General features: G+C 49.4%; 3 protein-coding genes across 7 annotated transcripts; all 3 read right to left on the reverse strand.

Annotated features, from left to right (window-relative positions):
• Positions 1-20053: 20053 nt before the first annotated feature.
• TBXT (T-box transcription factor T) lies at positions 20054-28761 on the reverse strand. Of its 3 annotated transcripts, XM_084774674.1 has the most exons (9): positions 28311-28761; positions 27749-27850; positions 27586-27625; positions 26799-26933; positions 25924-25985; positions 25754-25815; positions 24193-24369; positions 22789-22918; positions 20054-20722 (listed from the first exon to the last, which is right to left on the reverse strand). In XM_084774674.1, the coding sequence occupies exons 1-9, from the start codon at positions 28514-28516 to the stop codon at positions 20452-20454; spliced, it is 1185 nt and encodes a 394-aa protein (XP_084630800.1). In that variant the 5' UTR covers positions 28517-28761; the 3' UTR covers positions 20054-20451. The 3 variants fall into 3 exon arrangements, with proteins under 3 accessions (XP_084630800.1, XP_084630799.1, XP_084630798.1); XM_084774673.1 differs by having other exon boundaries at positions 24193-24366; positions 27586-27850; XM_084774672.1 differs by having other exon boundaries at positions 27586-27850.
• Positions 28762-34840: 6079 nt separating this feature from the next.
• Positions 34841-94242, reverse strand: LOC311595275 (uncharacterized protein). Its single transcript, XM_084777848.1, is given in 13 exon segments — positions 34841-37687; positions 38242-38398; positions 42115-42311; positions 43172-43232; positions 47037-47143; positions 48186-48269; positions 65232-65329; positions 67311-67449; positions 69081-69158; positions 79832-79909; positions 79912-79945; positions 92395-92495; positions 94222-94242. Coding segments are annotated over 11 exon segments (1095 nt in total). The 5' UTR covers position 79945; positions 92395-92495; positions 94222-94242; the 3' UTR covers positions 34841-37624.
• A 9156-nt stretch (positions 94243-103398) lies between these two features.
• Positions 103399-109473, reverse strand: PRR18 (proline rich 18). 3 transcript variants are annotated; one of them, XM_084777804.1, is made up of 3 exons: positions 109222-109473; positions 106954-107230; positions 103399-106642 (listed from the first exon to the last, which is right to left on the reverse strand). In XM_084777804.1, exons 2-3 carry the CDS (start codon positions 107136-107138, stop codon positions 105724-105726), a joined length of 1104 nt encoding a protein of 367 aa, XP_084633930.1. In that variant the 5' UTR covers positions 107139-107230; positions 109222-109473; the 3' UTR covers positions 103399-105723. The 3 variants fall into 3 exon arrangements, with proteins under 3 accessions (XP_084633930.1, XP_084633931.1, XP_084633932.1); XM_084777805.1 differs by lacking the exon at positions 109222-109473 and adding an exon at positions 107772-107818; XM_084777806.1 differs by lacking the exon at positions 109222-109473 and having other exon boundaries at positions 106758-107063.
• Between the last annotated feature and the right edge of the window lie 3732 nt (positions 109474-113205).

Here is a 113205-nt window from a genome sequence, read left to right on the forward strand (position 1 = left end):
AACACTTCAGACATATACCTTTAAATGGACATTGTTCCTGCTCCCTGCCAGGTGGCGCTGCAACTGTTCCCCGCTGGCTGAGCATCTCAGCTGTCTACAGCCCTCAGCGCTTAGTGCTGCCTCCAGCTCCACCACACACACACACACACACACACACACACACACACACACAGTCTGCCTTGCTTCCTCTTTGGCACCACAGGGACTTTTTATTTTTTTTCTCCTGCATGAGAATTTTGTCTGTGTATCTAAGTGACTTGGAATTATATTTGCACTCCCAGCTGGATTTGATCCATGCTCTGGAGATCAGAACAATCTCTTAGGCAGGTCAAATTTTTAAAATCCAGAGAATTGAGTATTCTTCAGGAAAACTACCTAGAAACTCAGTTATTTCCAAAGTTCAGCAGTGATGTGTGCAAGGCTTTCAGGGTTTTTATTTTTGTTTTTATAAGATATTCTTTTTGTTTTTCTTTTTGGTTTGTTTCTTGGTTTTTCGAAACAGGGTTTCTCTGTGTAGCCTTCGCTGTCCTAGACTCGCTTTGTAGACCAGGCTGGCCTCGAACTTGCAGCAATCCACCTGCCTCTGCCTCCCGAGTGCTGGGATTAAAGGCGTGTGCCACCACGCCTGGCCTGTTTTTGTTTAAGAAAATGCTTTCGTGTGTACCTTTCAGTGGGTTTGTGCTAACAGTGTGCCGTCCCCTATCCGCCTGCCAATAAAAAGCCAAACATCCAGGCAAAACACAGAGTGTGCTGCAAAGTAAACGCAAGCCAGCAGACTGTGACGGGGAAAGTGTTGGAGGAATTACGTGCAATCGAATGACCTTTCTGCTTATTCTTACCAAGGATTCTAAGACAAGAAAATGATGAAAGAATAGATATTTTCAGCAAACTGTGCTGGGGCAGATAGAGACTTGTTGCTTAAAGGACATTGAATCCTTTCCTCACAGCACACAAAAATCAACCGAAGCAGACACCTCCACAATCAGCGTATAAAAGCTCCAGCCTTTTTTTTTTTAAGATTTATTTATTATTTTGTATACAACGCTCTGTCTGCATGTATATCTATAGGCCAGAAGAGGGCATCATATCATGTTATAGATGGTTGTGAGCCACCATGTGGTTGCTGGGAATTGAACTCATGACCTCCAGAAGAGCAGTCAGTACTCTTAACCTCTGAGCCATCTCTCCAGCCCAAAAGCTCCAACCTCTTCAGGGAAACAAATCCTCACGTCATGAGCAAGGGTTTCTTAAGACACACATTAAGAAGCACAAGTAACAAATGGGTAAAACAACCAGGTACTGAGCTGCTCAGTTGATGAAGATGCTTGCCCTACAAGTATGGTGGTCAAGTCCTGTCCCTGGAACCCACATGAAGGTGGGAGGAAAGAACAGATGGCAAAAAGTTACCCTCTGACCTCCACACTCACACTGCGGCTCATGTGCACACACAGTGATAATCAGTTTTGTTAAGAGCTGGAGAGATGGCTCAGTGGGTAAGAGTACTGGCTACTCTTCCAGAGGTCCTGGGTGGGACCCATATGCTGCCTCACAACTATCTGTAACTCCAGTCCCAGGGAATCTGACACCTTCCAGCCGCCACCAGCACCAGGTACCACAACTGACATACATGTAGGGCCACATAAAAATTGCTGATATGGGAGGAGAGCACCCACACATACAATTTTTTTTTTTAAAGCTTCAGCCAGGCCTGGTGGCGCACACCTTTAATCTCAGCACTCGGGAGGCAGAGGCAGGTGTATCTCTGTGAGTTCGAGCCCAGCCGGGTCTACAAAGTGAGTACAGGATAGCCAAGGCTACACAGAGAGACCCTGTCTCGAAAAACATAATAATAATAATAATAATAATAATAAGAAGAAGAAGAAGAAGAAGAAGAAGAAGAAGAAGAAGAAGAAGTTGTAAAGAAGAAAAGAAGAAATTACAAACATCAAAAGAAAACACCAGGACCAGTGAGAGGGCTCGGCTGGTAAATGCAGCCTGAGGTTAACCTCCTTTGAAAGGGAGAATCAACTTTACCAAGTTGTCTTCTGACCTACAGACACACACACACACACACACACACACACACACACACACACACACATTTTTAATTTTTTTAAATAAATGACCAAAAAAAAAAGAAAAATAATAAACTATAAAATCAGAGAAACATTTGCGAATCATATGCCTGATGAGGCATTTGTATCCAGAATATACAAAATGCCCTAACAATTCAACAATAAAAGGACAACCAGGTTTTCAAGTTAGCAAAAGATTTGAATGGGCATCCATTTCTCCACAGATAATATAGAAATAGCCAATAAGGGCCCAGAGAGACATCAGCTTCACCGGCCAATAGGGCAACACGATCAAAACCATAGCGCTGTGCCCCCATGTGTACTGGTTAAGGAGAAGGAGAAAGAGTTCTGGCTGGGGGTGTGCATGAACCAAAGGCCTCGTGCACTGGTGATCGGACTGGGAAACGGTGCAGAGCTTAGAAAAGGTATCAGCAGTTCTTCTAAAGAGTAAATAGAGTCACTGTTTGGCTCAGGAACTCTACTCCTTGAAATACATCCAAGAAAAGGGAAAATACACATTCCCATGAAATTCTACACAAATGTTTACAGGGGCACTGTTTGTCAAGCACCCAAAGTAGAAATGGCTCAAATCTCCACCCAAGGCTAGTTGGAGAGAAACAACGTATCCATGCAGTGAACGTTCAGAACTAAGACCTGATGGCACTCTGATACTTACACAATTTGAGCGGGTTTTGGAAACCTCAAATGAGAGGCCAGTGGCAAGAGCCCACATAGTGGATGATTCTGTTGAGGAGAAGCTTTAGTTTGGTGTCCTACTGCTGTGATAAGCACCGGGACTAAAAGAAACGTGGGGAGGAAAAGATTACAGCTTACAGTTGTAGTTTTTCATGAAAGGAAGCCAAGGCAGGAAACCGGAGGCAGGAACTGAAGGCAGGAACCTGGAGGCAGGAACCGCAGCAGAGATTACAGAGCAGCACTGCTTGATGACCTACTCCCAGTGGCTTGCTGAGCCTGCTTCCTTATGTACCCCAGGGCCATCTCCCCAAGCATGGCACCACCTGCGGTGGGCTAGGCCGGTCTTTACCAATTAGCAATCAAGAAAATGTTCCACAGACTTGTCTGCAGGCAACAAGATAAAGGCCTTTTCTCAACCAAGGTTGTTCTTCCTATTTACTCTAGCTAGTTGTGTAAAGTTGACAGGCACGCGCGCACACACACACACACACACACACACACACACACACACCGCTCATTAGGTCAGCCATAGAGAGAAAATGAACCTGTGTACTGAAGGGTTGGGGGAGGGACAAATGCAGAGGGACTACAATGAAGCAAAACAGACTCCATGTTACTTTGTATGTATGTTTTGTTCTAGTCAGGTAGATTTTCTTTTTTTCTACTTTATTTTGGTTTTTATTTCTTTTGTTGTTGTTGTTGTTTTTCCATTTTTGCTTTTTTGAAAGGGAAATAAGAGAAGGAACAGAAAGTTGAGTGGGTAGAAAGGTGGGGAGGATCAGGGAGGAGTCAGGGGAAGGGAAAATATACGATCAAAATATATTATATAATCACCTAACATGGTGGCACACGCCTTTAATCCCAGTACTCCGGAGACAGAGGAAGACGGATCGCTATGAGTTCCAGACCAGCCTGGTCTACAAAGTAAGTCCAGAACAGTAAAGGTTACACAGAGAAATCCTGTCTCAAAAAAAAAAAGAAAAAAGAAAAAGAAAAGAAAAAGAAAGAAAGAAAAGAAAAACCAAGCCAAACAAAAAAAGCCTTAAATCTAAATATATATAATGTATATGATGATTCTTTCTAGATATATATTATATAAATAGCATAAATAGAAGTTTAGCTTTCATGATATATTATTTTTAATTATGTTGCTTAATTTTTTTAATTGTTAATAATTTCTGAATAACACATTTCAAACTTGAGGGGGGGAAAAGGAATTGGCAGATCTGTGTTAATATAAAATGATCTGCAAACAAACTGTTAACCCGCAGAATTTGCACACAGTCTATGATTTAGTCTGGTCCTGTGAACTTCCGGGTGCATTTCTCTCAGGCAAAGCTGGGGAAAGTTTCTTTGTTACTCTTGCAACATTGTTCAGTCTAAGATGATTATAAGACTAAATAGCCAATGTAGCAGAGAGAGATTCGTGCTGTGAAAATGTGGGCGTCTGAATGGGCACGTTCATCTAAGTAGGGAGGAGAGGGGAGCTCCTGGGGTCTCTGTGGAGGACACAGGCAGCTCTTAAATTATCAGAGGTGGGAACGACTCTCCGGGTTTCATTTTCACCCTGTCAAGTGCTCATTACATGACTCTTTGAAAGTGTTGCTCAGAGCCATTTTTATAAAGATGGTTGAAAGGGAAGCCTATGGAAAAGAAGGTACCAGAATCAGGACGAGCCCTCATGCCTGTGTAGGTCTGCCTGCATCTGCCCTGAGCTCCCAGGGGCCGGCTGTGGTTTTGAAGAGGCGTCCAGAATCTTCCTAAGTCAGTTTCTTCCTCAGAGGCTCCTGACCCACCTTGTGGCTGAGCTCTGCCTGCTGAGCTGTTCCAACACTAGAAGGGGAAGAAATCAGGTGGGGCCCCCAGGGTGGGATCCCCCAAGGACCGCTTGTCACATGACTAGATTGCTCTTGATTCATGAAGACCCCATCTGCCATTCAAGAAGGGGCAGGGGACCCTCACTCTGGCTCCGTACATGTTGCAATGTTTTTTTCTCAATACCAGTGATGATGCGTGGGCTCCTTGGGAACAGTAGCCAGTCCGTAGCAACCATGCCCCCTTTACCCTAGACACCTGTGACTGCCCTGTAGAGACTGTTACTTTCTTTTGTGTCAGACTGTGTGTGAGGTAGACAGAAATACTTGGTGGTTCCTTTACCTGGTCAGCAAAGGCTAGTGTGTCCTGAGCCAAAGCCATGAAGCAGCTGTGGGTCCAGAGCTGCCGATTGCCAGGCCACCTCTGGATTCTTTGAAACCTGAAGGGAAACCCTGCTAGTTGGACCCCACTGGGTGCAGGGAGCACAGCCTCTTCCGTATGCTGATGTCAAAGATCCGATGAGATGCCCAGAAGGCAAAATTCATAGCAATAGTCATTTTTTTTCTTTTTAAAAATTTATTTCTTCATTTATATATTCACTTTACATCCCAATTGTAGTCCCTCCTTCCTCCCCTTTAGGTATCGCCCTCCCATCCTCTTCCCCCTACCCACCCTCCTCTTGTCCTTGGAAAAAGGGACACCCCCCCCCATAATAACCCATCCCAGCACATCAAGTCGCATGGGGACTGAGCCTCATCCGCTGAGGCCAGGCAAGGCAGCCCCACTAGGGCGAAGTGATGGAAAGCAAGCTACGTAGACAACGTCATAGAAAGCACCTGTGCCACTTACTATGGGACCCACATGATGGTCAAACTGCCCCCAGAAGCCTGGAGACCTGCGACAGTGTAGGCTACAGGGAGACTGTGAGGATGTCTCTAGCTGAGCCTCCTAACAGTGGGGGTCACAAGACTGAGGAGGCCACCTTCCAGCCAGACAGGACCTATAGTGGTGGGAGGGGAACACCAATCCATCTACAAAACCTTCAAACCAAAATCTGCCCTGCCTACAAGATGTGCAGAGATAGAATAGAGACTGAGGGGACACCCAACTAATGTCTGGCCCAGCCTGAGACCCGCGCCATGGGAGAGAGCCAAGCCCAGGCACCATTAAGGATACTCCGCTATGTTTGCAATAGCCATTTAGGAGACTGAGCAAAAGGAACACGGAGCTGTCTCCAGGCAAACCTTGGTCTAAGCCAGACATGGCCTCTGGCCTCTCAAGGACCTTCTCCTTACCTTGCTGACGGCCCACTTCCCTCAGCTCTCAGGTCATCAGCTTGAGTTGTCTCCTTATCCCTCCTGGCCACTTTCTTCCTGTTTCCAGCCTATAGACCAAAGCTTCTCAGGCTTTCACGCCAATTCCTCCTTTGAGCACAGTCTGGAAGTCTGTCCACCCCATCCCATCCCAGATTTCCCCTGGGGAGATGGTTCCATGGGTAAAGTGCTCCCACCCAAAATGAGAGCCCGAGCTCAGATTCCGAAAGCCCACATAGAGAGCTGGGTGGGGCACGATGGCGCATACCTGTAAGTCCAGCTCTAGAAGGTTCTACATGCCTGTGCTCAAGTATCCAAGTTGGGGGGAAAGTAGTCTCCAAGGCCTCTGGGGTGGTTACTTGGCAGGTGCCTTTGAAAGTTGTCCGTACTACAGCCACAGGACCCAGAACACGCGTGCCCGATCTCATCTGATATTCACCCACTGGCCTCGACACTGGCATCCAAGTGAAGGCCGGTCCTGTGACATTTTCTCTGTGACATTCCCCAGCATGGGATTGTGCCTCCACCTGCCTGCAGCTGTGGCAGACCTGGAGCTAGTGTGAGCGAGCGCTAGGGGCCAGAGGTCACGGCGAGAACCAGAGTAAGACCCTGGCATAGACCAAGGTGTGCCAGGTCCCTCAGCTCACACACTCCTAAATGGCTGTTGCTTTGAGTCTTGCCCTCTAGACATCTCATTGGATCTTTGACATCATCATCCAAAAGACGCTGTGCTCCCTACACCCCACTTGGCTTACCATCCTATGGAGCCCAAGCAGCTTCCTGGCAGGAGCCGACTCCTGAGGGGTTTCCCTTAGCTTTAAGGACCTCCCAGTGTCTCTTCCTCTCCCTCCTTCCTTATGTTTCCCCCTTAGCAGAAACCCTTCCTGGACTGTAGGGTTCCGGGAACAAGGCACGAAGGGACACTTCGACATAATCCCACCAGAGTCCCTGAGGAGAACAGCAGAGAGGAAGGTCACTGGGCATAGCTGCCCAGGCTTCGGGCGGCTGGGGGCATCGCCATAGGCAGTACTGAAGGTACCTGGGGCGGGGTGGTGAGGGAGACCTCTGAGGGTCAGCAGGGAACCTGCAAAGCAAGGGAGGGGTGTCTGGGGCAGGTGGACCTGACTCATCAACAAGAGTAACACCCCTTACTGTCTGATCCAAGCTAGGGTTTTTTTCTGCTTATGTGGACAACATTCCACCTCGTCCCTCGGGTAAGGACTTCCAGAGATGACCAATGACCACAGTGTGAAAATTAGCACCTTCCCTCGCTGCGACCAGAGCCACTCTCCCCCTGACACCAGCTCTAATTAATCACCTAAGTCTAAAGGGATTGAAAGGCACTGCAGTGGAGAAGCTACACAAAAGGGCTAAGTGCACTTCACGTTGGAGAAGTTCCCCAGCGTCCCCTGTAGGGACAGCGGTGAAGGACAAGGGCACCAGAAACAACGTTTCACCCCTCCATGCTGATCAAAGTTGAAACAGAGAAACCCAGGCACTGCTGGGAGGAGGGATATGTGACACATTCTCGGTGACCTGTGCCAAGACCAGAGGGAGGCAGGAAGGAGATGAAGATGGAAGGCCTCTGCACAAGGGCCCTTTGTGAGGCGGGAGGTCTGTGGCAGGCAGAGCCAGCAGCCCAAAGGAGCTCTGGACATATATGAAGAGCTCAGGCGCAGATGGGGGATCTAGACCGCATGTCCCACTTCTCAGCTGACACTGCTTATGCATTGTGCATGAGCAGCCATCACCTCTGAGATGTTTTTCTCATTGGCAAAATGAGAAAAGGAATAAATCATGTGCATATATGATATGCACATTACATTTGTGCATCTGAGTATGGCTGTCAAAGACCATGAATGTCATATGTGCCAATATATTGCATATATGTATAAATATGAATGTTAATACATGTGTGTACGTTCTATCAATGTACCTGCGTATATTGTATATGCACATCTAGATATATATTTATATTACACATGACATATATATGTAAATGAACATGCACTATGTGTATAGAATTGTATATAGACGAATATTTAAATGTAGACTGCAAAAAATGAATACATATGCATTAATTATATGAACATGTACATGTGGATATATGAATGTGTATATTAATATGATATACGTATTAATGTGAATGAAGTGTGTTTACATAAGTGAATCTGTGCACAGTGACTGTCACATGACCACTTCCTCATACCCTGCTCCATCTGGACCAAGGCCCCACAATCACCCACAGCTCTTCAGACAGTCAAGTCTTTTTTTTTCCCCACTCCTCCCTGAGAGAGACCTGACGGGGCTGTACCATCCCTTGATGGGCACACAAACCTCTGTAGGAAATAGGAACGCCCAAGTACCTGACTATTTAAGCCTGGCCTTGCTGCCACCTCCCCCAGAGCAGCCCACCACTGGCCCTCCTACCCCACACAACCCTGCTCACTCACCCTCCCACTGGTCTCTGCTCTGCTCTGTACTTGCCTCCACCCACCACTCCCTAAAGTCCTTACATTTAAACTCTCACAGCTGTATTGATATATACATCACTGTGCTGGCAGGTTTTATGTCAACTTGACACAAGCTAAAGTCATCTGAGGGGAGGGAACCTCAATTTAGAAAATGCCTCCACAAGATCAGGATATAGGCAAGCCTGTAGGGCATTTTCTTAATTAGTGATTGATGGGGGAGGGCCCAGCCCATTGTAGTGGTGCCATCTTTGAGCTGGTGGTCCTGGGTTCTATAAGAAAGCAGGCTGAGCAAGCCATAAGGAACAAGCCAGTAAGCTGCACCCTCCATGGCCTCTGCATCAGCTCCCGCCTCCAGGCTCCTGCGCTGTTTGAGTTCCTGCCCTGACTTCCTTCAAGAAGAAACAGTGGTGTAGAAAGGTAAGCAGAACAAACCCTTTCCTCCCCAGGTTGCTTTGCTTCTGGTGTTTCAACACAGCCATGGAAACACGTGTGTCATGGAACATATGTGTGCTACTGTTTCTGGAAAATAAAACTCCCATTTCTCTTGGGTGGATGACTGTCTTTGTTTGGGCTTCTATCCGTGTGACAAAACACCATGACTAAAAGCAACTTGGGAAAGAAAGGGATGCAGTCTATCATTAAGGAAGTCAAGGCTGGAACCCAGAGAAGCAGAGGACCTGCAGGAACATGCTTACTAGCCTTCTCCCCATGGCTTACTGGTGCATGCCATCCAGGACCACCTGCCCAAGGCCAACACTGCCCACAGTGGGCTGGGCCCTCCCACACCAACCATTAACCAAGAAAATGCTCCACAGGATTGCCCATGGAACAATCTTATGGAGGATCCTTTTCTCAAATGACACTGGCTTGTGTCAAGTAGACAAAAGAAGTTGACTAACGAGGACATTTGAGCCCTTACCAACTTGACACACAAGCGCATTGCTGTTAAGCCATAACTTTTCCTATCCTGTTCATCCCAATATTTCATATTAATGTTAATATCACAGTGTAAAACATTCCATGTTGGGAGCACAGAGGTCCTTGTACTCCCAGATAGCACAAGGAAAACCAGGAACATTAGACAACACAGAGTTGTCACTTTAGAGGAAAATGTGTAACCTGTTTTTCACCCAGAAAGCTGGGAGTGTAGGTGGCTAACAGCCTAGTTGATCCTTGCTGTGTCTGTAGGACCAGGCCGTACCAAGCTCCCACAACCAGGGCCATAGGTGGCGTACAGCCCAGATTATAACGCTATCCATATGACCCAGACCACACCAGATCCTCCCCTGAGCCCTTCAGATAACGTGTAACCTTTCTCTAGACCCCCATCTTCGTAGATGAGGTGACATGTACTTTGAGAAGAGTTCAGATGTAATTATGCCTCCTTGTGCTCAGGGCGTGGGAAACTTTTCCCCCAAACTGTACTGCACTTAAATATGCCCACAATAAACTGCCCAGTGTCAGACTCTCCAAGTTTGAACGAGGACTGACTACTGAGTTGTGTTGAATCCAATTTCCTTCTTGCCTCACACGGATCAGTCTCTGCTGACCCTGGTGGTCACAGAGACTCCCATAATTCCAAATCTTAAAAGTTCCACAAATTCAAACCATTTAAAAGTTCAGTCTCTTAGCCGGGCATGGTGGCACACACTTTTAATCTCAGCCGTCAGGAGGCAGAGGCAGGTGGATCGCTGTGAGTTCGAGGCCAGTCTGGTCTCCAAAGCGAGTCCAGGACAGTCAAGGCTACACAAAGAAACCTTATCTCAAAAACACAAACAAACAAAGTTCAGTCTCTTTAAAGCATCCAAAATCTCTTTCAAAGTTCAAAGTCTTTCTAAACTCCAAAGTCTCTCAAACTTGGGCTCCTGTAAAATCAAAGCACTAAGTTAACTGCTTTCCTATTCCAAGAGGGCAAAACCAGGACACAGTCATATTCAAATCCTAGAAAAGCCAAAATTCAACATTGTAAAAAGATCAGTGTGGGGCTGGAGAGATGGCTCAGTGGTTAAGAGCACTGTCTGCTCTTCCAGAGGTCCTGAGTTCAATTCCCAGCAACCACATGGTGGCTAACAACCATCTATAATGAGATCTGGTGCTCTCTTCTGATGTACATGCAAGCAGAACACTGCATATGTAATAAATAAATCTTTAAAAAAAAAAAAGATCAGTGCTTATGGCGGGGCATGGTGGTGCATGCCTTTAATCTCAGCACTTGGGAGGCTGTGAGTTCGAGGCCAACCTTGTCTACAAAAGCAAGTCCAAGATAGCCAGAGCTAGAGAGAAACTCTGTCTCAGAAAAAAAAAAAAGAAAAAGTTCAATGCTTGAGGTTTGGGACCCATTCACAACCCCCTGTGCTCTAAAGTGGCGCGTTTCTCCACCTCTGCCATTTGCAGCACACACAACTTGTCCTACGGGTGCTGCCTTCAATGGTTGTGTCATTGTGCTGGCATTACCAACACACTGGGGACTCCACTGCAATGCACTTTCACCAACAGCTCTCTCCGGGACTCTCTTCAGGGACTCTAGCCCTGAGGAGTGGTGCCACACCTCAGATGCTCTCTCTAGCCCCTTCATGCCTTCAAAACCAGCACCACCTGTGCAACTCTTACACATTACAACTTTAACTGCCAACAGGAGATGGAACCTTGGCCCCTTCTGGACCACAGCTTCTGGGGGCTGAACAGCATCAATTTCTCAGAAAAGGTTCACTTCACTGATGCTGGCCTCATGTTAGTCATAGCCGGTTCTTCAGTCCCAACTGACCAGAACCACAAATTCTTACTTCAGGATATTGAATGGCCTTTAATTTCCTCTGAAATTCCACAAGTCAGCTCTCAACACTCTTATTTTCCAAGATCCCACAGAAAAACCCACTAACCCCTGACTACTCAGTAGTTTCTCCATCTCAAAGCTCAGAAATCACCATAAGCCCCCCAAACCATGATCAAGTCTGTCGCAGCACTGCCCCCACAACCTGGTACCAACTTTTAAGACTTTTTACTGATTCTTTACGAGTTTCACATTGCTTGTCCCACACCTACTCATCTCCCTGTCCCCTCATGTATCCCCTTCACCCCTGGGGCTGGCTCACCTGCACACCACCACCACCAGGGCCAACTCGCCCAGGAGAGGTGCAGGGTCCATTCCAATTTTTCTCTGAACTGTGGTTTGTATTGCTGTGATAAAAACAACTTGGGGAGACAAGTCTGCTGGGGGCATTTTCTTCATTGACATTTCCTCTTCTCAAATGACTAACTTGGGTCAATAGAAAAAAAATAAAACAATGAGGACAATATCTAAGAGTAGACAAAACAAGCCATGAGGTAGATAGCTCTTAATATTCTTCAAAACCATCTAGTACTTTCTAAAATATATATAGGCAGCTGCTGTCCCCATTTTGTGCCATCATTCAGACTCACTTTTCTTTTTAACTATTAGAAATTCTACTTTGCACTCGTTGTTTCTTTTCATTAGCCTAAATCTCTGGTTTATTTCATCAGTAATATTTTACAACAGGTTGTACAAATAAAGCAAATTCCACAGTTAGGTGATGTTGATTGTGCTGTATCTGTCAGGTAAAATAGTAGCAGGTTAAATGGATTGGAGCTTAATTTTCTCGAATCTGAACTAGATAGCTTTAAGGCATGTTTGGGAAACTCTGTCCTTCTATTTCCCTTCCCTAGCATCCTTGTCATATGGCTCTGCCCATAGCAACAATGGCCCTGCAGACATGGCTCCGCCCATAGCAACAATGGCTCAGCGGGTAAGGTGCTTGTTGGACAAGTGTGAGGAGCTCAGTTCAAATACCCACAAAAAGCTGAGCATGACAGCATGTTTGCAATCCCAGCACTTCTGTCCCAGAGTCCACTTGAAACTTAACATGGCAACATGTAGAGAGAATCTCTTATGTACTGCATGGAAGCATCACCTGTCAATAAAAAGCCGATGGCCTATTAGCTGAGGCAGGAAATAGGAGGTGGGAGTTCCGGCAGAGAGAGATGAACTCAGGGATAGAGTCGGAGGGGGAGATTTGCTCGTGCTCTGAGGAAGACGGACACGACTTAAGAAAACGAGGAGAGGTAGCAGGGTAAAATAAGTTATCAATAGTCAGGGTTCAAGCCAAAGCCTATGGCCTAGGCATTTACTCAAAATAATAAAGTCTCAGAGCCGGTATTTCGGGAACTGGGTTTGGGGTGGAAAAGCCCGTAGTTACAGAATCGTGTTTGCAGTGCCAGCACTCCTGGGCCAAGACTGGCCTGAAACCGAACACGGTAGTATTACTTGCCATCCCAGCACCCTACGGAACGATGGAAGGTAAAGACAAGAAGATTAAGGGCCAGTTGGCCTGATGTTTGCAACAGTTAGTAGCAAGAGACCCTGTCTCAAACAAGGGAAAAGGGGAGACCATCTGACATTGTCCTCTGATCTCCTCACACATGCCATGGCAAACACATGGCTGAATCCCACACATCAACACCCCACAGATATATGATCCTTACCCACACATAAAGACTTAAAATAATAAGAAAACACACTGGGATAATCATCAGTCCATCCAAGTCACACAGGAAGAAAACAGAAGGACAGAGGGTGGGAGGGAGGCTGCCCAAGATACAACTGGTATCTCAGGCAAGGTTTAGGGAAAGTCCCAGCAAAGTAAAATAGGCAGAGTAATTATGTAAACAATTAAGAGTGCGTGGTGGTGCACGCCTTTAATCCCAGCACTCAGGTGGCAGAGGCAGGCAGATCTCTGTGAGTTTGAGGCCAGGCTGGTCTACAAAGCGAGTTCATGACAGCCAAGGCTACACAGAGAAACCCTGTCTCAAAAAACCGAAACCGAAACCAAATAAAACAAAACAAAAGCAACAATAACAACAAACCATTAAAAAAAAAGAAAAACAAAAAACAAAACAAAGAAATGAAAACTGAAGAGGCTGAGCCACACAAACTAGATTAAACAGATTATAGCAGATAATTCCAAACAGAGAGCCAAGAAACCAAAGCAGCCTTTCAAATGAAATAAACTAGCTTCAGAGATCTTTGGTTTGAAAGTGTGCCCTTGAGTTTGAAAAGTCCACTGTAAATGCTGAAAATTTGACACAATGACCCATGAGATACTGCAAAGTATCTGTAAAGAATAAAAAACTTTTGGCTGAACAAAAATGCTACCTTATCTGTAAGAAGTTCCTTCCTGTACCCAAAGTAAAGACCAAGGGCACTCCCTGCTGTGCTTCAGGGAACAAAGTCTACAGATGCCCCACCAAAGAACAGGCTCTGCTTGGACACAAACTTTTATACCCAGCCAAACTGTCAATGTACAAAGCGATAGCAACCAAATCCCAGCAGGTTACTTTGTCCATATAGAAAAGTGTTGTTTTTTAAAAGTATCTGTATTACCTGTAGGCCCGGCTAGTAATCAATTAAGATATAGACACTTGTTATATTTTAAAATAGCCTTAGTTAACCTGGGGCAGGGCAGATATCAGTCCTCTAAACTAACTCCCATAGTGGGGCAGGCCTGGGATCCCTGCCTCAACCCCATGCTGTCTGTTTTATAATAACTTCTATCAAGTTACCTCCCATCAATAACCCCAAATACTTGCTAATGTTCTTCATCTGGGCTGGATTCTCCATTCATACTGCTGGCCATGTGCTTCTCCTCCAGCTAAGCCATGACAGCTTTCCTCTCTTCACTTCAGGTCTCTCTCCTTTTTCTCCTTTCTCGTGGCAGTCTTTCTTCTTCCCAGAATTCCTCTCTCCTAGCCCCACCTATCTCCTCTGCCCTGCCCAGGTGGGATGGCTTTTATTAAGCAAAAGGTGGTCAGAGACAGCAAGCAGTAATTAACATCAAAATACATCAGACCATCCCCCCAAAATAAAAGTTAACTATAAAATTCAAATGGAGATGCAAAAGGCCAGAATCACACCGATGATAAAAGGTAGATGATGTATGTTCTACAGTGTCCATGCGGAGAATAAAACCATCCTTACCGAAGCTAAGTGGCCTGTGAAAATCTTAATAATAAATGAACTGCTGAAATAAAATACAAATGCCCACTGTATCAGAAGTGTATATATTTCATAGAAAAATAACAAACATGGATCAATTTAGCGAAAAATACATTTTATATAAGAAAAAAAAGATGGAAACTAACATATAAAATCCTAACAAAATAGAGAATTATCCTCCATGCAAAATCTATAAGGCAAATAAAAAAAATCAAATGGCAGAAGAGCTATTCTGAAGATATCAGAGGGTTACAAGGTTTAGGTAAGAGAAGAGAGGAAGGTAAATGTCTGTCATGGAAAGACATTGTGTAAGAAAACTGTATGCGCTATGCAGGGATGCTGGCCACAGACAGAGCACACATGTGCCCCAGTTGTCCTTATCCACAATGGTGCAGAAGTGAGGCAAGGCACATAGAGCAATTCTCTGCAACCTAGACCACAGCCCGACATATTTCTTGCAAAATGTTCACACATGGAGTAGACATCTTTCCAAAGTCCCACACTGGAATCACTCAAAGTAGGTGATTACTGGCCAGATAGTAAAATTTAAAATTACAATTTCAGCTTTCCATGAGTGTTTATGATGTTTGTAATGGAAGCTTTGTTCACTGCAATTCCCCTTTGCTTTTTAATGGTCTCGATAAAGTAGTACTCTTGGAAAAATACAAAGCTAAGTTATTCCCAATTATAATATACTTTAAGTGTGCTTTCTTTAATCACATCTCAATATATTAGATGACAATATTCAAACTAAATTATGAGCATTTCAGTCCACAAAAATGCTGGCCTTAAGACATCTGCTTGAAAGTGTACATACTACTCAAAACCTTCTCCCAACACAAAGTGAAAGATTTTGATCTGTAAACTGGCCACACAAATATCAGTTTGTAGCCTCTGTAAGAGACACTTTACAAAGCCATCAATACAAGTCACTGTTCAAGCCGCATTTAATTATCCAGTCAGATATAAATCAAAAACTGCTACCACTGCTGCACCATTCCAGCAGAAGGCCATCTCCTGTTTCCCGTTCTGTGTTCCATCAATCACTCAGACACAGGAATTTTCCTCAGTGCCCTCCAAACTGTGTCTTCCATGAGGACAGTCTCCTACCTAGATGAGGAATGCCACACATTTTCCACACTCAGCCTCTAAGTACAGAGCACACAGAACCAGCCTGGGGGGGAGGGGGGGACCTGCCTCATCCTAGACCTGGCCAGGAGCCAGGGACAGACCACAGAGTGTGTCACTGCAATTGCCAGCCCCACAGTGCTCACAGTGCACAGAGGGACCTTTATCTCTGTTTGGGACACTTCCTCACCCCTGCAGTACAGACCAACAAAGACCAAGAAAATTTTAGTCTTTGACAGAAAAGTACCATGGCCACAAATTAGACAAAAATAAATAAGTAAATAAAATCTCAAGTGTTTTACTTTCTAAGTGAATTTGGCTAGAAGAAGGTAAAATCTGGGCTGGAAAATAAATTTCCTGGGACCAAGATGATTAAAGAAACCTGTCTCTACTCTTCACGTTAAAAATAAAACAAACAAACAAAAAAAAACCAAACTTTTCAAGTCATGTTATTTGGCTTCTAACACATCAGCAAACAAGAGGGAAAACAAGGTAGAGACTTTTCTCTCAAGATAAGACATCAAGGCAATTTTTAAAAAGGATTGAGAACGAAGCCACCATCTACAGAAGGAACGAAGAGGTCATCACTATGGTGGTGGGGTCACAAGCAGCCAGGCAGACATGAGACAGACCACAAGCCTAACTCCACCCACCCTGGCTGCTCTGCCTCCTGGAGAAGCCTCCGGGATTTGTACTTAGCTCATCCGGCCTCCTGCAACTTCTTTGAGTTTGCTTGTGATGAATCCCACAAAGATAAGCAACCTAGGACTGTGGTTCCCATATGTACACTAATATAAATACATAGGGATGCACACAGGTATCCACAGGCATGCACATGCACTTGCACACACATGCAGACATGCCATGCACACACACACACACACACACACACACACACACACATTATTACCAACTATTATGAGTGGGGTCTAAGACTTAATTATAGGCTCACGTCTTAAATGCTTGTCCCCCAATGAGCAGTGACATGTCGTTTGGGAAGACTTTGTGACACAGGGTCTAGCTGCCAAGAACAGACCGTTATGGCTGAATTGATGGTTGAAGGCACACTTCACCTTGCACTCTCACCTGCCTTCTGCCTCACACCCCTGCCAGCTTGTCCTGAAACCACATGCTCAGAAACCACAATCCAAAATAAGCCTTTTCTCTCTTGGCTAACTTCTGTCAGACATTTTGTGACAGCAACAAGAAAAGTAACTAATACAGTACAGTGTTGCTGTGACAAGCCTGACGCTGCTGTCTGTAGGCCTCCGGAGTTCTGTGAACCTTTGGCAGCTGCTTCAGGGAAAAACGGGGAAGGCTTGGGGAAGATTTGGGAAGTGCAGGCTGGAACAGCCCTGGAATGCCAAACGCAAAGGCTAATGGGAAATCCATTTCAGATGCAACAAGACTGGATTGCAAGCTGTACTACTGGCTGGTCACATGACGTCCTGTGTCCGTGTCTGAAAAGAAAGGCTGAATTCAAAATAATGGATTACTTTGTGGTGGAGTAATTTAGTCTGGGCGCAGTTACTGCAGGCTGTTCATAGTGAGAATCAAGAGGGAGAAAGATGAGGCAAATGGGCATTATCAGGACTTAAGAAAGGTGGTTATAACTGTTAAAGAGATTAATTAAAGCCTGGAGAGGAGCAGCTCCAATCCAAAGCCTCAGGGTATAAAAATGCAAGTTCATCTGAAAGCAGAGTATCTTGGGGGAGGGGGAGTCCAGAGCACCTTGAGGAATGGTTTGGGGGTTCAGCCATCAAAATTCAGAGGCCACTGTAGCTTTGACAAAAAGCAACTCATCTGTTTCTGGAGCTGTAGGCAGCATGTGCTTAGGAAGAGTGCGCTTGGCTACGAGGCTCTGTAAAAACCTTTCATCAGAGAAAGCGGTCTATCAGATGAAGCCTCTCCCCTAGTCCCGGTGCAGAGAAGACACACCCAGCCCCGACCCAGCACTAACCTCCCTACATTTGCTTTCATTTGTATTCATCTATGCACATGATTAAACATTGTTAATTTGTTTTCCTTTTCTTTAGAATCAAATTTGGGGAGTAGAAAAGAGGGTTCCGTGGTTAGGCGCACTTGCTGCTCCTGGGGACCGCGCAGGGTTAGTTTGCAGCACCATCGTGAGTCTCAGCCTTTTCTGGGCAGCTCAGCTTGTCTGGGTATCTGTCTTTCAGCTGGCTTGGCTGGGCTGAGAGTCCGTGCAGTATCTTATCCCAAGATTCCATCAACAGAGCTGGGCTTTACAGTTGTCCCGGTGTCAAAATCCTACAACACACCTGGCCTTCTGCAAAACCTCTCCAAAACCTCTCCTGTTTCTCACGCGTGTGCTAAATACTTTCTGTCACATGTGAAGAAACTGAAGTTTGGAAATAAAAAGCTAAGTTCCTCAGGTCTCTACCTCGTGAGGAGAATGAACACAGCGTCCCTCCCTCAGTCACAGAGGCTCCCGACCAAGTCAATCGCAGCCTAAAACACTCAGCAGAAATTTCCAGAAACAAATCATTTATAAGGTTTAAATTTTACACTGTTTTGAGTAATGTGTTTAAAATCTTGCACCGGGGGCTGGAGAGACAGTGCAGTGCTTAGAGCTCTGGCTGCTTGTCCAGAGGACTGGATTCAGATCCCAGCCCACAACATCTGTAATTCCAGTGCCAGATGGAACTGTGGCCTCTGTGGGTGCTGTTCACATATGGGTTACAGACATATATGCAGGCAAAATGCTCATACTCTCAGGGTTACCTGCCACAGCTGGTGACTAATCTTTACTCAGTCGACAGCAGAGCATTTAGTCTGGGTGCAGTTAGTGCAGGCTGCTTTTATAGACATGTTTATAATGAGAACCAAGAAGGCGCAGGCTAAATGTAGTGGTGGTGACGCTATAACACTGTAATAACTGCTCAACTTTGTTATTATTTTTGTTCATCTCTTTGCTGTGCCTAATTTATAAATTATGTTCTAATACTTGGACGGATGGTTGGGGGAGTGGGGGGGTAGACAGATGGGTAGGGGGGTGGGTAGATTGGTGGGCAGATGGATGGATGGATGGGCAGATGGATGGATGGATGAATGGATGGTTGGGGGAAACTATATACACTTGCCCTACCCATGACTTCTGTCACCTAACAAATATTACATCATGTCTTCATAGATGAAGAAAGATTGTTGAATTCAAATCCGGGATCTTTCCATTTTATGGCCCCTTCTGTTCCCATTTCATCACCAGAAACATGGGATTAAAAATACTACTTATCTCACTTGAGATCTGAACAGGTTTATACAATTAAGCAGGGAGCTGTCCACTGCTGTGCATAGAACCTGCCCCACTGACACAAAGCTCATCCCAGAAGGGATACAGGTTTGGTCTCCTCAGCCTCAATAGCCGGGTAAAGACACAGACACCTCCGGGACAGTGACATTCCTGGGAATGTGTGCTGAGAACTGAATCTACATCCTCTGGGGGGAAAAAAAACAAACCACAGTCCCATCCACATAGGCAGGGGCATGACCACAGGGTGGGAGTCACTCCAGGGTGGCACCTGCTCCTACCTAATCTTCAAGTGTCCCTCAGCCCGTGCCCACCATCTTAGCACCTCTTCTGGTGAGGACGCACAGTCAAACAATAGAGTCCATTTTGTTTCCCAGTTCTACCTGTGGGTTAGTTCTGAAAATACCAACAGGTGTCAAGTAATCTGGTCCCAGGTGGGGAGTTCTGCAGACAGAGCGTAAAATGGCCCTCTCCAAAAATGGGGCATAAATCACACCAAATGTGCAGTCATTCACAGGTAAATCAAGAAGCAGCCACTTCCCCTCCTCCACACTCTTGTCTGAAGGCGGCAGTGCTGAGGGGCTGTCCCTGACCCTCACACCTCAGCCTCTTCCTCCTTCACAGTGAATGAACATAGTCGTTCTTCAAGCAGGACTCCTGCTTTTTGCTGACCGAGCTGGCCATCTGTAGCTTTAAGAAATCAGGGGTTTAGGGTAAACCAAAACCAGGGTCACACTATGGATTCTACCACTAGATGGGAGAAATTACCCCCAGGCCCCTGCAGCACCTCCCCGCTGATGGGAAAGAGCCACCTGATTGCAAGAGCCACCAGCAGACAGGTTCCTATGGCAACTACACTTAGCATTAATCAACTTTATCAACTCATTTGATGACTTCCCTTGCATCAGGTGGCTGGCCTGTATTTTAACGACATTAGAATGTTTCAATTCTGCCATGCACATTCATCTATGATTCAATATTATTTAAACTTACATCATTTAAGATTGCATAGGTACGCAAAATGCATACCTTCCCCGTTTTCTGCAACCAATTTAGCTACAACATTAAAGTTCATAGCAGACACAAATGCACCTCAGGGAGAAAGCCTTTCCCAGAAGGAGACCCAAACACAGGACCTGCAGGGACCACATGATGCACACTGTCTTTATTGTACAGGAAGCGCTTCCTGCGGATTGTCTTTGGCTACCTTGTCAACAGCAAAGTATCACACAGTTGACTTTGCAAGGCAAAAAAAAAAAAAAAAAGGCTACACGTGCTTAAAGCAGACATCCTCCAGAGGGCAGAGCAGTGTCCAGTTCAGCTACAATCCTCTGGCTATGGGTTTTTTTTCTCTGTCCTCAAAGTTAACTACTCTCTAAAGGGGCATTAGAAGTATGTGCCTTGTGTCTTACTAAAGTAGGACCAGGGGTGGGAGAATTCCAGTATCTCAAAATCACCTGTATGTTGTAGAAGAGACTGATACAATGTGTCGGACCCTAGCAAAGGACTCTGACTGCCAATCAGGACACTGGGCCATGGCCTCATCTCTGTCCCTGGCTTCCCATGTCCGATGCACATCACTACGGCAGGTTGCCGTGTTGTGCCTGGTAGAAGATCCAGTCAACGCTGGCTGCCACCGCGAGTCTTAGCGCATGGAGTAGAGTTCCATTCACATGGACGGAGGTGACACAGGCGTCCACGAGGCTATGAGGAGACTTTGGGCCGTGTCGTACTGGCTGTCAGAAATGTCTGTGACTGTAGCAGCCCCTTCGTACATCGGGGAGCCAGAGGACGTGGAGGCTGAGACGGTGTGCGTCAGGGGTGCGTAATGTGCAGGGGAGCCTCGAAAGAACTGGGCTCCTAGCCCATTGGTCACCCCGGTTGTCTGGGAGCCTGGGGTGATGGTGCCATTGCTCACAGACCATAGGCTGGGATACTGGCTGAAATAAAGAGAACAGATGTCAGGGGTTTGGGAAGAGGCTCTACGTGGGGAGGGGGAAGGAGGGGAGGGGGAGGGGGGAAGAGGGGGGGAGAGGACAAGTACTCAGAACCTTGTTGGCAATAATTGCATCACATGGCTTTGCAGACCAGTTTTTCTGCTACTACCACATGTACAGAAGCTACTATCTTAAGAAACAACAAACAGGAAGTAGACCCAAAGCAAGGTGTCCTGCTAAGAGGAGCTCTTGGCACTAACTCTGTGCTCACTGCCATACAGAATCTGCCCTGAGCACCAAGGCTTGGCACAGTGTGACCCCAAGCCTGGCACAGCAATCCTCACATACACGGAAGAAAGGGCCCCTCCAAAGGAATGGTGAGGTTACTGGTTAGGAACCTAATTTTGAGGGTTGCTGGCCCAGGCTCATCCAGGGGACAGGGGTTAGCAGTGGCAACATGGGACAGCACGCAGAAGCTTGCCCCATGACTGTTCTTCAGGCTGTCCTGGCCTATGAAATGAGGGTGCTGAAATGAGCATTAAACCTTCTGCCCTGAACCCTAGAATCCATTAAACTATGCTAAAATTTTGTTGGGGGAAAACCTTCCTTAGAGTTCTTCGATAAACATGTGATGTGATCCGATGTAAGACTATTAACACGTTATCCCCTATGCCTGCCGCAATTTGCACTTGAGAGTAAGCTCGGGTAAACTAAGGTGGACTCGTGGCCAGCACTCGAGCCCGCAGGTCATCTGGTTTCTTAAGCAATGTCCTCAGGCTCATTGACAAGTTTGCCCACTCAGGTGCATTTGCCTTAAGAACAGATTATAAGCGAATTTAGTAACACCTGTCTATAAACCCAACAACTCAGGAAGCTGAGGCAGGAGTATCAAGGCCTTGAGCTCTGGAGTATGTAGTGAGTTCAAAGCCAGCTGGAACCCCTACATTAAAATTAAAAAAAAAAAAAAAGCAAAACTCTAGACACCTGGGCAGTGGTGGTACATGCCTTTAAACCAGCACTCGGGAGGCAGAGGCAGGTGGATCTGTGAGTCCAAGGCCAGTCTGGTCTACAGAGAGAGTTCCAGGACAGCCAGGGCCACACAGAGAAACCTCATCTCAAAACAAAAGGAAACAACTAAATTCTCATTAGTAAAGAGCTGTCTCCTACATTAAAACCAATAGGACTTAGGTAACAGTTTCATGTTCTAGACCTGTGGGTTGTGACCCCTTTGGATGTTGCATATCAAATATCCCACATGTCAGATATTTTATTACAATTCACAACAGTAGCAAAATCACAGTTATGAAGAAGCAACAAAATAATTTTATGGTTGGGGATCACCACAACCTAAGGAACTGTACTAAAGGTTGAGAGCCACTGGTTTAGCCCTTTGAGGCCCAGGATGCTTGACGGCAGCCTCACTCCCGTGTGACTTAACAGCTCATCATCATCATGCTGTCCCAGCATTGATGTCTTGGGGTCCCTTTGCTTGCTGGAGAATGTGCACTGGCATCTAGCTTTGCTGTCCTTTGCTGTTAGGTCAGTACTGTAGAGGATTAAGAAGCCAGAAGGGACTGTATCACCACCAGCCTTGCTGAGTGTGGTTAAACCTTCCTATTACATAACTTGCTGGTCAGTCAAGCAGGCTCCATCCTTAACCTGGTTCACATCACAATACTAAGGACTCCTATTCCTCTGTCCACAGAAAATGCAAGACATGAACACCCCTGGCTGAATAAAGGTTCTGCAACGTCACTCTGAACCACACAACCCCTTCAGCCTGAGGCAGACTGAAGCTGAGATAGTATCCTTTTATATACGGGGAAACAGAGGCGTAAATAAATTAGAGGACTGTCCATCACAGCACAGGTCAAGAGCCGAGGAAGGCTGAACCTTATTAGCATCAGGGACCAGGTGTCCCCGGTCCCATCCAGTCTAGTTTAATTATGAACACAAACCCTACAGGGGTAGGATACACAGGTGGGTAGAATAAGGGGGTAAGTGAATAGAAATGGAACCAGCAGAGAGCACAGGAGGGCTCGCCTCACTCCCCATACATACGTACATACCCAGAGGCAGTAGGCGGGCTGGTGTTATGACCCATGGGCAGCATACTGGTGTGGGCAGGTACTCCGAGGCTAGACCAGTTGTCATGGGACTGCAGCATGGACAAGCAGGCAGATGAGTTGTCGCTGTAGGCTGAAGGATGTAGAAAGGAGAGTTAGCCAACAGGTCTTCCGAAAGGAATAAAATGCAACAATGATACTAATAGCCAGCCCAACCCAACACCGCAAACAAAGACTGCGTGGCTGGCTATGTGGCAGCTTTTAGAGGCACAGAGTAGCCACTACCACCGAGGAAGTCAGCAGGGCACTACTTACTGTCAGAATTAATTATTCAAAATCATATCCCAGTTAACCTAAGGTAGGGGATGTCCTACAGACACTGGTATTACTTACCGCTTTATTTTTGTGGTATCTATCTATTTATTTGTTATTTTGTGGCACTGGGGGTCAGATTCCAAGCCTCTCAAATGCTAGGCAAGTAGGTGCTGACCCACTGGATGACAATACCCTAGAATACTTAATTTTTTAAAAAGCCATTTTAGCTCACCTCTTCCATAAAGGCCATCCCATAAGGGTTGGATGGGCTATGGAAACCATGGCTTCACCAATTTAAAAATATGATCTCCCACAGAGCATGGTGGTGCATGTCTGTAATCCCAGCACTCTGGGAGGTAGAGGCAGGTAGATCTATGTGAGTTCGAGGCCAGCTTGGTCTACACAGAGAGTCCAGGACAGCCAGGGCTGCACAGAGAAAGCCTGTCTTGAAAGGAAAAACAAAAAACAAAAACCCCTCCACACCTCAGAGCCTCATCTCTGGTTGAACAGCCCTCAGGGGCTGCTGCCTTTCATTCCGAATCAGCTGTAATTGCCTAATTGTTTTATAGTACTCTTGAGCCATTTTCCCCTCCCTTTGGAGCTGAGGAAGGTCTGTCTGAGCAGACTAGTGTGAATCTGCCAGAGGTCTCTGGCTGTCCTGGGACTGAAATCAGAGAAATAAGTCAGGTTGTTTAGAGGGCCACACTCTGGCTTCTGGGTCCAAGGTGGGCCTGAAATGCGCCTGGTTTGTCCGGCGACACTGACGACGCTGAGGGCCTGGGTTCTACACCCGGAGACTCTTTGGCCTGGCCAGTAATGCCTGGATAATCCAATATGGCTACTTTGGAGAGGTTCCTGGACCATCTAAAACCACAGCTCCATTCTGGGGATCAAACTATGGATCGGTAGAAAGGCTGTCATTTTTTTAAAGCCTGGATCATGTTCCGAGGCACAGAAATACTAAAGGCCTCCAGAGGGACCTCTGGTTAAACCACCACCTTGACCAAGTCTCTTCAGCAGCCACAAGGAGGTGGGTTCCCTATCTTGCACCCCCATACCCCACCCACCACCACCCTCAGCCCATGAACCTACTTGGAGAGTTGTTTCGCTGAGCATACGGGCTGGGATAGGGCGATGACCGGTGGTTCCTCAGAGCCGGGTACCTCTCACAGCCATGCGTGGAGGGGAGAGAGAGCGAGCCTCCAAACTGAGGGTGGGAGCTGGCAGGTTGACAGAGGGTGCCAGCACCAGGAACAAGCCACCCCCCTGCTGTGAGAAAAGCATGCTGGGTAACTGACCCTTGCATGAGACTCAGGACTGTCCCTGGTTCTAACCCCCCGAGACTCTGGGATCAAAAGAGTACAATGTCCACCTTCAGTGCAACCTAATCTCAGAGTGTCCACACTATAAACCTGGGATGCCCAGCACGCTTGAGTGGGCTCAGCTGAGTCCGCAGCCCTGAATTATAGCATCAGACCTGGGACCGCCACCAGCCTTTATGGAACTTCTGTTCTGCAGTCAGGTGGCAGGAAAAACATGGCAAACAGATGTAGTGTTAAGATAAGGAACACAGTGGGCCGCATGCAGGACCCAGACTGCTCAGGGCTGCTTCTCCTTGACTGATGAGGCCACTAGAGATGCTCCTGCCTCAGAAATAGCTGGTAGGGCCACTTCCTATTTGGTCCCTTCTGTTTTGACTCCCCAAGGCCTGCCGACAGTCTTGCCTCTCCTCCTAGACAGATCTAGCCCCTGAAACTAATTTTTTTTCTCCTCCTTTTTAAGAACTTTTTTTTTTGTAATTAGCAAAAGGGGCGGGCCTTCCATGGGACAATAACTACTGTGCTTCCAACCAAGACGGTTCTTCAGACAAGACTTGAGAAACAGTGTGTCCACACCGCCCCGCGTGGCCCCATCACAACAGTCCATCTCTTGCCCACTTCTTGCTGGTCTGCACTCAAGTGACTTCCCATGAGCCACAGCAGGGGACCTGTTCGTTAAATTCATTTGTCAAATTTGTTTAGAAGATGGTGTTAAAATACCAGTGTAGAGTAGCTGGTCCTGGTTTAAGGACAGAGTGGTCTAGGATGGTCTGGCGGCCATCCAAGTAGCCTACAAGACCCTTCTACCCTCAGCAGTGACTTCCTCGGTATTTGCAGGCCCCTCCTTGAGAACAGGAGTGAGGCCAGGCCTTTCCTCTCCCCTAAATGTGCCTGCATAGATCTGTACCCCCCACTCTGGCTAGGAGAACTCACTCCCAAAGGAGTTTTAAAAGAAGTAGCCACCTTACAAGAGGACTGAGCACAAAGGGTGCTCATATCTGCCTCTACAGACAGCCGTTCAGTTTTCATCCACTAACTAACAAAAGTGGAAGCCATCTCCAAGGGGAAGGGATGAGCCGAACGCTCCTCAGACACAAGTCCAAACTCCTAGGAGTCCACTCCACCCCTGGCTGCTGCAGGACAAAACAAACAAACCAAGAGCTCTTTTGGCCCCACCCGTGTCCAAAGCCCAGGATGGTTAGGCAGCTGCCAAAGCACAAGGCAACCCCCACTATTCCCAGAAGCCCAAAGCTTCCCAGTGGGTTCTGGTTTTATCAGTCTAGACCTGAAACAAGCCAGAGGGATGCGGAGAATGAGGGTGCAACAAACCGTACATTGGGAGTAGCCTGGCTGCTGGCAGTCCCCAGGTTCTTCCATTGCATCTTTGTGGTCGTTTCTGCCAAAAAGTATTCAGAATGGTCAAAAAGAGAAGAGCCTGGAGACAGTGGGCAGCCTTCTTTCTACATGGTCCTTTGCTTCAGGCATGAGGTTAGAATTCTCTCACCTTTCTTTGGCATCAAGGAAGGCTTTAGCAAACGGGTTGTATTTAATTTTAAGGGCTGTGATCTGAAAAATAAGAAAGAGTACTTACTAGCACAGTGCTAGCTACCAGAGGATTAGACGGGAGGAAATTGAGACGTATCATAAGCTTATCAGCCCAGGGATCAGGATGCTGAGGCAGGAGGACAGCTGTGAATTTAAGGATAGCCAGGACCACATAGCAAGACCCTGTATCAAATGGGGGGTGGGGGGGTGGGGGGGTGGTCTTGCCAAAGATAGAAAAAAGAAATTGAGAAAGAACAGAACCAAGTTAAAATATTCAAATTGAATCAGTCCTTTCTTTGTTTTTTCTATCTGAAAGCACTGAGCAGTTGCAAAGAAAAACAATTTCTGAGTGAAATTCCCAATAAATTAAGTCTATACTATGTCTGTAGACCACAACATTCTGACATAGTGTGGGGCTCTTAAGGCCAACAGGGCTAGCCTGGCTGCATTTCTGTATGTGAGAGAGATTATGAATTAGAATTAAGGCCCCGGACAGCCTTTGCCAAGACTTCACACTGCTGAGGTCAGGAACTGCCCCCCTACCCTATCCAGGAGATTTTAAAAGCGCGAGGTTGTGGTTGGTGAATCTTTCAAGCATGTTGTAGATGTTTATTATTTTAGGCCATTTTTTGAGACAAACAGCAAAATGCTTGAAAGAGTATTTTAAATTTTTCCCTCTTAGCCACAGAAGTGGTAAGTCTGAAGGAAAACGCATTGCTCTGTATCCAGCACAGTGACTTTACCTCCCCCTCCCCAGCCTATGCATGGGAGGGCACACTGAGAGGACCCCCCCATCCCCCACCCACCCCACCCCTCTACCCTCCTAAGCCTCACCTCCTCATTCTGGTAGGCAGTCACAGCTATGAACTGGGTCTCCGGAAAGCAGTGGCTGGTGATCATGCGTTGTGGGCCCCCAACTCTCACAATGTGAATCCGAGGCTCATATTTATGCAAGGAGTTCAACATGATCTGCAGGAGGTTAAGAGGCAAAGCTGGAGACCTGAGCCTACCTTCATAACCACAGCATCCGCGGGAAACTGCTCTGTGAGAAAAGGATGGAGCTACAGAAAGTCTCCACGAAACTGCCTGCAGTATGAAGGGCATGCATAGTGTTTGTCAGCCTTTTACACATCTGCGCCCCACAGCTGGTCTGGAACTGGGACATGAGGTGCTGTGCACCTTTGAACCCTGTCAGAGTAAGGCCACAGACAACTTTAAATGACCAGCTTGATAGCAACTTGGAGTGAGCTTTCTAGGAAGACACCCCAGTTAAAGCCCTTTGAGAAGTATGCGATGTACACGTTTGTGCAGACTTCCCGCCTTGACCCCAACCTGACTGAGAATTCATAACCAAAGCTCACCTAAGGCGAGCAGTTTCCCAAGCGCCTGCACCAAGCCTTCAGCGGCGACTGAGGACTCCTAGTTCCCTCCTCCAGACCTTGGTGTGACCCTTATCAGCTTAATATAAACAGTACTAAAGATTTAATTGGGGACGACTGTAGTGGCTTCTGTGGCGCTGACAGAGGCTGAAGAAGTCTTTCTAGGCTCCCAGCTGGGAGATGAAGGCCTCTGCCCTCCCGACTGGGGCCCAGCGGCTGACTCCTGCACCACCCCCCCTTACCTGCCCACCTCCGTTGAGCTTGTTGGTGAGTTTGACTTTGCTGAAAGAGACAGGCGCCTTCATCCAGTGGGCCCCGAAGTTGGGTGAGTCTGGGTGGATGTAGACGCAGCTGGGCGCCTGAGGCTCTGGCTTGCCCCCAGGCACCCACTCCCCATTTACGTACTTCCAGCGGTGGTTGTCAGCCGCCACGAAGTCCAGTAGGAAGGAGTACATGGCATTGGGATCCAGACCGGACACATTCACCTTCAGCACCGGGAACATCCTCCTGAAAAAGGCAGGGCACGGCAGGAGGACCCATCCGTCGGAGAGAGAGGAAGCCTGGCCCAAAGTGTTTCTTACCAGCCAAAGAGGAGGCCCTGCAACCAACCGTTCTGAAACGCTTCTTTGCCTGAGCTTCCTCCGTCTGGAACCAAATCATCTCCCTACTAAACCCACGGTGTCTCTTGAGATAGTCGAGGGGGTAACCTGGCCAAGGGTTTTCGGCGCCGCCGCAGGCAAACCTGGCCACACCAGTGTCACCTAGAACCCTAGAGTTCGAATACCTTCTCCCCAGGTCTCATCGGGCAAAATTCCCGAGAAAGGAGGAAAAGAGGGTTAGGAATTCTCTGGGGACTGTTAACAGCGCCGCGGGAAGAAACCGGACGAGGACCCTTTGGGAAGAAAAGGTGCTTCAGCCCAGGGGCACTCCCCAGGCCCCAGGCTGCAGGGTAGCAGCACGCACCTACCTGCCGTTCTTGGTCACAATCATCTCGTTAGTTAGCTCCTTGAAGCGTAGCCACAGCTCGCTCTCCTCCAGGCCCACTCGCAGTTCGCGTTCGGTGGGGTCACCCTTCTCGCTCCCCGCCTGCAGCTCGCTCTCCACGGCGCTGAGCAGGTGGTCCACTCGGTATTGCAGGCTCTTCCCTGCGCTCTCTGTGCCCGGGGAGCTCATCCTCCACCCACCCTCTCCACCGCCCCGAGTCTTGACTCCCTACCAACAGCCACCCTCACTTCTCTGGCCACTGCTTTTCCAAGAAAACGGGTCACTCGGCGGAGCCCAAAGACCACACCTGGGTCCCAGCACATTCGCCAAAGGGGGATCAGGGCCGGGATGTGGGGAGAAAGGGGCGGGGAGAGGGATAGAGGAGAGAGGCTGGGGAGCCGTGGTTCCACTTGAACTCCCGTAAGGCGCTACAAGAGTAAGTCTCTGGGGGAGAGAAAATGGGTCCCCTCCCCATAAATACAGCCGAGGTGGCCTCGCAGGGGGCGCGGCGGATTGGGCGGGACACCCTTTGAAGTACCGAGTCTCTGCCCATTGGCGGTGCGCGGCCATATCAGACTGGCCGGGCGTGCCGGAGGCTGGGGGCCAACAATGGGCTCCTGCGCGAGCTTCCTGTAAGGAAAGCGTCCAGGACAGTCCCGACACCCCCGCCCTCCCCCAAATGTTTGCACCTCCATCAAAGCGGCGGGGCGGACCCTGGGAGGGGGAGGGGGAGGAGCAGGGCCGCAGCACCCAGGCCCGCCGCTCCCTGAGCAAACTGCTCAACTCTTCACTCCCGCCGTCACTCCGCGCTCTCCAAGCGCTCCCCGGCGGCTTCTGCCGCTGTGCCTCGCGGACTGTCCACGCTGCGCGCACCTGAAAGGGACTACGGCGGATCGGCGTCTCTCGGGTCTCCCTGACCTGTCCGAAGCCTCAGTCTCCCGAGGTGCAACAGTTTCGGGACATGTCCCCTCATCCCGTGGACTGCCACTAACTTCCCACCTCGGCGTCCAGGTTTCTTTCCCACGAGCATCACCTGCGTGGAGAGGGAAGCTCAAAGCGGATCTATCCAGAGAGGGAAACAGACGAGCAGATAGTGACCCTAGTAGAAAGTGTCCTCGCGTCCCACATAAAAACTGGACTTTGGTGGCAGTGGCTGCGCCTGCACGGAGTGTGGCCAGGGGGTTCCCGGGATTGTTGGAACGCACGCTGGGTGCGTTTCCTCACCCGCCTCACCAAGCGGTGTGGGCAGCAGTTGGTTTATTACCTCTCTCGGTGAGAACCTCTGCCGGAGAGCGAGGGGAAGGTGACAAAGAGCAGGAAATAGTTCAATGGGGTCTCTTTAAACAATAACATTCCTCTAAAACGGGAGCCCAGGAAGCGAGAAGGAAGCCAGAGCTCGAGACCAGCTCTTTAATGAGGGCCTGGGTTCCAGCCTCTGTTTCCCCGTTTTCCACCCGCGCATCCCTTCCCGAAGCTCATTGGAAGAGGCCCCCCTGCTTCAGGTGGAACTCTCACTTCTGAGAGTGCCCCCTGGGAAGTCTTTGGGGTTGGAGTTGTCTGTCCATGGAGCAAGCCAGGCCCCGGCTCCGGATTCTACGTGCCTACTACTTCTGGGAGAGAGGGTTTTCTGGAGCCAAGCGCGGGGGAAGGTTCTCCGGAGTGGGACGGGGACGTGTCCTGGACTGCTTTCCTCTGCCCTTTCCAACTGGCTATTGGGTTTCTCGTTTGCTCTTTTGTAGTCTAGGATATAAAGAAGTCTGGGGCTGACCTGAGGGGGACGCTTCCTTCTGCAGAGACACCAAAAGGCCCTCATTTGCGCCCAACCCCAACCCTCCTGCAACGCCCACCAGCCCGCTTGTGTTGTGGGTTTACCGGAGCATGCCCGAAAAAGTCCAACTTTTCTCCCTCGGAGACGTTTAGGCCTGAAACTCCGTGGCATTTGAAATAAAGGGTCTATGTGGAGGGGACATGGAGACCTAGGGACAGTGGGTTCGAAAGTGGATGAAGGTGTCTAACCTACTGCGGCGTGAGGGCGGAGCTGGACCTAGGAATGCGGTTGCTCAAGGATAGATTGTCCCCATCATCCAGGAAGCTCCTGGAGGATCATTCTGGCACAGTTCTCCAAACAGGAGGACGCAAATAAATAATTCTACTTCTTCTGCCATTGGCAGTGAAATCCCCACGTGCCACATCGCGTCAAAGAGTGGAGCTGCATGCCTGGCTTGGGGCTGGATGCCACTCCTCAAAGACTTAGCTGGTTTGCCGCTACCCTCTTCTGTGGTTGATTTCTGATCTTTGTCCCCAGAAACTCGGCCACAGCCTTTTCAAGGAAGGCTGCGGTGCATGACAGTTTACAGCCAAGAACTTCCTCCAAGCCAGCTGTAAAGAATTCCCAGTTAATAACCTGTGCTTTTTTGGGAGAGGCGAGAGGAGAGAGGCAAGAGGCGTGGCCTTGGCACTACTCGCTGCTTCTCTCTCAGGTTGGCCCGTCCTGGGGAAAACTCAACCATCCCAGAAAAAGCAGAGAGGCTTCATGCCTGGGCCTCTGCACCGTCAACCTTCCCACCAAGAACAAACAAAGGAAAAGGCCCAGGAACCATAAATGTATGCCCATGGCAATTCCCAGAGGGGCAGTTTCCCTAGTCTCACCCCTTCTCAGACAACAAAGCCCCCCTGTTCTTCCGAGCTGGTACTGGAAGAGAGGAGCCATCCTAGGTCCTGACCTCCCACTCAGGAGTCTTCTGTCTTCATAGAACAAGAGAAAAACAAAACAAAATAAAAGCATTTCTTTTCTGATGCTGGGAATAATGCGTATCTGCGTTGCAGAACACAGGTGCATGAGCCCTAATCTCCAGGGTAACAACCTAGCCCTTCTCCACTTCCTGTTTTCCCCAAGCTGACCAAGCAGACACAGCATCCCCAAATCCTAGGTTAGTGCTGAGACAGCTTCAATGAAAACAATTCTGTCACCAAACAATGAAAGAAAAGGTGGCTCTGGTGAGTGCTCTTAAAATGGCAGAGTTCTTTAGACTGTTTAATATTGAGCTTTTTATTTATTTAAAAGGTCATCAGGTTATTTTCCATGGCTGTGGTTTTATGGAAAATATTAAAAACTTTTTCTTTTATTTTTTGGTTTTTCAAGACAGGCTTTCTCAGTATAGCCTTGGCTGTCCTGGATCACTTTGTAGACCAGGATGGCCTCGAACTCACCGCAATCCTCCTGCCTCAGCCTCCTGAGTACTGGGATTAAAGGCGCTGTCACCACGTTCAAGAATAAAAACTTTCAAGAATAAAAACTTTTAAAATGAACCAGCGGGGCTCCTCTGTCACCAGGCTCTTGAGGTTCAGAGCTGCAAGCAGCAGGGAGATGGTCTCCTCAGGCCCAGTCCTGTCCTAGCTGTCTTCAGGAGCCATGAGCCAGTGTTCTGGAACAGGAGTTGGCACAGTGAAAACAAATAAACCAGCAACATTTCCCCTAAACCTCCCTGCTCTTCGAATCCACGGCTAAGAAGGGGAATCTGTGGCCGCTGGTTGGGTACCTTCTGGGTACCTGGAGTGTCTTCATCCTCCACACCTCAGCCTCTCACAGGTCTCTTCAGCGGAAAGCTCTCAAGCCTCACTCTTGTCTTCTGTCATCATCTGCCTGGGAATGACAGACAGACGGACTGTTTTCTGTTGCTCCTGCTTCTCTCAGGAGCTGTTTCATCTCGGGTCTTTCTGCATGTATTGACTGGTGTGTGAAGTGTTTGCACCACACCAGCCTGTCAATTTGTCTCTATGTCACTCCTGGGTTTTACAGCCTCCCATGCGGATTTTATTCCTCTGCAGTCCCTTTGAGTTTCTGGCAGTCCCAGCTCCCCCTGAAACTCAGCCATGCTATTTACCCCACCCTCTTCTATGGCAGCCTTTTGCTCCCTCGGGCTGTGTGTTTGCTAGAGGCCACCAGGTTCTGCCTTACACTCCAGCCTGACAGGCCTGGTAGCTATTTTCAGGTGACCAATGTGGGTTATTTCTTTTCAGTCTTGGGCTAGTCTCCTGCTCTCCCCGATTAACCCTTTTTTGGGGATCCCATGCTATTTCTCCTTGCTCTGAGCAACCTGGGCTACATTGGAGATAAATGGATCTCTGCACAGACAACTCCACACAGAATCAGTTTCTCATCTCTCATCTCCCTGAACTCAGGGACGGGGTCATGGAATGCAGACCTCGCCGTGTCCAGGAGCACAGGCCACCTCCTTAGAACCCACCCACATGTGGTGTTTTGACTACAACCCACACCCACTTGGCAGCCCTGCACTTTCTAAAGACTGGTGCCAGGGAACTACAGGCATTTTTCCCTGGTAAGAGCAAGCTGAGTGTGCCTTCCCAGAGGAAGCAGAGACAGGGGGAGGCAGGCTCAGAATTACCCCAGAAATCATTAAAGGGGCTCAATCATTTAGGGAGTGGTTGCATACAGGTAATTGTACTGGGGTTTTTCTCTTTGGGGAGCCCTGTTTGGCAAAGCCCACCCCTAGCAGAAGAGCCTGGACAACACAGGTGGAAGCACACTGGCCAGCTCTAAGTCTCTGATTCAGGAAAGACCTGACATTACACCCAAACCTTAAGGGGACAGGAGCCACACGTCACTGCAGGCTCGGAACAGTCACCTAGGAAAGCAGAGAGACATGAGGGTATAGGAGGGTATGCTAAGCTCCTTGAGACCCTGGGCCATGACTGCGGGCTTCTCTAGGTCCAGGGGGCCACTGAACCCTTAAGGTTGAAGTGGGGTTCAGAACCTGTGGAGAATCCCAGTGCCTGAGAAAGCAGGGACCCCAGAGGAAAACACCAAACTGCGGCAGAGCCGAATTTAAATGACAATAAGGACTCTCAGTAGTGGGGAGAGAATCCTGAAGGGGAGGTCAGAGGTCAGAGCTGCAGATATTTTTGGCGAGACACTTCAGAGCTGATGAAGAGGAAGCTGAGGGGTGCACCCAAAGGAGGACTGTGGGGGGTTGGGTGCTTAGTCCACTTCTTATACTGGGGAGGTTTGGTGGTCCTGGTAGGAGGAATTTGCAGTCCCACAAAATTCCTGGAAGAGAAGAGCCCTGATTTAGAGGCTTTTTATAGCAATTATTTCCAGGGTTTTTAGAGACAAAGATGATAACTATGGAGAATGATGCAGCTGTGAGAATTTCCCAGGGGTGAGCAGTGTGTGTGGGGAGGACGGGCGGGATAAGAAACCCCAAGGCAGTTTCCAGGAGGAGTAGGTGTGAGAGAGGAGGCTGTGCCCACCTGCTGACAGCTAGCCAGCAGGAAAGGCCCCAGGGAGCTTCCATACAGGAAACAGGACGGTTAAGATAGGTCTTCCCACATATCAAGGGAAAGACAGATTTTTTTTTTTTTTTTTTTAATGAAGAGGTGGTCTCTTAACACACTTCTGAGAACAGATTCAGAAACTGGCTCCCAACACCAGACTCCACCAAGCTGAATAGCCCAGAGAGGAAAGCCCACTTGGAAGTCAGAATCAGAGCTGGAGAGATGGTTCAGAGGTTAAGAACACTGCTTTTCCAGAGGTCCTGACTTCAATCCCAGAAACCACATCGTGGTTCACAACCATCTATAGTAAGATCTGGTGCCCTCTTCTGGTCTGCAGGTGTACATGTAGTCAGAGCACTGTATACATAATAAGTAAATAAATCTTAAAACAAACAAACAAACAAACAAGCCAGGCGCGGTAGTGCACGCCTTTAACCCCAGCACTCGGGAGGCAGAGGCAGGCGGGATCGCTGTGAGTTCGAGGCCAGCCTGGTCTACAAAGCGAGTCCAGGACAGCCAAGGCTACACAGAGAAACCTTGTCTCAAAAAAACCAAAACCAAACAAATAAAAGAGGAAGTCAGAATTAGCACGTTCTCTAGCTTCCAGACACCAGTCTCACCTCAGAATACAAGCACACCTATTGTATGCAGGGAATCGTGTACACATCATTTGGAGGGCTGACACCCCCCACTTCCATCCCCAAGTTATAGTATATAAATGCAGGTTTGTTGGGAGCAACTTGGGGCGGGGGGGGGCGGTGTGTGTGCGGGGGAAGAGAGGTGCATACACAGAGAGAGAAGCGAGAAGGGGGAACCAAAATGTCTGGACTATATAGTTAAGAACCTCTGGGAGAGGGGAAGCCCCAGCCCTGAGCTAGGGAATCAGGAAGAGGTCAGGGTACGCCAGCTGCGCCCTGCAGCAGGTAGGGCCCTAACAACCCCAACCACAGAACCTTATTCACAATATGACCTGAACAGAATCTTCATCTCCGTCATCCGCATAACCCTCAACTCTCTTGTCTTTCAGGCTCCCACAGAGTAGCGGTGGCTCTGAATCATCAATGGCTTTTCTAGCCCAAAGTTCAAATGCCACCACAATCTTCCCCCCACCCACACAGTCAGGTCTGTCCCAACACCCCACTCTTTGTACCAGTTTCTACCTAGTTAGAACTTCTATTGATGTGATGAAACAGCAGGGCAAAAACCAAGTTGGGGAGAAACAGTTTATTTCACTTAACAACTTGTGTGTAAGTCATCCAGGGAAGTCAGGGGAGGAACTTAGGGCAGAAGCCTGGAGGTGGGACCTGGAGCAGACGCCATGGAGGAATGTGGCTTAGTGGCTTGCTCCTGCGTGACTTTCTCAGCCAGCTTATTTACACAGTCCAGGAATGCCAGCCCAGAAGAGGCACCACCCTCCTACATCAATTATTAATCAAGAAAACATCCTAAAGGCATCTCATATAGAAGCATTTCCTCTTAGGTGACTCTAACACGTCAGTCAAGTTTACAAAACACTAGCAGTGTATAGTTCAAAAGAGAGTATCAGCGGGAAAATCTGCCTTTTTTCTTAACACATTTTTTTATTTTTACATTTTATGTTTAATTATGTGTGAAAGGATTTGAGTGGTAGGGGGTACTCCCCTCTTGGCCCCAAATTAGACACAGGCCACACCCAAACACCAGTTTCCCACACAAAGTAACCCTTTATTAAGCCAAAGAAACCAGGAGGCTAAATCTGAATCTGGCAGAAACAGTAGCAAATAGCCCTGCACCTCACCACCGCCATCTTACACAGTGTAAACGCTACAGGAGAACTTAGCTGTGTTTAATTGTTACAAACATTTCTTCTATGAGTAAGCAGAGTTGTTGTTGTTGTGTGTTTTGTTTTTGTTTTATGAGACAGGGTTTCTCTGTGTAGCCCTGGCTGTCCTGGACTTGCTTTGTAGACCATGCTGGCCTTGAACTCACAGAGATCTGCCACCTGCCTCTGACTCCTAAGTGTGCCAACATGCCTGGATAGCAGGGGTTGGTTTTTTTGTTTTTGTTTTTTTAAGATTTAACTTTTTAAAATCTCTCTTTCCCCTTCCCTCTCCCTTCTTCCCTCCCTCCCTTCCTGTCTGTCTCTGTCTGTCTGTCTGTCTGTCTGTCTCTCTCTCTCTCTCTCTCTCTCTCTCTGTGTGTGTGTGTGTGTGTGTGTGTGTGTGTGTGTGTGTGTGTGTGTGTGACTGGCCAGACATGCCCTGTCTCCTGGTGCTGGAGATTCAGGTGGTTGAAAACTGGGGACTCTGTAGGTTCTAGGAACCAGACTTGAGTCCTCTGCAAGAGCAAGTGTACCCGGAGGCACTGAGCCTCCCTGCAGCCTCCACTAGCTCCTTGTGACTCTACTGAGTCTCCTGCCTCAGTCTCAGGAGGCCAAGAGGAGAAGACAGCCCCACATTCGGAGCAGGTGGCTGGCTTGGAATTGGCCATGCAGACCAGGGAGAAAGAATGTTAATAGAAAAAAGGGGACCTGTTTAGACGTAGCTTCTTGAGCCAATTCCACTCTGTGTTGTCAGGGTACCATCAGTCCAGCCCAATAGCCAACACCAAACAACACATGGATCCATAGAGGTGGCAGGATCCAGCAGAAACCGCAAGGCTCCCCCGAATCACCACGTGGAAGCGGCCAGAATCAGCCAGAGTACCCCAAGAAGTTCTCTGGAACGTTTCTCTCAGCAAAGCGAAGACCAGTGAAGCAGTCCGCGGTGTAGCAACATGAAGAGCCTTGTCCCCAGGCTTCATTTTATAATTCCTTCCCACTGTCATGCACCCTCATGTGTCTGTGCCCAGAAAAATACCACATGACCTCTCACAAGGTAGCTTTCTGCATAATACCACGTAACACAACCGAGTCTTCAAAACACCCAGAAACTTTCACTTCACAGTATTATTATTGTTGTTGCTATTATTATTATTATTATTATTATTATTATTATTATTATTATTATTATTATCATTACTACTACTACTACTACTTACAGTGCTGGGTATTGAACCCAGGGACTTGAGCTCACAGGTCAAGCCCTCTTCCACTGGGCCACATCCCCAGCTGATGCTGTCACTTTTCCTAATGTTTGTGATTCTTTAGGGTCCCTAAGTCTGAGGGTTGGTTGATATTTTCCACCCGCTCTGGAAATCCGTTCCTCATGGGTACGGTGCCTCCCACAGCTTCCCCACCATCGCTGGCCGGCACTTTGTCTCTCAGCTACACATCTGATCAGGTCTTTGGCCTAGCTAGTTCACGCACCCTGTCTTCAGGTACGCCTAACCCAACCGCCCGTCTGATACGGCTTCCACTAACTGTGGTTGTGTTGTGTTTTGTTTTTACCTCATAAAGCTCATTTCATTTCATCAAACATCCTTGATCATGCCCATGCCTCCTTACCCTTACTCATAATTTGAAATATTTTTTAAAAATAATTTTTATTTGTTTGTTTGTTTTTTTGGTTTTTCGAGACAGGATTTCTCTGTGTAGCCTTGGCCGTCCTGGACTCACTTTGTAGACCAGGCTGGCCTCGAACTCTCAGCGATCCGCCTACCTCCGCCTCCCGAGTACTGGGATTAAAGGCGTGCGCCACCATGCCCGGCTTAAAAATAATTTTTAAGACACAAAACAAGCGCATTTTATTTAAGATGCTGCAAAGAGGGCACCAGGCAGAGAGACCAGAACTGAAGAGGCACCAGCTGAAGCCTTGTTTTTAAATCTGCTCAGCCTGTGCACCATGCCCACTGTGCTGCTCGTGTTTGACCATCTCCTTCATCTGAACACACGGTTCTAGGTTCCGCATGATGACGTCACTCCGAGTGAGAGAGTGATTGCTGCTCCATGCCGCTATGCCAGGTGCCTCATGTGAGGTATGCACAGCTCTTCTGGATGCCAACCTCACTGCTTATCGTAATGCTGAACTAAAGAAAAAGGAATTTGTCATTTCCTGTTTGGATTTTTTTTTTTTCATCTAGTAGTCACAGAAAATCTTTTTCTTCATCCACATAGTTTACCCAGTATCGACTTGGTGTCTTAACCTCCTACAATGAATAAAAGAAAAAAATAACATACTTATATGAACTCTTTCCTTGTTTGTAAGATAGATAAGCTCTGAGGGCTGTACTATACACTAACTTTCTTTCTTTCTTTTTTTCCCCAAGACAGGTTTCTCTGTGTAGCCTTGGTTGTCCTAGACTCACTTTGTAGACCAGACTGGCCTTGAACTCACAGAGATCCATCTGCCTCTGCTTCTCTGAGTGCTGGGATTACAGGTGTGCACCACCACGTCTGGCTATGCACTAACTTTCTTAACACTCACTCACACGTGGTTGTTTGCTCCAACTCACCAGGAAATTAGAAGGCTTTTCGTTCCTCTCTGGTGTCCACCGTTATCCCAACACCTCCCATCCTTCAGCTCTGGGCCGCTGGCCCTTCTAACCCCCAGCCGGGAAGTCCTCAGAAATCTCACACCTGCTGGCATCCTGCTCTGCCACACCTTCCATCCTTCCCTCATCTCCTGCTCTCAACTGTCCTTTGATGTCATGGAGAACCACACCCTCCACCCAGCACAGGCAGAGAGAAAACAGGAGCCTACCACCACTGGATGGGTCTGGATCACATGTTCCAGGGTTAGGGGTACTGCAGATCTGAGGCCTATGGTCACCCCAGTGGGAGCAGGCTTGGTCCTCAAATGGTCTGTGGTCATCCGGGCAGGAGCAAGTGTGCCCCTCACATGCTCTGAAAGCTTGCTGCTAAAGAGAGGAGAGATTCTCTGACAGACGGCATTCAGACTGTTTTCTACACACAAACATAAAATGGAGTTATACCATCAGTGCAGATTCTTCCCTGCAAATAAAAGGGGTTTTTTTTCTTTCACTTCATCCATCTTTATGAAATTAACCTTTTGTGGATCACAGTCTTCTTCAATGTAATTTATTTTGTTAATGTAATGTGTATGGCTGCTTGGCATGTGTACCTTATGGATACAGTGCCCGTATAGGCCAGAAGAGGGCGCTGGATCCTTGAGAACTGGTTATAAGCAGTTCAGAGCTGCCCTGCGGGTGCCAGGAATTGAACCTGGGTCCAAGAGCAACCGAGGATGCTATGGTGCCGTATCAACAGTATGGTGTCGATATTGTTAAATATCTATATCTATACAGGTATAGATAAATAGATGATAGATGACAGGTAGATAGATGATAGATGACAGATAGATAGATTATAGATGACAGATAGATTATAGATGATAGATAGATAGATAGATAGATAGATGGATGAGATATGGAGAGAGAGGGAGAGAAAGAGTCCTCTCTCCAAGGCAATGTTATCCATAATCATACATGGTGTATTTTAGGGGAATTTCATCTCCCTGAGGTAACGAGGCATAAACATCTCACTCCCACAACTGGGCTCCAAACACTACTTCCTGGTGAGTAGCATATATATCAGCCATGGACACTCTAGCCTCTTCCTGAATGACTTGAATCCTCGAGGATATTTCAGCACAAGCTGGAAGTGACCATGAACAAAACCACAGGACCAGTCTCTTATGATTCTGAAACAAATTAGATCAAGTTTGTCTTGGTACCCTGTATTCAACACCACTGTCTTGGCAGATGCCTTCAGAACCAAAGATGCTAAGACCACGCCTGTTTCCAGACCCTTGTTCCAATCCTCAACAATGGTCCTTATCGGAGAAATGGAAGCAAACGGAAAATAGCCAGGGCATGTGTGCGCAAGTGTGCAAGTGTCTGTGTGTGAAAGAGTGTGTGCATGTGCACATCTGTGTGTGTGTGTCTGTGTTTGTGTATGTGTGCATATGCACATCTGTGTGTTTGTGTGTGTATGTGTGAAACTGTGTACTCATGTGCACATCTCTGTGTGTCTGTGTGCATTTCTGCATGTGTCTGTGTGTGCCTGGAGAGAGAGTGTGCGTGTGTGTGTCTGTGTGTGTGTGTGAATGCATGTCTGTATTTGTATGTGTCTGTCTGTTATATGTTTGTTTGAGTGTGCGTCTGTGTGAATGTCTGTTTATGTGTTATATATCTGTGTGTGTGTGTGTGTGTGTGTGTGTGTGTGTGTGTATGTGTAATTATCAGGTGTCATTAAACTTGCATGAAAATCCCAAAGAAATAAGAGAATGTCCCCTGCTGGTTGGGTTGACTTAAACTTAATGTCACTTTGTGCAGGTGGCACCCCAGGGTCCCCTGGGGAAGGATACTAGAGGAGGATTGCTAGCAAATTCAGGCCGCTGAGTCAAATGGCTCTGGGCCTGCCTGGCCTCAGCTGCAGTGCTGCAAAAGAACCCACAAGAATGGCATCTGTGTCACTTGGAGGACAGAAATCCGGGTGGCTCTAGAATGGGGAGGAGCGCTGGGCCTCACCCATCAGTTCCCGCTTGGTGCCAGGGCCTTGGCAGCATTTGTGGTACTCCTGAAATCACCTGGCCAGGATGATGCATTCATTTATTTTTGAGATTTATTTTATGTGTGTGAATGTTTTGCCAGCATGTATGTGTACCACATGGGTGCTTCGTGGCCCCAGGGGTCAGAAGAGGCCATCTGACGCTCTGGGGCAGGAGATACGGATAACTGTGAGTGTTGGGAGTTGAACTTGGTTCATCTGCAAGAGAGTTAGTGCTCGTAACCATCTGTCTGGTCCCACCAAGCTGCTTCTTAAGGATAAGAGGGCACATGATGGCTTCACTCTAGGGTGTGAGGTGCTTTGCTAAAATGTCTGTTCTCTACGCTGCACTCAGTCTAGAAAGCATTCCAGACAGAAAAGCAGACGTTTATTATCAAATCGCCACAGCACCGGAGGGAAGACTCTGGTGGATGCCCCTGCTTTACCAAGCCTCACCAAGCTGGAGGGCAGCCAGAGTGGCTGTCCACAGAACCACACCGTGTGGCATCAGAGGGCATCAGGGGCCAGGCTGAGAGCCAACTTCTTGTTAGAGGCAGACTCACACAACACAGGAAGCCTTTGGTGAGGCCGTACTCACTCAGTGATTAACCATAAGCCTGAGGTTCCTTGTGGCTTGCCGTCTTACACAAGTGCTCACACCTAGGGAGGACCTAACGGGACAAGCACGGAGTTAGTGCTAACCGGGCATGAGCCGTGAGGACAAGCTGACCGCCTGCACATTTCTCCCTCATGAGATTATTGGGTGTGGACTGGTCACGAGCCACAGCTGATACATGAGTGGACAGAACATTTACAGGGCCGGTGTCACAGGTGAGTATGGAGAACGCCTCGTTCACACCCCTGAACTGAGACTTCCAACAGCTCAAGGAGCAGGGCTCACCACGCACAGAGCAACAAAACACACTGAGCTTCGTTGAGATGAGCCCACCTGCCATGCCAGTCAGCCTCACGCTGGAGAGCAGAGATGTGCAGCAGAGAGACTGCAGGCTTGGGGTATAGCTCAGTGGTACAGCATTTGTCTGACATGTGCAAGATTCTAGGTTCAAGGCAGGCACGGTGGCACATATCTTTAATTCCAGCACCCGGGTAGGCAGAGGCAGGTGGAGGGAGCTCTGTGCGTTCCAGGCCAGCATAGTCTACAAAGGCAGTTCAGGACAGCCAAGGAGACATAAAGAAACCCTGTCTCTAGTCAAACCCAAGCAAACAAAATCCTAGGTTCAACACCTAACACTTCTAATTAACTAGGTTTTTTTTTTTTCAAGATGAGTGTGTCCCTATGTAGCCCTAACTGTCCTAGAACTCAATCTGTAGACCAAGATGACCTTAATAAAACTAACTAAAAGAATACCACGGGGAGGGGGGAAGGGGGTACTGGAGAGATGGCTCAGTGGTTAAGAGCACTGGCTGCTCTTCTAGAGGTCCTGAGTTCAATTCCCAGCACCCACATGGTGGCTCACAACCATCTGTATTATGACCTGATGTCCTCTTCTGGTGTACATGAAGACAGTGTACTCATATACATAATAAATAAATAATTTAAAAAAAAGAGTATCACAGAGTGTCTCACATGAGAGGAGGGTGGCAAGCAGAAGATGACAGGTCACACACTCTGACTCAGGGGTCAGAAGCCTGTAATGGAGTTTGGAGGCAGCAGGGAGAGGCAGCTGCCTCAGCCAGGGGCCCTGAGAGGCTAGCAGAGCCCCAAGATGGGAACCTGCTGGTGAAATCTGTTACCTACTTCTTGTTTCTCAACCACTGTGTAAAGTATAGATCTGTTGGTCACTCATTTGCTTTGGGCAAGTTTCTCATTTCTGACCCATTTTTTCACATTTAGTGTGTGTATGTGTGTGTGTGTGTGTGTGTGTGTGTGTGTGTGTGTGTGTGTGTGTGTGTGTGTGTGTAAGTTAGTGGACACCTTGTGGGAGTTGGTTCTCTTCTTCCACCATGTGCATCCCAGGGATCTCTGGTCACCAGGCTTGGCAACAAGCCCCCCTGCCCACTGAGCCATATCCCTGGCCCTGTTGTCATTGCTCTGATAACTCACATGCCACTCAGGGTCCCTTGGTGTCTTCCTGTCTTCAGGCACCAACTTGTCTGTGGACTTCCTGGGCTCTGGCACTTCAGGAACTGGAGGGCAGGTGGCACTCGAGGTTGCTGGTCAGGGGCCAGGGGGTCCCCCATTCCTGTTTCTCTGGGTGGAACATCTGCCTGTGCCTGTCCACTTGGGACCATGTAATCCACCTTCCAAAGGAAAGACACGTTCATTTTACTGTTGTCATTCAGAACATGAGAAATGGGTTTTAAAGCAGAATTGGAGAGTGGCAAGTAATGAGCATTAAGATATATATTCATATTTTTTTCAAGACATGGTTTCTCCGTGTTAGCCTAGACTTTCCTGGACTTGCTTTATAGACCAGGCTGGCCTCGGACTCACAGCAATCCGCCTGCCTCTGCCTCCCAAGTGCTAGGATTAAAGGCATGCGCTACCACCGCCCGCCTTATATTTATATTTTAAATGTTTCACTGCCTAGTATATGGCATTTTAGAAAGTCATACCTTATCACCAACCACCACCCCTTGACCAGGCTGGCCTCAAACTCACATCAATTCATCTGCCTCTGCCTCCCTGAGTGCTGGGGTTACAAGCATGTGCTACCATGCCCGGCTTCTTTGTCCTATTCTTAAGGTGGGCTGGGTAATTTTCGTAAGACAGAGTCCTCAGGTAGCCCAGGCTGGCCTCAAACTCACTGTGTAGCTAGGGATGACTCTGAACTCTTGATGTCCCTGCTAAGATTACAGGTACGTGCCACCATGCCGTGCCACCATGCCATGATGCTGCGGGTTGAGCACAAGGTTTCCTGCATGCTAGGCAAGCACTCTATTAACTCAGCTCTATCTCCAGCCCTAGCGTAAGAGTTCACCTCACTACGACTCAATAGACCTTTCTGTCCCTGGCCACCACTTCACAGAGACCCTGACTTGAATGGCAGCCAGGAGAAAGTGTCCATCCCATCCCAGGTCCCTCTGCACCTCCCAAATCTATGTCCAAGGAGGATGGACGGGTGCATTTGGTGCTGCCCCTGGGCCCACGGAACACTGACCAGGCCTCCAGCTCCGCGCTTGGTGTGCATGTCTGCAAAGCGGCCGTCTCTCTCCAGCAGTCTGCCCGGGTGGCACCAAACAGAGAAAAGCAAACACAGAGGAAGCTGTCAGGCTCAGCACCCCTTGAGTACACACAGGCTACAGTCACAAGCCCTTCATGTCCTTGGGCTGGAGTCGTCCTGCAGGAGGCCACAGTGATGGGACAGCTCTCAAGCAGCCCTGCCCTGATGCTGGGCAAGTGGCCTGAGCTTCAGAGAAGGCTCTTACTGGGTGTTAAAAATGAATTCTGGCATTAAAATGGGCCTGGAGGGAAGGCTCCTAGAGCAGGCTTGGGGGGAGAGAGTGCCATCTGAGGAGTGCTGTCTGAGGGATGGTTGACTGTACTCTCTGATGGGCCCTCCTAGCTCCTCTGGGCCTGGTTTCAGCTTTGCAGAGAGTGACATGGGCTGTCTGCTATTATGAAGATGTTCTCTCTCTCTCTCTCTCTCTCTCTCTCTCTCTCTCTCTCTCTCTCTCTCTCTCTCATACACACACACACTTCTGATCATGAAGGAAAGGTATGCCTGGCACTCAGTGTCCCTCACCTGTGTGCTTTGAGCATTTGGGACACTGTGTGTGTGTGTGTGTGTGTGTGTGTGTGTGTGTGTGTGTGTTTATATGCATGCATATGTGTGTGTATACATCTGTATACATATGCATGGTAGAGAATTTTTCTTTTTTTTCTTTCTTTTTTTTGTTTTTTGTTTGTTTATTTGTTTGTTTTCAAGACAGGGTCTCTCTGTGTAGCCTTGGCTGTCCTGGACTCCCTTTGTAGACCAGGCTGGCCTTGAACTCACTGAGATCCGCCTGGCTCTGCCTCCCGAGTGCTGGAATTACAAGCGTGCACCACTGCATCTGGCTAAGAATTTCTTTAATATCTCTGGCTAGCCCCAGAAACCAGGGGACCCTGACTAAAGCTTGGCTTTGTCCCAGATTAATCATTCTGTTGTGTGGACTCAGGAGCATCCCTCTATTAGCAGTTCCCCTGGGCCTCTTACTGTGTTCTCACACCAGCTCTGTGACAATATAGGGCTACTGAACTGAGGCGATTTGTCTGTCTGTTTGCCTTTTAAGACAAGGTCTCACTCTATGGCCCCAGCTGGCCTAGTACTAACTATGTAGACCAAGCTGGCCTCAAACTCACAGAGCTCTGCTGCTTTCTGCCTCTGTGGGATTAAAGGTGTGTGTGGTGTCCTGCCAGGTCCTGGGGCTGTTTTTGAGGTAACAGGCTCTAGAACCAATAAATCCTATGGCCGAGGAGTGGGGCCTTAGACTAGGCCTATGAATGCTTGCTGTTGCCTCCCGGGCTGCTCTCGGTGTGCCACAACACCTGAGGCAGTGAAGTGGGCCACCCACGCCCAAGGGACTCAGCTGAGCTCACGGCACAGCTGGGGTTCTCGGGGCCAATCTGTAGGGTCACCAGGGAGCAAGCCAGCCCGGGCTGGATTCTGCTGAGCTGGGACAGGACAAGTGACATTTGTCTTTGTACACAGGATACAGCAAACACCAAGGTAGAAGCAAACAGTCTTTTATCAGTTGGGAACAGCTGTTTGACAAACTGCTTTCCTTGGGGAAGGTCAGCCTGTGGGAGGATGCGCTAATTAGGGCCCTGGGGCCTTCTTTGAGGAAACCCCAGCTGGAGGATGCAGCTTAAGGAAGGAGTTCCATACGCGCCCCCAGCGCTCCGGGTGCACCAGGGGTGGGTCCGACAAGGCTGTCACACAAGACCGCCTAGAGACCAAAGCCAGCCTCAGAAGGTGGCCATCTCCCATTTCCGGGAGAGCAGGCCAGGGAGGGAAGGACAGATGCAATGCATCGGGACAAGGCAGGCCACGCTCAAAGTAAAGCCATGACAGGCAGCGGACAGCGACTTCCTAGAAGGCTTTTTCCCTCAGTGGGGTACCGTGAGTCACCCCTATTCTCAGGAATTCCCCAATCTTTATGTCCCTATGTGCTCAGTGTAAGAAAATATAGACCATAGTGCTAACTTCAGACGGAAAGAAACGGAGGATTTGTGTGTGTGTGTGTGTGTGTGAAAACTTAGGCTTCTGTCTTTTTAAACCTAAAACTTGAAGATTTGTTACTTACCAAAGTAATAAAAGTAATTTACACTGCCAGGGTGTGTGAAGTAAATCCTGCACAGGGCTGTGCTGTGCATCGGCCCGCGCCCTTGAAAGGCCTTCTACCTGTTGTACAGTGAGCCTTAAGTTGAATATCAGTCCTGAAGTGGCTGCCTGTCCTAGGGCCCTTGTGTGAGGGGGAAAAAAACGAGGACCAGCTGATCGGCTTTACCACCAGGACCGGCTGTGTTTCCGTGATTATGCGGATTGGCTTTAAAAAAAGAGTATGTTGAAGGCGCTGAAAGACGGTCGGAGGGAAAGGACGGCAGTGGGCGGAGCCTGATCCCAAGCGCTGGGGCTCACACCGAGGGAGCTTTACGGGTGGGCCCGGTTGCATTCCGGGCCCAGACAGGCAGCCACTGCCGTTCCCCCCTCCCCACCCCTTTATTCCAGCTGATTAAAGGAGACCAGAGAACAACTTACCTTAAATTGCAACAACAAAGGCTCGCCTCCTCTATTGAATCAAAACAACTGGGCTGCCCGATTCAAATGCTAATAGCGGGGCCAGAATTAGTCCCTAAATGAGGGAAACACTCCCCCTCAACACCACCCACCCCACAAATGACAGGCAAGCCGCTTCTTTGCCACCCGAATCTGTAGACTTCTCCCAGGTGGATGCTCAGTTAAAAGCTTCGTGGGAAACACCCTAGTGACGGGAAAGCAGATTTCCCAGAGGAGAAGGGGAGGGGAAGCCTCCATCCGCACAAGCCTCTGACTGGAAAAGAACTTGGTCTCCTGTAGGGCCACCTCCCACGCTGCAAACCCAGAGCATTTAACAGATTGGATGAGTCTTTGAACGCCTTGAGGAAGAAGACCACATCCCTAATTCCCCCCAGTTTCTGATGACCTTTCATCTGTGAACTCTGAATGAATCCACAGATGAGTTCTCAGCTCTCTAGAACCCAAGCACCCTGTCTGTCCTGGATGCCTGCTCTGCCTGCACGCCCCATCTTGAGCTCACAGGGCAGGCCACAGTCAGCCTCAGGCGGTCCAAGTTCAACTCCTCTGTGGCGACCTCAGGCCAGGTCCTAGACCCACACACGGAGGTTCACTGTGTGACTGGTCAGTTTGTGGGGAGCGAGGGCAGTGCCCACATCTCCAGGCTGTTGTAGGAGAGTACCTACAACAGGAGCCAAGGCTGTCTCTGCCATCGGTGCAGTGTGTTTGTGGGCTTTTCCCCCATGCCACTCAGCACCGTGGTCACTAGGGAGTGGTGCACAGGGGCCATGCTGGTGCACAGCAAAGTCTGCTTCCATCCTACTAGGAAGTGCTCATTGCTGAGTGGAGGCCCCAATCCCAGGCCTGGGGAGATGATGAGCACCCCCCCCTTCACACCTCACATCTGCTTTTTCCTTCCCATAATCCTTCCCAGCCTCCTCGGAGCCCTCAACCCTGTCTTACACTACACAAGGCCTGAAGGCTGTTTAGTAGTAACAATTCCTTAGTGTCTATGTTAAAAAAAAAAAAAAAGTTAAAGTGTCTGTGAGGAGACATCAGCTCAGTGAGCCTACCTTGGGGGGGCGGTGAGCAGCGAGGGAGGGGGGAGGGAGGGGATGGAAGGGGAGGGGAGGGGAGGGAAAAATAAAACCTAAGAATGCAGGTTTACATCGTAACTTAGCCTTTGGGAAGCTGAGACAGTGGGATTTTGAGTTTGGCCTTCAGAGTGAAGCCCAAAGACCCTGTCTCAGAGGCAAGGTGACCTTACCTTCTGGAGAATTCCATGTTTGCAAGGGAGGTGGAATACATCCGATTCAACCGACTAAGATAGATCTTGCCTCGGGAATCCGTCTTTGTCTTACACATAGTCTTGTTCTGTAAGACGCACTCCATTGTGAACACATCTTTTATGCTCACAACCCACCTTGTAGCTAGAATCCCTCAAGCGTGGGGACACATGCCCCTCTGTACCACTCCGCTACAGAATGTCGCAGACTGGGAAGCATGGCACATGCAGCTGCCTGCAGTAACACCCACTCTGTCTTGTTCTGGTTTATAGTGGCTGTGTGCATGGCTATCTCCCCTCGCCTGCCTCCTCAGCCTCGCCTTCTGCAGGTGTGATGTCAGAGCTTCCTTGGTACTAACACAACGGACAGCATCAAGAACTAGAAGGCTGGAGGGCTGAGAGAGCCCGCACCATGCTAACACTCGGAAGAGCGATAGTTAATGGTAGTAGCCAGTGCACTCTTTAGGATACTATTTTAAAAACCTAAATATACTGTTCTGAATTGTACCCCTCTTTAAAAATAAAAAACTAGGAAAAGTATATTTATCTAAATATTTGCTTTTTTTTTTCAATGCTGGGCGTCAAACCCAGGGTTTCAGACATTGAGCTACATCCCCATGCCAGAAATTGCTTAAATGGGGCTGGAGAGATGGCTCAGTGGTTAAGAGCACTGGCAGCTCTTCCAGAGGTCCTGATTTAAATTCCCAGCAACCACATGGTGGCTCACAACCATCTATAATGAGGTCTGGTGCCCTCTTCTGGCGGGCAAGTGTACATGCAGGCAAAGCATTCATACACATTAAATAGAAATTTAAAGAAAGAAAGAAAAATAATTGCTTAAACAACAAAAATTATATACAACTAAATTGCAAAGGACAGACTGCTGGGTGGGAGGATGGTCCACAAGAGGACGCTAGAGCTAGAAATGATAAGAGCGTGAAGCTGAGAGGAAGGAAGGGTGGAGGGCTTGGCTCAGCTGGGGAGAGCAGCCCCCATGCCTGGGGAAAGAAACTTTTTTTTACATTTACTCAGTCCTCGCTGAGACCTCGCCCACTTGTTAGGGCCAAAGTTGTTCTAAAGATCCTGACAGGGTCACCCAAGCCAAGATGAGGCAGAGTTCCACACGCTCACCTCCTGGGGGCCTCGCTGCAAGCTCCGGGCGGCTTCCCGTTGTTGGCACCTTTTCCTCCATTCCGTGAGTCGAGAGAGCAGACTCTTGGAAGAAAGCAAGAGAAGTCTTTTACAAAGTGTCCTCCTACAAGCCCTGCCCATCAAGACAGGCTGCCGTCCTCTGGACCCCTCCACCTCTGTCACCTCAGGAGGGTGAGGTGGCTAGGCCCCCGCCTCAGGCTGGAGAGAGACCAGCGGTCAGGAACATCAGGAAGGAAGTGAGATGAAGGGGGTGAGAAATGAGCGATGGAGGGAGAGACTCCGTGTGTCAGGGCGGAGGCTAGGAATGACAGGAGCAACAGGACAGGGCTGAGCACATTTAAATACTTTCATGTGTCTTGGATTAGCTCATTTCTCTTTTTTCTTTCTTTCTTTCTTTCTTTTCTTTTTTCTTTTATTTTTTTTTTCTTTTCTTTTCTTTTTTTGGATTTTTCAAGACAGGTTTCTCTGTGTGGTCCTAGCTGTCCTGGACTCACTCTACAGACCAGGCTGGCCTCGAACTCACAGCGATCTGCCTGCCTCTGCCTCCCAAGTGCTGGGATTAAAGATGTACACCACTACCCCTGGCTAGTGGGTAAATAGCTCATTTCACCTGCAGAAGAAAGACTGCTTATCAAATTTATGGGTAAACACAATTCATACCAAGAATCCAAACAAGAGCTGGGGGGATGGCTCATCGGGTTAAGGAGCTACCTGCTTCAGGCTCAGGGCCTTAGTTGTGTTTGGGGGTCCACATGTCGGGGGTGCATATCTGTAATTCCCAGCATGCCTCAGGAAATAGTAGGTGGAGACAGGAAGACAGCTGTGGTCCACAAAACCTGGAGCACACAGCACAAGGGAGAAAGGCAAGACCTGACAGCTTCCCCCTTCCTCCACTTGCACTCTGTGGCAAGTGCACAAGTGTGCACGTGGTTGCACACACACACACACACACACACACACACACACACACAGGGACTGGGGCGCTTAGTGACTACACAACCCGTCAGGTACGCACACTATCCTCACAGGTTCCTAAGGTTAGCAGAACCCCAGAGGCAAATTCTGTTGTTTTGTTTCAAGCTCTTGCCCTCCAGCCCTGCACTCTCTCTCCTCTCTCTCCCTCCCTCTCTCCCTCCCTCTCTCCCTCCCTCTCTCCCTCCCTCTCTCTCCTCCCAACCTAACTGCCCCTCTTCTGGGACATTTCATGATAAAAATAACAAAAAAAACCCTAAACTTCTGGAATTCTTTTATAAACAGAAAAACACTGCAAACAGAGTGGAAAGAAAAGACGTTCAGCCAGAGACTAAAAATCCAGCTATGAAATTAAGAGGAGAAATTCAACATCACAATTTTCAGTTCCCTTTGTTACCACCCAGCCTTCTGAGTTCAGGGAGGCCAAACACCAGAAAGCTGGTGGGAAGCAGACAAGAAGAAAGCCCTGCTGTATCTTCAGCGTTTACACTTTGAATTCAGGCTGGTCTCTGCACACCAGGCCTGTACATTCAGAGCACATCAGTGTCCCTGGCTGGCGTCCTTCTCTAGAACCTCCCGTCAAGTGTTCCCGTGTTCCCAGAGCTCCTGTGACTCCAAAAGCCATTCAGTACCGTGTCAAACCTTGAGGACATACTTTGGGGACGGAAATGCACCCTTCCTTGTAAAGTTTAGCTGGCAGTTGCTCTCAGCATAATACCTGGGACACCCGGGAGAAGAGGAAAAGGAAGTGGTCAAAGTCATGCTTTTTTGCAAACTTCAAAGGTCGCCCCTCCCCCCTCTTTACATTTTACTGTCTGGGGAGCTAACTAGTCTGCAGCTGTCGGCAGAGACTGTGTCCCTGTGTCAAACCTGCCTCCTCCTGGGCCCATAAAACTACAGCAGGGAAGTGGGTACAGGTGTGGAAGGAGAGAAAAGGAGCAGCCCAGTGATCTGTCCCCAAAGTCTCTGGGAGCTGCTGAAGGCAGACTAAGTACCAGGACAAGGAGGCTGGCGAGATACCATGAGCACATCACACACCTGTGCTGGCTTCAACCTTGTCCCACAGCTGGAATGAACTGATAATTAATTGATTTTACATATATGAATACTCTATCTGGAGGTCACCTGCAGGCCAGAAGAGGGCATCAGATCCCAGTATAGATGATTGTGAGCCACCATGTGGTTGCTGGGAATTGAACCCAAGACCTCTGGTACCACTGAACCATCTCTCCAGCACTCTTCAAGGGTTTAAGTTGGTTTTTATTGGGCAGGTTAAGAAATAAACTTGGCCAGGCATGGTGGCACATACCTGTAATCCCAGCTCTCAGGGGAGGCAGAGGTGAACCTGAGGCCAGCCTGGTCTACAAATCAAGTTCACGACAGCCAAGGCTATACAGAGAAACCCTGTCTCGAAAATAAATAAATGAGCTGGGCACAGTGGCTCACGCCATTAACCCCAGCACTCGGGAGGCAGATGCAGGAGGATCTCGGTGAGTTCGAGGCCAGCCTGGTCTACAAAGTGAATCCAGGACAGCCAAGGCTACATAGATAAACCCTGTCTTGAAAAACCTAAAAATAAATAAATAAATTTACTACTGTATAAATTTTATTATTAACATGCCACCACTACCCACCAATTTTTAATTTTTTTTATTTTAGAATTTCACATTAATACAGAGTATTGCATCATTTCCGCCCCACCTTCTCCTCCCTCCTTTAACTTTTCTCCCCAGCTGTCGCCTGATGGCTTCTTTTTTTTTTGCCTGATGACTTCTTATTCCATAATTATTATTGTTTCACACACACACACACACACACACACACACACCCTGAGCTTGCTTTGTTTTGCTTGTATGTACATGTGATAAACATGCTGCTTCTGTGTAGATGGTGACAAGCTGAGCTCTGGCCCGCATGCTCATCCTATAGCTGAGGCTTTCTTTATCTGGTGAGCTATTAACTCCTTCGCTGTCTGTGTCATCAGCCATGTGACATTTTTCTTAACGAAGAAATCAGTGTCTGTTGACCATTTTACCCAAGGCTCGGTTTTGAGGTTTTTTGGGGGGAGGGGGTGGTTCCAGACAGGGTTTTCCTGTGAAGCCTTGGCTGTCCTGGACTTGCTTTTTAGTCAAGGCTGGCCTTGAACTCACAGTGATCCGCCTGCCTCTGTCTCCCCAAAGGTCCATGGTTTCTAACTGTAGGGACCCACAAGGCCAATTTTCCTTGAGGAGAAGCCACATTACAGCTGAAACTGAAGACATGCCCATCTGACACTATTATTCAATCACACCGCAGGGCTTCAACAGACTTTTTTTTTTTTCCAACAGACTTTCAATTGCATCACTATCTGCTGCCCCGTGCGTACTCAGAAGCCTACGCAGCAGCTTTTCATCACTCGGGGACAATCAGCCATTGGAACTTGGAGAATTTTTCCTTTGTACATTTTACATTAGCTTGAAGCACACTGGAAGAGAGTGGAAAGTCACGCATTTTTGTGAAATTGAGGAAAAAGCTATCAGCCTCTTTATTTACGCAAAAGCAGAGAAATCTAAAAGGAAAGAAAATCAACCAAGGAACTTACTTGGGGCTCCTCCTGGTTTTATTGACCATTTACTCACTGAATACAAACAAAATGAAAACATGGTTTCCTGAGAGAGAGCAGAATACCGGAAGTCCCTAAAAGCCTCAGTCCCATTTGGCTTCTGCGGCCATTAGGTGCCATTTGTACTACGAAGGACCATGGCACATCTCAGAGCCCTGGGATCCTACGGGACCAGCATGGAAGTGCACAGGATGACAGGCCAGCAGGGTCTGGGTCTGGGCATTTTGTCTGCTACAATTAGGAGACTGCCTGTAAAACCCCCAGTGGCAGCTGTGAGGGTCAGGGAAGCAGACAGCTGGTTCCAAATCTGAGTGCAAGCTGATCTTAAAGTGACAACTGCACCCAATCTTCACAAAGCTGCCCTTCCCCATCCCTTGGCACAGAAATTACTGGAACAAACCTTTATAGGCCCAGTGAGTTACGTTGAGTTGCAAGGTTTGAGGAGAGATGTACGCACAGACAGACAGACATTGCTAAATAGATTTGAGGGCCAAAAAGGCTAATACAGGCTTTCTGGTTCTGTGAATCTTGGATGGGGGCGGGGTGGGGTGGGGTGAAGGGAAGATAACGATATTCAGAAGCATAAATGGAACCCTCTCTTCTTCTCTAAGCGGTTCTGGGGAGTGAACCCGGGGCCTCAGACATTCTGGGTGGGTGCTAAGTTGCATCTTTCTGCTTAAACCCCGAGTGAATTGGTGCGCCTGCTGCTGACCAGCCTGGCTGCTGAGCTTGCAGCCTTGAATCAGCAGCTCTGCGCAAGGCCAGCTATGGCCCTCCAACCAGCGCTTTCCACCCGACTCACGTAGGGAAAGATCACAACCACGCATTGTTCAACGTCCTACGGAACCCTCCTTTAAAGATAGGACAGAAGCAGCTGTGACATCATCTGACAACCTGGAGAAGGATCCCTGCAAAGTGCTCTCCTGCCATTGTTTTATTCCCAATTCCAAACCAGACGCGGTTTTGTATATAGCGCGGCTTTATTTTAAGTCAAAACAAGTTGCAGAACTACTAACAGGAAGTGCTCGGTGTGGACTTCCTGGAACATAATGTGTTTAGTTAGACAGAGTAGAGCTGTGAGGCTGAGACCCTCTAAAGGCCAGTCAGACATCGGGAAACTGAAATGAGGAGCAACAGGGTTTGCCAAGGTCTGCAAGAAATAACCGGGAGAATGAAGATCGAGTGATGGTTTTTCTTTCCTTCGATTCCCATTCTTCTGGGCTTCACAGACACAAACACTACGAGTTTAGTGACCTGTGGCCCGTGCTTGGTAAAAGTCGGTTTTATGTAACTGTCATCAGAGCAAAGGAAGAAATGAAGGCAGACGGAGAAGTTGAAGTGCTGAAGCCCAGGAGGCCACGTTGAGTAGCTGTCCGTTTACCAATGCATCTGTGAGGGACACCGCACGCTTGGCAGAGACGTAAGCCAGCCACATGCCTGCGCTTAGTCCCCTCTGAGCTGTGAGTGAATGTGGCTGGAGGAGAGGAGCCAGCATGCTGAGGCCAGGGAGAGGTAAAGCCGATGGCCATGGCCTTGGTAGCGCCTTCTCAGTAACCGTCTCTGAGATGCATATGGTGGGGACCAGCATGTTCTGCCCTGGAGACATTTTAAGTCTAATCAGATGATATGGGCTTAGGATGAAAAGATGTGTGTGCAGAAAGGAGGCACACATGCAGACATGGTGTACATGTGAAGTTTATCCTATGCACACCCGCAGACACAGTATATATGTGAAGTTTATCCTATGCACGCATGCAGACATGGCATATATGTGAAATTTATCCTATGCATGCATGAGACATGGTATACATGTGAAGTTTATCCTATGCACACATGAGACATGATATGTATGTGAAGTGAAAGGCATCATCACGGGAAGTGTTTTAGCATCTATCTCCTCAGTCTTTGTGGAGATGTAGCAAGTGCTCAATACCAAGCCCTTCCCTACACACAGGATGTGTCAGGATGTGTGAGGAACAGCAAGGGGCCACATGGCGGGCCAGAGAGAGTAAGGAGTGGAGTGTGAGGTCTGAGCAGTGGAGGTGATACTCTCAAAGGGACAGCCAGCAGCAGGTGATGCAGTGCTGGCACATGGATGGCATGGCAAAGGGACCCCACTCTTCACACGACACTAGGCTTGCTTAGGCTCTCTTCACCTCACACCACACGGAAGTCCACTCAGCTCCGTTCCTAACAAAGGGCACACACACACACACACACACACACACACACACACACACACACACCAGTGTGTGCACACATGTGCTGGGCCTGGTGGGGGCAGACAGTGAGAGCCCAACCACACCACACTCTGCCTCCCCTCCACTGTCCCACAAGCTGGTCTTGGGCCAACAGTGTGCTCTCCTGAGTGGCCTGGGACCCAGCTTTTCTCATATACAGTGGAGAGCACCTCCCGCTGTCTGTGAGAGGCTGGGAACAGAACTTCTCCCGCCAGCATCCAGCCTCTGCCCTGTTGGCATAACAACACTCTTGTGGACAGTGTAGAGTTTACCCTTGCTCATTCAGATGCTGATTTCTCTACCCCAACATCTGGTTTCAATCCAGACACTGCATTGTGATGTTTCTTCTAAGTATCTCCTGTCTCAAGTTTGTGAAAACATGTCACCATTTCTTCTCTGCGTTGCCAATAAAAGCCAACTACCCAGTGCTAAGCAATAACAGCGAATAGGGTGGGACATCCTGGTCCAGTGAGGGAAGTAGAAAGAACAGAAAGGAGAGGAAGGATGCAAGTGGGAGGCCTGGGGAAACACCAGGAGGAATGAGCCAGACTGAGGAGATGAGTAAAAAGCAAGTATAAAGTGGGAAATCTGAATAAGAGGAAACCACATTCGCTGGAGGTTTAGGATGGAGCATTCATTGCACAGCATTGTGTTCTAGGCTAATTAAATATATCACAGTCTCTCTGTGTAGTTATTTGGGTGTAAAGCTGGTTAAGGAGTAACCACTGACTGATTTACTGAAAGTATAAATCAATATTAAATATTAATAACCATTTTACACTGCCCTGAGGAGTCAAAGAGGAAGACTAAAAAGAGAGGCCTCTGTTGGCAAAATGCTATCACCTTGAAACTGAGAGAAAGACACATTGTGGTGTTTACAAGCCAAGGCTAAACAAAACTGGCGGGAGCTATGCACAGGTCATGGAGGTGGTCTCTCAGGCCAGGCCCAGAAAGTCGTGTGTATGTGTGTGTGTGTGTGTGTGTGTGTGTGTGTGTGTGTGTGTGTGTCTGTGTGTCTGTGTATGTGTCTGTGTGTGTTGTGTGTGTGTGTGTGTCTGTGTGTGTATGTGTGTGTGTGTGTCTCTGTGTGTATATCCTTCCATTGAGATGAGACATCCAAGGACCCCTGAACCTAGGCAATCCTGTGACTTACAAATGTAAAATGATGTCCTGGGATGACCAAACCCAGGCTTGGTCAGCTAGCTCATGCTACTGCCTAGAAGATGACCACTAGACACAGCAGCTGAGGTGTGACTACCTTATGGGGTGAGGTAGAGAGTGGAGTGAAAGAAGGTAGAAGAGGAGGAGGTTGAAAAACAGCTAAAAGAGGGAGGGAAGAGACAGACACCGCAGCTGATGGCTGAGAGGAGTCAGCCCACAGCTGAAAGCACCGCCTGGTTGAGCCCTAGAGGCCAGGAAAAGCCAGTCCAGCATTTGGCTTTTGCACACTGGGTCTGCCGCAGCAGGGGTGTGCAACCCTCTGCACTCCTGAAAAGGGTTCTTTATCAGGTATCATGGTCAGAGTAGACAGTACAGCTAAAAAGAAAGTGTCGGCATGGTGACGAACGCCTGTAATCCCAGTGCTCAGAGAGGCAGAGGCAGGCTGATCTCTGTGAGTGTGAGGCCAGCCTGGTCTACAAAGCAAGCTTAGTACAGCCAAGGCTACACAGAGAAACCCTGACTTAAAAAAACAAAATTAATTAATTAATTAATTCCCTATAACCACATAAAAAGCTGGGTACAACAGTGCATGCCTATGAGCCTAGCACTGGCGAAGGAGGTCTAGGATAATCCCTGGGCTCACTACTGGCCAGTCCAGCCCCATCAGAGATTCTATCTTAAAAAAAAAAATAAGATGGAAGGGCCGGGCAGTGGTAGTACACGCCTTAATATCAGCACTTGGGAGGCAGAGGCAGTGGATCGCTGTGAGTTCGAGGCCAGCCTGGTCTACAAAGTTATCCGGGATAGCCAAGGCTACACAGAGAAACCACGTCTTGAAAAACCAAAAAACCAAACCAAACAAACAAAAAGTAAGATGGAGAAAGTGATCCAGGAGGTGGTGACGGCGTGGTTCCTCTATGGCCTGACTGTGCTGCGGTGGTTGCTAAGAAGACCAAAGTAAAGCTGTTCTGGAGGAGTCTGAGGTGCAGGCGGAGGGCTGCAGCAAAGAACGCACACACATTGCACATACGAAGAGCTGCTGGTCAGCCTGAACCCCATCGCCGGCCCCTGGCTTCCCACCACCTGACGGCAAGTCTGCATGTGCGTCAAGAAGGCCTGGAAGCAGACGCCTCTAGGAGTGAAGGAGGTTCGGAAATTTGTCAACAAGGGCAAGAAAGGCGACACGCATGTTGACGATTGACGTGTACTGCCATCTTCCAACTATGTGCGAGGGCCAGAACTTGCCCTATGTCTATGTCCCCTGTAAGGCGGACGTAGGTGCAGCTCCAGGCTCCAAGCGACCCGCTTGCGGGATCATGGCAAAGCCCCATGGAGAACATCAGGCCAATGACAAGCACCTGGAGGAGACGCAGAGCCCGCTCCTCAGTGAGAGATTGGGCTGCGACCCACACCTGTTCCAGGAGCTGCTGGGCCGGCTGCAGGCTGCCCACCCTAACAGCATCCAACAGCTGCTCTCGGAGGTAGAGCCAGCATCTTTGCCATCTCCTGCTGAGCTTAGGTGAAGACGGCTCCAAGAATGCGGGGTAGAAGTAAAATGCTAAGGCGAAAAAAACAAAACACACAAAAAAACAAAAAAACAAGATGGAGAGCTACTTGGAAGCCTCCTGGCCCTCACAGGCTTGCACATACCCTCACAAAGCCAAACCAAACTAAGCCCCCAAAGCTTCTATCCTTGAACTTTTTCTAACCGCTTTACTTTCTGTTTCGGTCACTTCCCTCCCTGTTTTCCTGGTCCCCTAATTCAGATCTCACCTCTGCTTCTGGGCAAAGTGCCCCATTAATGCCCGTTCTGAGCTACACACCCGCTGGGCGGCAGGGGGAGGAGGGAGAGCGGGGAGGGGGTGGTGGGTGGAGGGGAAGGGAAAAGCACAGCACAACACAGCGCCTGCAGAACCAGCCTGGTCACCTGAGAAACCGCAGTGCACATCGCAGGCGCACTGGGACTTCGCAGGCCCATCTACAGGGGATTTGGGACTAAGAAATGTATGAGGTTTGGGGGATGGGCGCCTGCTGGAGGTAGCCCCTCCGTGCAATTGCTGTGAAAGGTGGGACTTGTCAAGAGGTAAATGGACCACAAGGCTCTGCCCTCAGGAGTAAGCTAGTATTCTCACGGAAGTGGGTTACTGATAGAAAGATTATTATGCGCACATGGGCTCCTGAGTCCTTCCCTCCATCCCTCCCTTTCACCATCTCTTTGTCTTTCACCTTCCTCCATGGGATGGTGGTGCATCAAGAGGTTCCTCCCCAGATGCAAGGCCCCTTGACCTTGAACCTCCAAGCCTTCAGAAGTGTGAGAAATGGGCTTCAGCCATTCCATTACCGCAGCACAAGGTGGACTGGCTCTGGGTGGCTAATACGCATGGGGCCAAGTCGCCCTCAGCTTTCCACACTAGGCCACCAGGGCCTTCAGTATTTCTTCTTGTGGCCACAGGCCACACACATTCTGTATGATCCCACAGACTTAGCTTCAGCACCACAAAGCAGCTAGGTCTCAAGTGAGTCTGGGGGGCGGGGCGGTGATTGGCATATTTGTTCAGTGACAGAGTATCTGGTTAGAAAAGGTGAGGGCCTGGGTTCCCGTCCCAGCATTGGGAACCAAAGCTAGCAGCATTGCTGACTCTCGCAGAGACTGCTGTGGTGGGCCACAGCCACAGGCCCAGCTTAGGAGGCTGAGGCAAGAAGGCCAGCCTGGGAAAGACTATCTAGTGAGACCCTTGTCTCAAAACCCAGTCCAACAATCGGATTCGTCCCAAGAATGTCCCATTGCCCCTAGGTTCCAGGACAGAGAAAATCCACCAGGGAACAGTATTTCAAGGGGAGGCAGTCTGCCGTGTGTCATGTCTATGACAAGGCAGCTGTGACAGAGAAGTCCTGACAGGTGCCACAGGGGGGCTGCTGTATAAAACACAGAAGCCAGGCAGTCTGTCCGAAACAGATCCAGGGTGGAGCTCCTAATTCAATACAGATGTCTGAACACCTGAGCTGAGCTGGTGCCTAGCCCCTGGTTCTCAAGCTAGGGTCTACGCCAGAAGTCCCTGGAGGATTGGCCCAAGACAGAGTTTGAGATTCAGGAAGTGACGAAGGCCTGGGGATTTGCATTCTGACAAACCCCAGGGTCACTGATCCAGGATCACTCAGCCATGTATCAAGCGCTGCCTCTCTAGCATCGGTGGGTTTTAGGGCTACTGCCCCAACTGTGTAAACAGCGACCCCCTGTGAGAGGGTCACCTGCTCGAGGACAGGTACGTGGGAGAAAAGTCCTAGGTGCTGACCTGCACTTGGTCATCAGCGAAGCTGACAGGAGCTTCAGCTTGCTGCAAAGTTACCATCTATGCCCTCTTATACCATCAGACTGACTCCTCAGCAGGCAAAGGCTAACCTCCATCTGCTAATCGCAAGGTCGCTGGGTGCCCACTGTTTGAAAGCAAAGCAATACCAAGGAGGTGACAGTGACCACTTAGCAGGTGAGCCGTATTTGGCTTTGGAGCAGAGGGGCCGCTTGGCTTGCCCTCCCACCACTGACATCTTGCCTGCTTCCCTGGGCTTGAGTGGAGACACGGCCACCCCACATGGGACAAAGCCTATTGGGAGTCACTCCTGGTCCACACAGTGAGGCCTAAGCGCATCACATCATGGGCACCATGGAAAGCCTAATTCAGAAGGCCATGGCGTGATGCTTACACCTCACTGGGCGCCGACTTCAGGACACACCAACGAGAATCTCGCCTCTAATCGAAACCGCATCGCGTGCCACATGGTTAGATAGTGTCATATGAGCACGCACGCCTGCTCCCTAGCACATACACACAAGTTGTGAAGGCACGTGACCGTGTCTCCAGGCGCATGTGCGGATCCAAGCTAGGCTGGTGCAGCCCCGTCTTTTTTTCTCTCCTTACCTGGACCATCCTCCACAGCTGCCAGTGCCCTCCCTGGATGGTTCTGCTTGTTGACAAGATGCTAGGGCCATTGCCTTGAATTCATTTTGAATTTAATTTCAGCTGTCGCTTTTTCCTCTTTTCATGTTTAAAAGAATCTTGCCTCATTTCAGTTTTATTTTTTCTCACCTTGCTGTGAACCGTCCCCTCCTCCTGGTGGCCTCCTGAGTCACCATGTGGAGCCCAGATGTGTGTGCCTTGCTCCTTCAGACCAAACAGGAGCTTGGCCTCCCCGTGGGCCAGGCCAGATTAAAGGCGGGGACTTTCTCACAGTTTGGTGCGAGCTGCATCAACCTCTGTATTGAAACTAATTTCAAATTCACCTGACTTTCCTCAGCAGGGGGGGTGAAGAGAAGCACAGCAGAAAGCGATTTGAGGAAGGCCTTTCAGGCTTAAAAGTCACTCTGTCTGATTTACTCCTACGTTTTGACATTGGAGGCTGGAAAGATGGCTCCATGGCTAGGAGTGTTCACTGCTGTTATATAGGACCAAAGGGCAGTTCCCAGCGCTGGCTGTGGCCCCAGCTCCAGGTGACTGACACTCTGTCCTGGCCTTCTCCTCAGGCACCCACATGCACACAAATAACAAAATGTATCCTTAAAAATAAACAAATGCAAGAAGTTTCCTACATGCACTGTCCTACAAATCTGGTGACCCCTAGTTGAGGGGAGATGGCACACAGCTAAGCAGGCCTATGGGCTTTAGACATACGCCACGTTTGGATCCAGGGCCAGTCTGTACCCGGTGGTTACCTGGTGACATGTGTGACCAGATTCTCCCATGATTCTTTTCCTGGCCTCTAAACTGAGTCTGCTAAAAATTTCAGGCACGCCACTGCCCAGGGTGAGAAAGCAGATTAACCAATCAGTGTCTGGTGTATCTCTGGAGCTGTTGTGGGTGGTGGCCTGCCAGGCTGGCCTCTCACTGCCTTCCTTGAGGACCAGGCTTCCAAACGTCGCTTGCCCAGAACGCTGTTCACTTTTCAGTTCATCCTCCAGAGTCTTTTCCCACAGTCCTTTAATTATTACAGGCGGTCCTTTAAATAGCCTCGTTTAAATTCGGAGCTTACAATAACTTTAGTATCCCGTAGGAAGCTGCTGAGTTCAAGTTGGGTGTGATGGTTGCAGGCCTGTCATCCTGGCACTCTCAGATAGCTAAGGCCAGGAGTTAGAAACCATGGAGTGGAGCAATGACTCGCCTTTAAAGTCAGTTGCTGTTTTAGCATACAGGACCCCCTTAGGTTCCCAGGACCCACTCACGGGTGTTTGTGTATCCGTTTCCAGAGGATCCGATGCCATCTTCTAGCCTCTACAGGCACTGCATGTACCTTGTGTCTACACTCATGCAGGCAAAACACTCAACACATATAGAATTTAAAAAATAAATCTAAAAAACTGGTTAATGACTTACATTGCATTAAAAGTACATATCTTGGGCTGGAGAGATGGTTCATCTGTTAATGCACTGATTGCTGTTGGCATATAAGCCACCTGCCTCTAGGTTGCTTAGCAGCCTCTGACGTCATCACTGCCATTGGACCCAGGATAAAAAGGACAAACCTGGCCACCTTGTCTCTCTCTTGCACTCCTCTCTGACCTCACTTGCACTCCCGCTAAGGGCGCTCCCTTCCCTTCCCCACCCTCTCTCTCCCACCGCCTCTCTGTCTCTGTGTCTCTCTACCCTCATGGCCCACTCAGGCCCTAACACTTCTCCCTTTCCTTCCCCCAGATAAATCTCTCCATATCATATCAGTTGCATGGCATATCATTTTTAATCCTAACAATTGCTCTTCCAGAGGACGAGGTTCAATTTCTAGCATCCACATGCCAGCTCATAACTGCCTGTAACTCCAGTTCCAGGGGGACCCAACACCTTCACACAGACACATATGCAGGCAAAACCACCAGTGCACATAAAACAAAAATAAATTATTAAAAACAAATACGTATGGGGGCTGGAGAGATGGCTCAGAGGTTAAGAGCACTGCCTGCTCTTCAAAAGGTCTTGAGTTAAATTCCCAGCAAGCACATGATGGCTCACAACCGTCTGTAAGGAGATATGGTGCCCTCTTCTGGTGTGTAGGTATACATGCAGGCAAAAACACTGTACACATAATAAATAAATCTTAAAAACCATTATTTAAAAAAAAATCACAAAAACAAATACATGCACAACATATCTTATCAGCAAAGCTGCTTTTTGCAGCAGGTGGAGACCTCTACAGAAATCCACAATGCAGTTAGCAACCACCCAGCCCCAGCGGATACATCTGCAACACAAGTCCTACAGCTAAGGCTCCGAGCATCACAGAACAGAAGATGGCGAGACTGCAAGAGCCAGAGGCCCAGGACGTCTGCTGCAAGACCGTGTCTTCTGCATTCGTCAGGGAGGCTGCAGTCATGAAACCTCAACAACATGGCCACCTAAACAAGACCCAAACGATGACAACACCAGTTCATGTGCCAACATAAGTGGGGGAACCTCACAAGGCCTCACCCTACAGCTATAGGTAATCAATAGCTTCCGGGAGAGGGATGGTAGGTCACTTGTCTTCCGCATAATGTGTCTATTTTTTTGTTGCTTCTGGTTTATATTAAGTTATTACACATTCAGAGTTAACAGGAGCCGCAAGAGACCCTTCCCTTCCTGGCAGAACCATGCGCTCACAATGTCAAAGTCAGCCGGGCCAATGGTTCCCCCTCCTCTTTGAGACAGAGTCTCTCTACACAGCCTGGCTCTCCTGGAACTCACGGAGATCCACCTGCCTCTGCCTTCCAAGTGCTGAGATTAAAGGCGTGCGCCAGTTGTCAGCAAGCAAAGGGAACTCCACTCATATTGATCTTAACTTTACTTCCCTGGCCATCTTCCCATGGTCCTCTTTCTGATCTCTGGAGCTACCAGGGATAAAGAAAGAACCAGGCAAGCTGTATATCAGACTATTGCCTTCGCTCCGGTGCCTACGACAGAATACCACAGGCTGAGTTGTTTAAATAGCAGAACCTGTTTTCTCATGGTTCAAGGGGAGGAAGTAAGAGAACAAGGAGCCACCAAGCAGGTCCTAGGGGACAAGCAGGTGGGGACAGGCATCTCCCCGCACTCCCACACACATGTGCTCACATGTAGAGGGGGAGAGCAAGCCCCCCAAGACTCCTCTTACGAGGACACTCATCACGACCTCACCTAAAGCCAATCATCTCCCACACACCTCCAAAGCCCATTGTAGATTGAAGATGAAAAAGATGGCGATTAGACATCTTCGATAGCTGCCTGTTTCTACCACTAATGGAAAAAGACATCCCTCCTGAACTGTAGGTAAGATTTGTTTTGTTTCAAAATTGCTAGAAGGGTCTGGAGTCTCCACTCAAGGGCCCATCTGTCCTCTCCAGCGAATGCTATTGGTAAGTAAATTAAACCATTGGCTGTAAATTAAACTCTCAGCCAAGTTCAGCTGTCTGACAGACTGCGCCCCCACCCCCAACACTGTCTGTGTAGCAAACTGAAAATGAAGTCTTTCTAGCGCCTGTGTGTGAGGCAGTCTTTCACAGGAGCATGGCTCAGCCCTGCTTGCAGGCTGCACAGAGTGGAAAGAATGTGTCTAAATACGTCATCTTCCCCTTGAGCTGAAATGGCTTTCCAGTAGAGAAGTGCAAAACACAACGGGTTAAACTAGTAAGATTATTTGAGCTGGGTATAGTGGCAGGTATCTACAATCCCAGCATTTGGGGAGCTGAGGCAGGAGGATTCCAAGTGTGAGGACAATCTAGGCTAGCTAGCAAGAGCCTATGTCAAAAAGAAAAGAAAAAAAAGAAGTCAAAGCTACTACAGCCACCTGTGGTGGAAGCAAACCTCCTCAGCAGCATTCATTCATTTTTATTACTAGCCTCAGAACAGCTGGTGCCAGGACCTGTTTGTGGTGGGCCCACTTACAAGGACCTTATTTATTTGTTTGTTTGTTTGTTTTGTTTGGGGGGTTGGAGGGTGTTTTTTGTTTTGTTGTTGTTTGGTGTTTGTTTGTTTGTTTTGAAACAGGGTTTCTCTGTGTGGCCCTGGCTGTCCCGGATTCACGCTGTAGACCAGGCTGCCCTTAAACTCTGAGCTCCACCTGCCTCTACCCTGAGTGCTGGGATGAAAGACCACCCTGTGCCACCACCATTTGACCTTACGAAGAAGACTCTTTGTTTGTTTTGTTTTTCAAAACAGGGTTTCTCTGTGTGGCCTTGGCTGTACTGGACTTACAATGTAGACCAGACTGTCCTCGAACTCACAGAGATCCGCCTGCCTCTGGCTCCTGGAGTACTGGGATTACAGGCAGGTGCCACCATGCCAGGCTATGAAGATCTTTTAAGCAAATGTTGTCGTTGTACCTCCAAGAGGAAGCCACTCAGGGAAGCCCCTGCCCAAACCACCTGCTGGGGAGCAAAGTCAAAAGTCAAGCTCGGATTTCCTTCCCTAGGACTGGGCTTCTTCATCGCCATAATGAACTTGTATTCATTAAACTCAGCGAGTAAAACTGAAATAGCATCGGCCCAGGGCACCCCAGACATGCATCAGAGTCCACGCTGAGTCATGAGATCTTTCAGTCTTTAATATGCAAACTGTGGCCCTTTGACTGTACAGAGAGGCTCCTTAGCATCCTATCCCCTCACCTGGAGGGAATGGGGGTGCACAGGGCAGCAGGGTCGGATGGGGATGGAGGCCTGTGGCGGATCAGATCACCAGCCCTATGTCCTCAGCAGAGCTGAGCACTAGACAGAGGCAGGGCAGAGCATCTCACTGAGGCAGCGAGCAGCTGCATGCCCCATCAAAAACACGGTCCCCCTGAGATCACAAGAGGTGTGTGTGTGTGTGTGTGTGTGTGTGTGTGTGTGTGTGTGTGTGTGTGTGTGTGTGTGTGTGTGCTCGTGCAGTGCCCATGGGGGTCAGGTGGTGTCAGATCCCCTGGAGTGAGAGTCACAGGCAACTCTGAGCTCCTTGATGTGGGTGCAGGAGCGGCCTCCTGGAAAAGCAGCAAGTTCTCTTAACCACTGAGTGGCTTTCCATCCCCAACACGGCTTTCTGAATTGCTTGCACTGTGACTTTTCAGAATAAAAAATGAATAATTTCCTTTCACTCCAGTTGGTCATTGTGGTTTGAATGTGACGCGTCCCCCAGAGACTCTCATGCTGCAGGTTGGTCCTCATTCCCCCGCTGCTAGCATCACTGGGAAGGCTGTGGGTCCTCCGAGAAAGTGACGCCTGGCTGTTGGAAGTGTGTTCCCCAGGAATGGGCCTTTGAAGGTTCTTCCCCTGAGTCCAGCTGCTTTCGGCTTCCAGTTCAGGCGCGATAGATGCCACCACACTACATGCTTCCCAGGGGAGAGCACCATGCCCTCTGTGCCGTGGTGGACCGAGTGTCACAATCAGCATGTGCTCTGGTCCATTTCATCCAGTGTTCTGGTCATAGTGATGTAAGCCGGTTATCTTGCCAATCTCCCTCCCTCAGCTGTCTCAGTCGCATGATTCTTCTCCCAAGATGCACCAGGAATCAAGAATGACTTTTTGTTGTATATTCTTCAATTCCTTTCCTTTCTTTTTTTCTTTTTTGTTGTTTGTTTGTTTGTTTGTTTGTTGAGACAGAGTTTCTCTGTGTAGCCTTGGCTGTCCTGGACTTACTTTGTACACCAGGCTGACCTCAAACACAGAGATCTGCCTGCTTCTGCCTCCTGAGTGCTGGGATTAAAGGTGTGCACTACCATGCCTGACACCAGTTACTTTCTTAAATGGCTATTTTACTGCTAAATTAAAGCAACAAAAAAGCTTGAAATGTGATAGACATGAAATATTTTTTCCTCAATATAAATAAAAATTTGCATTGAAAAATTTATTTTTTGGGGCTGGAGAGATGGCTCAGAGGTTAAGCACACTGACTATTCTTCCGGAGGTCCTGGGTTCAATTCCCAGCAGCCACACAGTGGCTCACAACCATCTATAATGTGATCTAATGCCCTCTTCTGACAACCAGATATACATGCAGGCAGAGTACTGTATACATAATAATAAATAAATCTTAAAAAAGAAAAGAAAAATTCATTTTTCATCCCAGGAGGAACTCTTACCTGTGTCCCCTGGCACGTCCCGCAGTCCTGCTCACCAGCCAGCACCCTGGTCTCCTCTCTCCTGGAAGCAGCTGGAGGCCACGGCCTCGGATTCATCACTAGGGAGATACTGGAAGGTTATCAACAGCCAAATTTGTAATTATATAAATGTTCATTACCCGGTATGCTGGAAAGTGTGAGTTCATGGAGGGATAGGCTGCTTAAGGCTGAAAATCCAACTCAGCGTTTGAGCCTATGAGCTTTTCACCTGCCTGAGATTTACTTTTAAATACCAGCATTCACTTATATAATTGGTATATGCAAGTGATAACAGATATTTTTATTTACAGAGCTAGGTGTGTCATTCTACACGCGAATCCCACTGCCCAGGCAGCTTACGAGCAAGGGCACAAGTTTAAGAGAAGCCTTCAGACACTGCATAGAGAGACCTTGAACAGCAGGGTGTTGTGGCGCACGCCTTTAATCCCAGCCCTCGGAGGCAGAGGCAGGAGGATCGCTCTGAGTTGGAGGCTAGCCTGGTCTACAAAGGGAGTCCAGGACAGCCAGGGCTACACAGAGAAACCGCGTCTCAGAAAACAAAAATGCTTGTAGTGATAGCGCAGAGGTTGGTAGCAGCTCACAAGTGTGAGGTCAGTCTGGGCAACCTATTGAGACTTTGCCTCAGAATGTGTTTTGTTGCTGCTGTTGCTGCTGTGTTTTTATTTATTTTATTTTTTTAGTTTTTCGAGACAAGGTTTCTCTGTGTAGCTTTGGCTGTCCTGGACTCACTTTGTAGACCAGGCTGGCCTCGAACTCACAGCGATCCACCTGCCTCTGCCTCCCAAGTGCTGGGATTACAGGCGTGCACCACCACGCCCAGCTCAACTGCTGCGTTTTTAATAGGGAGCTGAGGATGTTGCTTGTGAATATGGGTTCAACTGAAAGCTCCAGGTGTAAAAAAAAAAGATACCACTGCGGTGTGTGTGTGTGTGTGTGTGTGTGTGTGTGTGTGTACATGTATACAGGTGCATCTGAAGGACAAAAGTCAACATCAGGCCTGCCTCAGTCACTCTCCACCTTACTTTTTAAACTTGGGTCTCTCAGTGCCCAGAAGCTAGCCTGGCTGGGCACTGAGCCTTGTGGATCCTCTGCCCCTGTCTCCTTGGTGTGTGGATTCCAGGCTCTGATCCACGCCTGGCTTTTGCATGGACACTAGAGATTAAACTCTAGTCCTCAACAACTTTCGAGCTCCACATTGCTCTTTTTTAAAACATAAATAATCACTAAGGGGCAAGAACAGCTTTGACGGCAGACACACATCTAATCGGACCTTGGAAACTGCACATTTTGCCTTCACACAAAGGTGTGTTCTACAATGAAAACAGTTTGTGTACTCTTAACTCCTACAGAGTTTAAGCCCGTTGCCTGAGGCACATGGCTTGGGGTGGGGGTGGGGGAGGCACATGGCTTCCATACCCCCCCCTCCCATGGCTAGTTCTTTCAGAAAGATTTACAGCCTATGAGTTCCCACAGACTTCAGTCCTGATGACAGACAGATGATGGCTCAGTGTGAGAAGCTACCATGTGTCAGGTCTGCCTTCCTGAAGCTCATGAAGCAACCTTGCAGCCGCCTTCAGGGCATTGCACCCACAGACACAGGTGAAGGATCCTTCCCTCCGACGATCCACCCATTTGTCACAAGCATGCGTGCTCAATTCTTAGCCAGAACCAAATAGCCAATAGTTACCAAAATGAATTTTTTCACTCTGGTGAGAGAGGCGGGAAGCCCTGGCAAGATCCAGGGGAAAATTCTGTAACTCTCCTCGCGGGACCCAGTGCCCACAGGGCCAACTCTGGTGCCTCAGCAGCAGAAAGGAGAACATCACCGAAGTTAACACAGGTCTCCTCGTGTTCATCTTGTCACCTTTGTGGTGTTAATACAGTTATTAGAAATCAATACAGCTTTTAAATCTCTAACCACAGCTGTCTTGAGAGCTCAGCCCAGGAGAAAAACAGACCACTCGTTGCTTCCTAGAAGTGCCTCCTAAAAATAACAGAAAATCCCCAATAGGGGTGGGGAAGGAGAAGAAATATACAAACACTTAAATTTTATCTTCTGGAGCTTTTCTTTCATTTCCGCTCCAAGAGTTTCCTCCTGAACCAGCTTCCAGAAATCCTCACAGTCGCTCACGGTCTTCAAGAGTCCACATTTGGTCAGCTTGTTTTGCAACCCTATAATCTTATTTTCAAAGGGAATGGGTATATAGATAAATACATTCTGCATAATAACATTTTGTTTGACTTCATTTGTTTGTTTGTTTGAGGCAGTCTCTCTCTGTAACAGTCCTGGCTGTTCTGGGACTCATTAAGTAGATCAGGCTGACCTCGAACTCACAGAGACCAGCCTGCCTCTGCCTTCTGAGAGCTGGGATTAAAGCCACATGCCACAGTTCCCGGAGGCTACAAAAGGACACTTTTAATGGCAAATTTTAAGTCAGAACATGAGTTGAAATCCTGTTTCTAAACACCGAAGTACAATTGCTGGGTTTCTTTGGCTTAACTCAGCTCAGGCTAACTGTCCTGAGAGGGACACACTCTTGAAGCCTTTGGTCTCTAAATTTTATGCATTCGTTTACATTTCAAAGCATCAGAAGAAGACAGACAGTCTGACTTCTTTCTTTCTTTCTTTCTTTCTTTTTTTTTTTTTTTTTTGGTTTTTCGATACAGGGTTTCTCTGTGTAGCCCTGGCTGTCCTGGACTCGCTTTGTAGACCAGGCTGGCCTCGAACTCACAGCGAGTGATCCACCTGCCTCTGCCTCCCGAGTACTGGGATTAAAGGTGTGTGCCACCACTCCCGGCAACTTCTTTCTTTTTTAAAGCTAATTAGTAGCAGACTGGGAGTGCAGGGAAGAGGGCTGGTCTGAAGGCACGAGAGGAAACAAGCTTCTAGCATCACCAAGTCCGCTGTGACCACAGCCCTCCACCTTAACGGTCACATTGGAGTTTGCCATTTGCCGTAAGGCACAATACACTGCTTTCCACTTTAGCAGAAAGGAGGCCTCAGGCCTCTTCCTCTTTCAAATATAATTCTGCTTTATAGATGCTGGGGCCCGTCTCTAAGGAGTCTCCGCACATGGAAGAACAGCCTCCTCCAACACTGGCACGCTTTAAGACAGAGGCTAGGGGATCTCTGTGAGGCCAGCCTGGTCTACAGATTGAGTGCAGGATAGCCAAGGCTACAAGAGAAACCCTGTCTTGGAAAAACAAAAAGCAAACAAACACTGGCTGGAGAAGCCTCTCCGGGACTTAGAAAAGGCAAAAGTGCTCATTTACATATTCTTACATATTCTAAGCGGCTTTTATACTAAGCCCATCATCAAGCAACTAAATCCTTAGTTGGCGAAAAGGCCACCCCAACACCGTTTTTTGGTGCAGACACTAACAGCTGGGCTTGAGGTAAGAGAATCTCTCCTCAAAGCTGACAGACAGAGAGCTTAGCTGGAGTTCATGGTACGAGAGGTTTGGTTTGATTTGGGTTTGGGTTTGGTCTGATCTGCAGGAGACTGAGCAGGCCTAAGATTTTAATAAATCCAAGAATAAAATAAAATCGGCCATGCACTGCCCTCCTCAAGCCTTTAGAGGCAGCCCCTGAGAGGCCCAGGGGTGTGTAGAACTTGAGTGTGCTGGATCTCCCTCCGCCCAGCTTCTCGGCAAGTATTTGGCTGTTGTCTCTGGTAGAGCATCTTATGGCAAAGGCCTACTGGCCACAGCAGGGAACCCGGTCCCCCTTTCCTGGCCCTTTGGGGTACACAATGCGCTCCTGCTTAGAGGACTACATGCGGGGGCGGGGGTGGGGGACACCTGTCTTACCAGGTAGGCGTTGGACCTTGGAGGGAACCCGGTTGAGGCCTTGGGCGGGGATGCTGACGACTGGGCCTCGGACTGTGCCTGCAAACAAGCAAAGAGAAGTGGTGAGCCAAGCCAGAAGTGGCTGGAACAAAGCCTTGGGCAAAGGAGAAGTAAACAGGCAGCCACAGGAAGCCATTAAGCAGAGTAGGCGCTAATGAGCGCACTGCGGGGGTGCCCAGAGCACCCGCCCCGCCAAAACCACCGGGACTGCCTCGCCTAGCAATTTGGAGCCCAGAGTCCTGCTGACAGGCCATAAACCTGTTTGTAGTCGCCACCGGTTCCCCCTTCAAGTTTGTGTCCTTAGGGGTGAGAAGGAAGGGCCTTCGGATGCTGTGATCTCAGAGCACACAGTAGCAGGGGAGGGGGAGCAGAGGTGCTCGCAACTCCAAGGTAAAGGACTGCCTGCTGCCCGACCCCCCATTCCCCCCACCCACCCACCCCCACCCCTGTCTCCCTCAACACACACACCCTCGGCTAGCCACAGTGGGAAACCAGGGATGTTCAGCCCAGCCTCCAGAGACTTTTTAAAAGCAGTCATTTGACTTCCTAAATGCTTCTCAGAGGCTCTCCAAGTTGTAAACCTTGCTTCCAAGTTGCTCAAACGAGAGCAGTGGCTTGTCTGAGATAACTTCATAATGCTTCCCGCTGAGCGGGTGTCCTTCCATGCCCAGGGTGGGTCCCAGCCTCCTGCAGATGCTGCAAGAGCGGCCCTACTCTCTGTGAGCATTCCGAGCATCCTGGGGAATGCTGGTCCTCGCAACTTCTTTTCCTTGCAGCAGCGACACCCAGCGGCCACCCCTCGCACATGCCATTCCAGGTCCTGGTACCCAGAGCCTAGGGCAACCCCGCAGGTCATTTCCCCAGACCACACACAGAGAGGGGCTTAGGAATTCCCGTCTTGGATGGTTCAGGAAGTGTGTGGGAAAGCCAGCTGAGGGCAAGTTTCAGGATGGCGCTAGATGTTTATGCAGATGTTCTCTTAGCATCGCCTAGAATTTGTTTATGATCCTTTTTGGGAAGACGAGGTTGTATCAGATAAGTGGATACCTTAGTCAAATGTGAACAGCCACGGCACATCACTTTAAATAACTCTAGTAGGAACTTTGGTGAAGAGTGGGTGTCTTCCTACTAATAGCCTACCGTCCCCTGAGTGAGTGTGTGCACGTGTGTCTTCACTTCCAGCATTCCTGTCAATTCATTTTGCTTAATAAAAATAAGTTCAAAGATATTTTCATTTGTATATTTGACATGCCGGGCACTGAACATTAGGACAGCATATTACTAGTTTATCATGAAGTTTCTGACACATTGAGTTTAATTAAACTAGAACCAAAACACTGGAATTAATAGAGGACAGCACACACACACACACACACACACACACACGCACGCACGCACGCACGCACGCACTCACTCACGCGCACACACACACTTTTGGCTCTGGATCTACAACTTCCCCACTTCTTGAGTTCAATACCTTCTTCAGCCTTTAGCGCAGCTAGGAGACCCAGCTCCTGATAATTTTAGTTAAAACATCACAGTATGTGTGAATTAGTTTGTAATAAGTCAGACTGGTCAGAAATCTTAAAATCTCACAGACTCTCCACCTCCATGCAGACTTTATAGTATCCGTACTGTCCCGTTGTCCACTACTGTTGAATATTACATTTGGCCAGGGAGGAACAGACAGATTAACCACCCAAGAGAAGGGTGTGAACCCCACTTTCCCCCTTTCCTTCTCTTTCTTTGGACACATGGGTTTGCAGGTTCCTTTTGCACGCATTGGGAGGGCCCTCTCAGACCGTGCAGGGCGGTCTCCTGGCAACCAACTCACTCACAACAGCTTCCCAGAATGCCCCACTTCAGACCCTCAACCTTAAAAGAAATTCAGTAGCCTGGTGGTTTGTCCACTTATGTTTGGAATCGGAATTCCCAAGGCCCCTATACCTTACCTCTTAATTCACCTCCAGGGAACACACCTGGGGGGAAAAGCTAAAGCCATCCACAGGGTGATGAAAATTCAATTACTGTTGGAAATTTCAACTCACAGCTGTTATAAATTAGAGTATCTATATGCTATATATTTTTAAAAGATCCTAACTTTTTAAAAAATATTTATTTATTTGTTTGTTTAATATGTATAGTGTTATGCCTGCATGTACACCTGTAGGCCAGCAGAGGGTAGCATATCACATTGTAGATGGTTTGTAAGCCACCATGTGGTTGCTGGGGATTGAACTCCGACCTCTGGAAGAGAAGTCAGTGCTCTTAACCTCTAAGCCATCTATCCAGCCCCTATATGCTATATTTTTATAAACTAAATTCTATAATACAAAGTTTGGTTTGTTCAATACATATTTTTTGAGGGGTGTTATTCGGGGTTTTTGTGTTTTATTTGTCTGTTTAGTTTCAAGACAGGGCTTACCTGTGTAGCCCTGGCTGTCCTGGAACTCTCTCTGTAGACCAGCCTGCCTCTGCCTCCCAAGGGCTAGGATTAAATGTGTGTCCTGGCTCTTTGAATACTTTAAGAAAATCTTTCCCACAGGCACACAGAAAGAAATCTGTAACTATAATTTTTTTAAAAATATCTTTTTAAGCTGTGGTAAATTGTCCAAAACTTGGAAAAGGGTAGAGAAGGGGGTCTGAGGTGGAGAGAAAGGTAGGAAGGTGGAGGATTCGCTGCAGAGACGTTCTGCTGCAGAGGGACGAGGAGTGCTTCCTCTTTCAGACCTCAGGGTTGGTCCCGGCAGCCACCACAGGCAGCTCACAACCCTCCAGCTCCTGGAAATCGACACCTTCTTCTGGCCTCAAAGAAAATCATGCATGCACATACTCACACATGCATAGACACACTCACACATGCATGCATACACTCACACATGCATAGACACACTCACACATGCATAGACACACTCACACATACATAGACACACATGTATAGACACACTCACACATGCATAGACACACACATGCATAGATACACTCACACATGCATAGACACACACACACATGCATAGATACACTCACACATGCATAGATACACTCACACATGCATAGACACACTCACACATGCATGCATACACTCACACATGCATAGACACACTCACACATGCATGCATACACTCACACATGCATAGACACACTCACACATGCATAGACACACTCACACATACATAGACACACATGTATAGACACACTCACACATGCATAGACACACACATGCATAGATACACTCACACATGCATAGACACACTCACACATGCATAGACACACTCACACATGCATAGATACACTCACACATTCATACACACACACACACACACACACACACACACACACACACACGAATGCATACAAAATCTTTTTAAAAGCTAGAAGTCTAGAAGGCAACTCTAGGATGTCAGGTAGACAGGTGGGCTCTTTAACCTGTCCATAAAGCAGGGGTCTGTGGTGAGACTCCTGACCTACTACTGACTTAAATGGAACTCTGAGCCCTCACTGGAACTTCAGCTAAGGTCAGGGATGAAGATGTCTTTCCAACAAAAAGACACACCCACAGGCTCTGGTCTGAGGTCGGGTAGGATGATAGCCTGTTTTACGTTATTGGCAAGTATGTTTCAGCCTGTCTCTGTTGACCAGGCAATTCTTCATACACCATCTCCTCTTCTCAGTTTCATTAGTTCTTTGAAGCTCTTGTACAATGCATTTGAACCATGTTTACCTCTCCTCCAGTGTCTTTCAGGTTCATCCCCCACCCCCTTTCTACCCACCCAACTTTCTGGTTTTGTTGCTGTTGTTGTTGTTGTTGTATGTTTAACTCCTCAAGGACAGTTTATGCTGTTCATATGCTCTTAGATGTGTGGCCTTCGCTGGAAGGTGGCCAACCCACCAGAGGCCGCACTTATTATTTTTTAAAATGATTTGTTTTTATTTTATGTGTGTTGGTGTGTTGCCTGTATGTATGTCTGTGTGAGGGTGCTGGATCCCCTGGAGTTACTGATAGGTGTGAGCTACAATGTGGGTGCTGGGAATTGAACCCCAGACCTCTGGAAGAACAGCCAGTGCTCTTAACAGCTGAGCCATCTCTCCAACCTGAGGCCACACTCTTAAAGAAAGCTAACTCTCCCTCTCCTAGCAGCTCTCAACTACTAATAGCCCTTAGCTAGGGTAGGAGGGGCTGCATGCCAACCGCCTCCTCAGGGCTGTAGTTTTGTCAGGCCTTAGTCTGAGTGGGTCTTGTGCACACTGTCTCGACTCCTGTGAGTTCATATGTACAACTGACCTGGAAACATTGCTTCCTTGTAGTGGTCTACCACCTGTGGCTCCTACAACCCTTCCATCCCTCTTCCTTGGTGGCAGGGTTGTGATGGAGATGTCCCAAGTTTCTTACACTCTGCACATCGGTCAACAGTGGGTCTCTGGGTTAATTGTCATCTACTGCTGATAAAAGCTTCTGACATGTGAGAGGACCAAAGCACTAATCTTCAGGTCCAACAATACATCTGTAGGGCTCCATTAAATACCGTGTCCCTGAGCCCTATGACCTGTCTAGCCACAGGTTCTTGGCTCCAATAATGGATCCAGATTCGGGTTTCAGTTGGTGGAGTAGGCCTTATGTCCAACCAGAAATTAAAAATGTACTTTGGCCAGGTGTGGTGGTGCACACCTTTAATCCCAGCACTCAGAGAGGCAGAGGCAGGTGGATCTCTGTGAGTTCGAGGCCAGCCTGCTCTACAAAGTGAGTCCAGGACAGCCAAGGCTACACAGAGAGACCCTGTCTTGGGTACGGGGTGGGGGAGTCACCCTTAAGAATGTCTTTGAAGGTGGTGCCCGTCTTCACTCCTTAGTGTTAGGATTCTGCTTCAGCCCGCCTACCTGTGATGTCATTGCTTACCTGCCACAGGGGCGTGGCCCTGCCCAGGGCCATGTAAAAGAATAGACCCTCCTCATGGTCTCTCTCTACTCTCTCTTCTTCTTACTCTTCCTGTCTCTGTCTCTCTCTGGGGTGCCCCTCCCCCCTTTCCTTCTCTCCCCGTGTTCATTTAATAAACTCCTCTATAACACAATATCTGGCATCTGGTACCTTATTGTTACCTTATTATCTTACTGCCTTGATTATTAATTATACAACTTAGTACCTGGGAAGAGCCAGGAAAGTCTGACCTTTGAGTCTCATTGCTAAAGTGTGGGGTGAGAGAGGGAGCCTCGGACACCGTGCACTCCATCTTGGGTCCACATCTCCCTGAGTACGTCAGCACACCCCTCCTTACATGACGGCTCTCAACTCGGAAAGTCAAATAAATGGGTGAAGGAACAGGAACCTTACATTTTAGTATGAAAACTTCAGACCTGGGCTCTGAGGTGCCAATGACATAGACCTCAAACTCCACTGAAGATTTTACAAACAAATGCAGATGGCTGACGCCTGTGGTCCCAACACAGAAGAATGAAACAGGAGAAGGGACAGCCCCGGGCCAGCCAAGGCTGCTTAGCCAGAGTCTGCCTCAAAGACAGACAGACACATAGACAGAGACACACAGAGAGAGCCAGACACACACACACACACACACACACACACACACACACACACACACAGCAGCAGCAGCAGCAGCAGCAGCAGCAGCAGCAGCAGCAGCAGGCCTAACTAGACCAGGGAAGGACAGAGACGCCTTGTCCCAGATTGGAGTAAACACACACAGTGGAACCGCCTTCCACTCATTCCTAATTTGCAAAAACAACAGATGGTTTTAGTGAATGAAAATTGTTCAGAACCATTTCAAAAAGAACCATTTGTGAAGCTTTTCATTCAAAATATCAGGGCTGGGATTTCACCTGCTCATAGCTGCTGGCAAATTCCTGGACTCTTCTTGTCTTTGTTGGAAAGCAATAAATGGGGGTGGGGGGAAATATTTTTAAAGTTTGTTGGGTTTCAAAAGTGTATTTGAGTATAATTCTCATTGTTTTGGTCAGAAGTAAAAAAAAAAAAAATGAAGTTGCTCAACAAGTTGCTATAAATGTTAGTCTCCAATAAATCTGTCTCAGAAGCAAACTGTCACTCAAACAAATCATTTTGATGCCTTGGAATTATTAACTATTTATCTGCCAACTGTCTGCCCAGTGTAACTAAGCTCATAAAACTTGGGCCTGTGAGTCCCTCCTTCTTGTGTGTACTCTCTGTGGGGAGCATTTTAAACACAATCATGGGTGGAGCTTCCAGTAGAAAACCCACTCGTTAATATACACAAATATTTTGTTAAAAGATATTTTACATTTATTTATGGGAGTGTAAGTCGAAGAATACTATGTTTCAGTAATTATACACGCACACACCAAACCTGTAACATTACTTAGGTATCAATATATATTCCAGGCAAAACGGAAGCCCTTTGTAGCTTGTAAACCTCCTGGGAATGGATAGTAAAGAGTCTCACTACAGCCTGAGAGAAGAGACCCAGAAGGTCAGGGTGAGCTCTGCTCTCTTATGGGGAGGGGTGTGCATGGGGATCGAGGGTGGGGGATGGGAGGGTGGGGGATGGGGGGCATCGGACAGGCACGACTTCACTTTCAAATGGAGATTTTCCTTTCTTTTAGGAAGGAAACCAAGGAAGTTGTTTCAAAACAAAATAAACGCTCAGGATGAAGCCAGAAAGGGGTGTGAAGGGGTTGGTTGCCCTTTGATTTCCCAGCTCTGTATTTGGGCTCAGACAACATTTTATGTGCATATTAATCAAATGGTAATCACTCCTGCAAGGGCAGTGGCATTTGACACGAAGTCTGGTCAACAGAAAGGTCTGGGGGTATTTTAATCCCATCAAGGTGGGGGGAGGGGGCACAGGTGGGAAGGGGGCACAGGTGGGAGGTCCCAGTGGCAGGGAATGGGTTTGGGGACTGGCTGAGGCCTGGAGAGCCAGTGATTTTGAAGAATTTTTTTTTTTTTTAAAGAATTATTTCCAAATCAGTGAGCTTTCTGAAAGGTGTAAACTTTGCCTTCAGAGCCTTCAGCTAACCAAATGGACGTACCCACCCTGCTCACGTAGGGGATCACAAACGTGAGTGTGCTCCTGAGGGTCAGCTTGAGGGGTCCACCTGGGACCCAGCAGCCACTTGGGGGGCCCTGCTAGGGAAGGACCACCATGCAGACCAGGGTGCCCAAAGCTTTACTGCTCTCTCACGTCATTCCATCCTGTGCCCTCAGACAGCACTGTCATTAGCAACACTGTCCCTGGATCATCTTGTCCCTGTGCCAACAGCATCTGGAAGGTGGGCGGCTACAGTTACTTGTTTGTTTCTCTCTTTAGAACGCAATCCTGGCCTGGCCCAAGTGGCTCTTAGAGGATCTTCCTGTGCGAGCCAGACAAGTTTAACCATTGGCGGCCAGGTCTTTAAGTTGTTCCTCCTGCACTTTAATTAAAAAAAAAAAATTAATGTGCATGACTGTTGTTCCAGTTGGTTTTTATGTCAGTTTGGCACAAGCTACAGTCGTTTGGGAAGAGAAAATCTCTACTGAGAAAATGCCCCACCACCACCACCAGATTGGCCTGTGGGCGGGCAAGCCTGTGGTACATTTTCTTGTTTGATGATTGATGCCGGTGGTGCCGCCGCTGGCTGGTGGTCCTGGGTGCTCTAAGAAAAGCAAGCTGAAGCCAGGGCGGTGGTGGCACACACACCTTTAGTCCCAGCACTCAGGAGGCAGAGGCAGGCGGATCATTGTGAGTTCGAGGCCAGCCTGGTCTACAAAGTGAGTCCAGGACAGCCAAGGCTACCCAGAGAAACCCTGTCTCGGGGCAGAAAAAAGAAAAAGAAGAAAAGAAAGAAAGCTGACTAAGCCATGGGTCAAGCCAGTCAGCAGCTCTCCTGGGCTTACCCTCCAGTTCCCGCCTCCGGCTTCCAGCTTTGGTTTCATGCAAGGACTTCCCTATGTGATGGAGTACAAGCTGGAAAGGAAATAAACACTTTCATCCCTGAGTTGGTTGGACCGTAGTGTTTGATCACAGCAACGGAAACCATAACTACGAGAAGGTGTTTTGCCAGCAAGTGTATTAATGCACCACTTGTATTCCTGGCTGTGGCAGAGACCAAAAGACCTTGTTAGATACCCCGGAACTTGAGTCAAGGATGGCTGGGTGCGGGGACCCAAGCCCAAGTCCTCTGGAGGAGCAGCAAGTGTTCTTAACCATGGAGCCATCTCTCCAACCCTGCTCCTTCTTATTAAATAGGTGTGTGTGTGCGTGCGTGTGTGTGTGTGTGTGTGTGTGTGCGTGCGCGCATGCATGTAATATACATATGTGAAGGCCAGGATTATTCCTCAGGATACCATACACTCTGTTTTTTGAGAGAGGCCTGGGACTGACCTGAAATGCACCAAGCAGGCTAACTCTGGCCGGACAGTGAAGCCAGGGGCCCTGCCATCGATACCTTTCCATTGCTAGAGTCACAGGTGTGTGCCATAACACCTGGCTGCTTCAACCACCACCTCGCCGGCCTAAAAAGTAATCTATACCTATCTCAAGCTCACATGCATCCTCCATCCTGCTCTATGGAAGCTTGCCTTCTGTCTGGCCACTCTTTCTATCTATCTCTCTCTCTCTCTCTCTCTCTCTCTCTCTCTCTCTCTCCCTACCTACCTATCTTTCTTTCTTTTATTTTTTAATTATTTATTGGTTATTTCAAGAGAGCCTTGGCTGTCCTGGAACTCGCTCTGCAGACCAGACTAGCCTCAAATTCATAGAGATCCACCTGCCTCTGCCTCCCAGTGCTGGGATTAAAGTTGTGGGCCACCACCACTCATCTTGGCCATTAAAAAAAAAAACGTTTTCTTGGTCTTTGTGTGTGCATGCATGTGGGCTTCAGGAATTGTGAGATAGGTATGCAGTGTAGGAGACTAAATGTATACTTTTTCTAGTATTGATACTTGAGGGTTTACGGGGTTTTGTTTTTTTGTTTTGTTTTGTTTTTAGAAATCCATGGATCTCTCAGAAGTATCTTTTAATCTGTGAACAAAAACAAAGTGGGGTGTTTTCTTCATTGTGCTTAATTAGAAATCTAGTCAGCTGTGAGATATAAAAAACTGACCACTGGTGACCATGCCCCAGGGGTTTCAAATGTCTGGGTGCTTCAGGTGAGTGCCAAGATGGTGGAATGGATTCCTTCCCATAGGAGGTCACCCCCGGCCTGGAGCACCAGCGCAGCTCCGAAGGTAGCTCGGTTCTACCAGCGCGGCTCTGAAGGTGGCTCCACCAGCGCGGCTCTGAAGGTGGCTCCACCAGCGCGGCTCTGCAGGTGGCTCCATCAAGCACGGCTCTGAAGGTGGCTCCATCAAGCACGGCTCTGAAGGTGGCTCCACCAGCGCGGCCCCGAAGGTGGCTCCACCAGCGCGGCTCTGAAGGTGGCTCCACCAGCGTGGCTCTGAAGGTGGCTCCACCAGCGTGGCCCTGAAGGTGGCTCCACCAGCGCGGCTCTGAAGGTGGCTCCACCAGCGTGGCTCTGAAGGTGGCTCCACCAGCGTGGCTCTGAAGGTGGCTCCACCAGCGCGGCTCTGAAGGTGGCTCCACCAGCGCGCTCTGAAGGTGGCTCCACCAGCGCGGCTCTGAAGGTGGCTCCACCAGCGCGGCTCTGAAGGTGGCTCCACCAGCGCGGCCCCGAAGGTGGCTCCACCAGCGCGGCTCTGAAGGTGGCTCCACCAGCACGGCCCCGAAGGTGGCTCCACCAGCACGCTCTGCAGGTGGCTCTGCATCTGATTCTTTGTCTTTGCCACCCGCACTCTCATTCTTCTGCTTACGTTGGTGCCTGTGCCCCAGCCCATTCACAGGCACAACACTGCCAACCCTGGGCAGGATCAGGGCCCGGGACCGAGCCTCTGCACTCTGGTCTTGCTCCTCAGGCCCATGTGACTAGCCATGTCCCTGTGTCCTCCAGCCTGGCTGCTGCACGAAATATGTAGCAGCCATTTCTAAATGCTGCCCAGAGTGTCCACCCACCAACCACCTCAGTAGTCACTGAACTTTGGTCTCACAATCTCTCTCCTCCAGACCTCAAGTGTCTGGATTTTCAAACTCAAGGGTAAAATAATTTTTTAAAACATTTAGAAAAGCTAGGTTGTAGTGGTACACGCCTTTGATCTCAACACTGGGTGGCAGAAGCAGGCCGATCTCTGTGTATGTTCATGGCCAGCCTGGTCTACAGAGGGAGTTCCAGGACAGCCAAGGCTACAGAGACAAACCATGTCTCAAAATAATGACAACAACAAAACAAACAAAAAATAAATCAAGGGAAGATTCACAGAACACAGGAGGATTTGCACAGTTTGATCCTTGGTGTCAAGGTTGCTAGAGTGGAGGTGACAGAAGCATCTCAGTCCTGCTTTGAGCAAAGTGTGTCCCTCACTTTAGATGCGCTACTTCCTCTCAGCTCCACCAGAGGGCAGCATAGAACAAGGCGCCTTTGTTTACAGACTTTCTATGTAATTCTTTTTGGTGATTTTAATTCACCACGCGACCCGGGATGACAGAATTCGACTGACTTAATTAAAAACAAAACAAAACACAAACAAACAACAACAGCAAAAACTTCGCTCCAGAGCTACGACTGCTGTCCCAAGCATGCAATGGTATGTCCCGCCTCTCAGTGTGGCTGTGTGGTCACAGGATGTACCCGGAAAGATCAAACACAAGATTTTACTCCCTTGGTTCACAATGACACAAAACAGCGGCTACCTGTTCCGGCAAGATCTGCCGTGCTGCCTTCCGTTTGTCCTCCTCTTGGGCTCGGCTGTCCCTGTGTTTCTTCCCTTTGCCGTTTTTAAATGATCTCTCAAGATCTGGGACATCCTAAGTCACACGAACAATAACAACAACAAAAATGCGCATCAAAAATTGAATTATACCACTTTTTAAAGAGATGTGTTTTATGCTGTGATGTACTGTACACATAGCTTACCTATGCATGTGAGAACCACCAAAAACAAGGAGACGAGCAGCTAGTTCTGGAAGCAGTTAGGAACATGGGCAGAGAGAGAGAGCCTTTTCACAAAGCTCCTTGATGCTGCAAACTGGCTATCCTCCTGCTCTGGCTGAGGCAGAGTGGGCATACAACAGGAAAGTTACAGAAGACGAGGGAGCAGACAAGGCAATTCTGAGCCTCCAAAGTGCGGCTGGAAAGGAAATCGCTTTTCTAAGCACAGCAGCCAGATCCTTTAGGCAGGGACGGGCTGCAAACCACAGAAGCTGCCCGGCTGACCTCGTGCTCCGTCTGCCTCCATCCTAGCCCCTCCCTCCAACCGTGCTCTCTGTTTCTTGGCTTTGTGATCCTAGCAGCAAGCAGTGCTCTGATTTCTGTAGCCCAGCAACGGGACTGAGGGGTGCCGGGTGCTGGAAGGAAGCCCTGGCAGGTGGGAACGGAGGCAGGGCCTTCGGAGTTAGGGCTTACTGGCAGCCACCACAGACAGCTCTCACAGCGCCCCTGAAAGGCAGTCTTCACGAATCTCATCCTTAGCTCCCCTTCTCTTCGCCCACAGCCACCTACATAACCTCCTCTTGCCATTTGCAGATGTTCTCTTATACAGAAAGTTCGAGAAGAAACTGGAGAGAAGTGTATATGCACTGGGCATGGTGACGCACACCTTTAATCCCAGCCTCAAGAGGCAGAGGCAAGTGGGTTGCTGTGAGTTCGAGGCCAGCCTGGTCTACAAAGTGAGTCCAGGACATCCAGGACTACACAGAGAAATCTTCTCTCAAAAAACAAAACAAAACAAAACAAAAGAGCATATACACTTTTGCTAGGACCCAGCACCCATATTAGGCAGCTCACAGCCCCACCTGTAACTCCAGCTACAGAGGTATCTAATAAACAGATGCCCATGCTAACACACATGTATACACATAATTAGAAATCATTTAAAAGCCGAGGCGTGCACTTCATACATTCAAAACTCATCCTTTTAAAGCCTGTGATTCACGGGGCTTCAGTAGGGTTTTTGCAGGGATGTGCAACGGCCACCATAATCAAGTTCTGGGCATTTCTCGTCAGCCCCCAAAGGGACACAGCGTTCCTCAGCAGGTGCCCCAGTGCCCCTTCCCCAGCCCTTGCAGCCTCATCTACTCTCTGGATGTTTCAGGCTGAGTCATGGGCACAAGTCGAAGCCCCAACCTCAGTTCCCCAGAATAGGACTGCATTTGGAGAGAGGCCCTCAGAGGGGTTAGATGAGGTCACCGAGCGGGACGGGCCCTGATCCAACCCAACGTCCCTATCTGCGAGGGGAAACAGGGCTACACAGACACATGCATGCATGAGGACACCATCAGGAGTCTGTGCTACCAGCAAAGAGGCTAGGGAGCAACGAGCAACCGGAAGGGACACACCCTAACTCTTTCCCCACACTCTCTATCCTTAATTTCTTCCAAGACTTTCATGCCAGGCTGTGGTAGAGTCCCTGCTTGCATGCATGAAGCAGTACATTAGTATTCCTCTAATAAAAAGGAAGACAGAAGGGGAGGGGGGGAGTGGGGGGAGGGGAGAGAGACACAGAGACAGACAGAGACAGAGAGACAAGAGAGGAGAGAGAGAGAGAGACACACACACAGAGAGACAAGAGAGAGACAGAGAGAGAGAGAGAGAGAGAGAGAGAGAGAGAGAGAGAGAGAGAATATGAAGGATCTATATCAACAAACTAGAATTCGATGTTTTTCTTTTTAATGTGTTATTAGGGTTTGTGAAAATACTCCTCCCTTGGTCGTTGACCACACAACGAGGAAGGCGACGTGTGCCTGGAGGAAGGACTTCACGTGTGCCTCTTCTGTGGTACTCCCTGGGAGGGTGACATCAAGGGACTTCTTCCCCAGGGGACGGAGGGAGGAGAGAGACATCTGAGCCACTCCTTGTCAGGCATGTGAACCTGAGCAAGACCTTCCAAACTATAAAACCACTGGGGTCATGAAATTAAGTGGGTGTGGCCAGCAAAATATTTTATGTAATAGAAGAGAAAATAACACACACTATGTTTTATATAACATGAGAAAGCTTTGTGTTTATATAGTGAGGGTATACGTTGTCTCATTGAGCTTTTGTTCCAAGTGTGTGTATACACACACACACACACACACACACACACACACAATCACCATGTAACATACATTTGTACTGGGGCTGGGTCACAGACAAGATCAGAACAGCATCCTGCCTGAGGGAAGGAAGGAGACCAGAAGGAAGAGGAGGAAGAGCAGGTGGTGGGGCCCAGGGAGCTTCAGGGAGCTTCACAGCACAGTACGTGCAGCATTGGAAACAAAGCAAACACCAGAAGAGAAGAGCTTGCATGGTTGAGCAGAGCCTGCCTCAGGTGCTACCACAAGGGTGAGACGGATGCTGAGACAGCCACACCAAGGACGGATCAGACACCAGATGTCTGGCCCTGGTTTCCTCCTGGAGCTGAATTCAGTATCTCTGGTGAGCCTGAGTGGTGGTGGTGGTGGGGGGTGGGGCATGCCAGCCCTGCAGAGGCCAACAAGGTCCCGACGTCATCTGCAGTGTGCAGTGTGCTATGATGCAGCATCCCAGGAGAGGACCGCTGCTGTGTTGCCATAGCAACATCTTCCCTGCCATGGGCATGTCACTATTATCTCATCATGCAGCTTCCTTTGGCTGTGAAAACTGACTTCCAGGCAGGGCTCCTTCAAACCTCCAGTCGTCACCACCACCTCCACAGGGCAGCTGGGAAGGGAGGCATCTCAAGCCCAAAGAGGATGCTGGCAGGGACAGGCAGGCCTGGCCCTATCAGCCTGCTCTTATAAGTCTCCTGTCAGAGGCTGGTCCAGAGACCGGGGAGGGGGAGGGGCAGACACAATCCAGCTTCCTCTGTGACAGCAGAAACTTGGATCAGGGCCCAGCCGTAGATTCAAATCAGCCCTCCACCCCCCCCCCCCAACTCAGCAATGATGAAGTGAGACAAAGCAAGAACCCTGCGACTCAAGGGCTCCAAGGAGAACAAAGGCCACCCCTCACACACCGGAGACAGCTGCACATGCCAGCGCTAGCGCAGAAAAGGGGACTGGCTTTCCTCCATTCCCTGCTTCAGGCCCCGTGACACATTTGCATGCTAATGTTTCAGTCAATGAGGAAAGAAAACTCCTGGCCCTTAAAGCAAAAGCAACAAATAATGAAAGTGTTTAAGAAAAACAAGTGCTGCGGCTGCACCAGGTCCCTGGGTTCTGTGCCCATCATACTTTCCTTCTGCCGAATACTGAATCCTTCTTTGAATGTGACAGCTTGTTTCTTGGCGTAGATGGGTTTAACATCTCCAGGGCCCTGGAGCGGCAGTGGACACCCAAGTCACTGTGAGCCAGACTGGTCATTTCATCCCATGCACAGCAATGGTGCACCTATATGCAGGGAAAACACTGATACACGCGAAAATAAACATGTTTAACGATTTGTGTTTATTTTATGTGCGTTGATGTTGTGTGTGTGTGTGTGTGTGTGTGTGTGTGTGTGTATGTGTGTGTCTGTGTCTGTGTCTGTGTCAGGGTGTGGATCCCCTGCAGGTGGAGGTACAGACACGTGTGAGCTGCCATATGGGTGCTAGGGACTGAACCCAGGTTCTCTGGAAGAACAGCCAGTGCTAACTGCTGAGCCTGAGCTCCGCCCTTGTTTGTTTTTTGTTTGTTTGTTTTGTTTTTCAAGACAGGGTATCTCTGTGAAGCCTTTGGCTGTCCTAGACTCACTTTGTAGACCAGGTTGGCCTTGAACTCACAGAGATCCGCCTACCATCTGTCATGCCCCCAAAATAAATATTTTTAAAAAAAAGAATACCTAAAACTGCTGGGTGTAGTGGCACATGGACTTAGTTCCTTTACTCAAGTGGCAAAGGCAGGCAGAGATGAGCAAGATCAGGAGAGGATCCAGCTGGAAAGTGAGTTGCCTGTTTGGCCTCCTGGCTGGGTCCCTTTTGAGCCCAGTGTACATGGATGGGTGATGACGTAGGGACATCCAGGCTCAGACAAATCCTACCAAAAGGTTTTGAGAGGGAAGGAGGGAGGGAGAATCAGGAAATGAGGTAAGTCAGGGCCAGTAGTCAGCCTAATGGTGTCTGGACGAAGTAGTGGCGCACACCTTTAATCCCAGCGCTCAATCAGGAGGCAGAGGCAGGCAGATTGCTGTGGGTTTGAAGCCAGCCTGGTCTATAGAGCAAGTTCTAGGACAGCCAAGGCTACCCAGAGAAACCCTGTCTCAGAAAACAAAAACCAGAAACAAACAGAAACTCTGAGTTAAATTTACAGAGAATGACGTCACCAACACTGTGCTCTCAGGGCCCAGTTCAGGTCTCAAGACCGACCGTGGAGTTCATCCAGAAAGCTTTGAGCGGCTGCCTGAGAGGGGCTCACCAGACCTGCTCTGCCAGCTTCTATGGGGGTTGCCTTGTCTAGGGTCCTCTTATATTTATCTGACTGTCAAGAATAAAAGGAAACTGTGGTCCTCAGATCTCCATCACTCTCCCTTGAAGTCAGGGACTCTTCAAGACGGCAGTGACATTAGCAATCAGAAAATAGTCTTAAAGCCCAGCGGTGGTGGCACACACCTTTAATCCCAGCCCTCGGGAGGCAGAGGAAGGTGGATCACTGTGAGTTTCTTTCTTTTTTTTTTTTTTTCTTTTTTCTTTTTTTTCTTTTTTCATTGTGAATTTCAAAGTCAGCCTGGTCTACAGAGTGAGATCCAGGACAGGCAAGATTACAAGAGAAATCTTGTCTCAAAAATAAATAAATAAATAAATAAATAAATAAATAAATAAATGGGGAGGTGTCTTAAAATGGGCAAGTCAGGGGCTCAATGATAGTGTGGTAAGTAAATATGCTGTCTGCAGAAGCACAAGGACGTGAGTTCAATGCCCAGGGCCCACATTACGATGCTGGATGCAGTGCTCTACACTATAATCCCAGAAAGGCAAATCCCTGCAGCCTGCGGCCAACCAGCCTGACTTACACAGCAAGAGTCAGGCTAATGAGAAGCCCAGTGTCAAAACAACAACAAAAACAAGTCGAGTGACGTGTCGGGAATGGTCAATGCTGGCGACTGTAATCTGTCCTTTGCGTACACCCATATACACTATGAAAACAAACATGAAAAATAGTCAGAATTATCTGTTATTGAGATGGCATAGGGCTGTTAAATAAAAAACAGTAGCCAGCAGTTTATATCCATAAATTGGAAAAGAAAACAACAGCAAGATTCTGCCACAGACTTCTAAGAAAAGCTAAGACAGGATTGGAAAAATAGCTCAGTAGTAAAGAGCACTGGCTGCTCTTACAAGGGACTGAGGTTCAGTTCCCAGCACCTACATGGCAGCGAACAACTTACTGAGGTTCAGATGCCCCTTTTCTGATATCCATGGGTATTGTAAGGACGTAGTACACATATAAGCAGGAAAAGAGAGGGGGGGGTGCAAGAGCGCGCTAGGACTGCTGGGTGTGGTTGGTGCACATCTTTGATAGCAGCAGCCAGGAGGCAGAGGTGGACAGAGCTCTCAAGGATGGCCTGGTCTACTGAATAAGTGCCATGCAGCCAGGGCTACATAGTGAGAGGCTTTATCTTTAAAAGAAATAACGAAGACCAAACTGTAGCACTGCAAGTGTGGGCTAGGATGCCATGGCTTCACTCCCACTTGCTGGTGGGAGTGCCATATGTGTGGTCATTTATGTGTGTGACCACTCCACACAGTCTCCTTAATAGTTAAGACAATTAGCCAGGTGTGGTGGCACATACCTGTAACCCCAGCACCAAGTCCAGGGCAGCCAAGGCTACACAGAGAAACCCTGTCTGGAAAAAAACCAACCAACCAACAACAAAAAAGTTAAGACAAAGCTGGAGAGATGGCTCAGAGGTTAAGAGCACTGGCTGCTCTTCCAAAGGTCCTGAGTTCAATCCCCAGCAACTACATGGTGGCTCACAGCCATCTATAATGAGATCTATAATGAGATCTAGTGTCCTCTGCTGGTGTGCAGGTGTACATGCAGGCAGAACACTGCATATATGATAATAATCTAAAAAAATGTTAAGACAATTAGGGTGAGTGGGTGGGCTCATGCCTTTAATCTCAGCACTCAGGGAGGCAGAGGCAGGAGGATCTCTGTAAATTCAAGTGCAGCTTGTGCTACAGAGCTAGTTCTAGGACAGCCAGGGCTACACAGAGAAACCTTGTCTCAAAAAAAAAAGTTAAGACAATTAATTAACTGTGAGATTCTTCTTTCACTCAGGGTAGCTGCCCAAGTGTTAGCCTGTGTACACAAACCTGGAGCTAGCAAGCACAGCCACTCCATTTGACCAGCCCTGACTGGAAACAACTCAAACTGCTCAGCAACAAAGCAGAACACCACACATTCTGGAGATCGGCTCCCCATGACCAGGAAACAGAGGAGTCCAGACAGAAGGATCTTCCACACAGAGAATTCTAGACAATGCAAACTAAACTACAGTGGGGAAAAGCCCCTTGGAGGTTGCTCTAGTGCAGGACTGAAAGAAGTGGATAGAAAGGACCTCCAGGGACCCTGGGGTGGGGATGGAGGTGCACTCAACTGTTTCAACACAGGGAGGCTCACCCCTGTCCAGATGTGTCCAGGCCCAGGTCTGGGATGCACAATGTATTGTGTGATTCGACAGCCCAGAAAGACTGTGAAACTTAACCAAAGCCCCTCTTTGCTTCTGCAGGCTCCACAACACTGTCAGCTGTCCCATTCTCTCGGTTGCTTGCTTTCTCATCCCCTGCCTGCCCTTTCCCCTCCAGCCCCCCCCCCCGACTCCCGCTGATCCCCACTGTGCTCTGGTTTCTACCACACAACCCTAGGGACCTGGTCTTAAATGTATCTCTTTCCTTGGGCATCATAATCTAGGCCAAAGGTGGGTTGTGCTAGTATCCAGGGAGCACCAGCCTCAGGGAGCACCAGCCTCTGGAGCACCAAGCACCCCACAATGCTCAAAAGAGCCCCTCCATATACCCTGCATCCACCCCCACTCCAGTCAAAAGTTCCCATCCTAAAATACCATGGCATGGGATGGAAGAGGCCCAGCTAAGAGGATGTGACCATCTCCTCAGGAAGCCATACATTCAGCTGGCTGCAGCCATTTCTGTCTCTCCCCAGCACGGTAGAGGGAAGGTGTTCCTGGCCTGCGACTCCATATGTTTGCAGCCCTGCTGTCACCTGCACAGCTAGCTTCCTCATTGCCAAATCTCTTATCTTCTGCCACCTGGTGAACTTCTCTAGTCTTTGTCGCCTGTCCAAGGTCTTTTTGTCCCCCTCTCTGTCAGCTGCACCTTCTGTATGCTGTCCACTGTGTCGCATGCGGGGCCGGCCGCTCCCTACAGTCAACCAGAGCTGTCACCAGATCTCACTATAGATGGCTGTGAGCCACCATGTGGCTGCTGGGAATTGAACTCAGGACCTTTGGAGGAGCAGGCAGCGCTCTTAACCTCTGAGCCAACTGCTGCCACCCGCCTATGACCTGCACTTGGCCTGTTAAGACCTGTGGCTTGCAATGTGTTTCCTGGGAAGTCTCAGAGCTTGTGGCCATGACAGTGATGATCCCACACCCAAGTGCACACTGATTTGCCGTGTGATTTCTATGATTCTGGCCATTTCTCCAAGGAATCGCTCTAGATCCCTCATCCACTCTATAAGCTAGTTAATAGCCTTCTAATTGACTGGTGAATAAAATATATGCACACACACACACACACACACACACACACACACACACACACACACACACTTTAAGTTTTATCCAGAAGTTAACACTACCACCTATAGCCCTATAGCTAAACAGTAGAACTGGCATAGCCCAGATTGCTTCACACACTTGGCCCTGGAAAGAACACGGCAGAAGCTATCCAGAAGGAAAACAGAGGACTCCGTCTGGACACCTGGCAGACGTGAACATGTTCAGCGGTGTTGCTGGGACCTGGGTGGGCAGCAAGGCCTGTGTGGTAGCTACTCCTAAGCAAGCAGAATGGGTTCCCAAGCAGAGTGAGAGTTGAAGCTAAGAGCCTCACTCAAGCATGGGTCATGCAACAGGCACCTCCCACAGCGGAGCCAAAGGTGACAAGGCTGTGCTTGAGCACATTAACGCCAGTGTTCATGGTCCAGTGGGAACGAAGGGGCACTGTGGAAAACAAATCTTTTTCCTTTGTTTGTTTTTTTAGGGTATGATTTTTTTTAAGACAGTGTGTGGTGACGGCCATAGCCACATCCTTGAATGGCAGAGAATAAGATGGGGGAAGGGCAGCAACGAAACTCCTCTCACAGGGAGCTTGACCCCACTCTCAGGAGAGTACCTCCTGGTCCGACGGCCTCCCAAAGGCTGATTTCTACATACCGTCTACCTGCAGCACCTGGACTTTAAAATAGACATCTTCAAGTAATTTAAGTAAACTCTTTCTTTCCGTTTATCAAAAGCAGGGATTGGGGCTAGAGAGATGTGTCAGCAGTTATGAGCACTTCCTGCTCTTTCAGAGGACCCAAGTTCTATTCCCATTCCCCACACAGGACAGCACACATTCTCCTGCAAGTTTCACTCCAGAGGATCTGATGCCCTCTTCTGGCCTCCACAGGCACTGCACTCATGTGCACTAACCCACACACAGGCAGGTATGTGAAAGAAACAGGATATCAAACACACAAAGAGCACATACACACACACACACACATGCTCACGCTGTCTCTGTCACACACACACTCACACACACTGAAGAACAGACCTACATTCACTTAAAAAGATGTCCTTCCATGCAATCTCAAGAAAGCAAGCACACAAACTGGTAGTGAGGCGGCTAGGAATGCTCATAGAAACTTGAACAGAGAAAATGTCTGCTACAGCTAATACTAGAAAAAGCTGGCGTGTGTTTTTAATTTTTTTGTTTCATCTAAATTTAAAGTGTGGTCTAAAATAAAAATGATTTTTAGCATACAACTACTATATGACATAGCATATGAAAGACTTGCCTGGGCTAGGGATGTGCTCCGTGGGAAAGCACTGACTGAAATGCATGCAGCTCCGCATTCAGTCCTCTGTGCCATCCGTAGGCAACCCACGCACAGCCTCTCCTGGAAGCTGAAGGTACAATCTAGGTAACACTAGGATCTGGGATGCCCATGGAGGACAAGGGCTGGATGCCTGGAGCCAGAGGACCAACCAGTGCTCACTACGTTGGTACGAAGTACTGCAGGACCAAAGGAAAAGAAGGGCTGTCGCCTGTTCAGGAATCCACGCCTCTGTTTACAAGTCACCAATAATGTATGTCGAACATTTGAAAAATGCCAGCAGACAGGCAGGTACTCCAGTGGAGCTGTCAGCAGGACAGAAACACTTCCTAGCAGAGGGACTCTGGAAGCCAGCGAGTTGAGGCAGGAAGGAGGGGAGACAGCCCTCAGCAGTGAGCTGTCACTCCGGGTCCTGCGAGCTTCAGTCACTGAAGATGACCCGCAGCCCATGACACAGGTCCCGTGTCAGCATCAGAGTCACCAGGATGAACACACGGGCTGAGGGGAGGGGGGAGCATAGTTACCAGTCGCTGCCTGGTCCATGAGTCCGGAGACCACCCCAGGCCACTCGGCACGAATCTTCTCCTTGCTGTGACCAAATGCCTGATGGAATATCTTGTTTTGGCTCAGGGTTCAGAGGGTCCATCACAGTGTGGCAGCTGGTGCAGCTCAGTGGCAGTGGAGCTTGAGGCGTACCACACCTTAGACAGAAGGACTAAAGAGCAGGGCCTCTGACCAGCAAACACCTACCCTCAGTGGCCCTCCTCCACCAACAGTGCCTTCTGCCCTAAAGCTGTCACAGTCTCCTCCAATTTTGCCCCCAGCTGGGGACCAAGTGTTCAAAGACAGGAACCAATGGCTGAAACTTCACATTCAACTAACATGTTCTGTGGCAGAGAAAGAAAAGAAGGGCAAGCTGGTGGGGGAGGGGGTTGCAAACGCTGCTAGACGGCAAGGCTCTATGCTGACCAACACTGCAGGTGTGCTAGCCCAGCACAGACGGAGGCAGGTGAGGGGGAGGGAGGTCTCAAAGGGTTTGGAGAACCTGCTCCCCAGGAATGGAGTCGTGGTCTCTCAGCTCTGAAGAGATATAGTTTACAAGGTAAAATTCACACGCAGGAGTGGAAATGTTCCCTGACTGCACCCTGCCGGCTCCCCTGGGGTGCTGCCATTGCTGCTCCTATACCAGAGAGCTGTGGGTATTGTTATTTGTGTTTGCTTTATTTTTGTTGCCTTGTCTTTGTTTCTTTTTTTCTGGTGTTTGTTTGTTTGTTTGTTTGTTTTGAGATCATGTTTCTCTGTGTAATAGTCCTGGCTGTCCTGGGCTCATTTTGTAGAGCAGGCTGGCCTGGAACTCACAATGATCCACCTGCCTCTGCCCTCCTGAGTGCTGGGATTAAAGGCACACCCCACCATACTTTGTGTTTTCTACTTTTATCTCTGGGTGTGTATGTGTGTTAGTTGTCTTTTTATTTTTAATTTTTTGTCACCTCCCTGAGTTTCTTCTTTTTAAAATGAATTTATTTTTTGTGTATGAGTGCTTTGTCTACACATATGTTTGTGCACCACATGCATTCCTGGTGCCTGAGGAGGCCAAAAGAGTGAGACTGGCGTTACAGATGGTTGTGAGCTACCACTTAGGTGCTAGGATCAAACCCAGGTCCTCTAGAAAAGCAGCCAATGCTTTTAGAGCTGTCTCTCCAGTCCTCTTTGATCCATTTTTGATTGGCACAGAGGCTGGCTGGCTCTTCCCTGAGGGGACGCTGTGACTCCTAGGGAGACTCCCTTACAAGTATGTGCTGAGGTGTGAGTGGTTTGTATTTGTTACCCCATTTCCAGACACTCACATCATGGCCTGGGAGGTGGGGGTTAGCAGCTCTGAATGCATACAACACACACACAACACCCATGACACATATACATGCGCAAGTGCACACACACACACACACACACACACACACACACACACACACACCCTGAGCTGTGGCACATCCCCTGTGCTTCCTTGCACCACCTAGGCAAGACGGCCTCAGCACCTCACCTACTGGGTGTTCAGGTAGGTGAGATGACCAGGGAGCCTTGCAAAGCTCTACCGTGGCTCATTAGAAAAGGTGATGAAATCAGGCGGTGGTGGTGCATGCCTTTAATCCCACCACTCGGGAAGGGAGAGGCAGGTGGATCTCTGCGAGTTCAAGGCCAGCCTGGTCTACAAAACCAGGACAGTCAAGGTTATAGAGAGAAACGCTGTCTTAAAAGAAAGAGAGGAAGAGAGAAGGAAAGGGAGGGAAGAAGGGAGGGGGAGAGAGAGAGAGAGAGAGAGAGAGAGAGAGAGAGAGAGAGAGAGAGACTGAGACTGTGGTGAGAGGGAGCTGACCTCAGTGCAACCACATCCAGAGTTGCAGAACGCCAAAGGCCTGCAAACACATCCAGGTGGTCACTGGCTGACCTTGTCCCTCTGTCTCAAGGACTGATCAGCTACCTTCTCATACAATCCCTTCCCTATGCCTGGGCACCTCTGGGAAAATGCTCCTTCACCAGGACAGAGGCCAGGCTACCAACCCTTAGGTTTTCCTCTCTACATGGGGAGGTGGCACAGACTCGGGCCTGTGCACACGCAGACACGAACATTCCAGAACAGAGGTGGGAAGACGGCAGGTGGCCTGCTGATGGCCGTGCTGGGTCCCTGGTGCTCAGGAGTCCCTAAGGCTTTCCTCTCTAACAAGGAAGCCTGGACAGAGCAGTGTGGGAGCAAGAGCCCTGAGAACCTGAGACCCGAGAGGCGGATGCCACCTGGGCTTCCCACCGGTGGAGCCACCAAGCAGTGTCACCCACACCTGAGCAACAGAGACCCATCTTCTGAGGGCACCTGCCTCCAGGATAGGATGATGGCAAACAGAGTTCAAAGTTGCCTCCTTCTTTCCTCTCCTCAGAAGGCTCTCACTCCTCCTCCCCCCTCCTGCCCCCTCCCCACAGACCTGGCCTGACCACCGGAAGGTGTGTGTTCCCCGTTCATAACCAGCACAGGACTTTGGGTTTCTTAGTTTTGCTGTGACCTTTGTAGGTGCCATGGAGTTGCGTTTGGTCTTTGACTTGACTGGAAGAAGTTTTCGCTGTGTTAACACTTACATGAACATTTCTCCTCTATGGCCAAGAGCTACACCAATTAGGGTGCCCTGCAGGCTTCAGTCAGTGGGCACATGTGTCCCTTCCAAGTTAGATGTAGCTTCTTACCCTTTACAGCATCTCATCAAAGCAATTACCTGTTGGCGAGGGCTCTGTGCTAGGCGGGTTCTCCAGAGAGGCAGATTCAAGGCCCCGGGGTGAGCGTGTAGGTGTGTGGCCATATTCTGAGGAGCTACACCTGTAAAGACAGAGGGCACGCTCAGCACAAGGCAGTCCTGATCACCTGGCTGAATAGAGAGGCCCACGGGTGACGGGTGACAGGAAGAGCCCTCAGAGCAACAGCTTTGGGGCTCAGGCACCTCAGCAATAGCCACGTGACTTTAGTTCCTGATTCCCAACGCCACCTGGCTTCCCAGGTGTACCCAACACTTCAGGACTTCAGGGACACACTGCCAACCTGTAGATCCCCAAAACCTCACTTGCCAACAGAACTGGAAAGACCTCACCTGAGTCAGCGTTTCAAAGTCCTGCCCTGGGACTTTATCTAGAAGGGGATGGGGTGTATCCTATCCAGACAGCACATCAGCCTCATCCACCTGAGCCCTCACCACCACTGCGATAGAGATGGTTCAACTGTGCAGAAAGTCACACAGCAGGGTATTCTTGGATTTATTGGGAACTAATTTTTCTCTGGGATTTTCTGTCCACTCCTCTTATACTCCAAATGCAGGGTTTTCCTTCAGCCCTATCTTCATGAAGGGAGGAGAAGGAAGAACGCCTGTGTGGACTACAGGTGCCAAAGTGATGGAAAGAGCTTGGGAAATGCCTTGTCTGGTAGACTCACTGGGGAACCAGGCTACTGACTGCTGGCCTGAGTTAGTTGGTTGGGTTTTTTGTTTATTTGCTTGCTTGGTTTTTTTAAAGATTTACTTATTATTTATACAGTAACTACCTGCATGTGTGCTTGCACACCAGAAGAAGGCACCAGATCTCATTATAGATGGTTGTGAGCCACCATGTGGTTCATGGGAATTGAACTCAGGACCTTTGGAAGAACAGCCAGTGAGTGTTCTTAACCTCTGAGCCACCTCTCCAGCCCTTAGTTGGTTGGGTTTTGTTTATTTTATATACCTTTTCCCCTCAGAGCCCCAGGGTTCTGAGTCCCAGGATGCTTTTCTTTCTTTCCTTTTAAATTAGTTTATTTTTTATTTTTACGTACATTGAGTGCATGTATGTCTGTGTGACGGTGTCAGATCCCCTGGAACAGGTGTTACGGTTGTGAGCTGCTATGTGGGTGCTGGGAATTGAACCTGGGTCCTCTGGAAGAGCAGTCAGTGCTCTTAACCACTGAGCCATCTCTCCAGCCCCACCAGTTGGTTGGTTATTTTTAAGCAGCCAGGACAGAGCATTGGATGCCCATTCCGCACACAGGACATTGGTGGGAAGAAAGCAAAGTGGTTTGACAGCGTCGCTCTTTGTCATTATAACAGAGATGGGAGCTCACACAATTACCCAGAATATTTAGGGATGTAATAAAAAATGTTTTTGGTAGGGCCTTATTAGCCCAGGTTGGCCTCTAGTTCATTATATAGCCGAGGATGACCTTAAACTCCCGATTCTCTGGCCAGCACCATCCCAGTGCTGGAATGAGAGATGTGGAATACAGAGCACATTATGGAAACTACGCCGCCAGCTGAGCTACAGACCCAGGCTTGTCTGGTTTTTCTTTAATTGAATCTTCATGAGAACCAGTGTAGCAGCAGCTCCCCCACCAGGTACCCAACTACCTACATCTGACTAAAGCCAGGGTTATTGTAAATGCCTTCATCCCCAGCCCAGCCAACCCCCAGTCCGTAGAGAGACCATAGGCCGGAGGTCCTCTCTGGGTTCCCACAGCTGGTGCCCAGATGCTCTGAGAGCAACCCCAGCTCCTTCCTCCTCTCCCTCCCCCGTACCCCACCCACCTCTACCCCGGGGTACCAGCTGCGCCCACACAACAAGGCTGAGAACTTGTAGATCCCACAGTCAGGTTCAGGCAGACTCACCACCCGCTGGGCTCCAAGCCACTCTGTTGTCACAACAAGGTGACCCTGGTAACGAATGCAGGAGACTTGGTGCGTTAGCCCTGCCCAGCGCTCAGCCTTTGGACTTGTGGCACAGGCTCCCTGGCTCTGGAGAGACTTGCATTCTCTCAGCTACAGCTTCCTTCTTGTTTGTTGTTTGTTTCAAGACAGGGTTTCTCTGTGTAGCATTGGCTGTCCTGGACTCGCTTTGTAGACCAGGCTGGCCTCAAACTCACAGAGATCTGCCTGCCTCTGCCTCCCAAGTGCTGGGATTAAAGGCATGGCCATCACACCCGGCTTAGCTTCCTTGCTTCTTTTTGGACATTTTCTCCTAAGTAAAGTTCTTTTTGGTGTTGGGATCAGGCTCTGGCCCTCCATTTCTTGATAATAGGTCACACATGTGCACTTGCATGCGCGCGCACACCCCTTCCCCCCCCACCCCCCAGTACACTGCAGAAAGCTGCCGAGCACTGCTTGCCTCTGACATCCCTTCCACACCTGCTTAACTGTGGGGATACAAGCAATGCTGTGTCTTCTATTTGGAAACACAGAGGAAGCAGCCACTTTGAGTTCAGCTGTCTGCCAGGCAGAGGTGCCAACAGCCACGTTCCTGGGTCCTAGCATCCCAGGTCTTCAGCGCACTGTGCTTAGATGGCAGCTCCCTCAGCCCTCGAGGAGCCTCCTCTTACCAGCCAAGCGCTGAGAAGATAGTTCTCTCCCCCAGGAACCCGAGGGGGCTCAGGCTATTGAGACCATCCCTGCTGCTGGTGAGATGGCTCAGCCAATAGGAGCACTTGCTGCCCTTGCAGGAGGACCTACCTTCATTCCCAGCTTCCACATGGTGGTTCACCACTTCTTCTAACTCCAGCTCCAAGGGATCCAGTGCCTCCCAGGCACCAAGTGTGCACTCAGTGCTCACACGTACACATAGGCAAAACACACATACACATAAAATAAATATATCTTTTTTAAAAAATACACACGCTCGGTGTCAACTATCTATCCAGGACCTCGGGGTCATTTCAGGCTACTCTGCTGGGCAGGCCCACACTGGGCAGTCGCTCACTACTGAGCCACACCCTGGCCCTCTGGCTCTGCCTCCTAACCTAGTGCACACCCGAGAGTGACTCCATGAAAGTCTATCTTTTCCTTCCCAGAGGCAGGATCCTGCAGGACTCTGCTCTGCATCCTCTGACTTCATCCAGGCCCTCTTCTAGACTAGCTTGTGGCTCAGGCCCTGTTCTCTCATCCTCCGCTTGGCCAGTCTTCCCTGGTCACACACCGTCTAAAGTCTTTGCTTGGTCACCTTCCCAGTGACACAATACTTGGAGTTCCTAATCTAATCCTGCCCTCTCCCATAGTGGCCCTGACGAAACTTGATCTGCGTTTTCTTCTCCTACTGCGCACACGTCATCTAACCCTATGTCAGTTCCACACTGTCTGCTAATCGTTGCCTCCTACCGCAGGAACATAAGCCCTGAAGGTTTCCTGGGCTAGGGAGGCATCCATCCTCTCCAGCCAGTGCCTCACTTGTGGCTGTCACTGGATAAGAAAACCGTGGACCCTTCTGCCTTTTCTGTTCCCTTGTGCTGCCCTGCGGGCCCCTCCCTGCCCTGTGGGCCCCTCCCCACCCTGGCTCTAACACCAGCCACTCACAACAGAGCACACGAGCTGCCAGCGGTAGCCTTGCTGCATAGCCGTGAGACTCCCTGAGGACGCCGTCAGACCAGGCAGGTTTGGAGATGGCTGGTGCACTGACCAGTTTTATGTCAACTTGGCACTACTTACAGTCATATGAGAAGTGCTAATATTAATACCAAAATATAAAATGTAAATAACCTTAAAAGTCCCACAGTCCTTACAAATTCAAACACATTGAAAGTTGGGTCTCTTTAAAATATCCAATCTCCTTAACAATGCAAGATCTCTTTTAAAAGTTCAAAGTCTCTCAATTGTGGGCTCCTGTAAAAATAAAAGTAAAAATTGAATGAAATTCTTTCTTCAAGAAGCAAAAAACAAACTCCAACAGCGTAAATAATTCAGCGTCCAATTATCTGGGACTCATTTACAGTCTTCTGGGCTCCTTCAATGGGGCTTGGGCCACCTCTCCAGCTCTGCCCTCTGCAGCACACATGGAGGGTCTTCTAGGTTCAGGCTGACTCAACTCCACTGCTGCTGCTGTTCTTGGTGGTCGTCCTGTGCCACTGATGTCTCCAAAACTGTTGGGGTCCCTTGCTGCAGTTGGGGTACACACCTTCACCAATAGCCTCTCCCAGGCTCTCTTCAGGGACTCCATCCCTGACACACAGTGCCAAGCCTCAGCTGCTCTCCATGACCCCTCCCTGCCTTTAAAACCAGCGCCACCTGGTTGACTGTCCACAGTCCCTAGTTCAGCTTCCAGAACAGAGTACAGCCTTGGCCATTGCTGGAGCACAGCTTCTGCGTGTGTCTCCAAGGAAACGCTTCCTAGGAGACTTCACCTCCGTGACGCTGGGCTTTTCCAGTCACCGCTAAGTTCTCAGCCCCAGCCGACCGACCAGCGTCCCAGCAAAGCAAAGGTTTCGCTTAAGCAGTTCTGGTGCCCTGTTAATCACAGCTGATCGGACACCACAGACTTCACACCAAAGGCCCAGTAGGGCCTTTCCACTTCCCTCTGAAACTCCACAAGCCGGGCCTCCACCCTAGCGCTGCTCTCAACCCTCCTGCTCCCGAGGCTCCTACAGAGCAGCGCACTGAGCTCTCAGCACCCAGTGGCTTTTCCAGCCCAAAGCTCCACAGTCCTCCCAAAGGCAGTATGGTCAGGCCTGTCACAGCAGTGCCCCACTACGCTGGCACCGACTTGTCTTAGGGCTTCTGTTGCTGTGACAAAAGAAACGCCATGACCAAAAGGAAGTTGGAGAGGAAAGGGTTTGTTTGCCTTAGGCTTCCATATTGTAATTCATCACTGAAGGACGTCAGGATAGGAACTCAAACAGGGCGGGCACCTGGAGTAGAGGCCATGGGAGGGTGTTCTCCCACAGGGGGCTGGGTGCTCCTATGTGAATTGTAATGTGCTGGATGCTGTTTTCTCAAATCCTGACACAAGTTCCCATCATTTGTGGGGCAGAAGCATGGTGTAGCTGAGAGGGTGCCTCTACATAGGCACACCCCTAAAAGGTCTGACATGGTGACATCTGCAGGAAACACATGCCCCGGGAGACTTCAGGTCTGAAAATCTGAGAACATCATCGTGGGTGCCACCGTTTTCAGTGCCTGCCTCGGCGGTGGCGGCACTTGTAAACTTGGGTGAGGAAATCACATCTAAGGGTCCCTTTAAGTGACACTTCAGCCATTGCTGCGTCTCTGCAGACCCCCAGGCTGACGCAGGAGCAAGCATGATAAAAGGACTCTTTGTGTGAGGTCACTGCTTCCTTCAGCACCTCGTGTGTGTTTTGTCCCCGCGTGTGATGGCACCACAAGAAGATTCAGACAGGGGACAATTGTCTCAGGGCTCTTTGGCTTGATTGTCCCCGAGCTGCACATGTTGTGGTCAAGTCAGGCCTACAACCTGGGGCAGCGCCAGAGAATTAGACACACCGTGGGGGCTGAGGATAGCAAAGATCATGCTATTGTGTGCCAGGCCCGGCCTCCACACTGGGATGGCCCTAGGGACAGGGAGAAGCTAAGTGTCTTGAGTGACTGAGGACCCAGCAATGAGCCAGGTGGCTGGGCTCAGGCACTGCCTTATAGTGTGCCGTCCACCTGGAAATACTGTCCCCTCTGTGGTTGCCCAGTGTCCCCTTGCATTGTCTCCTTATCATTTTATCAGATCGTTGGTTTCATCCAAGTGTATCTTTTAGTGGCTCCCAAGAGTAAGGAACTCAAGCCTTCATGATCATACTAAGTGGTCCCATCGCAGCATTCTACTGTGATGTAAGCAAGACAGTAGTCACCTGAACTCCCTGAACAACCATCTGAATTCGGATGGTACTGGCTCGACGAGTGACAAGGATGTGAGGAGACTGGCGAGGGTGCAGCATTCGCTTTGGGAATGTGCTGTGGGGAAGGAAGCTGTGGCTGGACAGTCCCCACACTCACAGCAGCATCTCCCCTAACTACTAATTGGGCCAAGGAATGGTATGTGAATTGAGGGTGAGGGCAAGAGGTCAGGGATTAAGTCTGGTCCCCTTCTGCTGTGCTATAAGGAGGTTATGGTGACTCATCCCTGGCCATTAGGTCCTGCGGTGGAGAGACTCACTAAGGGGCAGATCTAATGCCATGTGGGCTCTGGCATCGGGCAGAAGGTAGAGAGTAGATGCCCGGGGATGCCACACAGGCTGAACGCCATGACAGGCACATCAGGATCCCCAAAGAAGGAGGGCAGAACTCTTGGGAGGCAGGTCAGTGACTGCAGGGTCGCAGGTCAGTGACTACAGGGTCGCCTTCGCTCTCACTGATGCCAATAGAGTGAAATCTTTCTTGATTCTAGTGCAGCTGGTTTTTTTTTTCAAGACAGGGTCTCTCTGTGTAGCCTCGGCTGTCCTAGACTTGCTTTGTAGACCAGGCTGGCCTCGAACTCACATCGATCCACCTGCCTCTGCCTCCTGAGTGCTGGGATTAAACAGCTGCTATTTAAAAGAGATGAGAAGAAGAAGTCAGCCTCTGCCATGTGGCTATCAGATGCCCTGAATGACTGCCACTCAGGGACAACCACAGACAGTCTAGTTTTTTAAAATAACACACACAAAAAATATTGGTTAGAGCTTATCCAGACACTGCCACTGGTAGCAGGCTAGAAGGGCCAGCGTAAGGCCTGGACTGAGACATGTGGCCACGTGGCCACAGACTTCTGGACTTGGTTGTGGGGAGATGTGGAAGAGGCTGAAGCCAAGGGCTGGAGAAGAGTGTAACGAGCCATTTGGATGAGTCCTGAAGGCCAGGGTCCTGAGAGACATGCATGCCGTGGAGGCTCAGTTCCCGGGGCTTCAGAGGGGAACGAGGAAACGATTTTCAGAAGGACTAGTGGACATCTACACTATTTTCTGACAGAAAATCTGGCTGCATTATTCCTTTATCCTGAAAAAAGAAAAAAAAAAAAAAACGAGGGAGACTAAATGTAAAAGCAATGGAGCCGGGGTGGAGGGGGTGGGGAAGGGGGTGGTTCACACCTTTAATCCCAGTGCTAAAAGCCAGAGGTAGGTGGAGCTCTGAGTCTGAGGCCAGCCTGGTCTACAGAGTGAGTTCCAGGACAGGCAGGGCTGCACACAAAGAAACCCTGTCTTGGGAGGGGGAGGGGAGGAACGGACTTAGTTGTTTGGGGAGGAAATTCTAAGGCTGTACAACATTCAGGCCGTGGGATGGTTATTGCTCACTGCTCTTAGTCAGGACTACAGTGAGAGACAGCAGAAAGATTTGGAAACAAAAATGTGCAGTTTGGGAAACACGGAGTGTGTAGGTGGCTTAAAGATGCCAGCAAGAAAGGCATAGGCAAGACTGCTGCTGAAAAGACACTGGGAGAGCTGGAGAGATGGCTCGGTGGTTAAGAACACTGGCTGTGGTTCCAGAGAACCCAGGTTCAATTCCCAGAACCCACATGGTAGCTCACAACTGTCTGTAACTGTTGGGGACGATAGGCCATATGGCCAATGTTCAGGCATCTTGTCAGAGCCTGCACCTTTAAGTCTCTGTTTTTCCCAGAGCTCGCCTTTCATCAGAAACTAGCTGACCCTGTTGTGGGTCAGCAGTTAGACTAAAGACAGATAGAGATGGAGCGACCCTGTTACGGTTTAGCAGTTAGACTAGACAAAGAGGGAGCCAGATACCCTGTGTGGCAGGACATTATGACCCTGCCTGGAATTCCCTGTGTTTTGAGAAAGGCCTGCAGTTGGGTTGCTATAGCAATATGCTTCCCTGCCTTCTGACTTATAAAAGCTGCTGCCTGACTAATAAAGTTTGAGAGTTTGATCAATCAGACTTGCTCTCCTTCTTTGTGTCTTGCTTTTTTTTTTTTGGTGTGTGTGTGTGTCTTGCATTTTCAACAGGTGCACTTCCTCCCGCGTTTTAGTCGAACCCCGCAGGCCGGGGCATGTAACTCTAGTTCTAGGAAATCCAACACCTTCTTCTGGCCTCTACAAGCACCAGGCACACACAGACATAACACACAGGCATAAAAGCAGGCAAAAGACTCATACACATAAAATAAACATTAAAACAAGAGAAATGGGGGCCCTGCTTTGGTACAACAGGAAAAGCGAGGGCAACACCTCACTCTCTGAAGGCTCCACCTTGTAAAAACGCAAGCTTATTTAAAGAAAGGCTGAGCTGATGTCATTGCTGGGTGGAAGGTCTTTCCCTACTCAAAAACCAAAAACATCCAAGGAAGTGTTTCCCTAGGTTTACCTGCCATGGGTGCATAGAAGCCTCTACAGCTGTGGTAGAAAGATACCAGAGAGTGTGCCCAGCTGGCAACAGACCTTGGCAACAGCATCCTTTCGGTGGCATTTCTGCAGCATGGAAAACGTAAGATCATGGATGCTTGCACCCAGGGTCGGGAAGCTACCAAGGCTTAGCAAGGTGCAGAAGGATTGGATTCCCCACAAGGAGGCCCAGAGAAGGCGCTGACTGAAACAGGGAGGATGAAACCTAGCTCAGAGTGGAGACCCTGGGATGTTGGAGATGCCTGAGCCGTGGTGTGTCTGCCATGGAAGGCTTTGTGTAAAGAGTGGAGACAGCTCAGGAGAGAGGCCGTGGATACTGCAGGTGGAGACAGCTCAGGAGAGAGGCTGGGGATGCTGCAGGTGGAGATAGCTCAGGAGAGAGGCTGGGGATGCTGCAGGTGGAGATAGCTCAGGAGAGAGGCTGGGGATGCTGCAGGTGGAGACAGCTCAGGAGAGAGGCCGGGGGTGCTGCAGGTGGAGATAGCTCAGGAGAGAGGCTGGGGATGCTGCAGGTGGAGACAGCTCAGGAGAGAGGCCGGGGGTGCTGCAGGTGGAGATAGCTCAGGAGAGAGGCTGGGGATGCTGCAGGTGGAGACAGCTCAGGAGAGAGGCCTGGGATGCTGCAGGTGGAGACAGCTCAGGAGAGAGGCCGGGGGTGCTGCAGGTGGAGACAGCTCAGGAGAGAGGCTGGGGATGCTGCAGGTGGAGACAGCTCAGGAGAGAGGCCAGGGGTGCTGCAGGTGGAAGAACCACCCAAGGCAGCAGAGCCCAGGTCCCAGGCATGGCTGTTTTGTCTGCAGAACTCCGTATCTGCCTATCTGGATTTTGGTCTTGCTTTGGCCCAATCCTCATAACCCCCCCCCCCCCGCCCCGGCTTTCTAGATGTTTATCGCCTGTCTTCTCCACACAGCAGCACACACCACCCAGCTCCTCCCATTTGAAATAACGATATTTACCCTGTGCTGCTGTGTGTCAGAAGCATGTACGTTGTTAACTGTTTTTGTTTTCTCCTTCTTCTTCTTCTTCTCCTTCTTTTTCTTCTTCACAGAGTATCTCTGTGTTATCTTGGCTGTTCTGAACTTGCTTTGTAGACCAGGCTGGCCTTGAACTCACAGTGATCAGCCTGCCTCAGCCTCCCAAATGCTGGGATTGAAAGCCTGTGCCACCACGCCCCGGCTTGTTAACTAGTTTTTATAGAGGCTCAAAGTTAAGAATTTAACTGGAGTCACAGAAGAGACTTTGGACTTTTGAACAATGTAGGGACCACGGGATGCTACAGAGACCTTTGGACTACATGTATTTTACTAGGAGGCATGAGCATTTAAGGGAGCAGGGGGCGTGTAGAATGTTTGTGTTTATAAGTACTGTGTCTGGGTGTCAAGTTGCTACGGAGTGGAGCTGTCAACTTAGAACCACCTGGGAGACACACCTCTGGGCGTGTCTGCAAAGGTGGTTCCAGAGGCTCAGCTGAGAAAGAAGACCCACCTTGAGTACAGGCATTGTTATCCCACCGGTTGGTACTTTTAACGATAAACGCATAACTAAAAAGGAGACAGCAAACTGAGTTTATCTCTCACTATTTCCCAAGGGAAGATGCAATGTGGCCAGTTGTATTGCTCTCTTGGCTGCCACATACCTTCCCCTCTGTGACGGACTTGATCCCTGTAGTCTATGAGCTTAAAAAAATAATCCTTTCTTCTTTAAGCCACTTTTGTCAGATACGAGTCATAGCAAGGGAAAAGGTAATCAATAGATGGATTTCTCACAGTCACAACGGCCTGAGCTGTTTGCCTTGTTGGAGACACTTTCTTTGAGTGGCTTACCACCAAGTTACCATGCTAAAAAAGCAAAAGGTCCAGACGGCGAGCCTCACATGTTCCGACCCCACAGATCAACCACCCTAAACTGAGTCGGCCCGTTTCAGCAGAAACCACAACACTTAACGTCCTGGCACCTTGGCATTGGCTGTTACTTTACAAATTCAGAAAAACAGTAACAATACCTACCCGAAAGTGCCGGATATCTGCTGTCACAGTATGGAGATGATGTCACACAGAGAGTTAAACTCTGGACCTCATGGGCACGTACCTCGGGCACATGTGCAATTTTATCTCTTTCTATGTGCAAGGTTACCCTGTAGGATGCACATCAACCTCTCCCAAAAATATATGGGAGGAAGGAAGTGGGAGGTGGGTCACAATTTTACTTTCCCTGTTCTTTTCTATATGGACTCAACAGAAAAGGACAATTCTGTTACTCTAATGGGCCATTTACTTCTGGCTAGGATGGCTCACAAGTTAGGCCGAAGCAAATGTCTTACCGAATGTATGCAGGACGTCTCTCCTGTATATATATATGTGTGTGTTTACAGGAGGACTCTCAGTCTTCCTGAAATGTGTTTACTATATGCAGATTTCTCTTGTTCTGTGGGACATTGGTTATGTTAGGGGTGTATTTGGGATAAAGCTCTCGAGCGAATTTGCAGTCTCTCACAAGTTTGTCAGTGTTCAATAGCATCCTTAGGAAGCATTTGTTCTTAAAATTCTTAGAAATCCGGGCAATTTCTAGTAGTGACCTTTGGCGACCCCAGAAGTCCCCGGGGCAGTGAAGAAAGCGTCTCAGAGGATTCACAAATGGGTAATCTTCTCCAAGATGCAGCACACACCATCCAATTCCTCTTTTATTTAAACATTAAGACATTGTAGCACAGTGACTAGAAAACGTCCTCAGAATGTCAACAATGATGATGAGATCTCACAAGCCGAGCAGGCAGGCGCTCCTTTTCTCAGGAAGAGCCACTGGCCTTCCAACAAACAGCCCCCATCTCTACAGCTACGGTGTGCAGGGGTGGGGGGGTGGGGGGGTGGAGGAAACAGGGGGGCAGGGCCCCTGTGAGAAACCAACCAGCGAAAACCAGTTAGAAAGAGGAACCGCAGGGGCTGCCTGGAGGAGGCAGTGAGGGAGGAAAACCAAAGCCAGCACAGACAGGGATGGACAGAGTGGTATGCAGACCTAGGTGATGGGGAGAGGGGGGGGGGGAGGGAGAGAGAGAGAGAGAGAGAGGGAGAGAGAGAGAGAGAGAGAGAGGGAGAGAGGGAGAGAGAGAGAGAGAGAGAGAGAGAGAGAGAGAGAGAGAGAGAGGAGCTCGCTAGAGGCCACTCCTTAGGAGGCACCAGGAACTCTTGTGGCAGCTGAGGGCAGAGAGCTGGGCATCTGGAGTACTGGTGTTTACACTTGGTGCTGATGAGAAGAAGCCATGCTGTGCCCTCTCCACCTGTCCTGCCTAGAGAAACACCCTTGGATTCATGCCAGAGAAAGTCTTCCATCCACCCCCACCAGGGTTGCTAATTTTGCTGGGTTGGGGTTAACCATTTAAAATCAACAAGTAGCTTATTTTTAAAAAATTCATCTGGTGGTTGATGTAGCTCCCTTTGAACTAAGGCCTTATGTTTGACAAAGCTTGTGCAAAGAATGAAAGAAGGAGAGAGAGAGATGGAGACAGAGAGAGAAAGAGAGAGAGAGAGAGAGAGAGAGAGAGAGAGAGAGAGAGAGAGACCAACAAGGAAAATATATAATTGGTTTTTTTTTAAATGTAAGGCTTCGATTTTAAAATACAATTAAGAATTGGCACATTAAAGTCTAACGAGATAAACATTAAACTGGTTATTGACTTGCATAAGCTAAGTAAAAAAAAAAATTGAGGTAATGCATTACGATTCCATTGCCAACCTTATCTGATTAGAATAAACACTTCCTTCTCATCCTTGGGGTTAAGTCCACGGAAGAAATACAAAAGAATAATCCTCCAGTTAATGGGAAGGGCATAGCTACTAAGAGACAGAAGTTTTACCCTTCATTCAAATAATAAATAGAAATTTAAAAGTCACTATTTACAGCTTACAGAACCCCCATGTCACTGATCTTCACAGTGATAAAAGACACCTGCCATCGCCCACAGGTACTTCCTGCTTTCCCCTCAAACCGCTCCAGTGGGCAGACTAGCCCTGCCCCGATTTCACACACCAGCTTCCTTCTCTATGCTGATAAGCTCCTACCCTAGCCATTGCCGGAGACGTTGCGGTGCCCTCAAATAAAAACTGCACTCTTAGCGAACCTTAGCCAAGCCTGATTCCCATACCCACCTTGATTCAGCTCCCGGAAACACCTGTGTGTGGCTGTGGTTACCTGTATATGGCCACGAAAGCACACGTGTGTGAGAGTGTCCATGTATGTGTTATCGTGGGCGGGTGTGGGTGATTGTGTATGTAAGTATGCATGGGCACGTGACTGCTAGAGGAGCAGTGCATGTGTAGTTGTTAGCATGAGTGTGCCTGTGCATAGGCAGGGGAGTGGTGCGTGCATGTGTGCACCTGTGTGTGTGCGTGTGTGCACGTGCTGAGCACACAGCAGGCACGCAGAGCACAAGTCCACAAGGATCGACAGAGCCCTGTTCCCCTGGAGCTCACTCACAGAGCTGCCGGATGGCAAGTTAACCAGAGTTGCTAGGCTCTCCAGCACCCATGTCTTTGTGATTTGGAAGGAAATAAATCCTAAATGTAGCACCATGTCCCAGCTCTGCAACAGAAAACCATCCGTCCTCAGTGGCCACAGGCTTGCAGAGTCCTCAGGAAGTGCGATGCCACATGTGACAGAGGGCCTTTGGGACCACTCCTCACGGGGGTGGGGTGGGGGGGTTAGAAGGCATTTCACAGGTCCTTCCTCTCCACGGTGTGTGGGGGGAACAGGAAGAGCAAGGGATAGCCCTTTAAGTCAGGCAAGTTGGCTGGTTGGCGGTGCACAGGAGGTGGGTCGTGGGCGTCAGAAAAGGCTGTGGGTCACTCATGACCAGGCACACCTGGGGAAGGCTCCAGGCAACAGTCCTGCCCTCTTGCTGTCATACCTGGTTCACAAGGGCCCAGATGGGCAACGAGGGCGGGAGGTGGTGGTGGGCCTCCGACCAGGTCGGGTCCCACCTGGCCCACCTAGTTCACAGAGTGCTCAGGTGGGGCAGCGTGTCCAGATGCCCTGTGCGACCCCTCGCAGCAGCTGCCGACTCCACCCCACGCAGCCACTCCGTGCACTTGCGCACCAGGCCCTCGTCCACCACCTCCACCTCCTCCTCGTACTCCTCATCGTCATACTTGTGCTTTTCATTGAGCAGCGACACCTTGAGCACCGGGCGCAGGCTGGAGGTGCGCGGGCTGGGCAGAGCGGCCTGCAGACCTCCAGGCAGTAGCGAGGCACGGGGAGGGCGGCTGCTGACAGCTACAGCCAGAGGCGCCTCGGGGACACTAGTGGTTCCTCCCCTCCGCAGGGTCGAGGACTTGCTCCGGGGACAGGGGACCAGTGGGCGCCGGGGGTCGGCCGAGGGAGTGGGGAAGGGCCTCCGGGGTCGCGCCAGCAACTGCTTCTCCAGGTGGCGCCTCTGGATGACCAGGATGGCTTCTGGGGTGAGGCTCAACGAGAAACGCGTGGCGTCGTCGGGCCCAGACCCCGCCCCCGCAGGGGTCCCCGCGGCGGTGGCTCCTGCTGAGCTGTGGCTGCAAGCGACCCGCCGAGGCGCGGAGCACGTGGTCGAGGTCCCCCCACGGCCCGGAGAGGGCTGGGGCGGGGCGCGTGCTGAGATCGGTGGTTGCGGGGTGCCCGGACCCAGGCCGGGGCCGCGCCGGGCCGGCGGCCTCTTCAGGGTGGCTGAAGGCCAGGAGCTGGAGAGTAACATCTCGGGTGGCCTCTTTTTCTTCTCTCCGGCGGCGGCCGGCGGCGGTGGCGCGGGCGGCGCGCAGGGCCTACGGGATAGCTGGCGCGCGGCGGGCCCCCCCGGGGTTCGGGCGGGCGGCAGCGGCGGTGGTGGCGGAGGCATAGGCGGGAATGACATGACGCTGCGGAGCAAGCGGATCATCAGGGTCCTGGAAGGAGAGGGGCGGGTCTCAGTCAGCGCGCGCGGAGCCGCCCCACCGGCCCAGCGACCCCCTGCATCTCCCCATCTGTTGCTGATCTCCGCGCGGTCCCGGGCACACCCACCTGCCAGCAGCCGCAGCATCTCCCGCTCCTGCTCCCTCCTAGCCCCGGCCTAAGCCAGGCGGCTTCAAGCAAAGGCGCCTCCCGCCCCTTCCTCGCTTCAGCAACCGCAGGAGCTCCCTCTAACTGTGTGTCCCAAGCTGGGCACCGCCACCAGCCGACCCACTGCTAGTGGAGCTGGATGTCGCCTGGTTCGCACCTCCGAGACGCGCCGGGCCGGGCCGGGCGGCAGGAGGAGGAGGAGCGCGCGTTAGCAAAGGCTTGCCAAGTCCTGGGCTGTGCAGGGCTGCTGTCGCCGCCGACTGCTGAACGCTGGAGACAAAGTGCCCGACAGCCACAGAGGCGGGAGCTGGCACCCGGTGCCCAAAGGCTCCCCTCTCCCATTCTCCCATGGCCCAAGAAGTGAAGGATTAGTCCATCAGAAGCCGGGAGCTAGGTCTCAAGGGAGCCGGTGGCACCAAGCCACTGGTGGAGCCCTGCACGTTAGAGAGAAAAATCCTTTTAATGACATTGGAGAGAAATCTCAGAGCTAGTCTGGAATCTAAGGAAAGCAGCCGAAAGCAGGCGGGGTGCTTCTGGGCTTCCTTGGTTTCACTGACACTGTTGACGCCACTCCTTAGGAGTTGTTTACACATTAAAACCATTTGTTATCTATGAATAGGCAAGACAGTTTGTTGTATAATAGCAGCATAGGAAATATTAGACACGGTTCTTTTAAAACAAAAAAATAAGTGACCGCAGGCAAAACCATGTGTTATTATCATACAGACGAGAGAAGCCAATCTTTACTTCAACCCATTTTCTGGCTGTAAATACACGGAAACATACCCACAGTCAGCAATCCAAGTTATAAAGTCAAGGGTTTTACTGGCCAACACCTGCTTCACTTAAAAGAGGAGCTTCAAACACCTAGACTTCAAAAAACTACACCCCATCCCAGTGAATAGCTCTGGCCCAGAGTGAATCGGGAACACATGGCAAAGTGGGTGAGCCTGTGTGCCCCGTGCCAACACTCACCCCCACACCCTCCTCTTGTTTGTTCTTTGCAGCAGCAACTGGACACCCAGAGCCCAGGGTAGCCAAGGAAACTTGGGTGGCGGACGCACTTCTCATCGGAATGACCGGGAAGTTGGCACAGGCCAAACCACCACCACAGCATGCATCTCCATTACACCCCCTCTATGCAAAAGCAGTTAGCTTCCAGACTGCTCTCCCACTGAGCAGCTTTCTGCTTCAGCCAGGACACCCAGGGCAGCCGCCTCTGTCTGTGAGCTCAGGCCACAAGAACATGGGCAGCTTAGCTCCCAGGACACTGGAAACACACTTGTGTTGGTTTATTCCAGGTTCTAGTTTCTAGGTAGTTGTAGGGATGGGTATGCAAGCAGTGGCCACAGGTTGAAAAATAGGGAGCGGGGGTCAGGGGCCACAGGTTGAAAAATAGGGGGTCAGGGGTCAGGAGCCATTCCTGTAGATATGGCCTGGGAGGTCAGCTTTTGGGGGGGGCGGACCAACAAACAGCTGAATGGCCAGATGTTCTGTGTGCCAGTGAAATGTGCAGTGCCTGGAGTCCACTGCTTCCTGTCTGTGTATTCACACTGCTTCCTGTGTGTTCACACTGCTTCCTAAGGCTTCGGGTGTTCAACAGTAACAGTAGTGTTTGAGCTAAGGATCAGAGGTGAGGGTGGCAGGCAGTTTCCTAATGACATTTACTGAAGTAAGTCTGTGCCAAGCACTCCAATACCTTGTCCATTCTACTAGGAAGCGGAGCTTCCAGAGGCTCCAAATGCAATGAGAGACAGCATCAGATCAGAGTCCAAAGCCAGATGGGGCTGTTAACACTAAAGACAAGGAGAACTCTGCTGGCTGGGGGGACTAGCACATGTCAACCTCCACCTCCAACTAGTGGAGACTGGCATGAAAAAGCCCAGAGGAGCAAGCGAATTACCAGGTTGACAGCTAAGGTGGCCCAGGCCTGGCAGGAACTGGGATGCTCCATGTCACCCAGGAAACTTGCTCTGGCCCAGGTAACCTGCACCCTAGGAAGCACTGCCCTCCCAAGAGGCCAGGAGGGGTGGAAGCAGGAAGCACCAGTGCTCTCATGACCTCACAGGGGCTGACCTAGCAGCAGGAGCTTCATTTCTAACACTGGGAGCAGCATCTGGTGGCACTTGTCCACTTGTCCTCCTCTCTCTGCCTCTTGTCCACCTGTCCTCTTTCTCTGCTTCTTGTCCACCTGTCCATCTCTCTCTGCCTCTTGTCCACCTCTCTCTGCCTCTTGTCCACCTGCCCTCCTCTCTCTGCCTCTTGTCCACCTGCCCTCCTCTCTCTGCCTCTTGTCCACCTGTCCATCTCTCTGCCTCTTGTCCACCTCTCTCTGCCTCTTGTCCACCTGTCCACCTCTCTCTGCCTCTTGTCCACCTGTCCTCCTCCCTCTGCCTCTTGTAAGAAGTTAGGAAGAGCAGGGCACCTGGGAGGCGGCATGGGGGCATCTACTGCTGAGTCGGTCACCATGATGGCTGTTAGGAATCCATTCCGCATTCCAAAATGGATGGCAGGTGACAGTTGGACCAAGGGAGAGGGCTCAGAGCGAAGTCAATCACATTTGACTTTCAAACAGGAGATGCAGGGGCAGCAAGATGGCTCAGCAGATAAAGGCACAGTTGCTGCCAAGTCTGATAACCTGGGTTTGACCCCTAAAACCCACCCGATGTAAGAACTGGCTCCTGTAAGTTCTTCTCTGAGCTCTACATGTGCACTGTGGTGGGGCATAGGGAAACATACAAAAGTAAATAAATTCCAAAACAGTGTAAAAAGTAGGTCTTAAAAAGAGAAGATGCGTGGAGCACTGATGTGATTAGTCCACAAGTGCACTTCTTACATAATTTTATTAACATTCATAATTTACTCGGAATTTTACAGAATATGGAAGGTGACAGAGGGAGACAACCAGTTTTTTCGTCATTTCATCTTAAACAAGCTCGCCTCGCAGATTTCAAATAAAATAGCACAGTAATCACCACAGCCTTAATGATATTTTCAGAGTAAGTAAAGTCCCTTCATCCAGCTCCCACTGCTACAGGCAGGCAGCTCTCAGAGCTGTGAACTGCCTGAAGAAAGGCCCCCAGACGTGCACACACCCACCAGGTAATTTGCTCACAATTCCCTAAGGAGTCAACAGTGGGTAAAGTCAGGCAGTAATCAGATGACAATACCAGGAAACAAGACCATTTTTCTCACCATTTCTTGGCTTTACTAAGGGATATCATACTTAAAGGTACATCTGGAAAAACTTCAAAACATCCCAATACATTGCTAGCTATCCCATACACTCCACCTCAATTGTTTGTTGTAAATGGACGTGTGTATGCATGTGTGCCTGCATGTGGGTCCTTGGTGTAAGCCAGAGGTTGCCGTCCGGTGTCTTCCTCAATTGCTCTTCGCTTTATTTACTGAGGCAGGTTCTATCACAGAAGCCTAGACAGCTTCCCCTGGGGATCCTGTCTCTGGGGGCACTGGCTATGTGGAGGCCTTAGGCTTGCTCGTGAGCCATCTCTCTACCTCCATTTATGTATTTTGATTTCAATAAGCAGTCAAAAAAAAAAAAAATCTAACCTAAACTAGACCTGGATTTTAAGACAGGAAAAGGGTATTCAACTGGACCATTCTCCAACAATTTCCATTCGTTCTGTCGTGTATTAAATTTAACACTAGTATTTGCCTTGTAGGTTGGGTGTTCAACCCGCTCCTTTGCCCCAGTTTTAAGGAGTCTCTTAAAGTCATTTCCCTGAGGGCTCAGGACAGTAATACTGCAGGAAACAGGTCTGGGCGGGAGGGAAGCCCATGCTAACACCATCAGCCCTCCCTATACACTGTGCTCTCAGAGAAGCCAGGAAAACTCAGCCCCAGCCGTGGATGCGCAGGTACATGCACCAATATGTCAAATGACCTCCCAGACCCTTTTCTCGATAGTTTCATACTTCAAGAACCGGCTCAGGCAGCATTTCAAGGGAAGGAGAGAGCAAAGTCTGTGTTTGCTGAGGTCACATGAGATGCTTGCCTCTGCCTCACCACCCTGGGGCTGGTCACTCTCCAGGATCACGTCAGTCCAATTCTTCTGACTCCTGTGGAAACCCAAGTTGCCACAATACAAGATCCCAAGGTCACTGTTGCATACATCCAGCTCCTGATTCCGAAACTACCTGTGATGGTCTAGGATGAGAAGCAGCCACAAGCCACACTAACCACGGCTGTCACCCGCCACTGTGTGACACTGAGAACACTCCACTGTGTCATGCTGACAAAGGCCTGTACTGATGACTTGACTTGGATGCTGCCCTGCTTATTCTAGTAGTGGCTCATCCTGGGAGCACCCAGACACCAGGGCACTGCATCCTAGGCTCCCACAGATGCCCAGACCCCTTTTGAATGGTCTGTGTACTGAGTGCCACCTATCTGGTGCCATCAGCCATCCTGTGGTGTCACCAGCTTGACTTGAGATGAGGACACTGAGGCTGGGCTATCCCACACCTTTACAACGCTCAAACACACACGTCGGTCGAGTGCAGACAATCCCAGTCAGGGCCATTTGCCTCTGCTCCAAATAACCTTCTTATGACATCCGTGCCTAGGCACTATGCATAGACTCCACACCTTGGAACCCTCTGAGGATCTGGAAAGGCAACAGGACACCAAAGAAAGAACACTAAAGTCTGCAGTATAGAGACGAGCTGGCTGTGAGATCCCTCAAGGCCTGCCTGCAGCACCCTTCCCCTCCTGATGTGGGCCCTGGCATGGATTTTCCAGGGTAGATCCCCCCTCGAGTGTAAACTGATGTTAGCTAGACAGCAGACAAGAGAGGCAGGATACGTTTCTACATGCGCTACCAGGTGTGTGACCCCGGCTATGCCAAGGAATTAGCTACACAACATGTAAGGCAGGTGCAGGATGCCCAGTGAGAAAAGCAGATGGGGCAAACAAGCCACCAGCACCCGCGCTAAGGACTGATGCTGGTGCTCAGAAGCCAGAGACACTACTCCATCGTCTCACAGACTGCCTTATGACACTCACACCGCAACAGCTGCGCACTCTCCCACAGCAGCTCACCTGACCCCTCCCTCCCACCGAGGACTTAAAACCAGCCCGTCTGTTCCTCCCACGAGCAGTCCTCCAGACTCTCCTGAAGGTCCAGGGCTGAACATGGAAAGCTGGGCTGGATCTACCTGAGAATCAGTGTTCCAGTGGCCCACGTGTGACTGCCCAATCCTCCCCCCCCCACCCCCCGCAACCACCAAATGAGCCAGGTTGCTCCACACCCGACTCTGATGCATGGACGGTGCTCCCCAACCTTGAATCCTCTCCAGGACCACCCCGCATCTTGCAGTGCCTATGCAGGCTGACATCACTGCTACCAGCTGGCTGGCCTGGGACTGAGGGCTCAACCTATCCGGGAAACTCCCAACTTCCAGCAAAGGCAACACCTGCCGTCCATGCGTCTGTCCACACCAGTGGATTCAGGAACACCCCCCCTCTCCACCCTAAGGCCACTCTGCACCCCACAGTGGACATCCTTTTTTATGTTTTGTTTTGGTTGGTTTGGTTTTTTGAGACAGGGTTTCTCTACGTTATCTTGGCTGTCCTGGACTCACTTTGTAGACCAAGCTGGCTTTGAACTAACAGCAATCCACCTGCCTCTGCCTCCCGAGTGCTGGGATTAAAGGCATGCGCCACTATGCCCGGCTCACAGTGGACATCCTTACCCAGCTGCTCATGTTGCCTTGGGACCTGTCCCAGCACTGAGTGCCCAGAGTGACCCACTCTGATTCTTGCACAGGAAGAGCTCCATGGTGTGCTGGTTAGGCTACCTGGATTCAGCTTTTCCAAATAACCCCTGCTTCTTTCTCTCCCAGATTCCTGAAAGACCCTTCTCTTGGGCCTGGCTACACTAGCCGGGACATGGCACAAAGTGAGCAGACAGCACTTGAGTTTTAAAGTCTACTTGGGAGATTGTTTTCCAGGGGGAACCCCCAATTCTGCTTTCTTCAGAAGGTATGGCATCTCCAGCAAGATGACATCCAGGGAAACAGAACCAGGTGACTCAGGAGTGGCACAGTAAAATGCTCAGCAGGGCTTGGCCCACAGCTCCTAGAATCTGGCGAGGTGGATAGGATGGGCTCTTTAGAAGAGCCAGGCACCTGTGGGGAGCATGGTACAGCCGCTCTTGCCTGAGCCTGAAACCCACGCCTTTTCTTTACTACTGTCATGTGTGAACTCTCTAAGACTTGTCTCCACTCTGCTCCTCAGAAGGCGTAGCACACAGCCCAGCAGGTGCTGAGCAGCACAGCACAGCGCGCTTGCCACAGGGTGGAACCTGCCAACCCCACACTTCAGGTTGCCCAGAGGCTCTATAGGGCAGGGCCGTCTGTCTTCTTACCTGGCACCAAGGTGAAAAACA

This window comes from Acomys minous (assembly GCF_964271855.1).
Source record: "Acomys minous genome assembly, chromosome: 3".
Lineage (NCBI taxonomy): Eukaryota > Metazoa > Chordata > Mammalia > Rodentia > Muridae > Acomys > Acomys minous.

Bases quoted from the DNA above. Each gene is read 5' to 3' on its own strand.
- PRR18 (XM_084777804.1), bottom strand. From the start codon at position 107,138: ATGGGAGAGGGGAGCCTTTGGGCACCGGGTGCCAGCTCCCGCCTCTGT. The intron at 106,643-106,953 runs GTGCGAACCAGG...CTCTCCTTCCAG, and splicing joins CGGCCCGGCGCGTCTCGGAG to GACCCTGATGATCCGCTTGC.
- TBXT (XM_084774672.1), bottom strand. From the start codon at position 28,516: ATGAGCTCCCCGGGCACAGAGAGCGCAGGGAAGAGCCTGCAATACCGA. The intron at 25,816-25,923 runs GTGAGAGAATTC...ACTTTTTGGCAG, and splicing joins TTCCTTGATGCCAAAGAAAG to AAACGACCACAAAGATGCAA. The intron at 20,723-22,788 runs GTATGTACGTAT...TCTTTATTTCAG, and splicing joins AGCCCGCCTACTGCCTCTGG to CCAGTATCCCAGCCTATGGT.